Source organism: Fundulus heteroclitus, chromosome 3 (genome assembly GCF_011125445.2).
Source record: "Fundulus heteroclitus isolate FHET01 chromosome 3, MU-UCD_Fhet_4.1, whole genome shotgun sequence".
NCBI lineage: Eukaryota > Metazoa > Chordata > Actinopteri > Cyprinodontiformes > Fundulidae > Fundulus > Fundulus heteroclitus.
Window position 1 is genome coordinate 36,695,801 of NC_046363.1, and position 144,179 is coordinate 36,839,979.

General features: G+C 39.2%; 2 long non-coding RNA genes across 3 annotated transcripts; one reads left to right on the forward strand and one right to left on the reverse strand.

Annotated features, from left to right (window-relative positions):
• Positions 1–26,315: 26,315 nt before the first annotated feature.
• On the reverse strand, positions 26,316–80,568 carry LOC118557909. Of its 2 annotated transcripts, none has more exons than XR_004928105.1 (3): positions 80,529–80,568; positions 51,301–51,456; positions 26,316–26,623 (listed from the first exon to the last, which is right to left on the reverse strand). It is a non-coding gene; the product is annotated as an uncharacterized LOC118557909 (long non-coding RNA). The 2 variants fall into 2 exon arrangements; XR_004928104.1 differs by lacking the exon at positions 26,316–26,623 and adding an exon at positions 44,178–44,350.
• Positions 80,569–87,121: 6,553 nt separating this feature from the next.
• Positions 87,122–88,041, forward strand: LOC118557910. The gene is made up of 3 exons (XR_004928106.1): positions 87,122–87,209; positions 87,632–87,832; positions 87,926–88,041. It is a non-coding gene; the product is annotated as an uncharacterized LOC118557910 (long non-coding RNA).
• The last annotated feature ends 56,138 nt before the right edge of the window (positions 88,042–144,179 follow it).

Genomic DNA, 144,179 nt, shown 5'->3' on the forward strand with positions numbered 1-144,179 from the left:
CTTCTGCACAAGAGCTGGCTTGGTGAGAGAGTCACTGATGCTCTCCAGAAAGGGAATAAGTCAGAAAAGGTTGCTGCAGTGAAAGTTGGCTGTATCCAAGCACGTTGATAAAAGGTTGTGTGGAAGGAAAAAGTGCGGTAGGATAAAAAATGTGCACCAGCAACAGGGATTACAGCAACCATTAGAGATTTGGAGAGTTTGGGGAAGAGTCATAGGGTGTGGACCGGAGCTCTGTTAGTCACTAAACACAGACGTGTTCAGAAAATTAGACTCTGGTTTACTGAGTAAAAAAAAGTAATACACCTCCGATGTTGTCTCTGGTTTAAAAGCAGCATAATAAAATTAATGTGACCCCTGTAGCCCGTCTCATGCATACATCACCATGTAGTGGCTGTGGAAGAGCCGACTTTAGCTGCAGTTCACATATTTTTTCTTCCACTCAATTTCTTTCTGACATGCCAGTAAGCAGCATCCATGTGGGGGGCTTATTCCCTTTGTGGAGAGTATCGGTGACGTCCTGCTGAGTCGACTGTCCATAAACACAACATTTCTGTGTTAAAACTGTTGCTTTAATTAGTCTTATATAATACCATGCCATCTTTATTTATAAAGCGCTTAAAAACAACCAACAGCTTAAAGTGGTGTACATCGCTACAAGCTAAAACACATCCATTAAAAAGAAAAATAAGATGAAATAAAAAGACAATGCATGAAAACGCTTAAAAGAAACATTAAAACCAGTTAAAAATGAAAACTAAGTCTTGCTAGTGGTAAAAGCCAGAGAATAATAGTGGGTTTTAAGGCGAGTTTTAAAAGTGAGCAGTGAAGGAGCCTCTCTTGTGTGCAGGGGCAACTTATTCTATAACTGAGGACCAACAATAGATGATAGTAATCTTCAAATTTCCCTATAAAGAGGCACTTGAAGACATTTATTTGCATAAATAAAGGTAATATGAGTCTTACATTTAAACTGCATTGTTAAAATAAATTATAGAAATATGAAGTATTTACTGACGTGAACCTGAGCATTCGTTGATTCAGTGCACATCATGGTCGGTCTTCACAGCCGCGTGGGGTTCACACGGCGATCGGACACCTTTGACAGATGACGTCCCGCATGGGCTAAAGGTCAGTAAACTCACCAACATCCATCATTCTTTCCAGCATTATAACCCCAATCCATCTTCTTCAAGGCTGTTGGTCCATCCTCAGATACATGTTTCCCCCCCCCCCTCTTTGGCTGAGTGTGAGATGTTGTTTAAGCCCAGAACCCACTAAATGAGCAGAGGAAACCTGAACTAATAATATTAGTCTGTGAGGCGGAGGGTCAAAACAATGGAAACGAAGAAAAATGAAAACATTATCACACAGAGAGCAGCTCCATGGGCTTCTGTCTCCTGTGGGACTCAACCTTTGGCCAGCCTCTTAACACAAACACGGTCAGAAAAGACAAACCTCGCAGGTCAGTGTTGGTGTTTCTCAGAAACGTTGAGACCATAAATCATTCACTCGATGATTTATGAGTGAATTAATTGTTCTGCTTACTTTCTGGTTTCAGTTTATGTGCTGATATTTTTATTCCTTTCTCCTGTCTTGTGTGAGCAATAGTTACCCCCCAAAGAAAGGCTTTCATCCACTGGTTTCTTTAAAGTGCTGCGGCTGAAAGGAAAATGAAGGTTTTCTGCATCATCAGGAACTTCAAGGTCAGCGGTTCGGCTGCATGGAGAAGACTTCTCAACGTCAAAGAGAGTTCAAGAAGCTCCACGACAGCTTCGTAGCTAGGAAGGTGTTCCAGGGTGATATTACCACCAGTGCAGAGCTTGCATGACTTCTGGAGAACGTTGGTTTGAGGTAGTCTGAATGTGCAGGGACATTTGGGGGTCAATACAAAGCAAATATACCACTTATTTCCTAAAGGACATAAAGGACAGATGGACATTCACAACATGTAGAACAAACATGAAGATATGAACACTGGTGCAGTTTTTTTTCTCTGATGATTCCTCACCTGGTATTTTGGAGTATCTGGAGACGGGGGAGAGAAAAAAGAGCTACATGAATCCTGTGCCAACAATGAAGCATCCTGATTTGCTGGTTTTTGCATCCAGAGTTGCTTCCTGTTAAAACGGATACGCCTCCTCCCCATCTCCAAGGTGTGGTCAGGTAGCTCCACCGATCCGAGCTCCACTAAGCCTGGGTTCAGTTTGCAAAAGCTTTAAACACCCAATACTCATGCATCATAGATTAGCCGTTTTCATTCATTCACCCATTCTGCAACAACATCATTAAGTTTTAATGACTGATGCCGCTCTGTTTTTTTGGGTTATGTGATGGTACAACAAACAACTCCAAAGAACTTAGTGAACAAATCTGGATTTACTGTGGATTTTTGCCAAATCCCCACTGGGTCAATGTGCAACATGCAACGCCACCGACCATCACCGCCATCAAATCCAGTGCAAGAAAAGAAGAAAGCACTTTTCATCTTTCAGCATGAAAATGGTTACAAAGACCTTGCTGAGGCTCTGAGACCCCAGCGAACCACAGCGAGGGCCATTATCTGCTAAGGGAGAACACTTTGGCACAGTGGTGAACCTTCCCAGCAGAGGCTGGCTAATCAAAATTAGTCCAGCAGCTAAGGTCATTTTGTGACCTCCTCATTTTATGAGGTCACAGAACAACATCTAAAGCACTGCAGGCCTCACCTGCCTGATATAACGCCAGAGTCTGTGTTTCAACAAAAATGACACACTGCAAAAAGGAACTAAAAAAAAAAACACGTAACATCTTCTTGACCTGAGTGCATTTGTCCTTGACTTGTGCAGGTAGATAAGATAATCTGCCACCGGAATATGATTATTGCCCTTAAAATAGAAACAACTCATCCCCATCATCTTATTTCAGGTGCAGTATACCTAATTATCTTATTTTAGGCTTCAAAATACTCATTCCACTGGCAGATAATCTTATTTACCTGCTCAAATCAGGGGCAAACACACTCAGCTCAAGAAAATTGAACTTGTGCGTTTGGAAAAATGTTGTCTGGACTGACGAGACATCATGTTGCATGTAATTCATGGTTAAAATAGCATTTTATTTACATTTATGAAGCGAGCCAAACATAGTGGTAGAGGTTTGATGGTCTAGGGCTGCTTTGCTGCTTCTGGGCCTGGACAACTGGCCATTATTGACGGGATCATGAATTCTGCTCTCTTCTAGAAAATCCAGAAGGAGGAACCGTAAGTTTAAGATAGAGATGAGATAGTCTTTATTGATCTCACAATGGAGAAATTCACTCGTCACATCGGCTCATACAAGAAGGTGCAGAGTAGGGTAGTTTGTCACCAGAAGCTCAAGTGTACTCAAGTTATGCAACAGGACGCTGATAAATCGACGTTGCACGATGAACGCTCAGCAGAAGCTGAACAGCGTTAACGCAGACAGACACTTAGGTCTCTGATTGTGTTGTCTTAACTGCATTTCCATAAATTACTGAAACCACTTCACTGTACGCCTGCTGCATAGGACGGTTTCAGCCTGAAGGCATAATGTACGACAAAGACTTCAGCGCAGTTAGCTCTTATCATATCTTCTCTCCGTGAATTTTTCATGCTTCAAGCTCGACTCCCGGAGCACCGTCTCCACTCTTTCTGGGAAGCCCATCAGAAGCACACAGGGCCACCCAGCACAGATTTATCGCTGCCGTCGTGACTGTGGCCGAGTCGTGAGCCTCACGTCGTCGCAGTTAAAGGCGAGACCGAGGTGAGCGCACAGGCAGCGTCCGGAGGAGCGTCAGAGACCGCAGACGCTCAGCGTTCATCCCAGGCCGCCTCTGAGAGAGACGGCCTGTGAGGAACTGGCAGCCTCCGTGGATAATGCCGCAGCCAATGACACGGTTTTTTACCTCGGCCGAAAGGGGTGAGATTGTGTTAGACATGCTTATCTCAAGAGACGTTTAATGGAGGGAACATTTTTATCACCCCCAGCCAGCAGAACAGCAACCTTTTCATCCACCATGAAGTGTTTAATGTCCTCGCACAAAGAGTTGTATTTATTTTTTTGATTATTATTTTTTTTGTTTTAGACCCAGAACAAAGTGACCAAATAATTGTTCACACTGAAGTGGTGTGGTTTCATATTTATTAAGACAACTTTACAGATTTGGGGACAGCTATGGTGTTTCTTAAAGACAGAATGAGGGGACTGCATCACTCCGCAATTTGAAACCAAGACTGAAAAAGACAAAAAAAACAATGGATTTAATTAATTATCGTGCATATAGAAAATGCAAGTTGAAGGGTAAACTCTGGAAATTGCCATTTATCAAGCACACAGCACAATCAAAGCTGCAGTACTGCATTTAGAAATATCTTGTTTTACATTCATATTTCTACGTAAGTCAGCACTGGACTCCACTCGGGTTCAGGGGTCTTTTGCAGCTTGTTCTGGGAAAATCAAGTCAGACTTTTGTCAAGGGAAGCAAGAAAAGAGGGAAATAAATTTCCGAATCTTATCGTTTTGTATTTTGGGACAAGGAACCTTCAACCAGACGGCAACAGCCTGTACAAATGACAAATTATAACCTGGAGCTCTAGCCAAGCTTAAGACTCTATTTCTTTTCTTTTCTTTGAAGTTACCATAATTTTTAAGGTTTATTCTGTGGTCATTTGTTTAAACTGAGGGAGTCAGATCAACAAATAAAATAAAAAACTGACTTGATGCCACAAAACTCAAATTTCTCTTCTTTTTTTTTTAGGGGCTGCTGGGCTGGTAAAGAGATCTGCTGTGGTGTATGGTTTGGAGAGGGTGAAAATTGTGTTCAGATTTTCATTGGCAGGGACCGAAATGACCTGGATTATAGATGAACACACTGTGCTTTGAGAGAATTTATATCCACTGAACATTTTGCACATTTTGTCAAGCTACAGTCAAAAATGTTGAATGAATTTTACTGGAATATTATTTGACGCATCGTTACAAATGAGTGCATGATTAAGATGTGGCTTTAATAGCTCAGTCTATCCATAACTTTTGAGTAACCTGGTGACCACGCAGTCTTGTTTTTGGACCGTGGAAGGAAACTGGAGAACCTGCAGACAAACAAGGCACGCACAAGGAGAACGTGGAAATTTATTGCAAGAAGATCCCAGATTGGGATGAGAGCCGGGGACCCTGTTGCTGTTACTGGAGAGGCAGCCATCGTCCTTATTAATTATTGGGTATTTTTATTGAAGCATTCCCTAAGGCTGGAGGATATACAAAAATAACATATTGATACAATAGAAATCATATTGATCGATATTAATAATTATCAAGAAATTCAAAACATAAATTTTAAGTGCAGCCCTGGCTATTGTATGCTGCTGCTTAGCAACCTATTTTTAGAAACAGAACACACAATGAGTTCAGTTTGAATTCAAACTAAACCCTTTATTCAACCAACTTTTTAACCAAAACTGCTAATTTTTTAAAAATGAAAAAGAACGCTTGCTCTATGAGGGGTCGGAGTGTTCCTGGGTCTGCATTTGTGATTGGTTGGGAGGATGTTATATCAGCCTACATGATAGGCTAGAATGCAAAAGAAAGGAAAACTGTTCTATTGAACTTTTCATTTAACCTTTTTTTCTATCATCGATATGCGTCTATCGATCGATATATATTGTTATTGAATTATCGTCCAGCCCTGACATTTCCTCTATCAGGCTCTTCAGGCGTCGTGTAGAACTGTAAAAAATTACCCTCCAAGAGATGAAAATATCGGTTCATCAGAGAAAACATCCTCTTTTTTTCCCCCCTGTAAATGTTACTGTATCCCTCTAAGATATATATATAATAAAAGTAGCTTTAGTGCAAACTAAATCAAAGCGAGTGTTCTGCCTGGGATCAGAGCTGCCGTTAGAGCAGCGATGCCGTTAGGCTGGCAGGCGTTTCAGGAAGGAAGTGGAGTTGAATGACCTGCTGCTGGGGACAATGTCACACTGCGGCCCACTGTATTTCTCTGAGCGTGACACAATAACGGCTTGTTCCTACCGCTGAACATTGTGGCTCTGCTTGGACCAACGCCATAACTGTACAGTCAGACCCCCCCCCCCCCCTCCACCATCACCACCCCAATCCCCTCAGCAGCACTCCAAACAAACTGTGACTGTACTCCGCCTGCCTCCGTACGCATAATGGCTCCTTCTTCTCACACAAAGCAGGCACTAAAACATGTCAAGCGACAGCAGCTGATGTCACACTGGGATCAGAGCCCTTTTTGCCTTGCTCAGGGGTACCACGTCAGGGGGGCCGAACGCAGCCTTGGACCGGCTCAAGCTGCGCAACTAATACCCACTTTGCCTGGATGCAAATGTTAAGGAGGAATGCTGGAGGAATGACATCCCTGCTTAATCAAAGCAGATCCAGACTGCGCTGTCCATTAAGAAGAGGAATTGCTTAGTTTCTTTTGACTTGATTAGAGAGGCTGGCAGCCATTACACTCCAGGACAGATATTAATGTAATGGCTGAAGCAGCTGGTTCCTGTCTGAGTTATGATCCATTGTTGCAGGGGGAAAACAGACAGGAGAGAGTCAGTGAAACAGGGGAAACCAGAGCGGCACAATGAGCGCTTGTTTAAGAGAGAGCAAAAGAGGAAGTTTGGTAAAACTGTGTTTGCAGAACCGACGGGCCGCGTGCCTGAGAGCGAGGGATGATCAAGTTTATTCCTGCGACTGGGAACCTCTTTTTAAAAAATCTGATAATTAATCCGTGTCAGTCGGTGAGGACGCTAAACGCAGAACCACTCATGCTTCCACCAGTTAGGTTCAGGAAAAGTTTGTCTCACATTTTACACGTGCACATCAACAAAGGGCAGAACATAAGGCAAGGCAAATTTATTTGTATAGCACATTTCAGTACAAAGACAATGCAAAGTGCCTTACATGATTAAAATATAGGAAAATAACTGAAAGGTTCGTTTCATTTTAAGAGTTCAACTCAAAAAGCAAGACTCACATAAAAGCTCTAAACACAGAGTTGAGCATTTCATGCAAATATTTCCGCTAACTTGTATGATTATGTCCGCCAGCTAATGAGAATCAGAATTAGTTTTCACTGAAAATCTGAGCCTGTCATAAAACCAGTAAAAAAAAAATAAAATAAATATATATATATATATATATATATATATATATATATATATATTTATATTAAAACTCGTTTTTAATTTGTCTTTCTTATAATTGATTTTATGACATTTCCACATCACTCTGTGTTATAGAAGCCGTGTTAAGAAAACCATGCAGCTATGTCCAAAGTGAAAGCGTTTCATTGGAGAAGTCTGGAAGCTCATCCATCATCTCAGAGTCCCAAGATTTCCAAATAGATTCTTGCCAGAAAAAAAAATGGAAAATCAACTAAAACCACCATCTGAACTCCTTTCCAAAACATGTGAAAAGAGACTTTTCAAAACTCACAATAGTCCTGGACACTCAACGGCCAGCGATAGATCAACCAAATTCATAAGGAGCCAGATGAAGGTGAGACTGCAGCAAACTTCAGACCTGATGATAATGATGATCACGTACCAACCAGTTATAAGTTAAGGGTGGGGCACAAAAACTCAACACCTATTAGCAGCAACACTTCTTTTGTGCTGAATACAACCTGATTTTGATAAATTTTAAATGAAACAGATAAATTAGCATAAACCAACACACTAGAAATACCATTTTATATAAGCTAAATGTAATTTAATTTTTTATAACTAAAATAACAAATAAAGGCTCACTAAAAATGTTAATTTATTGAAAAGATTCACATCAATCCTTAAATGAGCTAGCAAGGCCAACCTATCATGATTTGTTTACTGATGGACTCAGAATCACACACACGGGACTAAAGTTGAGAGTCTTTATTGTAGGGATGATGAGTGGCGGAAGATGTAACCGAAGACACAGAACTGCAGAGGATCGGGAGTGCAGGTGATGGCAGGAGCTGACGGCCCGGAACGAGAGTCCATAATAACCGGGTAGCCTGGAAAGATCAGTGCTGCTCGGCTAGCAGACCCCGTAGCAACACCAGGACACAGAGCAGAACTTCTCCAGGAACAAACAGTAAAGAGTCTTTAGAGAGACTGGCAGGACTAACCTTAAACAAGAGAGCAAAAACAAATCTTCCAAGGCAAACTGGGGACTGACATGGAGAGGTGGATAACAGAAGACGGCCCAGTGCTGAACTGAAGGCAGAGGGAGGTTTAAATAGAGCACTAACAGGTGGAACAAGGGTCTGACTAATTAACTGGTAAATTGTTGTCAGGTGTGACTGACTGCTGAGGAGGTGAAGTGAAGATGACAGAAAATAACTGATGACTGAAAACTAACAATAAATAAAGTCAAACCAAACCCAAATGAGATGAAAAAATGAAAATAACAGAAAAACGAAGCCAAACCAAAACTCAACCATGACACAACCGACATTAGATTGCTACACACTATGTGGCAGAACGTAAACGTAACGTCTGCAATGCAAGTATTTTGATTGGACGATCCGAGCCTGGGGCCGTAGTATTTGTGCCCCACAGTTGTCTACTGAGAGCATGTTGGGTATCCGCCCTGCGATTTCAGATGTTCATTATTTAAACAAACGTCGGTGGGCCGGCACCATTATCAAGGCGCCTCAAGAGGGTTAAGCCTACTGAGCTTGTCAGTTTTCTAGCAGAGTTATAGATATATAGACACAAATGTTTATAGCAGAATTTTATTGGTAAGGGAATCTGTTGTTTAATTTTTGTTTGTTTTACAATATTACTCTATAAAGAATGATAATGTCCCACTGATTATTGTGAACATAGAGCTCCACCGCGACATATGGTGGGGCCAGGCCCTCTGCATCTGCCCCCAAATGCAGAGACGCCACTGGTAAAATTTGTTTTATGATCTGGAACAGAGGAAATCCTCGAGGGAGCAAATATCTTTTCAGGGCAACGTAGGGCCCATATGTAGCTTGCCGGTGGACATCTAAATGATTCAAAGGAGAGTAGGCAGGAGGTGCAGGGGTCACATCAGACCAAAGTTGAGCTCTTTGGTATCAATAAAGCCCACTGGGATTTGGGAAAAGAATACAAATAACCTGAAGGGTGGCTTCAGGTATGTAGGGGCAAATGGATGAGGAGATTTGTCACAAAAGCTTTTTTTCCCTCAGCCAGAACCCTGAAGACAGGTCAAATATGTCTGGAACAAACTTCTTGGGCAAGAAAGGAGCCGGCAAGAAAACTCCCCTTAACGTCAAAGAAGGGGTTTCTTTATTGATAAGCAGCAGTCAACGTCCACAGAAACTTTGTCAAAGCCTGAAAGCAGAAAATCTAACAAAACCTGGCTGCTTAGCTTGAAAGCAACAAATAAGGGGTTGTTTAAATCTTTTTGCAAACTCTATACTATAGTATAAAATACATTTAGCATGCAGTAGGACTCCTCATTCATTTTAAAGTTGGATATTAATTCAGGCTTTCCATGCCCAATAATGTGTTCTAACCCTGATGAAATTGTCTTTAACTTTTGTTCTGGTATGAAACACCAGGCTGGTTGTTTATCGGATTAATAGATTAATTAATAGTGTGACTCTCCAAGTGACCCACGTGTTGCTCAAATGATTCATTCCCCCAAACAGTCAGCATCCCAGTTGTTGCTCTGGGGCTGTTATCAACTTAAAATCGATGCCTGCGAGTAGTAGTTGGTGCTGAAGATCTTTTATTTGTGCTCACTGGTACACAGTCAGACGTTATTAAATCGAGTAACTCTGCCGTTTGGCATGGTGATGAAAACAATAACCTGCTCATTGGAACAGAGGAACGCAGCGGAAGAGTGGAGAGAGGGACGCCAATCGGATTCAGAATACATGATCTGCAGCAGAACCAATCTCTGTGCATAAACTGTGATAAAATAAAAGCACGATCCTTATAGGAACCACCAAATCAGAGTTTATGTCCAAAAAAGGCAACAGTCAAAATCAGATTCTGCCAACAAGGCTGCTTCCCGGACCAGTGCATTCCTAACCTGAAGATCATGAAATCTGAAAAGTGGAATTTCCCCCCCCCTCTATCCAGGTTGCTTAAAACTAAAAATCTGCAGCTTTCAGCTCTCAGAAACCCCAGATCTTTTAATATAGTTTTCTGACAAATATGCATTCACAATGTCGCTTAGTTTACCGCTTTAAGGACATGCAACTGGACATGCAACTGGAAACAAAAGGAGGCTGGTGAATAACGCTACAGCATCAACCTGATCTTTGTGCATAAAATGGGTCAAATGCTCCTCATAAAGTCACCACTTTGCTGAAGAAAGGAAAAAAGTCCCCGCTCGTAGATCAACACTTTCAAACCTAAATGAAATTTGCAACTATACAAAAGGACACGCTGGCTGCCTACTGCAGGGAGAAAAGTTCAATGAATCGGAAAAGAAAGACCAAGCATGGAGGTGGCAGCATCATGCTTTGGAGCCGTGTCACCGCCATGCTGCTGGTATACTGCAGAGAGAGGATGGAAAAATTGAGATAGCTACCGAAGTATTCAACGTCTCCTCATATCAGCAGCTAGATAGTGGAAACTTTTGGGTCTTCCAACAAGACATCAGAATTTGTTTTAGAGTAATTGAAGCAGATCAAAAATATTTCCAAGAGCCCCCGACCTCAGTTCTGTGGAAAATCTGTGGACCCTGCTTAAAAGCTTTTTAATGATCATAAAAAGCTTACGATGGAGGCACAACCAACTCAAGGGCCCTTTTTTCAAATATTAGTTGTGTGGGGGTTAGCATAACTTTGATTCTGTTTTAATTAGATAAAATGCACAGTAAATAATGAATTCCGATTTGTGTGCAGCCAAGTAATGCTGTGATTGCAGTGGGGGGTGGAAAATATGAGTAAATCAATAGGAGTGGAAAAAATGATTCATGTCCCTGATGAGAGCACGTAAACGTCTAACTGCAACTGTAGATTATTTGGGGTCTGGCTAGTGCTCAATATTGGAGAAAAAAAAGGTCAAACATTTTTTTTATCCAACCTTCCAGTGCGAATAAGTAGTTGAATATCTGCTGAGCATGACAGAGCTTTTAAAAATAGAGTTCAAAACATTATTAATGGATCTCTTTATTGAATGAGTCATGAGATCCAAATTAATTAGAGTACTGACACAGAAATTAAAGACCTGCCCAATGTTCTGTTGGTCTGTGATGGACTGGCGACCTGCCTAGGGTGAACTGCAACCATGCACGGATAAGCAGCTGTAGATGATAAATGGATGTTCTATTAGTAGTTAGTGTTTGCATTTTTAGTTTTTTAATGTGCATCTCTTTAGCAGTCAATTTTGGGAATGTCTCCGTTAAAATGTTCTAAGATTATAATTTTTTTCTGCGATGCATTCGTCAAACGACATCATTTCTATATTATTTCGCAACACTTCCAGTCTACATTGTGCAGAACTGATAAATGCATCCATCGGTTTTTTTTTGTTTTTTTTTTTGTTTTGTTTTTTGCAGGATGACAACGCAACAACACAAGTACTTTGAAACAGTTACAAAAAATTTAAAACCATTTAGTTTAAAACCCGGAGAACATAGCGAAATAAATGCTGTACTGAAATTTACAGCTGTTAAAATGGTTTAAACTATAAAGCAACTTACTTTAAGGAAGCGTTGCAGTATTTAAGGCACTTCATATGTTTTAAAGTTCTTTAAAGATGATCAGCAATTCTCCACCACAGGAAGTGGGGACGGTTTAGCAATAGAGGAGTAGTTGTCCTCTGCCGCCATCTGGTGGTCATGAGTAGTTATTGCATAAGTAACAGGAACGTTCTCCAGCTGTATCCTGCAACTCTTCCCATTTCTAAATAAAGCAATGAGCTGCTTTAACGTTTCATGTCTGCTGCTTTCAAGTCAGTACTAGCAATACTTCAGGCACAGCTGATTGACCCAATAGAGGGATTTATGTCCAATTTTCACCTATTCTATCCTACCTAAACCTTAAGTGCTCTAGAGTTTATTCTAACGGAGAGAAAAATATGTTAACATATTTCCCTAAAGGTTGCAGTAATAATGAACAGGGATCAGCCACTAGTTTAAATAGAAATGTGGAAAACATCATGGACTTTCCACTAGATGGCAGGTTGAGCTCGGGCAGAAAGCTGCCTCCATTTGTCTTCCTCTCCCCGTAGCTTCTCTGGAGTTTTCATCAAATCATGGCTTATTCTGCTGGGAACGCCCTCCCCGATTATCACACCTGCCCACTTCCTTTCTGACTCCCTGCCAGGGGAATGCAGTACCCTGCTCCCACAATGCACTGCATCTCCCCTCCGTGAGGAAACACTGATGCTGTGCTGTGACCATATGGCACTAGCTGAAGGAAGAAAAAAAAACAGAGGGAAGAAACACTAAAACGAGTTAGAAATTAACCTTTGTTTAGATGGGCTGTGTGTAAATATAAACAGCCGCACAGGCATGAAATGATGAAGGTGGCAAACTCAAGTGACATTTTCTTATTGTAGCTTTAAAGTTTACCTCAAAGGATACTAATGGATGTTAATGTTAAAAAGATATAAGCTGTGTTTTTAAAGTTTTGTGTGTTTATAACACATAGGAAGAATATGAAGGATTGCTGCAAAGCTATGGACAACGCAGACGACTGTCCACTGTGGCTCTACGCTCTTTCAGGAGGAGTGTAGACTTGATGCAACCTGCTGGGGTTCCTTAGATAGGAAACTTTTTGCACTGTAAAAAGGGAACTAAAAGACTATTTGCCAATGGAATGGGTATTTCTACCCCTAAAATAAGATAATTAGATACCCTGCACTCGAAATAAGATGATGGAGATGAATTGTTCTTATTTTAAGTCCAAAAATCTTATTCCATTGGCAATTAGTGTTATTTACCTGCTCAAATTGAGGAAAATATACTCATTTCAAGAAAATTTTACTTACGTTTATTTCCCTTTTTGCAGTGTGACCAATCTGTATGACTTCATTAAATTTGACTTTTGAAAGTGCCTTGAGATGACATGTGGCATGAACCGGTGCTATGCAAATAAAATTGAATTGAAAATTGAATTGAATTTATAATCAAAATGATCCGGCAATGATCCTAATATGCATTCAATGAAAACACCAAAGCTCTTCACCCACTGTTAGAACTGCAACACCGGGCTTTTTCCAGACGTTATCTGCCATAGATAACGTCGACGGTGGCATGGATTAGGGAGTTCGTCCTGCAACTCGAGTTGCTGGTTCGATCCCCCACTCTGACTGTCTCCGTCGTTGTGTCCTTGTGCAAGACACTTCACCCGCATTGCCTGCTGGCGGTGGTCAGAGGGCCTGGTGGCGCCGGTGTATGGCAGCCTCGCCTCTGTCAGCTACTAACATAGCTCACCACCGTCAGGGTGTGAATGTCTGTGTGAATGACTAAACCTGAAGTGTAAAGCGCTTTGGAGGTTGTCAAGTTAAAGCGCTATACAAGTTCAAGCCATTTACCGGTTTACCATAGTAATTTGTCACCCAGACAGTGTGTAAATGAAACTGCATCAGCTCAGACGTCACGGGACTGTCTTCCTGTGAATCAGACTGGACCAACTTGTTGTCTCAGGTTTGCTAACTGATAAGATTGCAGAGGGTCACCAGCGTAGTCAAAACCATCCGCAAAATGAAGTAAACGTAAGTCTGACCCTTCCCTCTGCCATGATGCTTGTAGTGCCCACTGTTCTCTGCAACACTGGCATTATTTAGTCTCCCCCCCTTAGCAGCAGCAGCTATGCACACACACACACACACACACACACACACACTGCAGTCATATATGGATACGCAGGACAAAGATTCGTCCCTGATTAAGACAGGTCCCATTTTGTCATCATTTCATGTCACCTGGTTATAGAGCCACTGCAAGGTCATCTCTGCTGTGATGTTACTGCTGGAGATGGTCTCAGATAGTAATGCTTCAAACAGTCCTTTCAGTGTGAAGTTCTGTGTTGTGGTCAATTGACTGAAAGGCATTGCTGCTCCCACAAAGCGATAGCAAACAGAGTTGCTGCTATGTTATGTACACACATTTAATAAATCAGAATATGAGTTCAGATGAGGCTGATTTGTCAATAAAAAAATACCTTTCCAAATAATCTAAATTTTCACATAATATAAATGAACATTTAAAAAAAGGTAATACTAATTAAACTCAACATAATTATTTATTATGTTGAGTTTAACAAAATAAACATTAAAAATGTAAATCTTTATTTTTTAATTAAACTTTATTTACACAGATATTGCCATCGAGATCCAAGATCTCATTTATCACGAGAGACCTGTTTGATAATACAGTAATACTATAGTCTGTATATTTATATATACATACAGTATATATATATATATATATATATATATATATATATATATATATATATATATATATATATATATACATACATACAGTATATATATATATATATATATATATATATATATATATATATATATATATATATATATATATATATATATATATATATATGCTGTGTGTGTGTGTGTGTGTGTGTGTGTGTGGGGCAAGTTAACACCCCAGCAACTCCAAACCGAGAGTTGGACCCCTATCAACCCATCAGATCCTGAGAACATATGTTTTATTGTGTCTAAGAGGTATCTGATTAACCACCCACTGCTTTGCCTCACTGTTGGATGCTCTGAAAACATCCAGGTGACAATTTCTCCAGCAGTGATGTCACCACTGATGTCCTACTCTGCCCGTTCTAGAAATCCTGGCTCCTTGCTCTTTAGCTCGTTTACCCACCCATTGTTTGGTCTTCATGTGTGCCGCTGTGCATTGAAATCAGCTTAAAGTGCTTAACCCCGACCCCAACGAGGGCGTCACTGAATGTCGGACCTCCAGCACGCTTTATTTGATCATCTCGTCCTCCCGCATAGTTCAGATATCAGATGTTTGATGTAATGAAATACTTTAAGGAGATGAAGAGCCTCTTTGTTTGGAGAGAGGAGAGCATCAGTATCCCCTGTCCTTCACTGCAGATGCCATCTACAGCTCTTTGTTTACTCCAAACCACAGCGCGCTGCATTGTTTGTCAGGCTGAGGACGCCTTGATGGAATCAGAGTCCATTAACATGGAAGGCAGCATTGAGGTGACTTTAGCTCCTAATTAAAAACAGATGTGTCCATTTAATAGTCTTAATACTTTGTGGGAGAGGGAGACAATCACCGCAGAAATATCTATTTGCCTCATTAAATCGGGAGGCTTGATCATGATGAGAAGCAGGGTAATGAATGAAGACAGACATGTTTACCGGATTGTTTAAACAGTGTTTGCTGGGAGAAGAGATTTGTTGTTTAGTGGTGCCATGAGGAGGAGGAGGAGTGGGTGGCTCGGGGTGGGGTGGGGTTCCTCAGGTGAAGACTGGTATGATAAACGGCACATTTAAAAACAAGGATCCGCACCAAGTATATTAAAGCACTTCTGGAACTGATCCAGGCTTCAGAGTAGTCGGCAGTAATTTCAGGCCCATCTAGTGCAGAGAGAGAGACCACAGAATAGTCCCGATTGTTTGCTAATTGTCAGCACTGTGTAAAAGCCCTAAACACAGGTAATCAAACTTTGCTGTTGGATCCATGAGACTTGGTTCTGATCTGTTTTGGTCCTGTTGGCTGATTCATGTACTGGAAATACTGCAGGCCTTCTTATATCAGGAATTACATCTCTGTTGAGTACTTTTTATATGAATAATTTGGAAAACGTATTTTCTGCCATTGTTTTTTTGGAGATCTGCATTTACAGCAACTGTATGCGTGAAGAAAAGATTGAATTAGCACACGCAGGTTTTAACTTTGATGCTTGAGATGCTTTAGTCATGTTCGGTTTAATCAGACATTGTTTAGTTTATTCAGCAAAAATCTCTTTCAGGATTTCCTGACTCTGACAACGAATTAATGAATAGATGGATGAGTAAAAAGGACAGAAGTCTTGACTGAATGATAGACGAATGAACAAATGATTGATGGACGGATGGGTGTTTGAAGATTAACTGATGGACAGATGTGGATAAATGGGTAGACGGATTGAAGGACAGATAGACATAGTTGGGTGGACATTCACACTAATTCACACTGACGGACGGATGGACAGGCGAATAAACAGATAAACAGTTAAAAGTTAAATAGCTTGATTGATGGAGGGAAGATGGATGAATATATGGTTAATGACCACTAGAGAGAGGAATAGTTCAATGGACAGATGACGGATAGATGGATCGATGAGCGCAAGATGGACAGATTATGGAGAGATGGAGAGGAGGATGGACTGGACTGATGGACAGACTCATGAACGAATAGATGTTACGGACATCTGTTTGGACAATGGGTGGGTGGATGGATGGATGGATAGTTGAGGTACAACTTTTTTTCCCAATATTTTTATTGTATTTTTTACAGATGTATCTGCCATATAACCAATACAATCAACAACATCAACAAACGCCCTCTTAGACACATATCTGCATAAATTCCTTTAAGTATACAGAAAAATAATAGTCCATTGCTGAGGCTCCCTTGTTTAACCTTATGGTTCGACATTAATCTTGTCTTTAGCTGGCTTCTTCACCTTGAGACAAGTCCACTCCTTCTACAATATTCCGGAAGGGTCTCCAAATGTTTTCAAATAATTCGCTTTTCCCTTTTTGGAGATATGTTATGCGTTCCACAGGTAAATTCTTCAGCATTTGCCTGATCCATTGTTTGATACCTGGTCCTGTTGTTTTCTTCTAGAATAGTGCTATCAGTCTTTTAGCTTGTAGTAGGCACATATCAATCAGTAATTGTTCACATATGGTAAACAAAGTATATATATATTTTTGGATACAAAACAAAAATTAGAAAAAACGGATCTCGTGCAACATCCTTTGAGACAAGATGTTCTACAGTTTTTTTTATTGCTCTCCAAAATTTTTGAATCTCCCTGCATTCCCAGATACAATGAAAAAAAAGCCCCCTTTTTCATCTAAACATTTTGTGCATATATCTGGTATGTTGAGGCACAACTTTGAGACAACAGCATAGGGAATCAAGTTCAACACTATTTCTATCGGGCAGAAACACTGTGACTCATCATTTTCTACAGTTTACCATTTCAGGGTTATTAATGCTCATTTGTACCCTTTTATACTCATTATACTCTTTTATTTTCAATTTCTAAATCCCGACGCACACTCGGCTCCCGGATGCCCCAGAGTGGCAACCATGCTGTGAGTAAGACGGGGACAAAGACCTGTGTGGACACCTTAGATTTGCTCAGGGACCTGTTGTCACATGCTCTCATCTAAGCAGCATGTTAACACCAGAAACCGCTCCAGGACAGGGGACCACTAAACGGACCCTGAGCCTTACAACCAGCAGCAACGGTGTTAATGTCACCATATCTGCTCAGCCAGAGTCCCGCAATCATTTAGAAGCCAGAAAATTCATCTTGAAAGACTGGAGAGCCTCGTTCCATTTAGCTATTGGTAGGGAAAGATCATGCAAAACAAAAAAAAAATTATTGCAGTATTAAAAACTACAATATGTTAGGCAAGGACAGAACCTGATGGATGTATCTAATGGTGTGTTTTAAAGGACTGGTCAATGGTAATTTTACAATGGTTGATCATGTAATGTCAGAATTCCCAAGATAACCTCCCTATTAAATGTAAATTTTTATTTCTGACACTTGTGACCGTTTAAAAACAATGTTAGTCAACTAAAAGCAAAATGCACAGCTCCTTTTTGAATCGCATTGGAAAGAGTACACTGTTGGGAGACGCAGCTTAAAGATTCAGGGTAACTTTGGAAGACCTGCAGAGATCTACATATCAGGAGAGAAAGTCTGTTGAAAAGAAAAAACTAATTTTGGTAAAGTTGCAAGAGGAAAGCAACAGTTGAAAGAAAGCTAAAAGAAGTCCTGCATGCAAATGGATAAAAATAATAATCAGATGAAAATGGAACCTTTGACCTACATGCAAAATGCTCTGTGGGGTATAAATCTAATGATGTATGTCACCCCATTTTAAACCATAGCGGTGGGAGCGATATGCTGTGGGGATGCTTTTCTTAAGCTGGTCGGAGTTGATGCAAAGATGCATGGAACTAAATAAAGGGCAATGCTGGAAAAATCCTCCAACAGACTGGAAACTAGAGCAACGGTTCTCCTTCCAGCTGCACAGTAAACATACATGCATAGTTACAACATATTAGCTTTAGGTCAGTTATGTCAATGTCACACATCCAACTGTCCGTACAAGTTTAACAAGCCCGTTAGATAATTTATTATTAATTCTTGTTCTCATTAATCTGTGCTATTATTAATTCTAATCCAGTTGCATACATAGCGTGCATTCATCCAGACATCAGGAAACAACCTGCAGTTGATGGAAAGTCAAATGCAGCAAGGAAAGTTTTTGTTTTTTTGCTAATTTGCAAAAATCTTCTTTTTTTAGTGTCCTGTCTTGCAATGTGGCAATAAGAATCGTTGTCTTGATGCGAAAAAGAGCCCAACAGATTTTACTTTCACAAGCGGAGCCTTGCCGCTTTTGCCTCATTGCTCTGCTTGATCTATATATGCAAGAAGCTTTATTTTTATTTATGCAGGGACTATTTCATGTTAAATGGAAGCAGAAAGCTTCCATGGTAACTTAATTTGTAAAGTCTTAGTATTGCTAAGACTTCACACCAAGTAGGCCCTGCTGACTTCCTAAGCGCAGATTATGCTGATAAACAGAGCACGCTGCATCATTTTAAAGCATAAGATATAAAATACAACTGTTCTCAAGTCCATGCACATTTGATGTGTGGGGCACCTGCAAACATCCAGATGAAGCTGTTGGTCGAGAACACGTGAAGTAAAGTATAACTGTGTCCCACACAGCTCTGGCCCTGCAGTCATGAGAACATGGGCGTGGTACAAGTAGGGGACAATGGTTTTTTGTCACCGGCATGTCAACGACATGTGTCGTGCCAAGGTAGTTATCCCAGACAGAATCTGGTTCCCCTTCAGTGGGAGCACGTTAGTCAGAAAAAAACGGCACATCTTCCTTAAAGGGCTAACACGCCGACGGGCTCATCTAAGTTTGTACAAGTTCAGCAGTCGCACAGTCCTGTCAGCCAGACCCATGTTACAATTACACCTACCGTTGTCTTTGCAATGCAGAAAAAAGGCAGAAGAGAGGCTCACTTTTTGTTGAGCTAAAGAGGCGTGGAGTACCAATAACATCTGATTTAATCGAGAGGGTATACATGCATTGCAAGGCATTGTGTGTAATTGGAAATATAAAGGACTTATTTTCTTTGTCAAGTCCCTTGAGATGACTTTAGCTGTAAAAAAAAACCAAAAACCTGAATAATTATTTTGTTTTGAATTTTATTCAGCCTTCATTTAACTGGGAAGTCACTTAAAAGCAACATATTTGAGTGAGAAATGTGGCACACAGTTACAGTTTAAAAGGTCGGCAAGCTCCAGTTAAAACTTTGACGTTAATATGAAAACACAAACACGTCAGTCAGCGCACCTACAGGTTCAGCTGAAGAGTAGCAGCCGCATTATTCAGCAGTATAAGTGTTTAAAAAGAGCTTTAAACACCCCTTAGGCTATGTTGTGCCCCGAAGATTATTTCAATTCAATGGAGTAAAAAGCATTTGTTACTTGTGTGATTTCCAAGGTATGTCAACATTAACCACCCAGATCCAGAGGTTAATTTTCTTCACCACGATGCGACGCTGCTCTGCCTTTTAGTTTGAAAGATTCAGTGGGATTCAACATACTCAAAGCACAAGAGCCATTAGAATAAATGCCCAGATTTTATTTTTGTCTTATATAGGTGATCGACACTGACAGGTTATCATTAATAGAGCCGTGCGCTAAAGAAGTAATTTACTCCTCGGGGAGGTTTCCCTCATTTTCTGCTTGGATTCAAGTGCAAAACCAAAAAGGCTGGCAGCGCGTCACTCATTCAGTCATCCAGTGTAAAGGTTGTTGGTGAAGTTGTTAGCGTAAATAATCAGCTAATTGGCTCTGGACAGTTCTGCTGTGTGCGCTGGAAAATAAAAAGATCCCCTGAGATATGAATTCACCCGCAGCTGGGAGCTGCTGCGGTGACGTTTGTGTGGATGTGTGCGAAGGGGAAATGATAAAAGGGTAACATGGAGAAAGATATTAAAATATGTAAAAAAAAAAAAAAAAAATGTTAAAGAACAGATGGTAGAGAGGAGAGTTTGAGAAATTTGAGAAAAGATATTGAGCTTAAGTGTGCAGTCACAGATTGAAGGAGAATGTGGACCTGGGCTGTGAACACCAACCTGGATAACATTTCATGAATCATCAAAAATGGCGGCGTGCCAATTAGCAGCGGCCGGGAAAAATATGTCTGTTTGGCTCCGTGTGGGAAGAAACAGGTTTTTGTTTCTGATAGAGATGCGATGAAACCTTTGATACTACTGAGGAGACGACTACCTGAACAGGTAATTCTCCATTATGTCAGTGGGTTGAGGGCAGTCACATGATCTCATATTTTAGAGAATCTGTGAGATGTTTTCTTCAGAGACGAGCCAACATACAGCTCTTTGCATAAACTCGTTAAGGACTCCTCATATTGTCAATCTAACCGCTCCTGTCAGAGTCAAGCCTACCAGTCCTCATTGAGCAGTGATGTCTGACAACAAGCCAAACTTGTCAAGTTGGAAGCATTGTAGGACACACATTTTTTTTAAGATAGAAATACAAACATCAATTTCTTAAATTTTTATTTTATTTATCTGTTGAAAAAACATGCAAGATTTTATTGAAACAAACTAAATCCTGTTTTTGTAGACAGGGAGTTTGTAAATCATTGAAGAGCCACAACATGCAAAGGGTCTGGTATAAAGTTTCTTACTTTTTGGAATGATTGTTCTCTTAGCCTGAGTCTGCTTCTGAGTAAAGGTTGCTGACTGTTTGTGCTTCCTACACAAACAGGTTGTACTCAACATTTTTCCTCATTAAATATATTTCTACTATTTCAGTTAGCACACAATTCACACCAAATGATGATAAAACATTTGTGCCTTTTCTCAGTACATTCATCTGTTTAGTTCTTCATCAGAACCCTCAATAACAGAAGATAGAAATGCTATTTCCAACACTAGATCTCTGCTATGCAAATATTAATACAGATAAATGACAATATTTTAAGTCCAATCTCTTGTTTGAAAAATGCAGATCATTGCTGGACAAAATGGATTTCTTTAAAAGGGGTTTAGAGCTGATTTACCATACTGTAGGGAAACCTTTAAAATAATACCACATATTGTTTGTTAAAATTGTGCAATTCTAAATTTGGTTTGCAAAAAACACACCTTGCACTCTGTAATTTGCACTCTCCTTTGCTATCGTCTTGCAAATGAAGAAATTTGTCAATTAATGGATTTATCTTCCGTTTGTGAAACTTGACAAGTTACTCGCCAACTAAAACTTTGCACGTCACTTTAATGTTAACATGGGACCTTGTTATTATTATTATTCCTATTTTTTTTTTAAACCAGCCAACAACCGTACACTGATTGGGATCGCACTTCTCCTTGCATGTCAACTCTCTGTTGAGCAAAGCCTTATCAGCGCTCGGGGAGCCAGGCGACGTTGACTGTAAACACGGATGTGCAGACAGGGACCAAACCATCTTCCGAGGGGGTAATTATTATTATTAGCACTCCAAGCTGCACTAAACCTCTTGAGGTCTCCAACAATGAACATCCACATGGGTGCCGTGACAGGCTCTTATCTAGGCATCACAGCGGGCCAGCCTACAGCTAATACCCAGGCTAATAACGCTTGCCAAGTGAAGCCGACGCTGATCTAATAGCAGCAATGAGGGACAGGCGGCTGAAGCCGTGGGGACACGTGTCACTCACGGCCATCCGGAGGCTCTAGTCCTCGGGCTGTAATTAGTAGCCGGTGACAACAGAGGTGAAGCCGTATGCCAAGCAGGTACACAGGGGCCTGTGCAGTAATAATTACCAGACACCAAAACAATCAGTCCCAAGTGCTGCAATTTCTATTACATACATGCTGTCGCAAGTTTTTTACTGATAGCAAGCAGCAGCGAAAACATGATCAGCGTGTTACTTTACGCGGTATTCTTCAAAGTTTCTATTCTCAATGCTTTCACATTGTCAGTCTGAGTGTTTACTTCCATTGTACAAGTCTTAAATTCAAAGAGTCAAGACCCGACTACTCTACTACAGCATACTGTTGGCTTTAACAACAGATTTGGACTTTAACGTTCTCATGCATACAATTAAGCAACATCCCACAGTTCGGTTCAGCTCAGCTGGCAACTTTTACTACACATTTAGGGAATCTTAAAACATAAAGCAACAGATAACTGGAGGACCTGAAAGCTGACCAGAGCAATCTCCTCAACTAGATACACTATATCACAATGGAAGCTTTGGTCTGTGGCATTTTGGTTTTACAGATTAGCAATCAAGATACCATTAAATGTCTTGTTTCTTTCTTGTTTCTTAGATTGAAAAATCAACAGGACAAGGATTCAGCAGGTTCTACAGCAAGCTGAAGGAACAAGCATGTCTGAACGAGATAAAGTTAAGAGGAAAAACTGCTGTAGTAAGGTGCCTTAGAGTTGGACCATTTTCAGTTCCTGACAAAGTTGACATACTTTCATTATTGCCAAGAGACTTGATATTGTTCAGGTTCTTAAAAATGTACAAAAAAGCTCAAATTGTATTGACACCTCCACCGATACATGAGTAAGTGTCTCTTTACAACTTAAACCTCTGCTTTGTGCTTTTTGTGGCTCTTCATGAGCTCATGGCATCATCCTAGCTCAGGGGTGTCCAAACCTTTCGGCTCGTGGGCCAAAATGATCAAGTCAAAAGCACTTGAGGGCCAAAAACTGAATAAAAAACATAACCAAGAAATTGTGATTTGTTTTCTCTGTCTTCAAAATGTGATAATTTTAAAATAACAAAGTAGAACAAAATATCTGTATTTAGCCAACTGTAATAAAAGCCAATTAGATTTTGAAGCACCAAAGTTTGCATTTCAGTGAAATTCGGTGGATAGATGTAGTCTTAGTTACTATGAAATTAAAAAAAAAGTATAGTTATTAAACGGAAAATGGTTTGTGTTGTACCTCACATTCAATTGTAAGATTTTAACTTGTCTGTAATCATTTTTCAATGAAACTTTATTTATATAGTGCCAATTGACAACACATGTCATCTCAAGGCACTTTACAATGACTATTAAAAACTGTATTTTGATTATATTAAAAATAAAAATAAATCTCCATCTGCTCCAGCCACATCTTTCAAATGCAATTGGGGGGGGGTGGGGGGCTCACACAAAATCAGCACAGGGGCCGCCCTTTGGACAGGCCTGTCTTAGTTAGATTTCTGACCTCTCTTCTTGGAAGACATTAGCTATTAATTAAATCCCCATACTAACTGCCCCAAACAGACCTCTTCTCACACAAATAGCTCATTTTTGGCTTTGAAACCTTTCTTCAGCAGGCATTTGGCTTGTCCATGTGGACATGCCAATTCAAGTCTAGCATGAAAGCTTCAATATTGGAGCCGTAGCTTCTTTATCTATTGAGTGGGACCCCATAGTTCATGGGGATGTAAAAGTTACTTTACTATGGACTGTGATTTATATGCTATTATTACTTCAATATATATGTATTTTTCCTTAGTGCTGTTTCGTGGCTCACTGAATGTCAAAAACAATTTGCAGCCAGAAGATTTTATTCTTATATGGACATTAAAAAGTCTGGCATACAGTGTAATGCAGTTGGCACAATTGCAATTGGAGAAACAATACAAAGAGTTACATGCTGGAGTTACACACTAGAGATCATTAATGCAAAAACAAACTAATCTAAAGTTAAGTTCTAAAGCAACAGAGAATAAACTTATCAGAAAGACAAAAATAAAAATGAAAAAAGACAATATGTATTGCACAATTATTATTTTATGAAAATATTTGTATAAGAAAATTTAATATTTAAGTTAAACAGAAGAAATACAGCAGCCAATTTACAACCGTTACGCTAGACTTAGGCAAGACCATTTAAAAGCTTGTATTTTTTTCTGATGAAACCATCATGTTGTTTATTTGAACTCCTTGCGATGCAGAAAACGAAAAGTCTCCCTTCGTCTTCAGATTTCCAACAAACATCTGAGAGTTTGGGAAAAGCAGCCCAGGAAAATAATTATATAACAAGGTAAAGTATTTGTGTTGCTATTTTTGTGACAAGCAAAATTGATCTAAGATCAGTTTCGTTGTACCAAAACACAATCTCCCTCAACCAGTTAGTGAGGTCTGGTTGGTTTACTTTGGAAGAAAAAGCTTCAATCTATGCTTAGTCCCAACATATAAAGAACACAATCAGTACCTAGCAGGAACTCCTGATGCTCCTTCATCGTTGCCTTCGGCCTCTTGGCAGCATTTTCTGGCAATTACTGATGACTTTTTTCACTGTGCTATGGTGTATACATAATCCACTGGGATTTCTGCTTTTTTTCTGCAGACTATGTCTTTAGCTAAAGGATGGAAATTAGCAAGCTAGTACATTAAAGGTGAAAAAAGCCTCAAGGAGATGCTGTGGAAACTTAGTTTACCCCTGATACTGATGTTCAAGTAGTTTCTGGGTTATGGCAGGTTTCAGCTTGCAATTGCAGCTTAGATTTGGGTTGAGATAAGTTTCCCAACTGGTGTTCAAAACAATGACTCCTACAGGTGCTGTGAAACAACTAATTTCTATGCTTGCAGTGACAATAATTGACAATGACAAAGCAGAAATGATTAGGCTTAGGCCTTGTCAAGATAGCATTGAGCATAATTTACTAAATTATTTCAAAAAGATGCCCTCAATTCTTGTCTGGAAAATTATTAGTTGTATTTGGATATACATATATACATATATATTCACTAATTATACAATATAGTATAATTTGTTAAAACACACAATGCGCAAAACCACCGGTGTACATGTGTATGGAAACTTCTGTCCACAAACATAAACTGAATGCCCCACCTCACTTTCTCTAGATGACAAATTAACGAGGCATCTAACTATTTCACCATTTGCTGATTTCATCAACAGCTTTGATTTCTACCTGCAATAAATGTAAAAACATAATGCACTACATGTATGATGGTTTTTACAAGAAATCTAATAAAATTAGGGCCGACACCCACCATCTTCCTTTAAAATATAAACAAAACACAATTTAAGTCTCCACTAATAGTCTAATACGCTGTTGTAACTGCATGTCGAGTGGCTTATTGTTAACTTTGCTATTAACTGCATGGATATATCTTCATTTGTCAGTCCCTTTGGATAAAAGTGCCTTCGTTTTACATAAATATAAATATTATACAGCAACACCAAAAACATGTTCAGATTCAATTCTCTCCAGGCAACTGCTTGGTTGTAGAGTTTCTGACTCGCTCAACTAAATAGAGTAAATACAGATATTAACTGTTTTATGTGCATTACATTACATTCCTTATATAGGACATTTTTGACCAATCTGTATAATCTGACCCAATCTGTATAATATGATTAAACTTGACTTTGTAAAGTGCCTTGAGATGACATGTTTCATGATTTGGCGCTATATAAATAAAATTGAATTGAATTGAATTGACTTCTTCCCCATGCTCAGATACTGAAGCAAATGTGAATGTGTAAGGACATTGGTAAAGTAACCTTGATAAGGAGAGGGACACAGCTTTGTTAAAATCATCATATGTATTATAACATAACCTCTGAAAGAATCTTGAATCTTCCTGTTTCATTAGGATCCCAACATTTTGTGTGCTAACCAAATCTTGCTGAGGGTCATGAGGTGTTTGTTTTTTGTTTTTGAACTGAAGAAGTGATAGAGCCCAAGGAAAGTCGACTCATACACGAGGAGAACGTACAAATTTCACACAAATGATTGTCTGATGTTTGAACTGCCACCTTTCTGTTGAGCAACAGTGCCATCCACATGACCCACTGTCTTCAACTATCATGTGCACAACAGCAAAATTAAATAAAAAATCATTTGAATGTCATTTAGCCTCCTAGGTATGGTGAAGATGACATTCTGAAGTTCAAAGAGAGCGTCCAAGCTGTCCCTTAAGACCAGAAAAGTTGGGCTAATAAAAACAAACACATGGTCACCAAATTTGAGCAACGACAAATTGGAAAAAAATCTCAAATGTTCCAATCAGTCTCAATTTCAGCGAAAAGATTCAGATTATCTGTCCTGTCTTGTATCACCAATTCTGGCTGGGGCTGGTGGTGTGGGGGATATTTCCCTCGGGCACGTGCCATAATAGTTAGTACCAGCACCTTAGTATTGTTGCTAACCATGTCCATTCTTTCATGACCACAGTATCCTCTGCTGGATTCTTTCTGCAGGTTAACCAGCTCACAATGCTCGGATTACATTAAACTGATCTCTTGGACATGATACTGAGTTCACTGTTCCTCAGTGGCCTCCATAGTCACCAGATCTCAATCCAGTCGAGCGTTTTCCGGATGTGGAGGAAGCGGAGAGTCACATCATGGATGCTGAGCAGACAAATTTTCTGAAAGCACAGAAGACAATAAAAAACAAAACAAAAACATGATATTTTTACTTTTACTGAGAACAAAATGAGACTCAAGCAATTGTTTCTAGTCGTCAGCTTTAAGTAATTTCCCTCTGGGATTATTAAAATATGTCTGATTCTGATTCTGATACCAACGACTGACCGTCTGTACTCTGGAATGAGCCTGTAAACACAGAGACTTAAAGGTGCATGGTACAAATTTTAAAATTGAATATTATTTACTTTCTTTCCCATAAATGCTCTTTCAATTGTTCAACATGTAAAAACAGCTATCCTCTATTAACCGTAGATGCCTCTATAGGCTTCCTTTAACAATTCATGAGAGAATGAGTCGGCTCGTATTCTGGGTGTGACACACTGCGTTCTCTCATTCACCCGGATCCTTTGTTGAGTCTCCGCCACCAATGACGCATTGAGAGAACGCCGGCTAACTTCAACATTTCAAGCTTTCTTACCTCAGAAGAAATTACGCCTCTAAACAAAAGACTCATGCAGTTGCAGTGGCAGATGCTTTTCCTCTTCTCCCATGCGAGTGCACAACACAGGTGTCATTTCAAGTCGTGGTCAGAGGGGGCAGACTTCTGCAAAAATCCTGAAACTGACGCTATGCTCCTCTAAGAACCATGCCTCAACCTACATGAGTTTATAATAACTGAGACCCAGTTTGATCAAAATAGAAAAGTAAATCTTGATAATTGCCTTTTAAATTGACTGGCCACCGGTCCTTAATGGATGCATGAGTGGATGGAGCTTGAGCATGGCTACAGCAATGTTCAGCTGAAGATTCTCAATTCTCAAAATAAATTTTGACATTGTTTACCATCTCTTTTGGGTAAAGAACAATTTCATTGTACGTTTACAGTTTAATTGAAAAAGAATCCAGACAAAGCAAAATCCATAAAAAACATCTATTGTTGTTCTAGTCTAGTGCATAAGGCGATAGCGGTGATGTGTGCGGATGTTGATTCTTTCTAATAATCTTTGCAAAACTACTTAGATACACTATGCATATTTTTTATCTGTTTTTTTTTCTAACCAAAACCTTTGGCCTTTGATAAGTACAAAGTTTAAGTTAAAGCATCAACGGAGCTCAGCCCCCAGTCAAATCCAAATAACTAGTAGTAGCTGTGAAAAGTTGAGTTTCATGCTCAATTATGCTCCTTTACCTGTATTATTGCTTTACTAAAAGGAAAAAAAAAAACATTAAATATACTATAAATGCACAGCAGTGCTCTGGCTATGACAGGAAGTGCAAGCTGACAAAGATCTGCGCTCTGAGACCTCCCAGTGCGGCTGTTGATGCTACACAGTATCTAAAGCTGAACCCTCACTGCACAGAGCCCTGGGGCTGATGGGAGTTCTCCGGGGAACCATTAGTGAGCAGATCGTCAATGTGGTGTGCAGGGAGGAGTTGCAATTCACGGGAGAGCGCCGAAAGAACTCACAACACTCTAACAACACCTGTCACCCCTGTGCCTAATGAGAAACACAATTAGCAATTAACAGTGCGATCTGTCAGGGCTAATACCTGCCTCCCTGCATGCACGGACGCACACACACACACACACACACACACACACACACACACACACACACACACACACACACACACACACACACACACACACACACACACGGGGAAACAGGACCCCTTTTATCAGCTCTCCCATGCAGGTATGAAATGAGCCCAAACAAGCAGATCAATTAGACAGGTGATGTAATGTTGTGAAACCTAAGCTGATGCCTTGGTGGCAAACCTTCTTCGCAACCTCCTCACTGCTGCTTCAGTCACCGTTAGGACAGAAACTAAGCATGATTTCTACCACCCTGCAGGGAGCTGAACCACAAACGTGAAAAAGCAGTCAGTGGTCATGCATCAGATGGCAGCAGCTATAAGTGTGTGCAATGAGATGTCTGTCAAAATCCATTGTGCTGGTGAGTGGTGAACTGAGAATTAACCGAGGATGTACTGGAGCAAATATAAACAGTTGTGTTCAAAATAGCAGCAGATCTTACAGATTTCTCAACACTTGCTGAAAACTTCCAAAAAGAACACCTAAAGACCTCTGCGCTGTTGAGAACATCCCCGGATGACGCATGAAATCTAAAATGTATTTAAAGTTTGTTATTAATTACACTGAAACAGCAAAGTTCTTAACTGGTTACTTTCTGTGTTGAATTTTGTTTAAACAGAACACAAATTACAAGCTGAGGAATTTTGTTTTTTTCTACAGAGCCCTTTAGCAAACAATAATGCAAAACAAATTAGGACACACTATAGGGCGTCAAAGGGCACGCCTTTGTGCAATTCATTGTATGATGAGGTCGCCATTTTCTGGGGCAACAGCTTTTGTTTACATTGCTGATTTGGACACTGTGCTATGAGAGATAGAGATACAGAGTGCTTGAAACATGGACCGTATTCTAAGACTAAAAAAGTAGAGCACATAACCCTCGTTCTAAAGTCCTTACACTGACTCCCTGTATCTCAGAGAATAGACTTTAAAATCCTTCTGTTAGTCTATAAATCCCTGAATGGCTTAGCACCTAAATACATCACAGACTTGTTATCAGTGTATCAACCATCCAGACCACTCAGGTCTTCTGGCTCCAGCCTACTCTGCATACCTAGAACATGAACCAAACACGGAGAAGCAGCATTTAGTTCCTATGCTCCACTTATCTGGAACAAACTTCCAGAAAACTAAAAGTGAGGAAAGCCAGAGTTCTTTTAAATCGAGATTAAAAACACATTTGTTTAAAATTGCCTTTGAATGCTCAAGTTAAACTGTTTTACTGTTTCTAAATGTTCTTTTTTGTTTCTACATTATATCCCTACTTGCTTTTATTCCTATATTTTAATCATGTAAAGCACTTTGCATTGTCTCTGTACTGAATTGTGCTATTTAAATAAATTTGCCTTGCCTTGCCTTGCCTTGCCTTGCCTAAAGAGATAGGCAATGGACTGTACAAGGCAGACTCGGTTTCAAAGGTTTACTATCTCAAAAAAAAAAATCTCTGTGGTGAGTGGGACTGATCCAATGTTAACTGGACAAAGGAATTACATGACCTGTGGCTACCATACACCTACATTCTCAGAAGCTGAGCTTGCCTTTGGTGAATAAATATTACGTCTTTAGGGGCTGATGGACAAAGCAACTTTGTGTGGGTTCAGTATCTCAGAAAATTTCATCTTAAAGAGAAAACTTGTCATTTCAGACGTACGTGAACATCACACCTTCACCCCTCTTCCTCCGCTCCGGTGTCTTCCGGACAAATTTGTTTAAAATTATTTTAAGCCTAGCATCAACTCTGCATTTATGCTGAAGCTATTTAAGGACTTCTCAGTTCATTTATTTATGAAGCAGGGAATTTTGACAAAGGGTCTCCTTTTCTTCTACTGTGTTTGCCACCCTCAGCAGGGTAGGCTAATAGCAGTCTGCTAAAAGCTCTGTGTAAACCAGCATAATAAGCTTCCCTACAAACTTACCAGTCTGAAAAAGCCATGAACACACACACACACACGTATCAGGATGTGCTGTTTAAAGTAAGGTTTGGTCTTCTCCTGGGTCCGTTCGTTTTTAACTTTTTAAAAACAAAAGAAACAAAGACCGTGTTGTGAATGCAGGTGGTGTAAACAAACAGAAACCTGTTTCCAGATCCCTGTTGCCAGCTCCTCAGCAAGAAGTCTAACTGAGTTTATCTGCTTCGCTGTGTTTCTCCTGGATGAAGCCCCTACTGGAGCAAGAACCGCCCGTACCCTTTTACTCTTCTCGCAGATAAACGGTACTCCTGGATTAAACTGTTAACATGATTGTCTCATAGTGTTGTCTGTAAATCCTGGTCATTCATTTTGACAAATTGCTATATATTTGTTAAAATCCTGCTTGTCTGTCTAAAATGGTCAGCGGGGCTCCAAAAATCCTCCCTCAAACCTTCGGAGACGGGAGGGGTTAAAAATCCTCACCCCCGAAAAACCGAACCGTGGCGTAACTACCAGTGTAACTCTGCACATTCTCCATGATTCAAAATAGCAGAAAGCTACCTGCCGGCTTCAGTTTTCCCTTGTCCTGAAATTATTCTCGTCCTGATATCTTGCCTGATTTGTTTTTATTTACATACAAGGAGGCAGTATATATGACTGTGTATCTAAGGTGTTGAGTTAAAGGAGCAATAAGTAAGAAATGTCCTCTAAAATTAACTAAAATCATCTTCGCTCGTCACCCAGGATGGACGTAACGTTCCCTATTTAATCGGCTCTCTACATCAACAATGTCAAGTTCTCCTTTCAAAATTGGAGGTACAGTGCGGAACTACTTCAGTGCAGTATGTAGCCTGTGTTTACTTCCTGGTTCCTGAACCAATCACATGAGAGTTCCCAGGATTCCCAAAACATTTTGTATTTTATCTTGGCGAAAGAGAAGCACAGGGGACCCAGTGTGAGATGTGTGACGTATTTTGTAAGGTTCACACTGTCCACTAAATGGTGCTCTGATTACATTGTTGCAAGCTTGGTAAAATCCTGCCAGATTTGGAACAGGAGTTCATGAGATCCAAGATGGTGGAATAAACAGTATTACTGAGACAGACGCTGTCATTATTATTGTAGTACGGCCTGAAACAAGATTAAACAAAAAAATATTGCAAGAAGCGGACCAGAATAAGGACAGAAAACATCATCATATATTTTGTATGTAAAAATTCAGTGATGTTTCACAGTAGCAACAGACTGTTGAGGAAAAGGCATGGGCTTTTGTCAGTAACAGGGTTTTGCGTACATGTTGTTCCGAATTGAAACACTAGGTGTCATTATTACTTATTGCTCCTTTAAATTACTTCCAAACGTGCCTCCAACTGACTTCAATTGTATTAATTATAGTCAACTGGCAGCTCAGAATAAGAGAAAAGGTTACGCTGATGTAAAGCAAACTCACACTGGCATAGAGTGACATAAAAGAAGGCACTTGTCTGTGTGCTTTCTTTTACATACAGTGTATGTTAATATCTGGTTTCAACTGTATGTGTAAAGGGATAGCTTTAACTTTTCCAGAAACCCGCTTCTTTCAAATAAAGCATCAGGTAATAAATTAAGATCAAGGTCAACTGTTCCTCAAGCGTACATTAAGCTCTGGTATTGTATGTGGTGCTATTTCCCATCAGAACTAATGTTTGGACACTTGAATGCACTCTATTGAATAAAAAGCAAAGAGAGTAAATAATACCCAAGATGGAGCGTTTTATGCCGTTCCACTTTGTGTCATAAACATGAAGCTGCCTTTTAGCGGCACAGAAAGTTGTCAAAGGAGCTGTAAACAGCTTTCCAGATGATTTCAGTTCCTTACATCTAAGTTAAATTGAGATTTTATTTCATTTTAGCCACATACTGAAAACTTTTACATTATGATTTTTTTTTAACTAAACTGCCTCTGTAAAAACCCACCCAGCAGCACACACACAATCAACAATGGCAGTGTTCTAATTGGATTACACCAAATGTGTGTCTGTTTGCATGTGTGGCATCTCCAGCATAGTAATTGTGTCAGCCTTGTTGGTCAGCAGGGAATTAAAGTGTTAAATCCAATTCTGAATTTGTTTCTCTTGTACAGAGGAGGGGTGGATGTAGTGTGAGTCGCTACCATATGTTCCCATCCCCAATTCGGGGGGATTGAATATGGATGAGGAACAACACGGGGTCCTGGCATTATCACTGGTGGCGCATTTATACTCTGATGGTGTGTGCTTGTTTGGTATCAGACGGGAAGTGGAGTTGTCAACGCCAGCTCTGTAAAACTGACTAAGTTTTCAAATAATTAGGGCAAAATGTATTCAGTGCTTTTGAGCCACATGCTTCTGAAAGTGTAGAACAGGCTGAAAAAGACCAACAAATTTCTGAATGGTTTGCCATAACCACACTGAAATAGGATGAGCAATATTGTCTCACTGGATACTTGATGGAAATAGATTAAATAACTCATGGTGTAGATTTTTTGAATTACTATATAAATCTGCTTTGCAAGTGTCCTCACCTTTAATCATAAAATCTGTGAGACGACCTTGTACATCAATAGTTAGTAGAAGTTGACCTGCACAGAGCGGAATATTCATATAATGTTAGATCGCGGTGATGTAAAAAATATATATTTTTTAAAAATGACGTACAAAAATACATTAAAGACTCCCTTTCATCCACACTAGATCATACATGCAGACTCAAAAGTAATCATTTAAATTCCAGCAAGAGACTCTGAGAAGGTAATTCCAGAAGGCTTGAGTTATAGTCTGTTTTATTTATTAGAAAAAAGAGCCACTGTGAGAAAATGCATCAGTGTGTTTAAAATAAAAGTTTAAACCATCAAGGTGAAGATGTCGTGCAATGCAGTCCCATTGCATGATGATGCCACCACTATGCTTGATAGGCCGTAAAGTGTTCTTAAATGTAAAAAACTCCATCTAGACTCCATCTAGACTAGTCATGTAGTGGTTTAATAGCTCAACACTTGTCTTGTCTGACCATTAAAAACTACTCCAGAAGGAATTTGGTTCATCCAGCTCCATATTTCAGTCAAGCTTGTAGCTGCTGCTTTTGGAACAGGTAGTTCTTTATAGCTTGGGACCCTCTCAGTCTATAGTGATGCAAAACTGGCTTCACAGTGTGATGACATTTGTTTCTTAATTTTTCCTTAGCCTGCTTTAAAACATTTGCAATATGAAGGTAATGCATGAATCATATTTCATAAAATTTATTAATTCTACCAGAAAATAAACACATAATATATAATTATTTTTTTTTTTTTACATTTTGAAAGGTCCAAAACATAAAAATATTTACTTCTGGTTACGATGCCAAAGTCGACACAAAAAGATTCTGTACCGATATGAATAGTAGGTTAAAGTCATGTGAGGTGGAGTTCAGTTGTTGCCAGATTGTAGTCACTCCGTGACAGCGCTGAGAAAAGGTTTCTTCTTGCTGTTACATTTCTCAGATTTAAGCAAAAGAAGCAAAATGAGGGTGAGCATTGGTCAAGCTTTTAAGGAATCAAAGAGGCTCAGAAGCCACATGAAGGTTGCCTCTTTCCTTCTGGACAGGAAAGTTAAATGTTTGCTAATGCTAACCGAAGGTCCTGGCAACCGGCTAGCAAATAGTCCAACTGAAGGCTGGAATAAGAGCGGGCGAGCACGAGCTCACAACCTACTGGTCAGGAGGAGTTAAACTTGTAGCTATCTCCTTTAATAAACTTTTGATACCTCCGGAATATCGCCAAAATTAGAAGCATTCTGTCCAGGGGTGATGCTGAAAAACTAGTCGATGTATTTGTTACATCAAGGCTGGACTATTGTAATTCTTTAGGAAGTCCACAAAATGCAGTTCAAAGTCTTCAGCTGATCCAAAATGCTGCAGCAAGAGTTCTGATGAAAATCAACAAAAGGGATCATATTTCTCCAATTTTAGCTTCCCTTCATTTGCTTCCTGTTAAATCAAGAATATAATTTAAAATTCTTCTTCTAACATATAAAGCCCTTAATAATCAAGCTCCATCATATATCAGAGCTCTGATTACCCCGTATATTCCTAACAGAGCACTTCGCTCTCAGACTGCAGGTCTGCTGGTGGTTCCTAGAGTCTCTAAAAGTAGAATGGGAGGCAGATCCTTTAGCTATCAGGCTCCTCTCCTGTGGAACCAACTCCCAGTTTTGGTCCGTGAGGCAGACACCCTGTCTACTTTTAAGACTTTTTGACAAAGCGTATAGTCAAAGTGGCTCATGTTACCCTGAGCTACCTCTATAGTTATGCTGCTATAGGCTTAGGCTACTGGAGAACATCAGGGCCTATTTTTCTCACTCTACTGATTTCTACTGCTCTCCAGTCTACCATTGTCTAGTTTTGCACTGCATTGCATTAAAATGACTGTTGTCATTTTAGCTTTTAACTTTCTGTTCTCTCTCTTTTATCTTCATAGTAGGTACACCTGGTCTGGCGTTCTGTTAACTGTGACATCATCCAGGGAAGACAGATCACCCGCTATTACCATCTAATGTAGGACAGATTACTGGATCAATGTGTGCTTCTGTGCTTTTTTGTCTCTCTTGTTGTGTCTCTGCTCTGTCTTCTGTAACCCCCAGTCGGTTGAGGCAGATGACCGTTCATACTGAACCTGGTACTGCTGGAGGTTTTCCTTCCCGTTAATGGGGAGTTTTTCTTTCCACTGTCACTTTATGCTTGCTCAGTATGAGGGATTGCTGCAAAGCCATCAACAATGCAGATGACTCTCCCTGTGGCTCTACGCTTCTCCAGGAGTGAATGCTGCTTGTCGGGACTTTGAAGCAATCAACTGGTTTCCTTATATAGGACATTTTTGACCAATCTGTATAATCTGACCCAATCTGTATAATATGATTGAATTTGACTTGTAAAGTGCCTTGAGAGGACATGTTTCATGAATAGGCGCTATATAAATAAAATTGAATTGAATGCATGCTCAGTATGAGGGATTGCTGCAAAGCCATTGACAATGCAGACGACTCTCCCTGTGGCTCTACGCTCTTTCAGGAGGAGTAAATGCTGCTTGTCAAGACTAGACGCAATCTTCTGGGTTTCCTTAGAGAGACATTTTTTGACCAATCTATCTATACAATTTGCTTGAATTTGACTTTTGAAAGTGCCTTGAGATGACGTACTGTGAATTGGCACTATATATAAAGAAAATTGAATTGATACCAACAAAAAGCTACCATTTTGTTGGATACTGTTTCTTTCTCCATTGCTTCAGAAAAGATGTACCGGTAATCGTTAAAGAAAAAGATCAGGTGTCAGTTTCTGTTGATCAAGTATGTGTCGGTATACAGCTGTCCATTGTATCTTTATAACGTGTCATATCATCATAAAATATTACATTTAACTAAATGACTATACACATAACGTTAAAATGTGCTGTCAAGATTGTATTGCTGGTTGTGGAGGGTTTTGTCATCTCTTTAGCATAATAAAAAAATGCAACAGCACATGTCAAAAAGCTGAGTTTACCATTTGATTGACAAAGTTTTTCAGAGGAAGTGCCATACAGATACACACAATAGCAATCAACACCCGGCAGTAAACATGTTACTGTACACCCCAAAACAAGGCATGACTCCTGTGGGTTGCAACTTCGAGTGAATAATGAGGTGTTAACAAGGTGTAACAATATTTTTTTTCTAATATTCAGTGTTGCCTATGTTTCCAGATGGAGAATTATGAAGACAGTCCCAGGATGCGTAAATTATAGTTACCAGGGGGATAGATGAAGATAGGCAGCAAAAAACTGAATGTGATGAGGAAAAAAAATATGTAACAGATGTGCATGTTTTGATTTTGGTTATCTCAAGTAATACTAAAAAGGTAATAATTAAGATAATAGTTTATGAGCTTGTTAGCAGTTTAGCTTTAGGGTATGTAAGCGTAATGCCCTTTGGGTTTATTAGAAATTCCAAGAGACATCAGTAAAAAGAATTTAAGTAATCAACGTTATACTTGCATGTCATTTGGCATTTTGTATACATTACTGGTGTTACAGACCAGCTCACAGACATGAAGAAATGCAACTGTTAAATCCAAAGGTTCCTTAGTTTGCTGGTTTGTGTTATTACCATTTCAACAAGGAAAGACATCAGCAGTGACTTTTGAGATTCAACTGTTGGCGCCGCCCACATGTGGGAAAAGTTTAAGCCAGCTGCCAGTCTTCCCAGGAAGGAAGTCCCAGCAAATTAACCCAAAGGTGAGACTGTGCAGTGTTCAGAGAAATTTCACAAGAAAACAGAAGCTCCGTCTAAGACTTTACAATCAACGCTGCCCATTTTGTTTGAGTTCATGAAGTTCATCATAGAAAATACATGAGATGGGTTAATTGGAAAGATTGCCAGAAGAAAGCATCTTTCCTGCATGAATTGTGAAGCATAAAGTTTGAAAAATTGCATCAAAATAAACTTTAACACTTCCGCCCTTTAGACAGATGAGGTTAGATGGTTTTGGCCATTAGGCACAACACTGTTATAAAGAGAACCAAACACAGCATACCCTGACATAGACCTCAAACTAACTGTCAAGCTTGGATGTGGAGGAGTAATGACTTGTACTTGTTTTGTAGCTACAGGACATGTCATTTTTGTTGTGTTGCCCATGAGATCCTCTGTAAAACAAAGTATTCTAGACTCAAATGAGAGACCATCTATCTAACAGCTAAAGCTTGGCCCAGACTGGGGCATCAAGAGAACAAGGACCCAAGACACAGGAGCATGTATGACATAATGGCAGGAAAATAAAATAAATCAGGGTTTTCTAATGGGGTAGTCAAGGTCCAGTTACACTCAAATAGCCAATATATAAACTGATATTGAGTTAATACTTTGTAGAGTAAATCTTATTTTCTTCAGTCATTTTATAACTCTGGAAAAGGTTGCTAATATCTTGTTTAAAGGGTCAGTTCATTGTAGATTTTAATAAATGACCCAGTGCTTTATGATGGGCAGTGACTTCATTTGAGGTTGACCCACTGGGATGGATCATTTATGACTTTCATATTATCTCCTAACACTTATATGCAGATGATGCTGTTGTACACTACCTGTAATTCTTCGGAGCTCATCAAACTGTCTAAATTACTTAAGTACCTAAAACCAATTACAATCTGGTTAAAAACCAACTCACTTGATCAGAACTCTGAGAGGACAAAGCGTTTGATTAAAGCTCCACGAGGCATTATTCCTCTGATCAGGCTGATCATTGATCATTGGACTTTTGAACTCTGCTGTCAAACCAAGCTGAAACAATTTAGATGTTGTTTTCGACTAATCTGTGTTTCCTTAAGTCACTTCAAATAGTAAGTAACCATTGGAGAGATATGTTCAAGCTAAGACAGTTGGTGTCAAAACAAGATCTTGAGATGGCTATTAATGCTTTTATTTCTTCTTGTATATAGCCTTGTAATTCATGTTGTAAAAGTAACAACAAAAAAGCTTTCATCATCTTGGGTTTTTCCAAAGTTTTGCAGCAAAGCTCAGAAGAAGCCCACATCCTTCCTGTTTTAAAGTCTTTCTATTGGCTACCCATTCATTATCAATTATTTTATTATTATTTTCCTTTAATTTTGCCTTTCAGGGCCATATGTGGCCAAGGTCCTTTATAAATGAATCAGTTGTTAAAGTCACATTTCCCAACTCAGTTGTCAAACCAAAATATATTTGTAATAAAATAGGTTTTTATTAAACCTTGCTATTCCTTAAGATATTTACAATAAATATTGTGTGTGTTTTAAAATAATTAAGTATTTACATGCTTTAATTTATAATTTACCATTTCAAGAATTTATTCATTTGATTCTGTTTTAATGTTTATAGTGTCTGTGGTTCATATTAGTTTTGGATGTGATAGGTGCCTTTTAATTAAATAATTAGTTCCGCATTAGATTTAAAACCACACTTTTTAGCTATAGAATTAAAATTGTGTAAATAACTCTGTTTTGCCCTTACAAAGAGTCTTTAAACACTCTAGATGAAACACAATAGCTCGGACAAGCTCCTTAGAACTATAAACCTAACCCTAACTACAGATTTTGTCCTCAGATGGTTAAATGACCAGATGACATCCTCTACCTTATAATAAGAGCACTCCTTTTTTACATTCATTATCTCTCTGCAAACTTTGGTTGCATCCATCAAGTCCACAGCTGCTTTGAAGCATCACTCGACCCCACCCTGCTCCACTTTCTTCTTCTGTTTCTCTTGAGCTCCTCACTCTGCTTTTTTTTTTTTTTTTTTTTTTCAAGCTCATGAGAGGAGACATGGCCATAAATCTCAGAGCAGCTAATGAACTGCATTTAACAATAAAATGCACTGGAAATGGAACATTTCATTTACAAGGAGATCAATGGCAAAGACAAACGCCCTTCTCGGAGCGACTAGTTAGCGGGATGATGTTCCGCAGGCAATCCAATCAATCACAGCACACCGACACTGATATCAATCAGACAAGGGGATACAAGAAAAAGAGAAAGAAAAAAAAAGGGCTCATGTGTTTCTCGCAAAATGTATGCAGGGTCTTTATTTAAATCAAGCTTCTCGTCACTTAATCAAAAGTCCACATTATTTCTCTCTTATTTCTTGGATAATGTCACTATATTCTCTTTAGATCCAACTCGGTTTCCCTCTTTTTCATCCCCCCCCCTCATCCTCAGCAGTTAAGAGGCAAAAAGAAGAGAAAAGTGAGTGATAACCATCCGGGGAGTCGAGTGCTCCATCACCACCATCTCCATCTGCGAAGCGACAAGTTCATAATGCCAGGCATCTGCTTTCATTTATAAAGACCTCACTTAGCCCTCTCTCACACAGATACACACACACTTTCAGTCTCTCCAGCTCCTATTCTACAAACTTGCCTTCTCCTCTTCCACCCATCCGGCTGGCTCATGGAGGTGTCTGGTCCATCTTACTCATCTGCTTCTTTTTTATTTTTTTCTCAAATTCAGAGACTTGCATCCTTTTATTTCCCCCTTCACCTGCAAACCGGTGCAGCTAAAAGGAAGATTTGTGGTGTATTTGTAACATTTTGGAGGCATGTGTATGCAGAAACCACCAACAAGTGGAATTAGATACTCAAAACACTGAGATTAATTATTAAAAAAACAGATGATTTTGTAAACTTTACGCACTGTGAAGTTCAAAAGAGAAGGTAATTCAAAACTGCATCACCTAAGTAATTATTCACATTGTATGGAGTTCTAGAATATTTGCAAGTACATTTAGTAAATTTATAGTTAGTCATTATGTCAGTCATTTAATCATTTCATAGTTACACTGCAAAACATAATTTAGTGAACAAGGCACTTGCAACCATTAGGGGGCGCACTTCTCCCACAGTACAAAAAAAGACCTGTAGAGAAGACAAAAAGAAAGGAGCGAGAGAGAAAGAGAGAAAGAGAGGAGAAAAACTTGCTGTATCCATTATGAAGTAAATTTTATGAAATTGGTTTTTATCATGAAAAATAAAATGAAACATCTGTTGTAAATATATTTGGATACATTAGTTTGTCCTCGGAGGGCTGCATGGAAATCGCCTGCAGTGTGTGTGTGTGTGTGTGTGTGTGTGTGTGTGTGTGTGTGTGTGTGTCTGTGTGTCAGAAATTTTGCGCACAAATTTTTGGAGTACATACATGCTTCATTTATGCAACAAAGTGGCCACACAGAGTTTTAAACCGATGACAGACCAAAGCTTGGAGCTGAAGAGTGTCCATTAAGTAGTTCAGATGCTTGTACTTCGATATTAAACTTCTTTCTGGGAGAAAAATACACACCATACGATGAAGAGGAAATATTTGGGCAGTTAACATGTACGATAGTGTTACTGAAGTAATTCCAGCTGACTAAAACATATACAGGCCCCTTCAAAACAGAGCAATGCTAGTTTCTCCATAGCAGCTCAACAATAAGGGTTTGAAATCAAAAAGGGAACCAGCGCCAAAAGAGGAGCACTCGCTTTTTGCTGCCAGGAAAGTACTTTTAGAGCTTTTTCACATGTTTAGTACAACAAGTTCAGAACCATCAGTGTCTTCTTCCCTGATGAACTCATGGGTTGTTTCTAAGGTAAGTTTCAGGTCGTCAATAAAAGCTATCTTCACCAAATTGTAGCTCCATCTTGTTGCCATGCTTGTACATTTCATCATTCCTACTTCCTTTTTGCTGATAAAAGATCATCATTACCCATGGAGAGTGAAAACACTGGACAGTTCAGCTTTTAATTTTGGAGTGTTTTCATTAATTATACAAAAAACAAAATAGGAAATCCTAAAATATCATATAAAATTACAAAATTTGAATATTTCTATCATATCCATTCTTTTTTTATCTGATCCCCTTTTGGATCAATTAAGTGATGAAATTAGGTCAAACCATATTAAATGAGAAACCTGATTAATATGAGTTATACAACCACATTTCTCCACCGCAGACTGTTTAGATTATAGAACAATGTTTATTATCGAAAAAAAATATGCATTATTATATGCTGCAAAATGACAAAAATCATTAAAGTATACAATGTTGCAGTAACTTTGGAGGGGATGGTAAAAAAAGGGGGGGGGGGGCTTAGACAGTAGACTGTGTTTTAAAATATTCAGATTTCAAAAATGGGGCCAAAAGAGTTAAGGCTATTTGAGATGTCTTACATTTTTCAGCGAGGTTATCTTATTGGTCTCTTAAGAGCTATACGTGCCTACATGGGTACAGCAGTTTCCTCCCATACTCCAAAGACATGCATGTTGTTTACACTGGTGATTAAATATTATCCACTGATATGAGTACATGTGCATATTCGTTTGCTCTGTGATTGTGCTGTGCCTGTGACTGACAGGTAGCCTTTTGGCATGTACAGGAAAAACAGAAGGATGATGACACAGAATATGATTATCTTTTCACTGTGCGCTGTAATATAAAAACTCCCAATAAGAATATGTAATAGACAAATAAAAACAGTTTTAAAAACTGTATGCAACCAAAGGATTATGGCAAGGATTATTTGAGTTTTAAGCAATTTATTTAATCATTAAGCAAAATGTGTACTTCCTTTAAAATCCCAGAAACTTTGGTTTATAAGTCTAACTTATTATCCACTTGTTGAAATGGTCACAAAGAAGCACACATTGACAATGCTAAAGAAAGTCACAACCAAAAATTTAAACCAGGTAATCTCACTTGTAATTGTAGTAAATCTTTAGATCCAAAAAGGCCTGCGCTTTATAGCATTTGAACAAATCCCAAAGACCCCAACGTGCTTTTCACAATTACTAAGACCTTTGGTAATTACTAAGACAAAGGTACGAACTAAAGCACTCCACACCAAACTGGCACAATAGTGGCCGATGGTAACATAGGTGGTTAACAAATATATGAAGTGCGTAGCCTATATGGCAATCTCAATAGTCATATAATGCATATATTTACACCAGGGGTCAAAAACTGAGAGCTACTTTATTGGTACTGTGTCATACGAAGGGCTACCTGTATTGACCTTTGAGCTACAAGAGTCCAAGCTCACCTTAACTTTACGTAATATAAACATGTTTTTAATGCTTTTGTCATTTTTAGATTTATGTAAATACAAGTAGGATTAAAAAGGAAGAGCAACTGAATAAAATAGCATTTTAAATGCAGTTCACTGGTGGTTTTTTTTTTTTTTTTTAACAGGCTTGAGGGCACCACCTATTGTCCTGGGGGACCACCTGGTGCCTGCGGGCACCATGTTGGTGACCCCTGATTTATACTATGTCTTCAACATCAAGTTACATTTTGGCCTACTAGTTCATAGCTTGCCATTCAGGCATTGCTATATACTTGTTCAACCAAATAAATGCTTATAGATTCTTAACAAACACTATCTAATGGTAAAACACTTTTACACCAGTTGAGTGAGCGACATTCAGCCTAGTGACATTTGCTATTTTCACACTGAGACATACTTATACTGAGCTCCTAAAGGGACATTGAAGGAGAAACAAATGTGTCATGTCTGGCAGTGTAGCATTAAGAATTGCTGTCTTAATGTCAGACAGAGCCCAACAGATTTTACTTTCACAAGTGGAGCATTACTGCTTTCGCTGTAGTGCTCCGCTTGATTTATATATGCATAAAGCTTTATTAGATTTTATTCTGGTACTATTTCATGTTCAGTGGACAGAAAAACAGGAAAGTTGAAGAGAAAAAAGAAGAGAAAAAATGAGATGAAATGTTAAACGGGAGCAAAGGTGAAAAAAAATGGAGGAGCGGAAAAGAAGACAACAAGATAATATCCTCAGTATCTGCTTCTTCGCATGTAAAGAGAGATATAATGAGAGAAGCAAAACCAATACAAAGCAAGCCAATAATGTATTATAAGTACAAACAGCCAACGCCATGATAACATCACTGATAAATACACAGTATTATTAAATACTAGATGTATAAAGTGACAGCTAAGCTAATAATAGGGGTTTTCTGTGTAAAAATGAGTCTGTAAGCACCTTAATCTACGCACCTGTAGGTGTTTGCGAGGGTGCACTTGTATATGTAAGGTTTATCCATAAGGAAAATGCTCAAAAGTGGTTGTGAGGAGCCCAAGACCCAACCCCCCAGGGCGCCAAGGCAGACATTGGGGAAATCAGAACCCCAGACGCCCGAAAGATCCCCCAGAGCAAAGGTGCCCAAGAGGGACAAACACAGGGACATCCACCTCCACATCCCAGGGGAGAACAGAGAGGAGCCTCAGGAAACCCCCAACAGCCACAGTGCTGAAGGCCCCAGGAGCTGCGGCGACAAGCCTGCAGGCTCCGCCGGCAGCCAGCCGTGTCGGACCGGATCCAGCAATGGGCCCAGATACCCAAGGCCCAGGATTTGGGGCCAACATGAACCTGAACGTCCCTGCCATCCAGAGCCCACTCCATTAACCCTGAGACGCTGTCTCGCCCACACCCTGCCTTCCAGAATCCGGGGGACAGCAGAAGAGGCAGCCCCAGCTCCAGCCACCCTGCAGGACCCAACGCCAATCCCCGGCTCCGAGCCTGACCAAGGGGCCCGCTCCTCCTTCAGGCCCCAAACTCCGGATGGCAATCGGAGAACAGGGGTGTGAGCAAGACCCAGCGGCGTCCTCGGCATGTTGATCCATGTTGTTCTCAATTGCATTTGAAAATGGGGGAGAAACCTTAATGTCTAAATGCAAATGGGGGCAAAGGAAGCCACCAGGGAAGAAGCCTACACAAACATTTTGCTTTATAGCTGGCATGTCATAGGGCACCATTTCAAGCATGATTTTGGTCTACATTTTCAAATCTAATGGAAGCTGAGCTCAGTTTATTAAGGAAAACTCGTCTGCAGTCACGTTAAAACTTTTTGTCCTTGAACATGTAAATGCTCAATTGAATTTCAAAGCTCTGTATACTGAGGAAATACTATAATACAACAGACATGCAATTATTTTTTGTCAGTTATAGACCATTATTTAGATCCATATCTTCATTGGGATAAATTATCTGAACTATTATTGTTACCAAATAGGATTTTACTCCAACAGAAATGTCTATGAATGATGTTACTGTGGTCCTTTGTACAATACACTGTAAGATCATACCTATATACTCTTCAACACATCTGATTCTATATAGTTGTACTTAACAATGTTAATATTTTAGGCTCTATAACTGACTTTGCTGCAGTCATTTACCAAGGGCTAAATGTCCTCGGGACAGTGTTGTTGACACCCTCCTCCCCCCATCTGGCTTTAAAGCTAATAGTCATTCTCAGTGGGAGCCAATGGGTCGCCTATGCCTTTGCCGTCATCATTAAGCACCATCGGTTTAATGAACGCGCTGTTTAGGAGTGCTTGGACCTTCATGCTCCACCGCTTCATTAAGTGGAAAGCAAACTAATATGGGTAGCAACCTAGAGCTCACCTCTAGAGATGAGGAAGGGAGAGCAGGCTCAAGAGAGGAAGGCACAGATGTACACAGTGTCAGATCTCTGTTTTATTGCACTCTCCATTTTGCCCCCAGAGCGTCCAGACTTTCCTTTAATCCTTTTAAAAAGTTTGGTGAACAATTCTTCAGGCTTTCTGAAGGTCCTTTAAAGCTGTTCCTCAGACTTTGGCTGCCTTCACACTCATCCGTTGTCCCATATCCTGGGGTGCTGGACTGTCGGGGATCGGGAATGCTACATGGTGCAACGCAGAAAGGGAACGTCAAAATATCCAGAATCAAAAGATTTTTTTTTGTTTGTGATGTAGTTTTTACATTTCTAATTCATGTCAAAACAAAAATTGCCCTTGCTGGAACTTGGATTAAAGGTAATAATGAATGTTCAGAGGCCCCTTTCTCCCCTTTATGTTAAGTTGCTAAATTATTTAAACCATATCTGTCTGCTGCTTCTCTGGCAGGAGGCAGGAAAAAGTCCAGTCTTTCCCCAAGAAAGGGAAATCAGGCTGGCAGAAAGGAAATAGATTGAGAGGGAGAGAAAATTAAGTTACGGCAAGCAGCTGATTAGTCATATATTTGAGAAGCGAGATTGGCATCACAATCAGTTTGAGCCTTTAAGCAGTTATCTTAGGGTAATGCTAGTACTTTATTGTAACACATATTTACTGTTATAAATTAATCAGGATGACACTCACATGTTTTAATATTTCCATATATATATGTTTGAGCCCTTCCCACTGATTGATCATGTGATATTCTGTATCAATAGATTCCTTGTAATCATAGGATTATGAAAATCTCAAACAAATGGCAATTCAAATTTTATTATGCTGGAGTTAAGAGTTAACGTGGCAAAAATATGTGTGAGAGATACTAATCAAGTGGACATATGTTGGTGAAGATTCTCAGTTATCCAGGTCGTGATCACTCCAAAAAGAAAGGTTAAAGAATAAAACAACTGGACCTCTATTCTGAATAATAAAGACATTTTGCTTCCCATCCAGGAAGCTTTCTCAAATTCAAAATCTCTGTCTATAAAGCTTGGAACTCCACACTACTCCAGACACCTTTTTTTTTTTTTTTTGAGAGATCAAGTGGACATACTCATCTACTGACACTACAGCATTTTAAGAGTTTTGCTTGTTACAGCAATTAACTGTGAATTAACTAGACATTAAAAACTCTGAACACTGAACCAGTGTCGTTTCAACACACAGGACTCTTTGGATCTTTAGATTGGATCTTTTGTCACTTTGTTACCAAGGTGACAAAGCGTATCATTATCCTTCTCTTCTTATCATTATTATACTGATTACACTCCTTACTGGTCAGTTAGGACTAAATATACACGTCTACATGACAGGTGGCAAGTCTAACAGATCAAAGCCTGCTTAGTTGTGTTCCAGTGGTGGACTTAAAGGGAAGCTGTGTTATCACTGATAAAGATGCTCAGTAAGCGACATATCTTGGTCATTTCTGCAGGAAATTCAGACATTTGCTATGCATACATGTCATATTTCGATTCAGAAGTACCAACAAGCAGGGGCCAAGGAGGACAATGTCCGCACTGATGGATTTAATTGAGGTTTTGATGCCACAACAAATCAATAAACCTCATAAAATCATGTGACGTTTGATTTAGGTCTGCCTCCAAGATAAGAAGTGTCCCTCTATCTGGCCCTAAAAACTTTCCCAAAGCACCACTGTTTGAATCTTTTTGAAATAAATAGGAATGTGCTTAAAAAAATAAATAAACAAAAATAAATCTAGGTGTCATGATCCCTAGGTGTTTAGCTTGTTGTTACTTTATGTTCTGGAGACAGTGCATCTTTCTGTTTTTCATCTTTTTACTGTTGTTTATTTCCGTTCCTTGCTTATTGTCTCTTATAATTATTCGACAGTGCCGCAGGAGTTAGGGAGCTTTTTGTCGATTGAGCTCGTCTCAATCGTTGTGTCCTCACACAAGACGCTTCCACCGCATCGCCTGCTGGCGGTGGTCAGAGGGCCCGGACGTATGGCAGCCTCGCTTCTGTCAGCCTGCCCCAGGCTTTGTTGTTTCTGTTAGATCCTGACTTCTCTGCCTTCCTGTCATTTGTTCAGTTCGTGAGTTAATTTTGTCATAGTCTATTTATTCATTGTGATGTTTATATTATTGTTAGCTTCTGTTTTCCCCCTGTCTCTGTCATTCCATTGCACTCCCTCTCCTTCAGCTCATTACCAGCATGTCTTCCACCTGTGCTAATTACCCTCACCTGCCTCTCCTTCTGTTCCCTCCCCTGTTTAACCTGCCAGTTTCATCGCCCTTTGTTTTCGTCCTGGATCTTGTGTACACCTACCCAGACTGGATTTTTCGCTGAATCAAGTCACCGTTTACTTTATCATGCGGCTCCCTGGCTCTTGTCTGCATTCTGGTTAATCTACAAACACAAAAGTCATGACACTATAGCAGGAGTCTGCAACCTGTGGCTCTGGAGCCGCAAGTGGCTCTTTGGACCATCCACAGTGGCTCTTAATAAATTTGGCTACAAATTATATTTTTATTATGGTATTTAAATGTAATAATGGTAATAAATTTTCTCTTCGAATAATTGCTTTTAATTTTCACAACAAAATGATGCTGAAAGTGCCAGTAATATTGAATTTTTAATCAATCTTTTTTCATTATGTTGGAAACAAAGATTGTTTTTACATCATTATCCACAAATATCAACATGCCAACCATTATCTTTTTTTAACCTCAAAATTTACATAAAAGGGCATTTCTTTAACAATGACAACATATTTCCTACAGTAGATCTTTATCAAAAATTATAACTTGTCTTTTTTCAAACGGCCAGGCAACATCTGTGGCGCTTAACGAGTTTAATTCAAATGGACTGTAAGGAAATTGCTCTTTAGACTGTAAAGGTTGCAGGCCCCTGCACTATAGGTATTAGCTAATATCTGAAGATGGAAAGCTTAGGTACACTTGAACTTGCATCATCTATATATTTATATTCTTTTTTAAACTTTATTTCTCAGATTCGTTTTATTTTCTTCCTTAGTTATGGATCACCCTACATGGATGTGACCAAAAAGTCTAACATATGTATGCCTACTAAATAAAAAGCCTTTTTTTCCCAATCACAACAGATAAGAGAGCAAAACTTTACAATAGTGACTTTGATGAATTAAGACAATTTGCAAAAAGGATTTTGTTTTATAATGGCTTTTCTGTAATATATTTTTTAAATATATCCTTTCATTTTGTTCTTTTTAACACGTGACCCCTGTTTCTGGACTGAAGTCTGTCAGAATAAAGATCCTCTGCACCACCCACTCTGGTTAACTGAACCATCCTAATTATTTGGTCTTCCTCAGCATATGCCTGTCGGAAATGTTTATAGCCTTCCCTCAGCACCGGTCTGTCCCACAGACATCAAATACTCTGACGTTAGATGTTTATAGTCGACTTAGAGACGTGTGTGATATATGCTGAATAAACGGAAAAGAATTATGGCTGTTGTATAGAATTAGGAGGGGCCCATGATGATTTTCTGCCAACCTCGTTCTCATTTCAGACAGTTATGGACCTAGGAATGGCAAAAAACAGCTGCTCCTCTGACCATAAAGCCCAGCAGCGAACCCTTAATTGTTGCTCTGAGGAGAGGGAATAATTTTCACCCCAGCTTACCCCGGGGAGAAGGAGCTAAGGAAAGAAGAGGGGGCAGCGAGGTAGCTGCAAGATAATGTGTGAGTGGACAAAATAGCAGAGTGGATGGCAGAGGGATGGGATATTCTAGGGAAAGGTTAAACTAAAGATGTCATTGACAACTTCTGTGAAGGGTTAACACTAGAAACTAACACTCCGTCCAAACCAACCTGGATTTTACCTTTTCAGCTCTCCCAGAACTCATCATCCAAATGCAGACTGTAGTTACAGATAAGTCTCTACATTAAAAATAATCATCAAATACTTAATTTATTGCACTAATTCAGTTTATAATCTTGTTTAAATGCTTCCCAAAGTGAATGTTTTTAGAAATAATGTTTTAGTAATTTAGTATGTGCAATTTATCAACCATCTAAACTATCTGGTTGTTTCTAAACAACGGATAAAACCTGAAGAACTATTAGCTGTGTGGCATTTGCTGTTTAATTTTTAAGCCGTTTTAATTTTAACACTTAGCTGATTAGTCTGACGTACTTATTGTTGTTTAGATTTCTGTTTTACATTTAAGATGTAAAATATATACATTTAAAATATCCTCTAAAGGATATTTTAATTAACCTTGATTAAAGTAATATGCAGTAAAAATAAACAAACAAATGTAGGATTTCCATTGGTCTTATTATTATTTTTTTCAGCATCAAAGTTAGCAAAAACAAAAATGAAAAACAAACAGGCCAATCAGGAAGACAAGTCGTTCTGGAAAATAGCCTACACACTTCTCTGCAGAGTTAACAGTGAGCCCGATTGGGACTTTTACATATCAGCATTGGTTAGTATATGGAATCTGTGTAGGTTACGTGTCTGTAGACGGCAGAGGCAGATGATGATGGAGAGAGAGCTGTGAAAAAGTAAAGTGAATGAGTGGGAGGTGGTGAAGAAAAAAAATAGCTTGGTCTTTAGTTGTCATCCGCAGTGTTAATAAGCCAATATCAGAGAAAAGTGTGAATAGTGTTACAATGAAGTTCTAAGAGGCTAATTGATTCAGTAGAGAGGTCTTGTCACTATAGAGGCCCTTTAATCAAAGATAAAACAACATAATACTATAAGTAAGTCTGCAAATCAGAACTTGAAAAAAAAAATCTTTATATGAATAAGCAATCCTATCTCAGATAATAGAAATATCCTCATATACACTCTATGCCTAAATAGACTGAAGATGTACAGCAAGGTTCCAGGTGATTTTTTTGCCTGCTTTAGTCGGGATCTCACACATAATCCAATAAGGGAACAAAGACAATTTGCCAAACCAACTAAAGTCCAACTAATGCAGCAAATGCTCCCACAAACTCCACGGCAGCAAAGGCATCATATGATGCTTACCAATAACCAATTACACTTTAAGAAGTGGGAGAAGAAGTAAACTAACATGGTTGGTTGCTGGTTTCCTCATTGAAAAGAGTAGCAGGTGGTAGGCAGGAGAAACTGGCTGTACGCAGCATATTCATGGACAGCTGAACAGAAAGAAAAAGTGTGGTAGGAAAATGTGCACCAGCAACAGGAATAACCTCAGCTTTGAGAGGATTGTAAAGTAAAAATCCACTAAAGATTTCTTGGGAGCTTCACAAAGAGTGGACTGAGGCTACAGTCAGTCAGTGCATTAAGAGCTACTACTCAGAGACAAATCCTGAACCAGAGACAGTGTCAGAAACGTCTTACCTGGGCTAAAGAGAAAAAGAACTACACTGTTACTCGTTGGTCCAAAGCCCAGTCACCAATAGTCTTGCACCTGTGCTGGTTCAAACCTGAGATACTTATGCTGTTTTAAAACTACACCATCATCCTCATAAAGCTGTCAGCAGAAAGAAGCATGAAATATTCCAAACTCTCTTGGCAGATGGTTGAGGGCTAGCCGTGTTTCCACCAAAGATTTTTATGCAGATTTTAAAATATTGCATGAAAAAAGGTTTTTGGAAATGGCAAAACTTAAAAATACTTCCTCCATTTTGCACTAGAGTTTTTACGCTCGCTTTAGGAGGTTTTCGGAGATTGCGAACAAGAGTTAATGCGCAAGACGGAAGATGGAAACATATTTGCTGAAAAAGTTCTGATGTAGTGAACATTTTACCTCACATGACTGATCAGCTGTTTCCGCTGTCGTCATCTTCCCACATATTCCCATAACGTGCACAGAATTTGACTTTTTTTCTCTATGGCTCCAGGCTGGAAGTAACATCGTCAATACAAGTTGACATGACAGAAATATTACAATTTGACCGATAGCAACACATTCCTGAAAAATCTCTAAATTTTTTTTAGATATATGGTTCCTGCTAGATTGCAACCTCTATTTCCTGTTTATTACAGCCATGCTTAACGTCAATTTGTGACAAAATTACACTTTGCGTAGTACTCAAAACTAAAAACACGTCTAATTTGCATTTTATTTGCAACATTTAAAAAGTTCGTTCAAACTTTGGCAGTTGGATGGAAACATGGACCAACACCGGCAGATTAAATGGCAAATGATCACTGACTGTGTGAACGTCTTACTGGACGATATTCTGTTTTTTTAATATGTACTCATATGTCAAGGCATTTACACAGCTGCTACTCAAATATCGCAACAATTACCCAGTAAAAACCATTACCTAATCCCATACAATACTACGCAAACACTGTCTGTGCTCATCACGATTCACTCACCTCAGAGGGCTGGATGCTTGAAACTGAAAGTGAAACTGACAGCATAACCAACCTTCTGGTTAATTTGGCTAATATTTATCTAACCACATGGAGGCACTCATTTCATTCCCATATGGTCAGTTTGGTCTGAAATGACACCCCACAAATGCCTTATGTCTTCCCATTTAACATCTGGAAAACATGTCTTTTTCAATAAGCCAACAAGGAAGGTACAGCTCAAGGTTAACATGCCCCACAAAATTTAGTTAAGGGTTAAATGACAAATACTTAATGTTCAGACTTAATGAGGCTCATGGCCTCATTCAGTTACCTGAAAAGACCCAGCCACACCCCTCAACAACTCCCATCCAACCTCCCCATGACAGGCAAGTTGCTGTATTCATTAATTATCAGCTCTACTTTCCACAGCAGAACTGTAACCATGATGGGGAAATGGGGATCAAAAAATGATTAGTGAGGCAAACAAGGCTGATGAATGGGAGAAAAGGGGGGCCAAAAAAGAAGAATTACAGGTCACAAGATATACGAAGACAAATAATTAAAATATTGCTGGGCTAAAAAAAGGAAGCCAAACATTAGACAATACTGAAGAGAGAATTTTATATATTTTTTTTCTGATCTATAAATGTTGCCAAAGCATCCCAGTGCCTGCTCCCCATCTAATTATTCCAATTATCATGGCACTCTATGAAAACGTGATTAATAACACAGCAGATATTGTTGTGGCAATTAGCCATATGGTGGTGGGACTCAGCTCTGTCACGAATTTGCCATTAGCATCTACTTATGTTTGTCAGAGGCGTGCAGCCATGACAAGCTCAAGTTCTGCTCACCTTGCACTCCCCACCAAGAGGTGCACGCTGGGGGCAGAGGATGAGCTCGGCGTTCCTCCCGGTTTCATGCCTGAGTGAGTTTTTTATGTTGCATTCGCTTGGACTGGGGACAAAATGTCAACTGGCGTCTGGGACAGCCCATCAACTTCTGTGCTCCTGGGAAAGGGAAAGAAAAAAGGGGGGGGAGAAAGGACGCACAAGTCAAGCAAAATTATTTGTGTGTTGTGTGTTTTTCAAACATACACACAACGTATTGATGCATATTTTAGCAAGCTATCCCCATTTCCCAAGGTTTCCTTTTTCTCCCCATGCTGTCTGGATATTTCCATCATATGAAATAACATGCCCCCCCCAACCCCCCCACCCCTCTTTCTTTACACGGTGAAATGCACAAAAAGTCATGGTCTGCCAAATTAGTCAAGTTGACTTTGAGTGAGTTTCCACAATGATTTGTACTACTGAAACCCCCTCATTATGACCCGTTAGTGTTCTCCAGATGGCAATAAAAATGCATGAGGTCCGCATGAAGAGAACTTATCTACTTAAGGGGAAAGAAAACAAAAACTCAGAGAGAAAGAAAAGCAGGTAGAGAGTGTTGCTAAGCTGATACTCCTAGGACTGAGAGAGCTTCAGCCCACCGCGGCTGCTGCTGTGCACTTCTGAGAATCGAGGACGTGCATCTTGTTATCTGCCTTGTCAACTTAAGTTGTGTTGTCCTGTTATGCCACATAAGCTCCCATTTGGCTGTCAAGGGTAACGCTCAGAGGATGTTTGACTACCATCTCCGAGAAGTGAGAATGATGAGCGCCGTGGAAAACTTGGTTAGGCCTTCTGTGGAGACAGTAGTATCCTTAATGAAAGCAAAAGGAGAACAAAAAGAAGGTCACTACAATAATGAGAAAAGCTGCTATATTTTCCCCCCACCGGCATACAATCATAAAGGAATCTAAAGTTGACCCACTGCGCCAGTGGGTAGCACTGTTGCCTTGCAGCAAGAAGGTTCTGGGTTCAAGTCCAACCCTGGGTCTTTGTGCATGGAGTTTGCATGTTCTCCCTGTGCATGCGTGGGTTCTCTCCGGGTACTTCGGCTTCCTCCCACAGTCCAAAAACATGACTGTTAGGTTAATTGGTCGCTCTAAATTGTCTGTGAGTGTGTGCATGAATGGTTGTTTGTCTCTGTGTTGCCCTGTGACAGACTGGCAACCTGTCCAGGGTGTACCCCGCCTCTCGCCCATTGAACACTGGAGATAGGAATCAGCAACCCCACGTGACCCCATGAGGAATAAAGCGAATCAGAAAATGGATGGATGGATCTAAAGTTGATTCTTTAGAGACCTGTATGACTACGCAGTTTCATTTAGGTAAATTAAAAAGGGGCTGCAGGGTGGAATCGTTGGTAGCACTGTTGCCTTGCAGCAAGGTCTGAGGTTTGAATCCTGGCCTGGGGCCTTTCTGCATACCCCGTGCAGGGAATCTCTCCCATGGTCCAAAAACAGAACTTAGGTTACTTGGACTCTCTAAAATTGACCTTTGGTATTAAAACACAAAGTGGACAATCCTTACCTAGTTGATGTTTAAGATCATTGCACATGTTCCACTATGGAGTCCGTTCGGTGTCCCAACTTCAACACCATCTAGTACTTTGACTGTTTTTCATACAAGCAGCGGAACCCTAAAACTACTATTTTCTGCCTACTAAACATCTGCCAAAAAAAGAGAAAAACAAAATGAATGAAAATGGGGTTTCTGGCAGCAGCATTGGGTGGCCACGTTATCCCAAACTGTTAACGTGGACTGAGGAGTACAGCTGAAGAACAAGGAATATGGGACCTTTCATCGCCATAATTAAAACAGCAAGACAGATTCGGTAATTGAATGAAAAATCTGGATCTGAGCAACATCTGTGCCATCAGCATAAATCATTTCAATGAGAGGCTTGAAACGCTATTACACCAGTATAACTTAGAGTCGGAGAGCTTGTCAAAGTGCTTCTTAGGGCCGTGTGACTGACAAGGGAAAAGGCGTAAGAGCTGAGACTTTATTCAATATTTTATATTGCTGTTTTAAAAAAATCATTAAGATGATGGCCATATTTTCACAGCACAACGTTAAATGAAAGTGTCAAATGCTGGTTTTATTTAGAGGAGTAACTTGCAGTAAACACAGCAGTTAATTGTCATACTTTAAAGCTCTCAGTTTAAAGGTCAGCGCCTTAAACCAACGCACAAAGGGTACAAAAAGTGGTGATCGTGTGGAAGATACGATAGCCAGTGGAGAGCAATCTCTTCTGAAGCCGGCTGATGTCACGTACTGTCACCTAACCAAAGCTAAATCAAAGGTGCGTGCAAAGGTCAAAGTATTGTCTGCATTATTTCCTTTGTGGTAGGTGTTACAAAACATCAGTGATTACAGCACAAACCACAAACTGTCAAGACAGCACGTAGTATGGAAAACGTTCAAACCAGCAGAGCAAACCCAAACATCTGTCCTATCATAGGACAGTTGTGCAAAGATTTAGAGAAAATCCATCTCCACCGAGTGCATCCTCTTCACTATTCTACAAAATTGTAGAACAGTGAAGAGAAGTATCAAGTTAGTAAAATGATTGTTTTTAAAAAGTCTCTGTTTTGGTTCAAATCACTGCTCATACGAATAACTTCACTTATTTTGTGGTTCTTCAGGGTTCTGTATAATATCCACTGCTGTTAATTCCGCATTTCCTGCCTGTAATGTATATTTTTAGACAGCAAAATAGTCTTTTTAATCATTTTGCTAGTGATATCCAGGTCTTTAAGACTGGTATGTTGAATGATAGTCATCCATTGAATTCCTTACTTTTATTGTTCCTGTTTTTCTTCTACTGACAGATCTATCTATCTATCTATCTATCTATCTATCTATCTATCTATCTATCTATCTATCTATCTATCTATCTATCTATCTATCTATCTATCTATCTATCTATCTATCTATCTATCTATCTATCTATATATGGTGGAAAGGTCTGTAGTGCAGTAGAGAGCAAGAAGGATGGGACTGCAAGGTGTGCTTTTCTAAATTTGCAGGCTAAGTCCACGGTTTTCTCAAAACTCCCTACTGCAGCTTTAATTGTGTTTACTTTGCGTTGGTAACGATGCGCTACCTTGTTTTCAGATTTCAGTTGTCTTTAATGGACAGCAGAATGTTTTTTTTGCTGCTTTTTCCTTGTTGAGATTTGCTTCCAAACTATTTTTTTAGGTAATACAATTAACCAAATATTAGGTAACCATTACTTGCAAAGTGGCAATAATATTTCGATTTATTAAGTTATGAAGAATTATAAATAACAAGTTATTCAATTTTACAAGTCCGTCAGTATTCAGGCCGAAAACAACCCAAAAATGCATTTAGTCACAGTTAACTCATGATGCAACAAGCGGGAACAATTATGTTTTCATATTAGGCCAGGTTGATTGGGATACTTTTTGGGACATTAACAATTGTTAGATGAGATTTATGTAAAGGAGATTTCTGTATTTTTTCTTATGACATTTGTGCTTGTGTGTAAATCCATATATACTTCTGTAAACATTAGCTGAAGAGACTAATTTAAAGTCTGAAGTAATTTTCACTGAGGACCAATATAATCCTGTTACAACCTCTCCAAGGAACCCTGTTTCAGAAAATCCAAACTGTCCCTTTAAGGATAGTAATCTTAGCATTGTAATGCAGTAGTTGGACTCTGTTTTATCTAACATATAAATACATGTAAAAAAACAACAACAACTTGTTTCTCAAGTTAAAAACTAACACTAGGTTTCAGTTAATCCTAATATTTGTATACTCAACATATTTTGTTAATTATATTCAGAACATTAAATAAACACGTTCACTTATACTCATCCCCGCTGATATGGCTGAGCTCCAGGAGTACAATAAGAATGCAAAAAAGTTATCTTTTCAAGCTTTTCAACCAAATTATTGATGTGAGGTACCACTTAAACACAAATTGATGCATTGGACTATTTTAGATGGGGCCAGTCCTCTGAATATGAACAGGATCTTTGGTTAAAAGCGTTAAATATACTGTAATAGGATTAGAGTATGATATACACTAGCACAGTATTGTTTTTATATTCTGTTAATTGAATTAGATGACAGCTGTGTCTCTTATTTTGTGCAGCCCCCTGTGTGTGAATTGCACAAATTAAATACGTGATGTTAAGAAGAGACACCAACCTTAAGCCGAGATGTTTTAGTTTCCAAAACTTTGGCACGTGACATATCTGCCTATGGTATATTTACTGTTTAATGAAATATTAAATATTTTCTGTGGCATGGAAGCTTATGATGACTGCTAATTCAAAAACTTAGTTTGAAACATAAAGAGGCTTAAGAGTTGTTCAGTTCAATTATGAGGCTGTCAGAAGTTACTAAACTGTCCTTGAATAAATTCTCCCTTGTGACTGGAGGAAGCAGCTGTCTGAACGCAGATGTCAAATTTTCAAATTGTATTTCTCCACTTTTGTAACATTAAAGCTATTTGTGAAGATTTGTCACATTTAAAACAACATCTTGTGTATTAGGTTAAAGGGAAGCTTTTCTTACTTTTAGGTAGGGTTTAGTGGGTGGTTATGAGTATTTAATATCTTACTTGCTACAGATATCTTTAAAAACTTTGGCGTGAAATTTTTTTTTTGAAACAGAGTCCAACTAACAGCTAGTCCACACAGGGTTGAGATCTAAGTGGCCTGATGTAATTTAAAAAAAATATATCCAATCTCCTAATGTTATCATCCTCATATTAGGCAAACGGTGTACAAACAATCATGTAGGATGCAATTCTACAGGAGAGCAATAATCATTTTCTTTTGTAACCCACTAACTGAAAGATGAGGTAACAACTCTTTTTTTTTAACAGGCGGCTGGAAGTAAAACGGAGCCGACTGGATCCGCTGCTGCCCAAAGCTAACTTCGAGCACATAGGGGCTGTAGTTTCTGTCGGTAGAACCGGCACGACACCTGCAGACATCTGGGTCCATGTGAGCTGCTTATAATGAAGCACACCTTCAGCCAGAGTGTCCACACAACGGATAATAAAGTCTGGAATTACAGCGATGTTTTCAGATCAAGTTGTTAAATGCCTCAGCTCAGTGATCCAACGTGACAATGGCTGGTATTGAGAACCATGAAGGAAGTAGCATGAAGTTTGCAGTTACGGAGGGCTGATGCTAACCAACCAATAGGGAGCCGTTGTCCCCTTAAGACCACACCCTCCTCATTTGCATAATTAGGCAGAAAATGCATACAGAAATGGAAAAAGGACAGGCAGAAATAGATAAGGTGGAATAAATAAATAAATAAATGGGGTAAATTTATAGAAATGAAAAATAAAAGTGACACAAATATTAAAACATCGACCGAAATAAATACATTTAAAAACTAAGTAATTAATAGCTAAAGTTGACAATTATAATGAAAAATGAATAAATGAGGTGATTAATATGTATAATAATGAATAAATAAGCTAATTATAAGAAATACTAAAAGTTTTGCCTCATTGTATAATTTGTATTGCTGCTTACATATTGCTCTATTTTTGCATATTTATTTTATGGTTATACATTTATTGAGCATGTATTTATTTCTGTATATTTATTTTTGAATATGTCAGAGTCAGTCCTCCATACTCACCCCCTTCTGTCACTCAAGCCCCGGGGGTATCACCGTATCTATTGGTTGATGCCAATCATTCTGACGCGCTGACATAATGGCAGTGTTCGTTCCTTGTTAGTCTCCTCTTGCTATCTGCGCATGCACACTTCTAGTGTTGATGTATCTGGTTAGCTTAGCGGTTAGCTTAGCTGTTAGCCATTCATAGTAGCTCCGCTGCTCTCATGGTATACTGAACATGGCTGAGAGTCGCAAGAAGTGAACCACATTCAAGTTTATGAAAGGACGAGGAAGGCCTCAGTAGAAATAAATAATACCAGAGTGGATTTAGGAGATTTTGTTTTTTCACGCGATCCCCAGCGGAGCGGAAGGTAGCAGCTAAGACAGTCTTGCGCATGCACAGTTATTCAAAAAGGGATTTGATGAAACTTCCAGAAAAATCACTGACCCTACCTTTAAGCTGATTTAAACTCTTTTCTAATCCCTCCATCTATGTTACCGTATCTAAAAACCTGGTTTTCATAATTTGCATCTTAAAACATGTCAGGTCCGGTCATCTTTAGTCTCTTATTCTTATTCTGATCTTGATTTATCTTTTTACATTTCTACCTTTGAATCTGCGTGCTTCTGTTTGTCTGTCTCTTTGCTGCTGGTACAACAGAATCTCCCCCACTGAGGGATAATAAAGGCTATTTCTAGTCTATTCTATACTATTCTACGTGTTTCTCGTTTACTTGTAATTCCTTACGGCGCGTGCAGATCAAAGGGATGTAAAATCCTGGACAAGATCGGGTACAGCAATAAATCTTGGGAGAGTTCACCTAACTGGGTGATTAAGCATCAAAGACACTCACTTGATGTTTCAGTGACACCATCACCAAAGACAAAGTGCAGTGTTCATCAATAAAAGATTTGTCACTGCCCAGAGCAACATGAGGCACATTTAAACCCCCTCCTTCACCCACTTCAATACAACTGAAGGAGCTTGGAATACACATGAAATCAGGGATTTAGACTTTTTATGTTGAGACCATTTTCTAAAAGATTTTTTATCAGCATCTAAAGCTGAGATTGTTTGCCTTAAAAATTTTCAAATGTCCCCCCCCCCCAAAAGCGGCTCCTGCGATACGCAACTCGGTGATGAAGAAATTAGTCACACACGTTAATACATTTGAAAGGCATGTTCTCTGAGTAGACATGATCCCTTTTCTAATTATTCAATAATCTAATGACACGATTGGTCATGGTGAGCACAACCACGTGCTGACGCCAGATGGTGGCTTTTGCAATCGAACCCCCCACACGCTCTGTGCATCCTCGTTTCAGTTCAAGACAGTCAGAAGCCTCGTCTGCTCTCCCTAAACTTGCCAAAGGTGATCCAAGGAGTTATTCTCTCTTCGTTTAAAAGATCAAATGTGAGATTCTGGGGAAAAAAACAACAAAAAAAAACGTCTGATTCTGTCGTGTGAGATGATCGGGAAGAGCAATTCGTTTCATCTTATGTGCTATTAGTCATTTCGAAGCAGCAGGTGCACCTCACGTCGAGTCTCATTTTGTGGCGGGTTTTGTCATCTGGAGATGTAACTGCTCTTGTCAGGCCCTACAAAATTCATGGAGCGTTGTTGCAGCAGCTACAGGGTCTGAGTAACGCGACGGCACTGATCTGAGGCACCGTCCTCAGGGCAGCTCCGGGGTGGAGGGACCGGATGTCAGAAACCGTTTGCCACCGATGCAGAAACATGCGTCTCTCTGTAAATATGCATCAATACTGAAATGTTTCTTTGCATTTGTTCTTGGGGGGGGGGGGGGTATACGGGGTTTCACCTGTCCTCTCCTTCTGTGTTTGTCTCCATGTTTTATTTTGAGTGAGTTTCAGAGGTGTACCTGGTACCTTTGTGTTAACTTTTTCCTTTAATATCACCAGAACTTAAATGAGTGAAACAACAAAACCCATTATCCTGCTACAGTGATGTGAAGTGGAAGCCTCACTTCTGCTACACAAAGCATACGCCATGCATTCACATGAAAATATGAGGTTATCTTTAGAAAAGAGAAAGGATGTGAAACAAATCAAGTAAATTACAGTTTAAGAATCTAAAATTGTTTCACATGTCGTCACGTCGCAGCCAGTTATTTTAAACCTTATCAAAATTGTTTGGAAAATAAAACACGACGGCGAAGTGGAAGAAAATTGACGCCTGGTTTCCATTTCTTTATGAATAAAAATCTGAAAAGTGTGGATAGCTTTGCGCATCTAGAGACGGAAATTCTCGGCCATTGATCTTTGTAAAATAGTTTGAGTTCAGTCCGACTGACTGGAGAGTGTTCGTTTGTGAACAGCAATGGGGAATGTGAATGTGTTCACAGAATACAGAATAAATAAGTGACCAGAAAATGCTACATAAATACATAACATAGTGTTGCAAGTTACAGTTTCGGGTCCTGAAAAAAAGCACCCTTCTAATTAAACTAAAAAGTAAAGGAAATGGAGAGAAACATTTCCATGCACTTTAAAAAAATTATTCTCTGTAACAGTTCAAGGTCAGATTTGGTGCAGTGCGCAGCTTGAAGAAGTATTTGCGCCTCACATACAGTCATATTCACAAGACTGCAATCTGCTTTCTGATGAGGGCATTTTGTCAGGTTAAAATCACCTTTTGAAAATGAAATTCTGTTTATATAAATCTTATTTATATAGTGCCAATTCACGACACATGTCATCTCAAGGGACTTTACACATCATGCTTTTTGCTAGAACTTTCCTAAATGTTTAATGTGTATATATTTTCATTTTCTTGCCATTTAGAGGTGAACTTGCTGGTGTACATAAAAACATTGAATCCTTCAGGATTGCGGAGAGCCCTGCTTCATTCATCACATTCATCACACCAAGTTGTCCAGGTCCTGAAGCAGCAAAACGCTACCAGACCATCACACTTCCACCACTTTTTCAGCTGTGGATTTTGCTCTGGAACTCTCCTGTAGATGCATTTATGCCTGCACTGATTTAAATGTTGGTATAGGATCTTTGGCTGCCTCCTGGGTGAGTCCTCAAGTAGCTCAATGAGTAATTTTTGGGTTTGCTTCTGCGGAAGACCACCACTGTACCTAGTTTTCTTCATTTGTGGATAATGACTCTCCCTGCGGCTTGCTGGAGTCCCGACTGGTGTTGTAACCTTTTCCTGACTGACAGAGCTCAATAAATTTGTTTTACATCAAATTAAAGATTTTATTTTAATTGGCGCGTGGTTTGTCGCTTTTGTGATCATTTAGCTTAATTTATAGTAGTTAGTCAGACGGTTCTATTTAAATGATTACTTGTGTACAAATAAAACTGTTATTTTCTCTGTTTATTCTTGTCTGAGATTAATATTTGTTGTATAATCGAAAACAATTAAGTGCGACATATAAGCAAAATGGGGAGGAAATCTGTATAATGAAATGAAGATACAAACAGGTGGACTCTTTGCTAAATAGGTAACTCATGCAGATTAATTGCACTGGAGTTTATTTAGGGGTATCCAAGTAAAACGGCTAAATACATTAGCAAGCTATATTATCACATATTTGTTTGTGAAGAGAAATTAAAGGCTATGCTTCTTTTCCCTTTCCTGTTAAGAATTCTGTGAAACGTTTTAACCCTAATCGTTTCACCTAAAATCCCCACAAAACAACAATAGGAAAAAGTTTGTGGTTTCTGAGAAAATACAAGTAAGGTTTGAATAAATACTTTTGCAAGATATTGTAGGTTTCTTCCAGATGGTTTTAAACTCCAACAAAGGACAAACAGTGTACGTAGTTAAAAAAATAAAAATAGCTCAAGTGAAGCACTAAGACATGCTTGATTGTCAGCATTAATTGGAAAGTGAGGGAGGATAGGAAACTTTGTTGCCATAAAAATCTAAATAAATAATTGCTAGGTGAAACTCTGGGAGAATGCATGCTCTATCTGGCTGATCGTAAATCCTGAAATAATGACATGCTTACCCATAAATGACTAAACAAGGGGCCATTAAGGCACGCATGACTTCTCCTGATGTCTGTGTAGCAGATGTTAATAATTTTTTCCATAATGGAGGAGGAGAAAAGGGAAAGCGGGAACTGCTGTAATCATATCAAAGAAAATGTCAAATAAGGGTCAACAACGTAAACATACCAAATGTGGGAGTTAAACTCCAGAGTACGGAGAACAGAAAGAAGATGTTTGTTTACTACATCTTAAATCTTTTAATCCATGCGCTGTGAGGAAAATGCAACCGAGGCACGGCGTTTTTTGAGTTGTTTGTACATTATATCATGTTTCTTTTTAAAACCCGATCAGATAAAAGCACTTTGTTGATAGATGCACGTGAGAGAGCTGAGAGCAGGCGTAGATTGTATCTCTCTGTACGGTGTATCTGTACATCTGCCATCTCCTCTGCTCGCTCTGCTGACTTTTTTTGTGTCGTTTTCAGATCTTATTGGGAGATATTTTTTCATGTATGAGCCCAACGTGACTGATCAGACCCAATTTAGAGCCCCTTATCTTGCATGGATTGGTTCCGGCAACCAGATTATAAGTCTATTAGATTAATTCTGGCATGTGGTGCAGATCACATTAGCGCTGATTTTTGATAGCTTAGACGTTCTTTCTTAAGGCTGCGTCGTTATCAGTCAGAGGTTTGGATAAAATAATCTGTCTCCTTGTTGTGATCAGATACCAACATTGTTCTAATAAACCATTTTCTCATGTTTTTGTTTGCTGTCATTAACAAAGGAGCCGTTAAAGATGTAAAGTAACTTTTAAATTTCATTGGGAAACTTTTTGGCACTTTTTTTTTAGCCTTGGAGAATGATTATTGCCATATTAATCAGTGCAATATTGTCATCTCAAATGTTATGCTTTGTTTATATTGCCTTTCATTCTGACATTTTATGATTGCTGTAGTAATTAGAGTAGGTAGATTATTGGAGCATGTTATGAGACTTGCTGCTTTATCGCCTGATGTAAATGCAGAATATTTATACTCTAGTTTTTATTGACAAAGAAAATAAAACAATGTTGGAACTAAAGTACCGTCATGGCCAGAAGTTGTGTCAGTTTTGCAAACTTGAGGGTTTGTGAGTTCTTTGCAAATGTTTTCTCACCCCTCGACGCTTTTCACATTTTGTCACATTAAAACCCCAAACATGAATTGTTTTAATTGGGATTTTATGTCATAGACTGACATAAATGATGCACTGTGTTCAAAATTGATGAAGGAAAAATAAATGAAAAAGGTTTGGGTGCCTTTTTCTTGCAGTCCCTTACTAAATAAAATGTACTGCTACAGTTTCCCTTCAAAAAGTTACACCTTTTTTTATGCACGTAACAGTCAAAGTTAAAGCTTTTCATACATTTTAGAGCTACTATGTTTCAAATTGAACATGAATTCTAAAGAAAAAAACAAATGCTTACTTTAATAAGTATTGTAGTTGTCTTCTGTTTTTCACACACTTAAATGCTTTAGATTTCACATTTATATATCAGACAAAGATACTGAGTAAGAACAAAAATAGTTTTTGATTGATGACTTCATTTATTACTACATTTTTGGGTCTATTTCACTTGCCACACTAAGAATCAAGAAATAACATCAACTAATTTGTCTCATTACATCAAGTAGGCTGACACATCAAATTGTGCACACAATTAAAGAAATTCAAGACCAAATTACAAGCAAAGTTATTGACATCTATTAGTCAGAAAAGAGTTACAAAGCTATTGAGGCTTTGGGAGCCCAGTGAACCTCAGTGAGAATCACCATTTACGAATGGAGAAAACATAGAAAGGTGGTAAGCCCTGCCAGGAGTGGCCAATTGATCAAAATTAGCCTAGGAGCACATTGAAACCATAACTACATCTTGACTACAAGCACTGCAGGCCAGCGTTCAGTCTTAAATATTCATTAATGAGAGATTGGGCAGGAGCGGCAATGGTATGGCTCACATTAGCCAGAAAATATCCTGATGATCCCTGAGACTATTGGGGATGCATCCTGTGAACTGACCAGACACCTCTGGAACTTTTTAGAAAGGTTTCATCCTATAATAAAACTAACACAGCATTTCAGAAAAGTCAAACATTGTGGTGGCGGAGTGATGGTCTGGGTCTTCTTTTAGCTCCAACAATCCAGAACATATTTGCTGAGGATCTGTGTTTTGTCCAGCATGCTAGAACACTGAGTCGCAAGGAAAATGTGATAACACACAAATCTGAACAAAGAATATTTTAGTTCTGCGGCCAGGAAACTCTAGAAATCCCAGCCTCACTGAACACGTGTGGTGAGTTCTCAAATAGCAGGGCGGCAAACCGAATCCTACAAACCCGTGATCCACTTCAAGCTCGAGTAAGAAAAGAATGGGTAGCCATCAGTCAGGCCTTTGGTCCAGAGGTTCATATCCAGCATATAAGAAGATGAAGCTGAAGGTTCACTTATAGGTTTCATTGAGTTCTACTGTTCTTCAATTATGCATTATGTGTTGTCATTTCTGCTTTAACTTTCTGTTCTCTCTCTTTTATCTTCATAGTAGGTACACCTGGTCTGGCGTTCTGTTAACTGTGACATCATCCAGAGAAGACGGCTCACCCGCTACTACCATCTAATGTAGAACAGATTACTAGATCAATGTGAGCTTCTGTGCTTTTTTGTTTCTCTTGTTGTGTCTCTGTTCTGTCTTCTGTAACCCCAGTCGGTCGAGGCAGATGACGGTTCATACTGAGCCCGGTTCTGCCGGAGGTTTTCCTTCCCGCTAATGGGTGGTTTTTCTTCCCACTGTCGCTTCATGCTTGCCCAGTATGAGGGATTGCAGCAAAGCCATGTACAATGCAGACGACTCTCCCTGTGGCTCTACGGTTCCCCAGGAGTGAATGCTGCTTGTTGGGACTTTGATGCAATCAACTGGTTCCCTTATATAGGACATTTTTGACCAATCTGTATAATCTGACCCAATCTGTATAATATGATTGAACTTGACTTTGTAAAGTACCTTGAGATGACATGTTTCATGATTTGGCGTTATATAAATAAAATTGAATTGAATTGAATTGAATTTATTTTCATGATGAAACCACTTGCTGCATTTTATAAAGCAGTGAAATAATCTAAAGACGATACAGTTAACTCCAAGATTTCCCTCTAAAGTGTGCTATAGGGACATTTTGTAAAAGTAGACAAATAGTAAAAGTGAGTTCTAACTTTTAACACTCACTGTTGAATGTCAAATGGCATTTCTTTGAACTGATTCTCAGAATGTTTGCAACAGTTCAAAAAAAAAAAAAAAGCCTCCTCTTCTGAACTGCAACATTTAGCAAATTCGACAAAGCGTTCAGAAGCCTCGTTTCTTCTCCTGGGCTCTGTTCAAATAACAGACGACACGGTTTCACAACTCTGAGTAGTCCAAGCGCATGTGCTTTGATTTTTCATGTGTTCAGCAGCTTTGTTTCTTTCTTTTCAAACTCTGCCAAGAGAGTAAAAATCAAAGCGACAGAAAAATAAAAACTAACACCCTAAAATGATTAATGAGTGGGATTTATTAGCTTTGAATCACAGATGAAAAAGACATTAGGCCTCCTTGGGTTTTCTAAATGCACTATCAATGGGAATACTCCATAAACAAGAAAAGGATGCTTTTAACCCTTAACCGAAAACAACGCAGGTAAAGCTTTTTTTTATTACTAATTGAATTCAGTCATCTCAAGGTGTTTTCTAAGTCTTTTGTATCAAGATGTACTATAAAAGCATCTCTAAGAGCTCACTCAAGGAGAAATTGTTGGGTTCCTCTTTGCACAACATAAGCCTTTGACCTTTCCATGTGCTTTCCCTTTATATACAATAGCTAGATGCTTCGTGATGCTCTGCACATAAATGAAACTGAATAATATTCCATTTAAATGTGTTATGCACTGTAATGAATACAAAACATTGACTATCCATGTAGTGGAAAATACAGGTGCATCCCAACAACTTAGAAGATCAGTGAAAAGTTAATTTCATTCAGTAATTAAATATGTAAACTCATATGGTATATGAATAAATCAAACCAAAACAATACATTTCAAGCATTTCTATCTGTTCGTGTTGTTGATTTTACTTTAACACTTATAAAAATGTAATTCTGTTTCTAATTTGAATATTACATATGACCCATTCCTGACTGTTACCATTGTAACAACTGTTTACATGCATCTTGCACTACTCACCTTGACTGAATATTGATTTGCACTGCTGACTGTTTATTCACAATTGTTTACATATACATTTGCAATACCGTACCTTAACTGTAATATGCAATTACCTACACTTTAATTTAAATAGCTGCTGTCCAAACTTTATTTATTCATTTTATAGTAATAGCTACATGTATATCATGCTCACAATTCTGTCTATAGTAATAGCCACCTGTACATATATTCATAGTAGATGTAAACTCTGTTATAATAATCATCTGTATATTATGCTATTGTACATATCTGTAAAACTCTATTCACAGTAATATTCACCTGCTATTGCACTTCTGGTTAGACCTAAACTAAATTTCGTTGCCTTGTACCTGTACCGTTGTAATGACAATAAAGTTGAATCTAATCTAATCTAATCTAATGTGATCTAAACATGGCTATGGACTACACAGGCATCCTCCACAAGGATTGTTTGTAAGACACAACAGGTCATTGCTATTAAAGGCTACTACCTTGTGGAGATCTTTGGCTATGCACAGTAATGGAAAGTTTAGTGGATGGAGAAAAAAAAACTGCACAAACCACCAGGGTAGCGGTAGACTTGCGGAGAATTTGAAGGAAAGCCCATTCAAAAATTTTAAGAGACATTTCACAAACTGTGGACTGGAGCTGGAGTCACTTATTCCCCAGATGCAAACAGCACATGGGATAAACTGCAGGCCTTAAATCTTTTGTTGAAGAGACTGCACAGTTTAACTATAAGGAGAGATGTGCAGCGAGGAAATGTTTGGTCTTTAAGAAAAACAGGAAGGCAAGACTAAAGTTTGGCAGAAAGAACCAGGACTTCTGAAATACTGTTGCTTGGGCAGCTGGGTCTAAGATTTTATTATTTGGAGGTCAGTGCATATGACATATTTGGTATGAGAGAAATACATGCATTCCAGGAAAAGAACCTCATACCATGTATGAAGTATTAAAGGTGGAAGAGTTATGGTTTGTGGATGGTTTTACTGCAGCATGGCCATCCATCTCCTCATCTTAGATCCAGCAGAAACTGTCCATCAGAGGGTTAGGCAGCACAATTTCTTTTTCTTTCTTTTTTTTTTTGTATTTTTCTTGCATAAGACACAACAAACAACCCTTATTCCCACAAACCCCCCCTCTGCCCCAGTGTATAGGCCAAAGGAAGAATATCACAATGTCTGTCATCTCAAAGTCATGACCCAATGGGAACCATACAGAATCTGATAAGCAAAATGTAATCAAAGATTAGAGAGTCATAGCATCAGAGTCCATTTCTTCAATAGACCAGAGGACAGCAAATTGTTGTGCATTGCTCAGTATAGAATAACAAATTTGTTCTAATGTCAAATGCTGCAACAGATCGTTAAGTCGATGTTTGAATCTGGGTGGAGTCTCGTTCCACTTCTTAAGAATGAGTCGTCTGGCCAAAACAGCAGCAAACGGCATCATTGTTTTACCAGCAGTGCTTAATCCCAGTCTGGGTTCCACAATCCACTCAAAATGGTACTTACTGAGGATGGTTCAATATGGGTTTTCAAAAAAAACTGACTTCCAAAAGTCACCCGATTGTGGACAGCTTCAGAACATAAATACATAAAGTACATAAATCATCATCATTAGGCAGTAGATGAGCAAGTTTAAACTTAGAACCAATGTTACTGATGGACTACTTTAAATTGAATGACCTGATGTTGTTGACAAATTGAAAAAGTATGTATAACTTCAGGAGCAACTTGTCACACCTCACCTATCATTTTAATGTTAGGTTCCTCTACCAGTTTAGATTTTTATATATCCAGAGGTTTCAGATTTTCTAAACTATTAATGAATATATTTTTCCTAATTGTCTCTTTTGAACAATGGAATGTTTTGAAAATGTTGTTTAAAAAGGACTCTTTCTGGAGTGATGGAAAACCCCTTAAATGAGATGAGACAAAGCTGAGGAGCTGGAGATTTCTACTAAACCTATAAACTAAACTTATTATAATGAGTTTTTGACACAGAACTTAGGTTTGTGCATTTTCCAACGTTTAACTCATTGTTGTAAATTGTCCTGCCTTTTTTAAATTGGCAATATGAAAATCTGAAAGCTGACTTTGCTTGCAATTTTAGGGCAGCTTTAGATTTTTCCTTTTTATGTTGAAAAGAGGCTTACATTTTTTTAGAGTGTTGTTGTTCATTTTGATAGTAGAACTGCTGCTTTTATGTAATTCTAATTTATCATATATTATTTTTAAATATATAAACACCGTTAACAGATCATAAACTGTGTAACCAAGTCAAATGTCAAAAAAGTCAAATACAAATCTTAGAAATTGACCATACCCCACAGTTGGCCCATTTTCTAAAGCATTATCTGTTATGGAGGGCCTAAACATATTATTCATAACCATTGGAGCATCTTTTTACACATCAGTCAGAGAGAAAGCATGTCGAAATTGGGTCCATATTTTTAAAGAATGCTTCACAACTGGGTTTTTAAAGTATAAAGTTTCTGAAAAAGGCAACTTAGAACCAACTAGAGCATGTGAAGAATTAGATGAGCATGATGCATGTTCAAGTTTTAACCAGAGGTAAATTACATTTTTAATATTAGTGACAGGTTTTGTTTATTAGATTTGCAGTATGTTTGGTCAACAGTAAGTTAAAGGCAGTTTGGAGAATTGTTCATTGCTTTAGCAAATTCTATGAAGGGATACTAACAATTAGTGAACCTATTTTCAGTATATCCTCCTTTGATCTCTTTAGATTTTTATTTTGCATTATATTTCTTTGGATCTAATTTGTCAACGAATATATGTTTTTAGGGCTTCCCATAGTATTAAAGCTGATTTCCAAAGATGATGTTATTTCCACTGCAATAAATTCTACATGTTTATCAGCAAGCAATTGGCTATTCAAGGCGCCAATGATGATACGAAGCTTGGGAAACTGGTGTCTGTAAGATTAAGTGGAGCATGGTTTCAAATTACTATTGTATTGTAATCACAGTGAGTAACAAGAGTTTTATCTATAAGAAAATAATCAATCCATCAATATGTTTTGTGAACAGGGGAAAAGAAGCAATATGAACTACAGGTGGGAAAATAACAAACATCACATGTACCAAATGAGAAACAGTTGTACTGTCTGGGCAACATTGGATAAAACTAAACAATTGGTTGAATTATAGTGCAAAGTGGAAAAATAACGATTAAAATCTTCTGCCAGTATGAAATGGTGTGAGTCCATATCAGGTGACCGGGAGGAAAAAAAAAATAGCAAAAAAGGCCTCATCGTCCATTTTGGGCATGAAAGAATTAGCTAAAATAATGGAGTCTTGTATAATTATTACTATAGTAAATCTTCCACAAGGGTCTGCCACTGTTCTAGGCATTGTGAATGGGATATCTTTATTAATTAAAATGGCCGTCTCTCTGGACTTACTAATAAAACTTGTGTGAAACAACTGGCCTATCCACCTGGTCTAACATGGTCAATGTTACGCAAATGTGTTTCTTGAAGAAAAGCAATGTTAGCATTAAGCTGGTTAAAATGATTAAGGACCTTCTTGTGTTTCAAGGGATGATTTCAAGATTTACCATTCCAGCTTGCTAAGTTTATCTGACATCATAAAGTTCCTGTTACCGTTAAAGTGTTAATAGCAAAATTCCCATTTTTAATAGCTAAGCACAAAGATCAGAATATTTTGGCAACTTCCATGAAGAAACAATTTTAAACAAACAAATAGATACATTTTCACAAAGTACTGGTGCAGTTATAATCCCTCCCTTGTCACCAATCAAAGGAACGCGGTAACACCCAAACCCTACATGTTTAAATCCACACATATGTGCTTATTCTGAGAAACGTTGCATATAACACTCCATTATAATTAAATTGCAAAAGGGTGCCAGTTTATATGGTAATCAATCCCCAAAAAGGTGCACATAAAAAAAACTCACGTACTAAGATAAGAACAATGTATCAAATAATAAAAAATAAAGGGTTTCCTTGCGACTACTTTATTTAAATTCAATCTCGTCTTCTCTTACTCACCACGTACAACAAATGAGGAAGGATACCTACAGCTCTCAGGTCTCAGTAGGAGCCACATTTGCCTTGATAGCATTTGTTTTGACATAGGACATCACACTCTCTGGATCCAAAAAAACATTTTCTATCCCGTCATGCAGGAAGCGAAACTTCGTGACGAACTCCCACTCATCCCCTCAAGCGGCTGTTTCACAGCGGTAAAAGCAGATCTCGCCCGGGTCACACCAGGCCAGTAGACCAGAAAGATGGAGGCGGATGCTTGGCCATACCTGTGAGCACCACCTGTCTGTCTGCCTAGCACCACAAAGTATTTCCACACAGTCCTGATAGTAGTGAAGTTCTACATTAATAGAACAGGGCTTCCCCTTGGTTAGATGAAAATATCAATCATTACGTCCTTGTCCAAGTTAAAAAGCTACTTCAGCAGCCTTGTGACAGAGGACAGATCTGAGTGGAAATCCTCCGGGAAATTCAACATACAAATGTTTGACTGTCTCCTCCTTCCTTCCATATCGGCACACTTCTCTTGTAGACTTTTCACCTCTGTCTTAAGTGTACCGACCACATTTTGGAAGTCCGCAACTTCTCCAAAACATTTCGTCAGGCTGTGCTCCATGTCGTTCATTTTCCCTTTCACCAAGTCCATGTCTGACTTGAGAAGAGCGCTATTACTGATAACTTCCCGTCTTCATAGCCTGAATCTCACTTTTCATTTCCTCAATTTGGGTAGCCATGGCTTCTTTTAGCTCTCACCTGAGTAACTCTGAAATGTCTCCTCTTATCGAAGCAAGAGTCTCTGCTTTCGTGTCTGCCACAGTCTCATTTGGGGGAGTGGTGGCCTAGTGGTTAGAGAAGTGTACTTGCACTCTGAGAAGGTTGTAAGTACCTGGTTTGATCCCCACAGCCTGCACTCTGGGTCCCTGAGTAAGACCTTTAACCCCTGATTGCTCCCCAGGCGCCGCACAGTGGCAGCCCACTCTACTCCCCAAGGGGATGGGTTAAGATGCAGAAGTGAATTTCTCCATTGTGAGAACAATAAAGTTGAATAATTTTTATTATTCTCGTTCGGTTTGCTAGGCGGTAGAGCTCCGGTGTTAGCTTTAGCCCTGGGCTCGTATGACATTTCTATCAGGCTTTTAAGTAAAGTTTAGTGGGTTGGTCACCATAAAAACAAGTTTGTGTAAGAAAAAATGTAAAGCATCAAGTGCGCACCTGTTAGGAAGCTAAACAGGGGAAAAGCACCACAAAATGAGCTTTAGGATAAAATTCAGTGGAGCGCTCTGAAACATGACCTACTCCATTGGTTGCTCGGTCCTACCCACCGGACAGTGCAATTTCCATAATTTTTTTAATTTAATGATCCCTAATTGTTAGCCTGATGGAAGTGGGACATGTATAAAACCTTATAGTTATTTCTGAAGTATTTAATAAAAAGGAAACACTGTAATATGGTTCATGATCTCTTGTTTTGACAAAATAACAAGATCAAAGTGGTAAGCTGAAATGAGCAGCGAAACATATAGTTGCTGGATATAAAAGGCCAGGATTCAAAGGTTGGTTCACACAACAGCCATGTTGAGTTTGTGTACACTTCTGAGTGCAGTGACAGAAAAAGCCCTACTGTTTATTTAAAGAAAATCATGAGACCCTTCCTTTAATTAGTTCATTCCAAAACAATCAGACGATTTGGAAATATCTACAGATTTCAAAATAGAAAGTAATAAAATGTTTTACACAATGAAAAGGAAAAAAATAACCACAAGAATGTTAACTGTGTAGTTATGAAAATCATCATGTTTTGGAACAGAATACAAATTAATCTTTCCTAAACTTCAAAAAAGACATGCATGGTCTAATTTTGTCACATTTGGAAACAAAAGAAAACCTCTCAAAGTTAAATAAGACAATTAAACTTGACAACAAAAAAAGTTTGAAAGCTTTTTGGTTGGGTGCACTTTGTTGTTAAATTAAATTAAATTAGAAAGCAGAATTGGGGTGGGGGGTTTTCAAAGTAAATGTAATTCTTGTCAAATTAGAAAGTGTTGGTTTATTATGTCTCAAACATTGTGCCTTTGCCAACAGAGGAGCCACAGAGCCAGAGACAAATATGAGATTATGCCATATCGGCACAACTCACTGCTGAAGCAACAACAGATCCGGGACAAAAGAAGAAGTAAAAAAAAAAAAAAACAACAACGATACTTATTTTGTCAAAACAATTAGTATTAGGAGTAGTAAATATAGCGAACCATGCGGAATTTATAGCTTTTGTGGTCAAATTCGAGAAGCTTCTGAGAACCTCAGGAAGTTGTTCCCACAGAGGTTTAGCTGCACTGCTGCTGGATATCAGACTGTGTATTAGACACTGATCTGTTTAATTACAGTCTGAGTCAGACGCCATCTGTAAGAGCACCCCATCGCCTCCCTGCACTATCCAAATGACTTAAAGAATCCACAGATATTGTACTCCAAGGACATGCTTAATTGAGTTCTGAGCGCAAAGTGCACTGCAGCATTCTTCGACTCCACTGATGCAAGCTCGGCCGAGCAGGCACTTCTCAATGCTTTGTTGTGATATGAATTAATTGGAAATTGCTTGTGTTTGTCAATTGCGCACAAAACCGGGTTCTGAACAAAGGACGATTTCAGATTTGCTTAACTCCCTGGTAAGAACTTGACTTTTGCAACAGAGCGAGCCAACGCGGGGAAGGTGAAAAATAACCCCAAACACGCAACAATATTGTTTCAGGAGGCGAGAAAACAGACATTTAGCAAATGGATTTGGAACGAGTGGGATGAGGCGAGAGGGCTAAATCTGTCTTGTTCATTTGTGACGGACTTGGCGTGAAGCAGTGACTTGAGCTTGGATAAAGAAAAGACTCTAGCTGCAGAATTCTGCCAGTCTTTGGTACGCTGTTTTCAGCGTTTACCCCCCCTTCCTCACCGCTGCTGCCGCTGCTCCAACACACACACCCACACAACCCCTTACCTTCCAACACACTGCCGAACCTGATGCTCCTCAGTCACCCATTAATCCCTGCACATGTCGGATCCCGGCCAGGTAATTACCGTTTAAAAATATTTCATCCTATTCTTTACCACTGCCTCCCCCTCTCTCCCAAAAAAGGAGACAAACGGAAACAAAAGGAACACAGTTGTGAACAACGACAAAGAGGTGCTTTAAATGCATTCTCTTTTCTGCGGTGGAAACGGCAGCTTTGTTTGCACACAGCACAAGGTGTCTGAAACCAAATCTGCTGCTATTTCATATTTAAATGTACCTGTCATGCTTTACTTTTTACACCCAGTTTGGAAAGTTGTTGCTGTTTTGTTTCAGGGAGGAAAACAAAGGATTGTGGTGGAGAAAAATGTTTTGGTTGGCAGCCTCCGAATTAAATGACCTTAGAAGGGATGAAAGCATAAAATAAAAATCTTGAGAAATTAATGATCAGACGTATTTCTAGTTATTCCTCTTTTAGAAACTATCACTCTAAAAATATATTTTGCAAGTGATACCTGATTTTATAATGGCCCAGTCATGTCAACAACACTGTCTCCTTGTGTCAAAAACGTAAATAGAATTTGCTAAATAGATAAAACATGCAAACCCATAATTACCAGCAGTATGTGGTGGGCTACATTTGGGATGTGAGCTTGAAACCTTTTGTTTTGCAATTACAGTGTACAAATGTAATGACATGTTCATTATTCTCACTATCTCATTTAGAACAACAATTTTAAACTACCTTAACCATGACTGATTATATATAAATGGTTAATAATAAACCAGACCCACCAGTTCGCTGCTCCAGAGCACTATCAACCTCCATGACACAACAATACTGTAGTTACGGTAGTTTTCACTAAACAAAGTAAATGTAAAGTGAAAATTGCTATTTTGTCGGAAAGCTAAGAAAGTCAGCGTTTTAGGCCAAAGTAATATCTGTCAGTACAACCAACAAAACAATGTCACTGCTTTTGTGGTTATTAATAAAGTCTGACATTTGACTTTGTGGCAATGCCAGCATGTTATACAACAAAAAACAGTATATCTGTGTTTTAGGGGCTAATAAAGTTGGTTTTGACCTATGCGGTTGGTAATTTATTCCTGCCAGTCCAAGCACGTTGACAAAAAGAGAGCTTTCTGTTGTTTTGTTGGCTAATAAAGTGATGCTTTTGACCTTTGAAACTAGCGGTGAGCTTAAGACTTGATTTTAAGGGGAAGTAAAAATTATGCCTTTTGCCTCTTACATACAAACTAATTTCACAATCTTTAAGTGAACCAGTACAATTTTACTTTTGAACTCTCTTAAATGTTGCATATTTTTTGGTGGCCAGTATTAGCACTGCTTTTAATCTCTTGCTAGTTGTAGCTTTTTTGGAAATAAAAAAAAACGCGCTATAAGTTATGTGGCAGTGGTGCTTTAAATCTCCAGCTAGCGGCGGCATCTTAAAAAAAAATTAAACACTGATGTTACAGGTTTTTGGACACCGATAAACTTTTGCTTTTGAACTCTGCCACTGGCAGCATGTTGCAAAACTGATTTCCAGTTGCTTGTAAAGCATTGCTCTGAAATCCAAAACAATTGGTGGGATATTGGAAACTGAAAAACTGTGTTTCATCAATTTATCCGGGCTGCTAAGCGATCTAGAATGTTAAGAAAGTGATTTTAACTTTTATTTATCTTGCAACAGTGCAGCATTTGAAGATGGAACAATAGTGTTTTTGGTTGCTAGTAAAACATTTTTAGACCTTTATGCCAATGCCAATATGCTAAACCACTGAAAATCAATGTCAGTTTTTTTCAAAGGAAGTCAAAGTATTGTATTCAAACCGTAGCATAGGTTGAAAAAATAAACACTAAAGCCATCTACATTTTGGTGGCTGATAAAGATTAAGTGACCAAAACAGGAACTGTCCCCAGAAATCGGGGACGTCTGGTCACCTTAGATAAGGGTTGCTTTGGACATCCTGCCTATTCCATCATGGTAAATAATTGAAAACGTGATGTCAACTGTTTTTTGGAAGCTAAAATAATAGTGATGTTTACTTTTACCAATGCCACTATATTAAAAACCTGATGTGACTGGTAAAGGGGGCACTTTTCACATTTTGCTAATGTCATCATGTAAAAAAAAAACTGACAAAAACAATGTCATTGTTTTTTTTGTTTTTTTTGGGAGTTAATAAACACACAATTTTGTCAGTAGGGGCTGAAAAAGACAGTTTTTATTACCACTGTGTTCGAAACAAGCCTAAAGTTCAAGATGAAGGTGATGGTCAGGTCTTATGCGTAGTGAAAATTATGCTTGGGAAAGGTTTTTAGACATTCAGTGTTGTCATGTTTCCCTCTTGTGTTTGTTTGCATCAATGGTTACAAACCTGGTTAGATTAGACTTCAGATAGTATGCTGACAAAGACAATTTAAGGGTTAATATTCTATTAAGAGCTCTGGGATATAATATGACAACAAAGCAACACATTCTCAGATTCCTTTCCTTCATTTTTTTCCAACTTCACACCTGTCCACCACTTATCGCATTTCCCAGTGTCGCGCTTCAACATAATAAAGTTCATCATCGGTTTTCCAGCATAACTAGCAATTAGTGAAGTTGATGCCTTAATAGGGTGCGAGGTGACACATTTGTTCTGTCATGCTAAACTGTAAAATGCTTTTGTTGTGACATTTTGTACCTTAGAATAGAAATAAGATGTGTGGGTTGGGGGGGGGGGGGGTGAAAAGTCAATATACTGACACCAGCAGGAGGTATCATTAATATGAGGCCAGGTGGGTGTAGTGAGGGATATAGATAAATTTAATGCATCGTCCCTCATGCAAGTGCATGAATCTGCAAACGCATCTACTTTTGTCTTACTTCCTATAGCTAATCTGTCTCATTAAAGGTCCAGCAAGGGGCAGATCTCTCATGAAACTTAACTACAAGAAAATAAAGAAACTAAAGTTAAAACATGAATTTCCAGCAAAAAAGCTCAAATATGATTTTTTTTTTTTTTTAATATGAAGCTAATGAGTTTAGGTTTATTGAATGACCTCTTATACTTTATGACTAAATCTGACTTTTGACATAATTACTGTTTTTCCCCTTTTCAATTCAATTCAATGTTATTTATATTGCACCAATACACAACGCATGTCATCTCATGGGACTTAACAAAGTCAGATTCTATCAAATCATCCAGACAGATTGGTCAGAAAGTTTCCTCTCTAAGGAAACCCAGCAGATCGCATCAAGTCTTGACAAGCAGCATTCACTCCTCCTGAAAGAGCGTAGAGCCACAGTGGACATTCATTTGCATTGTTGATGGCTTTGCAGCAATCCCTTATACGAGCATGCATGAAGCGACAGTGGAGAGGAAAACTCCCCTTTAACGGTAAGAAAAGCCTCCAGCAGAACCAGAACCAGGCTCAGTGTGAACGCTCATCTGACTCGACCGACTGGGGGTTAGAGAAGACAGAGCAGACACAAAAAACACAGAAGCACACATTGATCCAGAAATCATTTCTACCTTATATGGAAATCGCAGATGATCTGCCCCCTTTGGTGGTGTCCCAGCTAACAGAACGCCAGACCAGGTGTACCTACTATGAAGAGAAAAAAGAGAGAACAAAGAGTTAAAAGCTAAAAGGACGATAAGCAGTGCAAATTGGAGAACAGTAGGATAACTCAGCAGAGTGAGAGAAACAGACCCTGATGCCCTCCAGCAGCCTAAGCCTATAGCAGCATAACTACAAAGGTAGCTCAGGGTAAGCTAAGTCACGTTTTACCAAAAAGGAAAGTTTTAAGTCTAATCTTAAAGGTAGACAGGGTGTCTGCCTCACGGACCAAAACTGGGAGTTGGTTCCACAGGAGAGGAGCCTGATAGCTAAAGGATCTGCCTCCCATTCTACTTTCAGAGACTCTAGGAACCACCAGCAGACCTGCAGTCTGAGAGCGAAGTGCTCTGTTAGGAACATACGGGGTAATCAGAGCTCTGATATATGATGGAGCTTGATTATTAAGGGCTTTATACATGAGAATGAGAACCCAGGACAGTGGCCGGTGCGTCAATGATTTGCATTTGACTTAGAATGACCTAGAATGGGCCTCCATGTCCTATATAAACAGCAGGGTATCAACTGCAGGTTGCTCAAGTGCGAGCCACCAGAACTGGCAAAGACTCCTGGATAGTTGTTGGTGAAGATTCTCAGTTGTTGGTGAAGATTCATGGTCATTCCAAAAAATAGTTAAAAAAGAAAAACAACTGGACTTGAGAAAGCTTTCTCAATTCTGCTGAATTGACAAAGCTTTCTGGATAGGAATCTAAATGTCTTCAAACTTCGGAAAAAAAAAAAAAAAAAAAGTCTAGTCATTTTTTTTTTTTTTTTTTTACTTTTTTTGGAACTCCTGGATAGGTGTCAAAACATTTTCAGAAAGAACTGAGCGAAAATCTGGTTGCCTCCGATTTAAGCCTGTTTGCTGTTGTGATAACTGAGAATTTGCACAGGCAGTATGTTACCTGCAAAACTAGAGACAATAAAAGTCTGGAATTACTGTTTGTAAATAACAACGAGGCATGCAGTTCAGATAGAAGGAGAGGGCTTTCAGGTCAGGAAATAAAGAAGAACGGAGAGACGTACAGAAAAGTCTCAGGAGGAAGAGCAGTGAAGGAAAAAAAGAACTACAGGAGGACAATGGAGGTGAAGCTGCAGGACAACAACACCACTGATATTTGGAAAAGCCTAAAAACAATTTCAGGTTACAAACAGAACGCCCAGGCCATAAGTGACTTGAGATGGGCAAATAAGCTGAATCAGCGCTTTCTGAGGTTTAAACAGACAGCATATTCCTCTACTAACTATAAACATCAGATAGGGAAATATGCACTTGTTCTTCTCTGCAAATTAGCTCCAAACGGATTGGATGTAGAGCATCTGAATCAGTCGTCCAGTCTTGTCAAACATTCTCCATTAGATATAAGTCTAACTTATTCTAACAAATGAATGCACTTTGATCTAAACAATTCCATTGTAGATCTGGGTGTATGTTTAGATTGATTGTGGTGGTTGTGTTGCTTTATGACTAACCCCTTTCACAGTTTTTTGCATCTTCCAAGAGGATTTCTTCCAGAATGTTGCTGAATTTAGCTCCATCAACTCAGGCCTGCCTATGATTCTGCCGCCACCGTTTTTGTGACTGGCATGGGGTGTACAGCAGTGTTGTGCGAAGATTTTGCATACTGGATGGATGGATGTATCTTAAGACAGAAAAAAAATTAACTAAAGATCAACAAAAGTAAAACTAAAGGGGAGCATAACATTTACATCTGGTTTCTGGTCACTTCACTTTACAGCTGCTTTTTCAAAAACAACAGACTGTATATAATTACGTAGTAAATATGGACAAAAGAGACATCTTTTAGCATATGGCAGGGTCAGATGGAAGAGGAAAATCTTGTCATATAGCAGTGGAAATCCATTCATTCGCATACATATGAATTTACGACAACAACTGGCATACGGACTCATAAATAAGTCACAGACGGATGTTCTTATATAAGCACCAATTGTTAATTGGAGAAGCTGTCACAATCCCTGGGGCTGTCAATGTTGCTTTATAAGCATTCAAACTAAGCTTTATCAAATTAATGGTCTATTGAGTGCTGCCGGATTCTCCTGTAATCCATTTTATGCATGTTTTGTTGAAGAAAAGGGACATTATTTGTCATAATAGGAATCAGCCCTTTGCAAACTAAAACCTGCGCATTAAAAGAAGAAGATGAAAAGCATTGCAAGCTGTATCATTGTTATACTGTCATACTGAAGCTTCCAGTACATCTAAGGAAAATGGGTATAGATCCCAGAGTTTGCTTTAAACTTGGCCTGGCGGAGCAAGGCTAATATGAAGATAAGTAGTCAAAGAGCTGCACTTAGCACAATATGTTCACCGTAGAGAATAATAAAACGACAGCAAATCTGGCAAGAGTTCTGAAATTAAAGTATTGCCAATTTATGCTTAAAAGTTTTGAGTGTTTTAAATATTCTTCCACAACAGGTGATTTCCCTAGACCCAAAGTGCCAAACAAAAAGAACCAACATTAGACTTTTCTTGCTTCACCTCTGTGAACAGAGGCAGGGGAGTCAGCAATAAACAGCTAGCTGTGCTGTGGTGCTCAGGTGTGCTGACAGGTAGTTCTCTGCAGGCCATGTGAGGCTCTCTGGGGAAATCAAGAGACACATCCTATATGAAATCAATGTGTTTACCGCAGAGAAAGAATAAAAACCCAGCAGAGGTCTGTTTCTTGGAGTATGGGAAGATCAGACAATGAAGTATGTTCTGTTAAGATGTTGGATTTTTACCTCGTCCCTTTCCATGTGAAATAGCTCAGACATTTTCAAGATTTGCAAAGTTACAATGCCCAAATTCTGCAGTAAAAGGATCTCCTACATTAAACATTTAACTAAAAGCAGCTCATTTGCATATCGTTCCACCTTGGATGTTTTATTAAACACAAATATCAGCAAAACTAAAAAAACTTGAATGAATCAGTGAAAACCAGCATTTTATTGATAAACCTTCAGTCACCTAATATAGTTTTAACAAAAATATTAAATGTCTAATACATATACTGCGTAACATTTAAAAAATTTTTTGGAAAAAAGATTAATTCTGAATACAACTTCTGTCCATTTAGAAATTTCAGACACTGAGAACAAATTCCATGTCAATAGGTGGCAATAAAGTCCACATCAATGACATGTCATAGTAAAAAGCATTATAAATCTGAACCTATCTAGCGACCTCAGTAATTATCTGGCTTTAAATCAATATTGTTTAAATTTTCCTCAACAAAATTACAATTTTAATACATGACTTAAGTTTATGCCACAAGTGTCTGAAAATAATACTTAATGCAATCTGGTGGCTTTCCTTTGAAAACTTTTTTGACCAATTTGAATAATAAATTTAACTTGACTGCATTGTTTGACAACTGAGATCAATTGGAACTTGAGTAACCTCTCTGATTCTGTATGTTAATTTGACTGTTTTTGTGAAGTACCTTAAGACGACACAATATGAATTGTCATTTACTATATATAAACTGAATTCAATTAAACTGAAAATTTGATCAATGTAAAATAATTGGTAAAAAAAAAAGAAAAACTTTTGTTGTAGTCTCTTGATATTTTCCAACATGGGCGATGCAGAGAGAAATGTAAAGCTCATTTGTACACTTAAACAAAATGCTTTAGAGCCAGAACATCTAGAAATCTTGTAAGTATCAAACAAAGATAAATTCCAGTCAATTTAAATTACTTTTATAAACTAAACTGAGTCTTTTGATACACAAATGCTAAAGCCTGTCATGATGCAGCTTTGTCTGCTGCACCATGCACATATTCAGGGCACTTTTCACCCTTCATACACCCCAGTCTCCTCTCCACCTCAGCAATCATCTACACCTGCTAGCCACTAATCAAGCCAGGACTCAATCCACCTGTCAGCGTCACTATTTAAACCTCCCTCAGTTTGCCCTTCCCTGTCGGCTTGTCTGTTTACCTGTGCTCTTGACTGCTCGCCTTACCTTTTCATTACCAGCCCGGGTTCCCTTCATCTCCGTCCGTCCGTCCGTCTTCCTGCTGTGGTTCTGGTTCTGCTCTCACTCCGGTCCAGCAAGTATTCATTCAGTCACGCTGCTTAATTCTGCTGGTCTAGTTCTAGTTCTAAGTCTCCACTCTGCTGTGTTGCTGCTCCTGCTGCCTCCATGCTCCGTCTCCATCCCGCTTGCCAGCCTCAGCCACTAACAGCCTCCTGCTTCCATCTGGTCTGAACTCTGGTCTTCTTCATCTTCAATAAAACTCACAAAACAGAACTCTGTGTGTGGTTGTGTTCGGGTTCCTCACAAAAACATGACAAAGCCGGGGAGCCGCCCTGCTGCTTTCACAGTCATCATAGGTTTGGAAAAGTCTAGCGTTGACACAAATGCCGGGTTCACACAGCAGGATAATTCACCTGATTTTTGCCCAGATTTTTCCCTTCTGACAAACCCCGGTTATCGGGATGGATCATAGGACAATCTTCCTTCCCTATGTGGTGTGTTTAAAAGTGATCTAGTCTGCTCGGAAGGACCACTTCGACCTCAGATCTGGGATATTCATAATGTTGGACTGTCTTGGCCTGATAACATAGTGTATGGTGTTCCCTGAGGACAAACGAACATGCAGCCTTTTGAATGTGACATGTAGCCAATCAGAAAGCCAGGTGACAGAAACCCGGAGGAAAATAAAACAAATTTAAAAGCAACTCTCCTTCATACCATGGTGTAGCAAACGTAGAGCCCCTGTTCACGCTCCTTTAACCAACAGCTTTTCTTTTTGTAATGTTTTTTCTCTGTTTAAATTAGTCTACTAACTAATGTCATTGTTCTTCCTTATTTAAGTTTTTTTGGTGGTTGGCAAACAACTTAAAGGAGCATTACCGCCACCTACCTTTTGGGAGTAAGGCATTGGCCATGTTTTTTTATTTTTTTTTATTTACCCTGAACTCACGTTTCATCTCAAGAGGTTTTACGAGATTGTGGGTGAGTGCCTAGATGGTGTTGGAGGATGAACAGGTTTCTTTCCAGGAGAGTTTTAGCGGCCAATCATGGAACTGAAGACCAGGAGGACTATTGTCAGAAAACTGAAGGCAAGGAACTGGGTAGATTTACTAGGAGTGGGCAAGGCTAGAAAAGACTCATCAGAATGATTCAGTTAACTTGAGGTAGCACAAAAGAGAAGACTCAGGTTTCGGGTGATTGGCATCCAGCTCCTTAAATACAGCAGCTATTGATAATGAGGAACAGGTGTGTGGGGAAACCAGCATGGCATAGCTACTTTTTCGCCTTTTAGTGATCACCTAAAGCAACAACAAGAACAACACAATCCAAGACCCTGACACCTAAAGCCAGCTCAGTGCACTAAATTATCGTGAGAGCGACAGTTTGAAGGAACAAACATACCAGTAGGTGGAAGTAATCAGACATTTTCAGACCTTGGACATTGTATATGTCCGTTATGCAATTTGATAAAATATAAGATATTGAATTTAGGAGAAGTGTAACTCACAAGTGAACATAATTTGGATAGTGTTGACTGTATTTTTGGTATGCTTGTGTAGAGACTATGGAAAATGTATTTGAGATTGTTTGTGGGTTGTGGAATGGATGGATTTTGTGTTGGATGTTGCTTAAAATCTTTAGGTATATCTTAACATATACCCTCATGTTTGGGCAGGATTGTGCAAATAAAAATAAGGAATGCATGATAAATAGGTTTGTTCTATGCAGAAAATGTGTTTTTTTTCAGAAATGTCAATTCTTTAAAATGAATCCCAATCCCTTTATGTTCAATAAGTCAATTGTTTGTTGTATTTTCAACAGGCTCCTTTGTGAAATAATACCTATGCAAATTATCAGTCATCCTGGTCATGGAAACCACAAACAGGTTTAAATCGGAGGCAACTGGCAACCTATCCAACAAATTTAGTGAGAATAATTTCTGCAATTTTGGCAATAAACTCTTTTTCCTACTTGTATTGCGCCCTATATTGGATGTCACTAAAAATGTATACATGCAATTAATTCAAGCTAATGCATCATTGGTATCAACATTATCCATTAATCATAAACTGTTTTCAAGTTCATCCCAATTAACTTTTTTTTTACCTTCGAAAAAGTTTGTTCCTGTACGAATTGTAATTTTTGAAAATTCGTCCGCATCATTTGATTGGCCTTCTGCAGTCTTACCAGGTGCAGTTTCACTTTGTTTGGTTGTTACCCTTGGGAGGAGTTATTGAAACCAGGTTTTGCTTATTAATTGATATTGTTACTCAAGGAAGATGCAGGAACATATATTTAACGTCTGCAATTGGCATTTGAAGAGAAAAATCAACAAAAAAAGCATTTCTTTGTGAAAAACCACCAGCTAGATGCCACATTTCATATGTGTAATTCCTTGTGTAGAGGATACAATTCTGCATGTAATATGTGACTTCCCTGATAAAATATTTTACTTTGACCAACAGCAAAAGTTTAAATGTTAAAAAGCCTAAGAATAATGAGTCAACGCTACTTTTAAATCATATTAAAAATGATTCTTCAGTGTAAGGTCTTGTCAGTTGAACGGAGTTTTATGTAAATCCATCAATCAGATAAAACTTTCTTGAACCAGTACCCTCTATTATCGAAAGGTTATAAAACTGAAAGTATAGGGATAGGAACAGAAAACAGGCTGAAACTGGAGGCAACCAGACATTCGCTCAGTTTCTTCTCAAAACGTTTCAACACCTATCCAGGAGTCTTTCTTCACAACCTTTACAGACAGACACTTGGGTCTGCCAGGAGCTCTCCAGTTTCACCTACTGTGGCCAATATGTACATGGAGGAGGTAGAGACCAGAGCACTCAGTGCTTTCAAGGGAACACCACCAAAGCACTGATTTAGATATGTGGATTACGTTTGTGTCAAAATCCAAACCAAACAAGTTGAGGCATTCACTAACCACATTACCTAAGTGGACAGCAACATCATGTTTACCAGAGAGGAGGCCAAGAACAACATTTTGCCCTTTCTAGACTGGGCTGTGTAAATTGAGGAAGATGGGGGTCTCAAAACGGAGGTTTATATTACCTACACACACAGATCAATATCGACAGATTGATTCACATCATCCACTGGAACGGAACGTACTTATCAGAACTCTGAGTTATTGGCAGACAACATACCCTCTGCTACAGAGGAGAGACAGAAAGAACACAAGCACATCATGAAAACCACTTAAAAGCATGTGGTTATCCTAATTGGGCATTTGTTGGCAAACAAAACTAGGAGAGAAAAACAGCACTGCGTCTAACTCAGAGCAAAAAAAGAGAGCGGCAAAGACATTGTCAATCCATAGGTGTCACTCTGAGACACTCAGTAGAATTTTCTTAAAATACAATATACCAGGAGTCCACTTGCTCCTCAAGAGCGAAGGACACACGTTTAACGACAATGATGTCCAGATTTCAGACAGAGAGAATAGATGGTTTCAAGACAGGTGAAATAATCCATCTATGTCAAAAGAGAAAAGCCAACACAGCAATTCCAGCTTCCAAGCATCTAGAACCTTGCTCTGAAACTCAGTCAAAGCAAATTACACAAGCAGCCTTATCATGATTCAGGTGGCTAGTTAAACAACTCACACCAACACAATAGATTCTAACGACCCAGGAGAGTAGTAGATGGGTTGTTGATAGCGTACAGGGATAACAGTGCTGTGTGGCAAAATATAAGACTGGTGACCCACCAATGCCTTTTGAGTCTGATTTACAAAGATATTATTCCAAACTAAAAGCTTATATCTCACTTTTGGCCTTAACTGAAACAATTTGTTTTTTAACAACCTTTTAATTATCCTTTTTAATCAATTCAATATGGTATATCCAATCATTTACCAAAAAAAGGAATAGACTGAGGAATAGGAATATGTGAAAGAAGTAAAGAGTAAGAGTATGGAGCCCAAAATATAAAGCAGGAGCAATATTTTTGGTTGCATCAAAAAATGCATGGAATTCTAGAAGGCTCTTAACCTTTGTGAAATGTAACTTACATGTGTTGACAGAGGTGCTAATACATCTGTTACTGGAGGTTTTCTTAAAAACAATTATGTCTTAAGTGGAAATAATTGTTCGGCACTTTCGTCAGCTGTAATGTTTTTAAAGTGCTCATAAATAAAATTAGCTTGGCTTGGCTTGGAATATATTTCCTCTCTGAATAAGTGTACCAAAATTAAGGATTTTACTAATATTTTCAATTTTCAGTAATATATACAGCCATATAAGATTAACTATTTTTTTAAAGACTTTTCACAGATCTTTACCCAAGATGAGAAGTTTTGCTCCTTTTGTAAAACTACTTGATATATCAGTAAGTAATTATTTAACATATGAAACATGTTTATATTTTTCATCTCATTCAGCCGGGCAAAATGGTACCTCAGTTTAGTCCAATTTATTTATATAACTCACAATTCACAAAAAATGTCATCCCAAGAGAAGTAGATCCAACACATTACTGATTATAAAGAATATGGTTCAGAACAAATTCTGTTCAGTGCAGTACAGGCCAGTCATATAAATACCCCATCAAATGCATGCTATATTTTTACTGTGAATCATAAAGGTTAATGATTACATAGTTAAAAACACATTTTTGTCATTGGAAACATTTCAAAGTCTTATTGTACTGTTTTAAAGTAGAACTGTGTGCAAACGCTTTAACTTCAAGCTTCACATCTTAGACCCCTAAACCAACAATCACTAAAATATTTCCTCGTCAAAGTTCTTTGTAGTTAATTGTACATCTCTGCAGAAAATGTCAAGTTTGTATATTTTCCTCATAACATGAAGATGTGTAACACGTCTTGATCAACCTCTATCTTTATGAAAAACGCTGATTTTGAGAAGTGAGAGAGAAGAAAGTCCGGTACAAACACTGACGGAATCAAAGGACTGCCGCAGAAACAGTGTGATAGATTCATATTTGAACTTGGTAATTGGTTGGACACTCTGCAGGCAAGACAACAGAGAAGCCTTTCGGAGTGTGGTGTGCCTTTCCCAGCCTTGCAGTGCTGCCTCGTCAAGTACAAAGCCAGAAATATGAGTTCAGAGGGTTTTAATGCCTGAAGAGGAGAATACGGACATTAAATTATCAGGGGAAAACAGCAGGGTGTGAAGAAAGAGCTTTCTAAAGCCTGCAAACGTATGTACGGGCTGCTTCTGACACGGAAACCTGGCCAAAATTCATGGGCTGCTTTATTCTGAGCTTCACACCAAAACAGCAGCAGCTTGTGTGTGTGTGTGTGTGTGTGTGTGTGTGTGTGTGTGTGTGTGTGTGTGTGTGTGTGTGTGTGTGTGCAAATTTACAGTATACTAGCTATTTCTTCACTTTCTAAATTGGAATTTAAAGAATTAAGCTACTGTATTATAAATCCACACATTTTTTCCATGCAGTTTTACTTTCTGACATAGTCCTATTTGTAAGAATGTATGCTTTTCTAAAACAACGAGCAAATCAGCTTTAAAGGAGAAAAACATAGAGGCTCATTTACTGTATTTGTAATCCATTTAGCTCTTTTTCATCATAAACTGTTTAGTTTGAGGTCATTCATTGTATTCGTATGATAAGAAAGTCCTCCAGAGTTTAGACACAAAGTTGCCTAAAAAGTCATGAGAGGAGGTGTGACAGGTCAGTTCCTCCTTGAAGAAAAGGTAACAACATAGAATTGACACTAAGTATAAATTGAAAGTTTCTTCCATGTGTCTGTGATTAACAGGGAAAATGAAATTTGACTTGAAACTGCACCTCTCTGCTTCCTACAGTGGCTCGGTTGAGACTTTTCAGGATCCCTCGTAATACCCCGAATTCCGGAGTGAGCACAGATATAAGCACAATGGGAAATAAAAGACTATAACTAAATGAAAAGAATTACTCCTGAGAGTTACAGCTTTAACACACACACCTTATTAATCTTTAATTTCTTGTCTTGGTCTCTCTTTCTCTCTCTCTCTCTCTCTCTCTCTTTGCCTCCTATTCTTCTTTCCCCCCTAGTTTTTTTTTCTCTTCTGAAGCAATTACACCCAAGAGAGCTGAGCACATAGGACATGTTCCCACTACCTGCAGCAATAATATATCATTACGTACTAAACATATAGCAGCTACGCAAACAGCCTTTATTGCCACTTCAGGGTGAGTGCTATTTATAAGCGGCAGCAGAGTCACTCCGCTACATAAGTTGCATTTATTTGTGTGTAGGTTATTTTACTTTTTTTTGTACTTTTCTCACAGGGCTGCCACTCTGTCCATATTTGCTTTCTTTAATTTCAGTTCCCTCTCACTGACATTAGGGGGTGCTGGAAGCCTTTAGACTTGAGCAATGAGGCGTTGCTGACATTCTTTGAAACAATTTCCTTCTTTTCTGCAGTTTTAAATAGATTTACTTTGGGAAAAAAAAAAGATTATAAATTGTAGCTTCCTGAAATGCTGTTACAATAAATTGATGTCAGATGATAAAGAGATTAAAAACCTGCAAACAAGGTTTATTATTTGTAGCATGCTTAAGCCATTTAAACTTAAATAAAGCTTTAAATTTAATAGAATTAAAATGTTTTGGACGAATTCCAGCCGAATTCCTGACACAACTGGAATTTGTCTTTGTTTCTGTAACACTTGGACAAAAAAAAAAACAAAAAACTAACAAAAACAACAACAAAAACTTCTTGGTAACTTATTGAAACTCATGAATATTTACTAGAACACATTTCCCCTTGTTTATTTATATATACATATGTATATAATATCATTTATTCTAAGAGGGTCTATAAATCAAAAGTATTCCCAGAGAATAACAGATAAGTGAGGTTATTGTGCAACGAGGCCAGCTGGTGGTAATAATTTAATGACGTTTTACAGGCGCTATAAAGACAGCAAACAGATGTGGCATTAAGGATTATAAAGTTGGTAAAACTTTTAACAAGTCCTATGTATTTCAGAGGTACAACAGTCCACCCCCCCCCCCCCCCCCACCAACCTAGAATAAAAAGAATTTACACATCCTTCAATTCCGAAGCTATCAATCACACACGTGTTATTCCCCTGGGAGCGTCTTTACATGCATATTTATCAGCTCAACATGCTAATTCCCGCTGCTATACGCCCGCCAGGCACGTCTCCAGGCGTGTTTATGACTCGTAATTGTTGATATCCTTTGATATATTCCTCTGAACTAAGACATCATTTGGTTTTTGTGGTCGAAAGTCAATGAGGCACAATGACCCGAGCTTTCAATTCAAATTTACAGTTCAATATCTATTATATGCTACTCGGCGCCTGGAGAGGAAGCCTCTTTCAAAGCAGAGGAGCAGCGGGGGGGTTCGGCAGCAGCATGAAGTACTTATCAGCAGCAAAGCTCATCTCAAGGTTAGTTAATTGATTTTAAAAATACACAAAGCTTGTGTTATCATTCCGATTATTGCTAATATTAATGCTGGTTCGTGTTGGTTCATGGTTCTCTGCAGGATTTGTCACTCTACATTGTAGCCTGTCAGGGAAATAAATGGCAAAAAAATCAAATGTGTTTTTTTTTTTTTTTCTTCTGTAAACTTCCTCAACTTGGATGTCGCTCACAGGACTCTGAGAAGTTTGTCATCTTTTGCCAAACAATTAACAGTGGGGAAAAAAGTTTCTGCAGTTGCGAGACACATGCCATATTGTTGCAGGTTCATCAGCATGCATTTACATTGCTAAAGAGCATATACGGAGGCTGGGGAAGCCAGGCATAAATTCAGCAACATGAGATCTGTCACATTTGTTGTTTTTTTCCCCCTTTATCCTTCATCCAGGGCCTGTTCCTCTTCCCTTCGATTTTTCCCGCTGACACCTGCCGTAGCACCTCCAGGGAAACGTGCGTTCAAGAAATGCAATTTAAAAGAAAAGACAAACAATGCTGGAAAAAAAAGTGAGGGATAAACATGCTGCTGAGCGGATGCTGGACAAACATCCTTCCAATTCACAAACGATTTGGCCGTGTTGGCTGCTCGCAGGTGTGGAAATTTCAAGGACAAACTTGATTATGGTCGTACTTTTACTTTGCGTTTCCGGTGTTTGTTTACTTGTCATGCTTGTCTCTCTGACAGATTCTCTGCTCAAGGAGAGTGGGATGGGAAAGCGTCAACGTGAGCGTCTTGAATTGGAGATGTTGGATCCACAGACCCAAGTCGGCATCATAAATGCGTTTTGGCATTAAAGACAAAAAAAATTATGACAGAAATTTTTTTTTTCTTTATTGACGATGATTTTAAGGCCAATCTGCTCAGTTCTATGTCCCTTATAGATATAATTAAAAAAAAAGTACTCCCTTGTTCAATCGTAGTTTTTTTCACTTATCTGGATTCTGAAAAGATTCAGTCTAACCTAGACGCTTAAAATTAAAATCTAACCTTAAATGTACAAAAACAAACATATTCCACACAGCCATTTATTAAACAAAGATGAAAAACTAAGTACACCCTTGTTGCTTCCATAGGTTTCATGAGGGAAAGTAGTAGCCATCTGTTACTAATTAAGTGTTGATAAAAGTAGGAATTTCACCAATTTGCTCACAGGGCACACAGGTGTGTATCAATACAATATCTAGAATGAAAGGCTTAGAGGGGTAAATAATGCTTCATATCAATCTGGGAGGAATTATAGCACCATGGGCAAACTAGTAAGAAAGAGGATAACATTTAGGACTGTTGCCGAGAGGACGTCCCAGTGAATTCAGCCCGAGGTCAGACTGAGCAATGTCTCGTTTGACCGTCTGCACACACAAACCCCCACACACTCAGACATGATCCCATTTGTGGTGTTCATGGGCAGGATCTTAAGGCATATTGATGGTATATGAAGATGAGGGTGTCTGTTTTGGACTCTTTTCTTTTTGCAGAAGATAGGATTGATTTAGCATCTTTAGGCCACTGACTTCAGCATTCACTGGAGCGGTTTGCAGCCCGGAGGAGAGTTCCTTTAAGTGTGAGGCTGTCGTAATTTACCAGAAATCAGGTAGATTATTCTCTCTGCGTCAAGCCGAAGAGTTCTTGTATGTCTTGGTGTGGGTGTTGTTGGTGATTGTAGGATGGAGATGAACAAACGATTGGAACCCAATCTGTAGCTATGTCTCTACTACTCTCCATTGTGAGGAGGAAAAAGCAGAGCCATAAAACGAAGCTCTCAATGTTCTGGTCCATTAATGTTTTGACCCTCACATGTGGTCATAAGATGAGGATCATGACCGACTAACTCTTAGAGATAGGAAGAAGAGCTCTATCATCTAGGTAGGAGGAGCTTGGATGACAGGATCAAAAGAGGTGGATTAAGATGGTTCATCTGAAGTTAATTGTCTTCTGGCCACCTCCTTTTAGAAGCTCTACCACTGGTGTAACCTGCTGAAGAAACTATATATTATCACTGCTCTCTCATCCACTCCTCGTACTCCTGAGCAGTGTGGGTGGCTCCATTTCTGAAGCTCGGGTCCTCAACTAGAGGCCTGGGAGCTTGGGGGTTCTTCTTAGGATCTCAGCTGTTCCTAAGATTGTGCTCTTATGGACTGAGATGTCTGATGTTTCTCCGGGTATCTGTTGGAGCCACTTCTCCAGAGTTGGGGTCATTGACCCGAGTGCTCCCATGACCACGGGCACCACTGACACTACTGTTGACTTCACCTTCCAGGCTCTTTCTAGTTCTTCCCTGAGCCCTTGGTATTTCTCCAGTTTCTCGTTCTCTTTTCTCCTAAAGTTTCCATCACTCTGGATAGCCACATTGATAACAATGGCAGTCATCTGCTGCTTATCCATGATCACAATGTCCTGTTGGTTGTCCATTACCATTTTGTCTGTTTGTATCTGGAAGTCTCAGAGGATCTTAGCTCTGTTATTCTCCACCACCTTGGGAGGTGGCTCCCATTTTGACCTGGGGATCTCCAGTAGGTATTCTGAACAGATGTTTCTGTTTACTATAACAGCCACTTGGTTATGGCATTGCATGTGTTTATAGGGATGCTTAGGGATTCCCCTTAGTTGTTCAAACTTCTAACTTCCAGCATGTTCCAACTTCTACCCTCCGGTAGGAGCTACAGAGCACTGTACACCCAAACCAACAGGCCATAAGGCCTTGCATTCTGCTCATTACACCATTGCATTATTGTCTCAATCTTTCTGCTTGGTTACAGTGTGTTCATACAGTATGTGTTTTCTATACTGCAGACTGTGTTTGATTGTTAGTACTGCACTATTGCCTTATTGTATTATTGTATAATTTGACTTTGTAAAGTGCCTCGAGATCATTAGCATTGTACAATGCAGTGTAAAATTCCTCGTATTTGTACACATACCTGGTAAACAAAGCTGATTCTGATTCTTAGTGAGTTGGATGTTTCCCCTGGTGGCGCTCATGGACCCAATCTCAGATGGGTGAAATATAATATGCCAATATGCAGATCAGCAAACAATTTAAGGTTCAGTGCCTTTCCAAAGACACTTCAACGTGTGATAAGGGGAACTAAAATCAAAACCTTCCAATTGCCAGAACACATTGCTTCCCATTGAGTCAAAGCGGTCCTATAAAAGCATACACAGCAGATTGATACAAATATGTCATACCAGCTGTCAAGCATAGTAATCGACTGGCGATGATTTGGATTAGGTTACCTCTCTGTATACAAACGTATTCTAGAGTCAAATGTGATGGCCAAAATTGCTGTACAATGATGTTTAGCCACATATAACTGGCTTAGACCCATCTAGTCTAGGTCCCACTAGCTATCCTTCAGTAGCACATCCAGAAAACAGGATAATTCAGCCTATGAGGACATTATGAAAGAAAGATAGAAGAAACCAACGAGTCCACACTTGAAGTAAATATTCTCCATTCAGCGAAACACCTGTTCTGAAATTAATTCTGGAAACTGGCAGCTCCATATACACAAATGTGAATGTGACTACAGCGGAATGTATTAGGTTACATTGAAGCATATTTAAAAAAACGGCCTAATAGTCATGCAGAAGAACACCTACTGAGAGTTATTTCTGCTAAAGATGTTTCTACATTGTATTATGTCAGAGGGTTTGTACTTGTTTGGCTTTGTTCTTGTTTAATAAAACAATATGTTGAGTTTTCTGCACACTTGAGGTATTATTTACACAGAACCTGGTATTATCTCTCGATGCATAAAGGCCTACAATAGAAATTGTACTTTCTTTTCTCTATGACTTCATTTCATGGCAGCTATCTCATCTCAAACGTAAAAGAAACAAAAAAAAACTATTTTTGAGACAGTTTTCAGAAGAAAAAGAAAGGAAGAGCCCACCTTCTGGTCAGCTCACGAGAGAAGAGAAGCTCCTTGTGTAGTGGACATTGTTAGAGGCTCATAAAAGACAAATAAGTAGGTGTCACCGCAGAAATTACTTTCTGTGATGAACTACGTAGCCATCATCAGCAATGACACAGCGTCATTCACATCAACAACAACACAGGTGCATGAAAAATGGAGCGAGCTGGCAGGAAAATGAATTATTAATGACACATTTAAGTATTATAACAGAAAATCAATGAGCATACCTGGTGTAATTAACATGCACAATGTTTTCCATAATCCAGCACAGTATAATTATGCCTCTCTATTCCAGTACACGTTAGCATTAGCTCTTTCTAAAGCACACAACACCTGTTTATTTGGTTTGCTTGTTCTCTGCCTTCCCCTGTTTTTGCCCCTCTCTCTGTAATGATAAAGAGGCAGCAGAATGTTATTTAGCTCTGCTCCACTGTTGGATGTGGATCTGCAGTCATTTGCAGCTGGCCGCGGACCCTTAAGCTCAAAACCAAAAGGGATAGAACAGTGCCAGCTTTAACAAAATGGGCTTTTTGTTCACCTTCTTTAATCTATTTAAACGTATTCTTCGCGTTCTATAAAATGTAGGCTCCATAAACAAGCTTTTTAAAGCTGTTTTTTTTTTTTATCTATTTAGCTTTTTTTTTTGCAGGATACTTCACATCAATCATGGCTGTACATTTATTTCATGTGCTGCCGTTGATTCACAATAAAGGCTTGGGGTGTGGGCTTATCTCTGTATACTGTAACATGTCCACTAATCACTGATTACCACCGTCTGTTTGTGCTGTGACCAGTGGCCGTGTACAAGATTTCCCATCGTTCCTGAAGGATGCAAGGGAACAGCTTGAGCGGAATCCAGCACGGGACTGGGAGTTTTTGGCAAGTCAAACTTTATCAGCACAAACATGCGCAAAATGAAAACAAACACAACCCAGACTGCTAATTACCATCCGCCTGGACCTCTGTCCCCTGTTTTTGTCACAGAGAGAGAGAGGCACACACACACACAAAATGGCCGACTGCACTGCACCATGCAGAAATCAGAGGAAACTGCTGCTGTTCCCTCTGTCCAGAGGACAAACCCTTGTCGCCTGGATAATACAGGTTGACACACTGGTAGCCCCTGTGATTTTTCACACCTATTATTTCTTGCACAGTGTTATACATTACAGCACTCACAACAGTCTGGTATCTTCCGGGCCATGTGGCCTGAATCTACGCCAAATCCTGTGCCACTAATTTTACTAATTGTCTGAGCGTGGCCAACACTTTTCATTGGTATGGAGCCTACAGTGTCACGGAAAGCTAATGAGAGCTAAATAATGTATGTGAACCTTTTTAATTGCTTCATTTCTCATATTGCTTACCAATTCTCATATCATAGCCAGCAATGCCATTTTTTCTTCTTCTCTTCCTCTAATGGTTTTAACAGTTCCAATACTAATAACTGTACCAGTTTTTTAAAAAGATAATGAACAGTAATGAATCTTGGAGAGGCACTGTGTGACGCTGTAACACGGGGCTGCAGATGTATACCTACTAACAGCAGAGTTAACGTGGAAGTTAAGCACACTGAAGGTAATGTCTGTTTAGGACATGACTTGGCACACATGCACTCTAGTTCAACGAAGGGGAAGTAAATGATTAGATTTACGAGGATCTAGAATGGGTCCTAGAACAGATACAGTAAGTGGTAGCACTACAACTTTAGTGATAGCAGTTGCTGGAGTGTCCAACAATCCTTCAAATCCAATGGTGAAGGTCAAAAGATGCAGAGAATGTGAACGTATTAGACCACATTACCAGATAATAGTGTAGTTTTACAGTGGTTTGGATGTGGTCAGTTGAATGTGGCTCAAATGAATTAATCTAGAATTGAAATCAAGTAATGTGAATTTAACTTAACCAAATTAAACTGAAATTGTTTTACTCTCAGTCCTTGTGTCATATATTTCTAAAGGAAGTCATTGTCATATTATCTATCCTCTGTAGTTTTTTGGAAAATCTTTCATCCTCCAAATATCCACTTTCCTTATGCTTGTGAGCAAATACTGCACAATATTATGTCAACATCCTGCCTGGGCAGAGAAAATTATTGATAAAGCAGCCAAAGCCAAAAGAAAGACTTTGAGGGACCTTTCAAAAACATTGAAAAATGTTGTTTCAATTTTTGAGGGAACACACTTCTCGGCCTCCTTAGGAAAATTTATTCTGGGGTGTTGGAGAGGAGGATCCGACTGACTTGAACCTTGAATACAGGAGGAGCAATGCAGCTTTTGTTGTTGCCGTGGGACAGTGAACCAGATCTTTACCGTGAGAGGATAATGGAAGTATGAGTCTCCGATCCACATATGTTTTGTGGATCTGCAAAAGTCTTATCACCATGTCTGTGTTCAGTGCACATTGGACTCGGCCAGGGCTGCCACTTGTCACCAACCCTGCTTGTGGCGTTCAAGGACAGCATCCAAAGGTGTATTTGGGGTGTATTTGGGGAGTGGTAGCCTAGTGGTTCAAGCATTGCGCTTGGGTCCTGGAGGTTCTGAGTTCAACTCCCACTCAGAACCCAGAGGTTCTCAGAACCCAGAACCCAGAGGTTCTGAGTTCAACTCCCTCAACTCCCGACTGCCACTCTGGGTCCCTGAGCAAGACCTTTAACCCCAGACTGCGCTGCACAGTGGCAGCCCACTGCTTTCCAAGGGGACGGGTTAAATGCAGAAGAATTTCTCCATTGTGAGATCAATAAAGTTCTAATATTATTATTTGCGGAGAGAAGGTCATCTGGTTTGGGAACATCAGGATCACATCTCGGCTTTTTGCAAATGTTTTGGATGTGTTGGCTTCTTTGGGCCAGAGAGCACTGGAGCAGTCTGCTGCTGAGTTAGAAGCAGCTGGGATGAGAGTAAGCTCTTACAAGTATGAGGCCATGGTCCTTGACCAGATAAAGGTGGACTGCCCCTGCTAGGTTGGGGGTCAGTCTCTGCCGCAACAGGAGTAGTTTAAGTTTCTTGTTGCTTTGTTTATGAGTGATGGTATGGTGGGACGATTGGCGCTGCTCCAGTCTGTTATGGAGACGACAAAGTTGAGCTCTCGATTTACTGTTCTACGTTAAGACCCTCACCAAAGGTCATGAGGTATGGATCATGGCCGAAAGAAAGAGGTTCCTGATACAAGTGGCAGAAATGAGCTTGCTCCGGAGGGTGCAAGAGCAGCAGCTTCTCCATAGGGAGCCAGTAAGGGTTTTCCAGGTGTGTTCCTTCAGGTGGAGACCCTGGGGAAGATTCAGAACTTGCTGGAGGATGTAGCTGAAAAGAGGGTTGGGTTTCTCTGGGTTTCTTCCCTGTGACCTGATCTCGGATACGCAGAAGACAATAGATTGATGGATGCATGGATGGATTTGATTAAAAAAACATAAAGGGAACCTTTTATAAAATACTTGCGGGAAAGTCTTTGAAGGAAAGTAAAATGTACCAGCACCATATTTAAACACCATTATTAGTGGAATATTTCCTCTCTCAATGTGAGCTCCCCCCATCCTTCTTTGGGTAAACATTATTTTGGATGCGTTCATTGACGCATACAACCTCATCAGATGAAGCGGTGTATGCCAGCATGAGCCACCTGGGCTTGTGTGTGTGATTACACGCATTTGTGTGTATGATGGTGAGTGTGTGTATACACCTTCCTTATACAGCTTGCCTATGTATCTGTGTGCCTCTCCATGTCACAGAGCTGTGTATGGATATCTGCTAGTGAGGCATGTGCATTGTTTGTGTAATTTCTTCCACTACCTCGGGTCCCACAAGAGCATCCATTGGCCTCCTCTCTTTCCAGGCTCCTATCAGCAGGAAAGCTATAATTTTGCAGCAAATTTGATCATCCAAATAGCTGAATATTTAATGGAATTAAAGCTGTATTATTTATTTACTCCCTATAGTGCAACCTACATTCAGGCAACGCCAGGTGGTCCTGTAAATATACTCTATCTGACACAAACGTTGAATTATTGATCCATTATTTATCATAATCCATGTCACTGTAAACTGAGTAAAATGATCAAGCACCACAGGATTCATCCTTCTGATGACCCACAGGCAGCGTTACAAGGTCAGAGTCACCATGCTGGGGAGAATAAACCATGGAGTTCCCTCTAAAACTAATCAATAAGTATGGTGCTTTTATTTTACTGTATGCTGCAAATATTTAGGTTCAACAACCAACCAACCAAAAAAAAAAAAACTGAATTAAAGACATTTTAATACATATGTATTGAATCAGATTACAAATTCAAAGTCAATACATTTCAATCTGATACTAGTTATAAAACATCTATCTATCCATCCATTATCTGTAGCCGCTCATCCATGCAGTGTGGTGAGTGCCTATCTCCAGTGGTCATTGGTTGAGAGGCCGGATACACTCTGGAAATGTCACCATCATTGAGACACACAAGACAAACAACCATGCACGCATACACTTACACCTAAGGGCAATTTAAAGACACAAATTTACCTAACAGTCATGTTTTTGCGGGAGTACCAGGTGAGAACCCACTCATGCACAGGGAGAACATGCAAACACCATGTATAAAGTCCCCAATTCAAACCCAGGGTTCAAAACCAGGACCATATAGCTGCAAGACAACAGTTACTAATAAAGCAATGAAGTCTAACTAAGTTTATTATTCAATCTGGTTAAAAGTTTTAAAATAACTTTAAGGACACCCAGCCAACTTGGAACGTTCACTCCTCCGGAGAGAGTGTTTAACGACAGTAGACAGTTGCTTGCATTGTGTTCTTAAATTTGCAGCTGTCCCTCATACTGAGCATGCATGTCACAATATTAAAGAGAAGACTCTTATATGTCGACAAACCTCCAGCAGAACCTGGCTCAATGTGAGCATCCATTTGCCACAACCAACTTGAATTTGAGAAGACAGAACATACACACAAAAACAGGGTTGCGTGAGCTGCCATTGGCTACTTTAGTGGCAGTGTGAAGAAGAGAAACAATTAAACATATTAGCTCTGAAACAGTGTCAAAACCTTTGAAAAACAGTATTTAAGAGTTAGTCACAACAGTAGCTTCTTCTGATTCTTTGTCTAGGAGAGAGGGGAATAAAAACAAAAAAATTCAATGTCAAATTTATTTATATAGCACTTTAAAAACATGTATAAAACTGCACCAAAGTGCTTTACAAGAAAGACAACAACACCAATTAACAAAACAGAATGTGAAACACTGCTTCAAATAAAAGCCAAAGAATAAAAATAAGTTTGAAGAAGTGATTTAAAATGATCCAGGCTGTGGGCAGATTTAATTTGAAGAGGTAAATTGTTCCACAGAATTGGAGCAAAAACAGAAAAAGCCCGATCTCCTTTCCTCTTAAGTCGAGTCCGAGGAACTGTCAGTAATAGTTGATTATTTGAACGTAGATTTCTTGACACAGACTGGAAAAAGACAGAGTCAAGTGTATCATCAATAGAAAGACAATATGAAGTTATTGGTAGAAAACAGCTTGGATTAACATCATTTTAAATGATAAACCAGATCTAACAGGTAGCCAATAAAGAGAAACTACAATAAATTATCTCACTTATTAATCTTTGTCAAAACAGCAATTTGAACAAGCTAAAGGCTTTTAAACTGATTTTTTTCTGGGACTTTCTAACGTGAAATACTTCCTATAGAATTTTTGCAAGGACAAATTTTTCTGCATCGGTCGGGTATTGGATATTTCTAATTTAGGCAGTATTGCAGAAGTGAAATAAGGAACGTCATAAAAACTTGTAAAATATGGAACTTAAATGATATGTCTTGGTCAAGGTTTTTTACATTATTACCAGAAGTCAGTTTAATGCCATCCAGAGTAAGTGACCGATTAAGCAGCTTGTTTTTCAGAGGTGACGCTCCAAAGACAAGAACCTATGTCTTGTCTGAATTCAAAAGCAGGTTCTACCTAACCGATTGGAGTAATCAGGATTCATGGATAAACGTAGCAGAGTACCACAAGCATGACACAGCAAATGTATGCCATGATATCTGATAATTTTAACAAGTGAAAGCATATATAGTATAGAAAAAAGAATAGGCCCAAACACTGAACCATGTGGTACTCCACAAGTAACCTGGAAAGCAAATATTTATCATTAGTATGAAGAAGCTGGAATATATCAGACAAATCTGACCTAATATGAGCCTAGTGCTGTTCCTAGATCTATCTATCTATCTATTCTATATATATTTTTTTACAGACATCCTGCAGCCAATCACAAGTATTCACTCTGACCATGGTATAAATGTAGTTAATGTGGTACCAGCAGAATATAGCAGTTGCAAGTGGGTAAGGTATAGCAATAAATCAGTTATTAATTTACAACTTTTTATATGGAAAATAAATATGCTAGAACCAGTTAAAGTTCTGACCTTGGAGATTATTGTCACATCTGGCTTCAGCTTCAGCATCCTCATCAACATCCATCATAGCTTGTGGGCGATCACATTCATACTCTGGCTGAAACCTAGAGTTGATACGTTAGTGTTTTGAAAGCTCCCTTTTTGTCTTATATTCATTGTATCTTCATATAAGTTGTATTCGTCCTTTGAAAAAACCCGTCAAACAGGTTGGCCTATAACCCGTCAAAAGTCTCTCCAGCATAGTGTTTAATAAAGCCAGCTGATCACAGTGAAATGCACTTCTTTGTGCCAATCCTAATTGTTTAGGATTATTATTATTTTCATGGGCTGTTGTCAGTATGGCTGTCTGTGACATCAGTGATCCAAGAAATATTCAACGAAGTGCTCTTCATAGAAATATTATTTTTCCATACTGATGTTTTCTATTATTCTAATTGCACAGTTTTTTTTAAAAGTGTAACCCTCAGGTTATATATACATATATATATAACTCTTTTCTCCCATGCTTCTTAAACATTTTCTTAGATACAATGCATTGTAGACATTTTCCCTTTAAACAATAATAGTCACATTTTACTTAACTTAGTCAATGTTCTACACTCACATATTGGAGGTTTTACACACCGTAAAAGTCCATAACAGTATAGTGCATATATGTATTTTCTGCTGGTTTAAAACATGCAGTAAATGTAGCGTTTGCTAATATTTGTTATTTACTACCGTCAGTAAATGCATCAACTTTACTTGTCTTCACCCTACTGGTCAGTCAAGGGCAAAATCAAGTTTAAGCAATTTGATTGGTTGTGATGGGCCGGGGGTGGGAACTGGATGACTGTTTACGTGTTCGCTGCTGCGTACTGGCACTCGGCCGGCGGCTGTTCATGGACTAGGCTGGCTCTTTGCCGCTTTGGACTGTTTTTATTTTTAGCTAACCAGTTGGAGCTACGAATTTTTTTTCTGGGAGTTTTTGCTGGATTTTGGAGCCGCATAGCCGGACCTCGCTCAACGTTTTGCTGGATTTTGGAGCTGCAGATCCGAACCACGCTCGTGGGCTAGAATGGACGGTTGGACCGGAGTCGGAGCCTTTTGTTACCGTTTGTTTGAAACTGGTAATCCATGGTGGGGTGAGTAACCCATGCCTCGTGTTTGTTCTGGGAGCCGCCATCATTGGAACTGCTATTCTGAGGATGAATGCTAACCGAGTCCCTTCAGGCCTGCAACGTTAATAAAACTAATGGACGGTTTTACTCATTCCGGGAACTGAATGGTGTGGTTGATACCACCAGTTTGATTCATTCAGCCTTGGTTTTTGTTTTTATGTATAAGACTGGTTTAAAGGGTGGTTTTGAACAGTTCGGAGACCAAACAGTACACTAAGTGTGGTAATTAAAGTTAACTGTACTTTGCCCTTGGTTCATTACTGACCAGTATGATTTATTAAACTGGTACGTTTTCCACTTTACCATTTTGCTTTCTTATTTTAGTATAAGGTCCAAGTCGCACTACATTTAGGTCTTAGTTATAGTTATTTTAGCCTTGCTTTTGTGCTCAGTTACGCACTCTAACAACACACACCGTTGCCATTTAATACACTATTTACTCATTGTAAAGTATTTGATAGAGTGTAGGTCAGAGAATCTAGGCGCTGTTCATAGGGGAAAACTAGAACAGTGGTTACATAAAATGGAGGCACCGCTGCGATTTTAGACCGAGTAACTGTCCTACAATCAAGACTAGAAGAATTATAATCTCCCCAAAATGGCCAACTCATCCCTTTCACTACCACCATTAGAGCTTCAGACCTGGTGCAGCGAATCAAATGTAAATCCAGCTCATGCAGTTGTTGTGAGTGGAGTTCCCATGAACACCAGTGTTGCTGATGTTGAAGAGTTAATGGAGACAGTTAAAGCTTTCGGCAGAGTACGTGTCCGAGCCCAAAAATCTGTCCCTAAACTGAATACTGACATACTGCTGTGTGAGTGTCGCAACCCAGTCGACCCTAGCAAAGCACCTCCAGAAATATTTCCCCACACAGGTGAATTACCATGGAAGCTAACTTTGCTTACTGAACCTGCTGAAAAAACAGACGAGTTTACCATAAAACTAAAAAGACTACTTGAAAGTGAAGGAAAAACATTAGCAGACATTGAGCCTTTGCTTTCCCAAGAGTCAAACCTGAAACAGGAACACCCTTCATCTATTATCCGGGCTGTTGGAGAACTGTTGGAAAAAGTGAGACCCCCACAGGAGAACAATGCGTTTCGCCGACTACGGGTTTTCTCTGGAGTTACTCCCACCCCTGCTGGGGAAGAGACACTCGAGAACTGGTTGGAGCAGGCACAATTAATGCTCGATGAATGTGATTGTTCTGTCAAGGAGAAGCGGAAGAGGATTGTTGAGAGTGTAAAGGGGCCAGCACTTGAAATAATACAAGCTTTACGCTGCAATGATCCAGATACACCCCCTCAAAGATTCTTGGAGGCAATTGAAAATGTATTTGGCACAACAGAGTCAGGTGAAGACCTATATTTTGCCTTCAGATCTATGCAGCAAAACCCAAATGAAAGACTTTCAGATTTTGTTAGAAGGCTGGAGAAAGCTCTCACCAAAGCTGTTCAAAAGGGTGGGGTTCCCCCTGCCCTAAGAGACCGTGCACGAGCTGAGCAGCTGTTACGGGGTGCTGTTGAGTCTGACATTATGCTGTTGCAGCTGCGGCTAAAAGAACGACTTCACAATCCCCCATCCTTCATGGCACTGCTAAGTGAGATACGTGCAGATGAGGATCAGAAAATGCTAAGGCGGCATACTACCAGTGTGCGGCAAGTCGGTGCAGCAGACATAAAGACACCAAAGCTCTCTGAAATGGATGCCCTCAAGGATCAGATAAAGGAGCTTCGAAGCCAAGTGCAGCAGCTAACAGTAAAAGGACAAGATAGCCCTCACATAATTGGAGGAGTGCCACAAGCTGCTGCCGCCCGTTCTAATCCTGAGATGAATGTGTTAAAAGAACAAGTTCTTCGTCTCCAACACCAGCTCAGTCAACAAGCTACACCACCCATGGCTCCCGTACCTCAGGGGAGGAGCCAAAGGAATTCTTGGCGAAAAGGTAGAGAACCCACAAAGTTTGCCAGAGAGGGTTCGAATGTATTTTGCTACCGTTGTGGCGAAGATGGCCACATCGCCACCAATTGCACTTGTCCTGAAAACTCTTCCAAGGTCATCCGAAAACTAATTCAGTCAATGCAAAAATTGCAACAAAATCAAAAGGGAACCAGCTCACGGTTTTCAGAGCCAGAAAGAAAAGGTGGCCAAGTCACTGTGAGCCACGTTGGTCCTCCCACACCCAACCAAATTCCTACAGGTCTCATTGGAGCACCAACAGTAGGCCGAATTATCATTGAAGGCCAGCCTTGTGATGCATTAATGGACAGTGGTTCTACTGTTTCTATTGTATTTGAGGGTTGGTATACCCAACACCTATCTCACTTACCATTACACCCCATTTCGAGCCTAGACCTTTGGGGTCTTGGCCAGAACAGTTACCCCTACAAAGGGTTTATCGCTGCTCAAGTACAGTTTCCAGAGGATATTGTAAAAGGTGGGTCCCGGACAGTCTTAGCCTTAGTCTGCCCGGAACCGAATGGTCCCGAACAGCAGCCTGTGATTATTGGCACAAATGCACGGACTTTCATTCATGAGCCACAGTCCCAAATGGGATCAAAGAGCAACAATCTGGCACAAACTATGCGGGTACGCACACAGCCCATCCAAATGTCACCTGTGACCCCAAACAAAGCAGCAGCTTTTGTGAAATGGGTTGGACCTGGGCCTCTTACTATACCCCCTGGTTCTGGACGTACAGCTATGTGTAAGGTATCCTGCTCAGAATCTCTGGAGGACAGCATACTGGTGATAGAGACACCTGTTACCAGATCCCTTCCGGCAGGGGTACTAATGCCCTCAAGTGTGCTTTTGTCCATGGACATGGACGCAGAACACTTCCCACTGTTCCTGAAAAATGAAACTGCCAAACCCAAGTCCCTTCCTAAAGGCACGGTCGTAGCTCATGTCCATAAAGCTGACATAGTCACCCAGATACAGCCAAGCCAAGTACCTCACCAACGACTTGACCCGGCAGTCTTCAATTTTGGTGACTCCCCCATTCCTGAAAACTGGAAAGTCAGACTATCACATAAGTTGGCTGAGCGACCAGAAGTATTCTCTCTGACTGAATGGGATGTTGGACTTGCAAAAGGGGTTGAACACCACATCCGATTAAAAGATTCTAGACCATTTCGAGAACGGGTAAGGCGCCTGGCTCCCGCAGACATTGATGATGTCCGCCGACATTTACAAGAGCTTCTTGCTGCTGGCATAATTAAAGAATCTCGTTCACCATATGCCTCACCAATAGTAATCGCAAGAAAGAAAACTGGCAAAATTCGAATGTGCATTGATTACCGCACACTTAATTCCAGAACCATACCAGACCAATACACACTTCCGAGAATAGACGATGCTTTGGCCTGCCTCACTGGGAGTCGCTGGTTCTCTGTGCTCGACCTTCGCAGTGGCTATTATCAAATTGAAATGGCAGAAGAAGACAAAGAAAAAACTGCGTTCATTTGCCCCTTGGGTTTCTACCAGTTCGAACGCATGCCTCAAGGGATCACAGGTGCCCCTGCGACATTCCAGCGATTAATGGAGAAGGCAGTAGGCGATATGAATCTCCTCCAGTGTCTCGTCTACCTCGATGATCTTATTGTGTTTGGTCGTACTCTAGAAGAGCATGAAGAGCGCCTTCTGAAAGTGCTCGACCGCCTGAGAGAACAAGGTTTAAAGCTGTCCATTGATAAGTGCCAATTTTGCCAACCCCAAGTCAAATACGTTGGTCACATTGTGTCCGCCGCTGGCGTCGCAACAGACCCTGACAAGATAAATGCAGTGGCAAAGTGGGAACCTCCAGTGAACCTAAAATCACTGCAGTCCTTTTTAGGGTTCTGCGGTTATTACCGCAAGTTCATCGCCAACTACTCTGCCATAGTCAGGCCCCTCACAGACCTTACAAAGGGGTACCCACCAACACAAAGGAAACAAAAGAAAAATGAGGGCTTTGTCACACCATACTATCACCCCTCTCAGCCATTTGGCGAGCGATGGACGCCTGAATGCACTGAGGCATTTAAAAAAATTATTCAGTGCCTCACTCATGCCCCAGTCTTGGCCTTTGCGGACCCAACAAAGCCGTACATCCTTCATGTTGATGCCAGTCTTGACGGGCTTGGAGCGGTCCTTAACCAGGAGCACTCTGATGGCGTACGCCCTGTTGCATTTGCTAGTCGCAAATTGAGCCAGTCAGAGAGAAACTACCCTGTTCACCAACTAGAATTCTTGGCGTTGAAATGGGCAGTCGTGGATAAGTTCCATGATTATCTTTATGGGGCCCGTTTCACTGTGAGGACAGATAATAATCCCCTCACTTACGTACTCAAAACCGCCAAGTTGAATGCAACAGGTCATAGGTGGCTAGCCGCCCTCACCACTTACAACTTCGACATCCAATACAAACCCGGCCGAGACAACGTGGATGCTGATTGGTTGTCCAGAAATGCCATAGATGGTGAACGCGGCTGGAGAATAATACCCCCCTCGGGAGTTAAAGCTCTTTTCCACCCTGTGGACAGAACTCAGTCCTCAGAGCATCCAGAACGGTTTATTGACCAACTGGGGGCCAAGCCAAGTGCTGTTCCTGACGCATATGCTTGTTTTACTCACCTGCAGTTCAGTCCTATGGAGAGACTAAGCAAAGTGGAGCTGGCCCAAGCACAAGACCTAGACCCTGTAATAGGTCCAGCCAAGAAAGCAGTTCAGGTTGGGGTCTGGCCCACAAACAAACATCCTGAGTTATTGCTTCTGCAAAAGGAAAGTTCAAAACTCCTGATGAAAGATGGCCTGTTACACCGAAAAGTTTCCAGACCTTCAGGCCTCCAGAACTTACAACTTGTTCTCCCAACTCAGTTCAGACCACAAGTACTCAGAGCTCTTCACGATGAGTCAGGGCACCTTGGAGTTGATCGCACAGTTGAGTTACTGAGAGACAGATTTTTCTGGCCCAAGATGGTCTCCGATGTTACAGACTACATCAAGAATTGTGGCAGGTGTGTTGCCCGCAAGACCCTACCTCAACGGGCTGCACCACTAAACCAAATTACAAGCAGTGGCCCTCTCGACCTAGTTTGCATAGATTTTTTATCTATTGAGCCTGATTCGAAGGGAGTGTCCAATGTTCTCGTGGTCACAGACCATTTCACCCGATATGCCCAGGCCTACATCAGCAAAGATCAAAAAGCCTCAACCGTTGCCAAGATTTTGGTTGAGAAGTTCTTTGTTCACTACGGGCTGCCTGCGAGGATTCACTCGGATCAAGGGCGTGATTTTGAGAGCAGGTTAATCAAAGACCTTCTACAGATGTTGGGCATAAAGAAGTCTAGGACCACTCCTTATCACCCCCAGGGTGACCCACAACCGGAGCGTTTTAACCGCACACTCCTATCTATGCTGGGCACGCTCAATCCCTCTCAAAAGCAAAAGTGGAGTCAACATATCAGTTTGCTGGTTCACGCTTACAATTGTACGCGAAACGACGCTACCAGTTACTCACCATACTACCTCATGTTTGGTCGTGAGGCTCGTCTGCCCATTGACTTATGCTTTGGAACGTCTCCAGATGATAAAGACCACCAAAGTTACCTTCAATATGTTGAAAAGCTAAAAGCAGAGTTGCAAAAGGCTTACAAACTGGCGCAAGAAGTTGCAGACAAGAACCATCAGCGCAACAAAAGATACTATGACACAAGAGTAAGAAATCAAGTTCTGGAACCAGGAGACAGAGTACTTATTCGAGCTACCGGCGTGCCTGGCAAGAATAAACTTGGAGACAAGTGGAACTCAAGCCCCTATACAGTGGTTGAAAAATTGCCAAGCCTGCCGGTTTACAAGGTAAAGTCAGAAAAAGGCAGAGTTGTTGTCAAAACTTTACATCGTGACCATCTGCTACCTATTGGACAGCTGGTTCGGTTCCCTGTTAATCATGAAGAGAAACCAGAGTACCACCGACCAGAAACAAGGTCCTCAGCAGAGACCAAGACCAACACGCATGATGACAGTGCAATGCAAAGTACTGACAAGGAAATTATGTCTGAGGCAGAGGAAGACGATCTGTGGTACCTATCCACTGCTCAAAGAGAGTCTGTTTCCCAAGCACTCGATCTCCTTGCAGATCACTTCAACCGACAAGAGTCTGCCGTCATTACAGACCCAACAGCTTCAAACAGTGCTTGTCCGACAGAGCCTATGAGTGCTGTTACCTTCTCAGAGGCTGAGGAGGAACCAGAGGTTAGGCAACTGCCTGATGACCCTGTGGCGGACACAGGTCTAGCTGGGGAAGCGCGTCCTTTAGCTAGTCAGTCTGAAAGCAATGCAGAGCCCCTCGGTGATCATCAGTCACGTCGAGAGATTAAACCAGTCATTCGGCTCAGTTATGACAAGCCTGGACATTCCATTGACAAGCCGTTTGTGATAGTACATCGTGGAGTGAGAATCACCATGGGAAGGAGGAGCCATGTCCCTCTGGTCCATTGTGTGCGTCCTGTAGTTTAGCTGGGGTTTTCTAACAAGTAATTTAGCCACCTACGGGTAAATTGATTTGTTATGCACAGATAGTCCGATGAGGGCATCTGGACTTTTAGAAGGGGGAGGATGTAACCCTCAGGTTATATATACATATATATATAACTCTTTTCTCCCATGCTTCTTAAACATTTTCTTAGATACAATGCATTGTAGACATTTTCCCTTTAAACAATAATAGTCACATTTTACTTAACTTAGTCAATGTTCTACACTCACATATTGGAGGTTTTACACACCGTAAAAGTCCATAACAGTATAGTGCATATATGTATTTTCTGCTGGTTTAAAACATGCAGTAAATGTAGCGTTTGCTAATATTTGTTATTTACTACCGTCAGTAAATGCATCAACTTTACTTGTCTTCACCCTACTGGTCAGTCAAGGGCAAAATCAAGTTTAAGCAATTTGATTGGTTGTGATGGGCCGGGGGTGGGAACTGGATGACTGTTTACGTGTTCGCTGCTGCGTACTGGCACTCGGCCGGCGGCTGTTCATGGACTAGGCTGGCTCTTTGCCGCTTTGGACTGTTTTTATTTTTAGCTAACCAGTTGGAGCTACGAATTTTTTTTCTGGGAGTTTTTGCTGGATTTTGGAGCCGCATAGCCGGACCTCGCTCAACGTTTTGCTGGATTTTGGAGCTGCAGATCCGAACCACGCTCGTGGGCTAGAATGGACGGTTGGACCGGAGTCGGAGCCTTTTGTTACCGTTTGTTTGAAACTGGTAATCCATGGTGGGGTGAGTAACCCATGCCTCGTGTTTGTTCTGGGAGCCGCCATCATTGGAACTGCTATTCTGAGGATGAATGCTAACCGAGTCCCTTCAGGCCTGCAACGTTAATAAAACTAATGGACGGTTTTACTCATTCCGGGAACTGAATGGTGTGGTTGATACCACCAGTTTGATTCATTCAGCCTTGGTTTTTGTTTTTATGTATAAGACTGGTTTAAAGGGTGGTTTTGAACAGTTCGGAGACCAAACAGTACACTAAGTGTGGTAATTAAAGTTAACTGTACTTTGCCCTTGGTTCATTACTGACCAGTATGATTTATTAAACTGGTACGTTTTCCACTTTACCATTTTGCTTTCTTATTTTAGTATAAGGTCCAAGTCGCACTACATTTAGGTCTTAGTTATAGTTATTTTAGCCTTGCTTTTGTGCTCAGTTACGCACTCTAACAACACACACCGTTGCCATTTAATACACTATTTACTCATTGTAAAGTATTTGATAGAGTGTAGGTCAGAGAATCTAGGCGCTGTTCATAGGGGAAAACTAGAACAGTGGTTACAAAAGAAATACACTTCTATTTATTTTAAAAGATATATACCTAGTTTAGCAGTTTATTATCAATGTTTGTTCTGTTTAAGCACAGATAGATGCAGTCAAAATTTGATGTTAAAATTTAAATAGTACATCATAACTAGTAGCTGCCAAAGTTATGTAAAACATGTAAATCTATACCTTGAAATACATTCTGCAGCCTGTTTCTGTTTCACAACCGTCTTTTTAGATTTATGTCGCTGTATATTTATATGTTTAATATAAAATAAAAACATTCAAGCTCGTCTAGCTGTTAGGTGCAGTGATGCAAATACAACCTAAACGTCCTTTAAAATGTGCAAAGGGAATAGAAAAAAAAATGCTCTAGAGGTAAAATACATCAGCCATCATTTACAATCTATTTTATGCTCTTAAGACATTATCCAGAGAAATCCATATTTAAACATGACAGAGGCCCGTGTGACTGAGTCCAAAAAGTCAAAGAGAGTTCTTAAAGACCAGATTCACCATAACAAAGACAAGGAGGCTGCTTTTCAAGCTGTCAAGATGTTTATTTCTACCCACAACAGCTTAAAAACCACCTGCACCTGCATCCTTTCACTTTCTGTGACGGATGCGATTTGAGAGCTTGATGTGAAATGCAGGTGGCAAAGTGGGCTGATGTAGTTTTTAGAGCGCCTGATGTGCTTTCAGCCCTTTTATTTGGGCCACATTAACACTATTTTTGGTCATTTTTTTCATACAGGAAAAATTATTTTGGTGTCTGGACCACAGGATAAAATGTCATATTTAATGTTTACGAGTAAAAGCGAGTTTTGAATCGCAAATCAATCCAAAAACAAAGATTTGGGGGATTTCTTTTATCCCTCTGACAGAGGAGCTATGTGAACCTGAGAGGCGTTGTTTGTCTCTTTGTCTTTTGGCAACGTGACACAAAAACTCTGATGTTCGAAACTTAACGGCGGAAAAGAGAAACAGACATTCAGCTGGATAATTCTGGCCTCCAAAACTTGTCAGAGTTCTAAGTTATTGAGACATTCATTACAGACTCAAGGATACAAACAATGCATTTATTTTATGAAGCATCCCCATTTGTAATCTGCATAAAAATCACCTTGTGGAGGATTAACTTTTTTCTTTCTGTTGTTTCTTACCTTATTTCTTGTACCTTTTGTACACAACCACATACAAATGATCATGTTAATGATTAGGATGAATATTTGTTTTGATAACAGAGATCCATAAAGCTGTTTTGGATTAAAACTTTTAACAATTGTGGATGACTATGGTGATTAAACGTTCTAAATGTTCTTGTTGACGGTAAAGAGCTCTCGTAATTTATGACAGTGGGTGGAACATTGACCTACTCCAGATTATCATGTTTCTTCTTAAAGGCAGGATATAATTTTCTGCAGCGTGGACAACATCCGGACAAGCTGACCCTTCATGCATGTTAAATAAATTCACTTCACCTAACCTTACAGCACATTTTGTCATATAAATGTATTTGTAAGGTAGTAGTTTTCATATTTTGGGACAAAGACACCTGAAAGCATACATTTGTATTCAGCCCATTTTACTCTGATACCCCTACATAAAATTCTGTGTAACCAATTACTTTCAGAAGTTATCTAATTAGTAGAGGTGTAATTTTTCTTCTTTGTGTAATTTAATTTTAATATAAACACAGCTGTTCTGTGAAGGCCTGAGATGTTTCTTAGAGATCATTCTTGTAAGGATCTTGATGTGTGCATGGGTTTCTGAGTGTGAGTTGTGTGGGATCTTTTCTAAACAGAGGATCTCTGCTTGAGGGCGTGGCCACTGACTGCAGTGGGCACACCTGTCTGCAGTTTCCTTATCACCTGCTGGGGCTTTTCGGTGCTGATGGAGGACCAGTCCTGCCTGATGTTCAGGCTGTTTTGGTAGAGTCAAGCCAACTGTAGCCTCTTTGGATAACCTTGTGAATATTGTTCTTTGTTCATTTTCCTTTATTTATCCAGATTAAAGCCCCCTTGAGATCAAGATCTCATTCGCAAGTGGAACCTGGGCAGAAAGCATGCAGCGCCTACAATCCTAACTACCTACCTACCTTCTTCAAATGCTTGTCTCATGATCTTTGTGCGTTGTATCCTCTTGTTGGCTTCCACACAACTGCAAGTCATCCTTCAGTGTTGGTTCACTGAAGCTCCAAAGCCTTCAGCTGTCACCAGTTTAGATCTACCAACCCCAACCACTCCTCTCACACAGCAATCTGTCCTGGAACTCAACTTCATGGAAAGTAGTCCTTCTTCCTAGGCCATCACCATGACTCGCACTTCCCTCCTAAAATCCTCTGTCACTGATAATACGCCACCTTCATTCTGAATTCAGAAATCCTTTCTAGTCGCTGCCTGGATGATGTAACTACTCCCCTTTTCCCCTGACGCCATTGCACAGTTTGCTTTCCCCTGTTGTGAAATAAGACTCTTTACTTAAGTAAGCCTGACTTGTGAGCTTGATTATGCATGTGGGCCAAGAAGCTTTCTAGAAACATGGCAATTATTGAATAAAGAGCATTACAAAGACCAAGGAACATACCAGAAGCCTCAGAGACAAAGTTGTGGAGATATTTAAAATAAGTAAAATGCAACGGGTATGGCATAACTGCAAATCTTTCAAGCTTTACATTGTAGTAAAGTGAAAGAAATCAGTTTTAGAAGCAGGCAAAATAACCATGGTATCACTGGAGGAGCCGCAGAGATCCACAGTTAAGGAGGGATAATGTGTTGAGGTGGTTCTGACATGCGACTTGGGCAGGCAAATGTTGCCAAAGAGTAAGGACATTATGTCTGAAATGCTGATTTGGGATATTAACAATGGCTAGCCCTGAGGAAAGTAATAACGTCTTCAGCCCAATTAAGTGAATTACCTAGAGATTTAAATGGAAATTTATACAATGAGAGGGGAGAGAAGGTCAGAAGAAATGTAGTCTGGGGGCCAAAGTCTGAGGTCTGGAACCCCCCCCCCTAGCCTCGTGAGACCATCCTGATCTCGCGAGCTTTCAAGGTTTCACTCGCAGATCAGTCTGGCTACTCTCCGTTAAAGAAAAAAATTTGGAGCCGTTCACCAAACGAACGTCCAATCAGCGTTGGCTTTGAGGCGGGTTGAGGTGTGACGCAACGGGAAGCGCGACAGTTCAGTCTAAACAACATGGCGGTTTCAGCCGATGAAACTAGCGTTAGCGTGGCTATCGAGCAAGTTTTATCGGAATTACAGAGTATTTCTTTGCTGAGCTAACGAGCCTTTACCTGCAGCAGCAAGAGTAGCTTGGCTTGTGGTTGTGTTTTCGTCGTCGCTCTGTTACGAGCGACAACGAATCTGATTGGTTCATTTGGCCCGTCTATCACCAACATAGGCCAATCAGCTAACCAGTATTTTCGCCCCTTCCCAAAGTTACTTCAACGGAAGGTTTCCAGATGGATATGCGGAGCAAATCTATCTGGCGGAGTCAGGTAACCCCCCCCCCCCTCCCTCCCTCCCCAAGTTCCAACTGGCTGGCTGTGACAAAAAAAGGGTAAATCACATTCAACTGGTACATAAAATATGTAGATAGATAATAGTTGGCAGTTTAAATTGTTTTTGTAAATTAAAGATAAGGATATCTAAGGTGTTTCCACATATTTGAAAACATTTCCAACATTTTGAAACGCGCACCAATGATTATATGATCGAAGACCTTGCAGAGTGGGCTCTTTACAGAAATAATTTCCTCATCTGTCATCTTTATCTGTAGAAGTTGGGCATACATTTCGTCATACCATAACTGTTATTTAATATCATTTACCTCCAACCCAAACTTGAACTAGCATCCTTTCTTCATGTTGCACCTCCATCCGCCACCCTGGCAAACTGCAATATAATCCTTATTGCCTAGAATAAAAATCTACATTCATTAAAATACTTTGTTTACTATGTTTGGCCCCCAGAAGAAAACTGCAACAACAATGCTGATGTTGAATGTTATTTGTAGCAGATAAGGTTTCTTAACAATCAACTCCAGTTATTTAATAAATTAAACTTTTCAGTGACAGATTCTGAAGGCGGCCTCCTAACTGTCCTTGATATTTACATTTTACTGCTCACTTGTCTCCTTTAAATGCCCTGTCTTGCATGGCGTTCCAGTAAAGTGCGTGATAAAGAAGGATTAATTAATTGATTGATAGATGAAAGGAATCTTGCAGCACATTATAATAACAAAACTGGGAAGTCTGGATTGTTTAGGGATAATAAGAAACAGTGATATGCTGCAAGAAGTGTCTAAAAATACAAAATACTCTCATTATCCATTAATGACAACTCGGTATATAATGCAACATCCAAACAGAATGTCACTGGCAAGAAACACAAAACCGCAACCCTTAATAGGATTTGTTCCTGTGCAGCAATTTGTCAAGCCAAAATATTTGGTATTTATGAGACAAATATAGCACGATGAAACAAGTAGGAGACAGAGAACTCACAAAATAGTCAATAGGATTAACTGAAGCATAAACTAAATGCTCCTTGATGTGTCACTGATAAAAGGATTTTTGATTATTCGTCACCATAAAATGCGTGGAAAGATTGTCATGCTGTCATTGTATTACTGTATCCTCTTTATCTGTGTGTCAATCTAGCCGCATTAAAACCCCGGTGCTGCTTTCCTTCTGTTTTTTTAAATATATTTTAAAGGATTTAACACACAGTCTGCATTTAGAGTGCAAAAAAACAGATTACCTCATCGCCTCAGGTCAGTGTCGTCTTAATAAATGGTGAGCCTCCAAAATTGTGCCGTTGCCAAAAGAAACAGTGTCATCTTCAATTAATCCGTCTGCTATCAATACTTTTCAGTTTGACAGTTTGTGAACATTAGTCACCATGAATCATTTTCCTCACAAACAAACAAACAAACAAAAAAAGCCAGCTGATAAACACAAAAATGTTCCAGTTGGAATTAGCTCATTACAGCAATTGGGCCACCGCTAGCGTGTGGAGTTTTGGCGAAACATAGAAATGTTAGTGCTACACCTAAACCTCATTTATTATTTCCTGTTGAGCCTAAAAGTTTAGGGCTTAAGGCCTAATTTATCTATACCATGGAGTCGGGAAACAAGAGTAATTCAACACATTAAAAACATTGTTGGACTGCTTCACTTATTATGCATTACTTTGTGTTGGTCAGTCGAAGGAAAACACATTTTAAAACATTAAAGTTGTAATGTGACAGAACAGGAAAAGGGCTAGCAAGTCTTGGCTTACCTTCCAGGAGTTTTTAGGGAAAGCAGAAAATTCTGAGTGGCTGAGCTGTTCGACTTAGACTGAGTCATTTTCGGCTGCTTGTATGTGCAAATATCTTTTTGTTCCACCTAAAAAACATAGGTGAGGGCTGGAACAATAACTGGTGAAGTATACCACTGGTAAACTGGTGTTAGCATTTTAGCTTAGCTTCAGGTACAGTTCCTGTATCACACCAAACAGTCTAACTGAATTTCCCCCGTCCTGATGCGTCTCAATGATCCACAGAAGAGTAACATCATCAGACCAAGAGTCTGTCGTTTACACTCACCTGCAGGCCAGCGGTCACTCTTTTAGGTATAAAGATGTTTGCATCCAGGGCAGACAGGGACTTTGGTTTGAAAGGGGAGTAAAGGAAGCCATTTTTTGTGAAAAGAAACCACCCATTGTTATACAGGGGTGGAAGCCTTCATTTTCAACTGTCCCCCTCTTATAATGCCATTATTGTGAGTATCACTCAGCCAATTGGGAACAATAAGTGGCCATCAAAGCAAGGCACATGTATTTGTATAGCACATTTCATTACAATGACAATGCACAGTGCTTTACATGATTAAAACATTGGAACATAACATCAATATAAGCAAGTAAAAAGAAAACAGTTGGAATAATATGTAGTGAAATTGAAGAAAAATAAAACAAGAGTACTAACAATCAGTCACTAGGCTCCTTTGCATGTGAGCAACAAGTTCTGAATGCCACAATTAAGTTGTCGAACCACTATGCAAAGGCAAAGCTTAAAAGAGTGAGTATCTGTAACTCTTCAGGAAGAAGTTTCTTGTAGAAGAGACAAACGTTTTAACCAAGAAGAAACTCATAAACAAGAAGCTAACATCTTTAAGCTCGACCACTTGGGCAGTGAACATTTTAGCTGAGGACTGTCACTTTAGACATGGAGCTCCCATTCTACATCCTGGCAGCAAACTGCTCCAGTCACAGTTGGGATTCGCCAGAAGAAACTCCCTGACAGGAAGCAACATCCACAAAACTACTGCCCAACAACCTGTCATGGTAAGGTACTAGGATAACACGGAAGATTAGTGGAACAAGCCTTAAAGGTATATAGCAACGTTATATGCCTATGCCAAAAACACCAAAATCCAGTTGATTATGATAAAATAAGGCTATATACTCTAAGCCTCTGTCCAGATAGTGTTTTGAGTGTGCATTTTGAGTTTAAATAGAACCCCAGCAAAGGGCGAGATGAGCTGACATTAACAGACATGGCGCCATCTACTGGCAGTACCACAGAACTGTTAGAAAGCCAGATGGCCCCCATTGACACAGCTATTAAATAAGTCCCGACCGAGTGGACCGTGCTGTAATGCCTCATGAAAAACCAGCAAACACATGTTGTGCCTTTTTATGCATGACCTTGATCTACACTGGGAGTTCCACCCTCGTTCACCTCTATTGCTTTGGCTTGTTGACCAATCGTATGCATGCACGGTGACGTAACCCCGGTCACATGATGTTGGATGTTGTAATGCAAAATATAAAAAGGCCATGTTTACTAACAAATTGAGAAAAAAAAACAATGCTTAAAAGACAAAAATAACAAATACTACGTCAGCAGGTGTTTTATGTTGCCTTTTTTAAAGTGAAATTGAAAAAAGCCAAACATGGATAATAGAAGGTCAAAGCTTGATAAAACCTTGACATTATCAGTTGGCCACAAAACTCTGATTGGAGCATGTCTACTTTTAATTTCTGCTCGTCACACAACGCTATAGTGACTTCTGCAAACAAGATGTACTGCCTTAATGAAAATTTGATTAACAATAGGTCAAGCTCTAAGGGATTCCTGGATGAGACACTTCAGATTACATAATAGTAGCTCGGTTGATTTAGCAAAGGAATATAATTTTAAATCGCAGTGGTTTCATCTAGTTTGATGTCACTCAAATAATAGAAATAAGGCAAATCAAGGGATTGTGAACCTACTCTCAGCACTGTGGGTGAGACCGAGGCAATATTCCCGGTTTCAAAGTGCAACGTAAAAGAGCCTCAATAACTGGCAGAAAGGAGCATTCAGTGAGCCAACATCAAGGCCCTCACAGGCAGAGAAGTCAACACTATCAAGAGGATGCAGGTGAGTACAAGTGGATACAAGCTTGGGATGTTTGGATCCAAAACACCATGTTCCCTTACGTATCCACACAAATGTGATGGGAAATGACTCAGTCCTGGAAATTAAACTGCAAATAATCGAGAACGCATTTAGAAGGAACACATTCATGTGGGGAGAGAGGGCAAAATTCACCTCCAGCAAAAAATGGTTAAATATGTATTAAATTTGCCTTTGTATAGAAATACATCGGACAAAGGCTAGGATTTGTAACACATAACATACTTCATGAAACCTACGAAAATAAAGAACATTTGCGACATATATTGTAAATTTAATAAAGTTTATACCTGTTTCACTACATCTAGGTAGGGCAAACTATATGCTATAAAAACTTCAAAGTGTTTGGGTTTTCCTTTTGGTTGTATGAGGTCTAAAGATGTTCTGCTCTCTCTTCAGACTGATTTTTCCAATTTCTGTTTTAAGCAGCAAAATGACAAATATAACTATTATTCTGTACCAATTTTGCAGACTGATCAGCTAAACCTTTTTTCAGTGAAATAAGCAATCTACTGATCTGGTTTGAGTTTTTCTTTAAGTAACGTGATTTCCATATGCGTTGGAAAACTGCCTTATATCACTATATTTACATATGTCATATAGTCTGCTATATTTCAGTCAAGCCTAAAGGAGTAGATTGGAGCAGATGCATCTTTCTTTTTTGATACACTCTCAGCCCATGACAATTCAAATTTATTTCACAGCAGGAAGTGACACTGGTATTCTCGCAGTTTCCAGTTAATGATAATCTTGGGCCTTGGTGGCTCCTTTACTAGTTTACGTTCATCTGAGTAACAGCCTGGGGTCAGGCGACAGAACCTTGACGAACTTTGGTGTTCAGATTGGATATAGATCCCAAACACCCAAGCCTTGTTTTAAAATGGACATCGTAAAGAAGTGCTCTAAACCCTGTTTAAAACTTCTGAACTTCATACTCACACAGCCACCACTTTACTCGTCAATTCTAGCTACAATCGACATTTAACCACAAATTATTTGCGGCGTATGTATATATTTGACCTTGTATACTGTTCATAATTAGAGAAAATCCACGATAAAAGGTATAACAATGAGTGTCTATTCCCTTGATATAAGGGTTTGATTATTTTCTTTTTTTAATATACAGAAAAGCAATAAAATGTTATTTTCTTGTGTTTTTTTTTATTTCATAAATGCGACATATGCAATGGTTTTTAAATTATTACTTTATATAAAACTTTATAAGCTGTGTTATCTGTACCTGGAGGTTTGGTAGCTCTAGATACATTTTCTTTAATGGGAGAAATCCAAAATGGCTCTTTCAGCTGAAATGACAATCAGCGTTAATGATGCCATAAAGTTAAATCAAAGTTTCTGCAAGAATAATATGAGGTTATCCTCCTACAATAGGAGAATCATACTTCATCTTGTAGGAAAATAAATATTATCACATTACCTAACCTAGCAAAAAGGCAGAGTGAGACCAGGCACCCTCAGACCTGTCAGACAACAAGAAACAGGAACTTAATGAAAATCCTACAAAGATGTTATCCCTCCTGGCCAACATATATAAAAGCCTCGGAGTGCTGATAAACTAAAAGCGGTGTGATTGGGCAACGCTCCCGGCAGTTATCAACAAAATGAAAACTCGTATCGAATGTTTCCTGGCAGCAGTAAGTCCCAGCGTGTTCAAAGCAGGAGTCTGGAGGCGACTCCAAGGATGCTGTTACTCGTCACATCAAGCAAAAAAAACATTTCTGTTTTGTTCATCTCTGATGCTTTGACTTTTCCGTTGCTTCAAGAGTTTATTTCTGACAGGTCCACTCGTTTCTCTTTGAGCATCTGCACAGAGGAAGTATGTGACAGCTGTTTGTTTGATTGGACATTTTGAGTGTTTCATTTACAGTTTGCAAGGCGTGTTGTGAAAAGGGTTTTGACAACTCTTCGTGTTGATACATTCGGAGTTAAGTGCACATACTGTTTATTTACTTTTCCATTTCAGAGAGCTGATGAAAAGAGTCAGAGAACGTGTGCGCAAAATAGACATGCAGTGATGGCATGAGCATAATGCTCATTTAATGTAAGTAAATCATAAGCAACTTGTTTGATGATAAATACACATATATCAGTAAATCACCAGTCATTTGATTATTTAATGAATTAATTGATTGATGAATACATAAATAATTCTAATGATAATCATCATTATTTGTCATTGCAACATACAGTCCAATACAATTTGTCCCCTGCATTTAACCTATTACTTTTGGGTAGAAATTGGGCTGCCACTGTGTAGTGCCTGGGTAGCTTTTTGGGGATACGGGTCATGTCCAGGGATACAGTACTGTTAAGAGTTTGAATCGGAGAACTTGTGTCCTGCTCTAATCAACTGAACCTAATATCTGAATAAAGTGAGAAATAAATGTATGAGAGTAAACCAATGATAAAATTCATCCATTATAATTTTGCTAAGTTAAAGAACCTAAATCTGCATCTATAAATTACAAATCTACCATTAGCGTTGGCATATTCAGATTGATTTATGTTGTGCTATTACACGTGCTATTACAAGTTCTTTAATGTTTAAGAACTAACTCTTGGGCTGTTGGGTATTGTCCGGTGAATATCAGCCCAAACAGCTGATATCAGGACAATAGTTGAATGGAATGATTCGAGCACTGGCGTTCTTTTAACAGCAAACTCTGCACACATATAGAATAAGTGAGTGACAACTTCTCTTCAAGTTCAAGAATTTATTAACATAAATAAAATGAACATCCAGAGAACATCACTGTAGAATGCTGTTTATCTGAATTAACACTATATTTCAATCAACAAATCCTCTCTACTTGAATAGTGAAACTTAACTAAAACTACTAAGCAAAATTAAGATAAAAAAAGAAGCTGAGGAACTATGTACACAGAAAGAAACAAAAACACCACTAAAGATAGTTTAAAATCATCAGAATGATTCAGTGAATCCTGGTTCACTGGAGGTCTAAGTTCTTACTTAACATGGAATGAGATCAAATTAGTCTAACCAATTTAGAACATTTGGTATGTGTTTCAACCCATTCACAATGTTAAACAAGACATTATTTGATAAAATAACATTTTAAAGAATGATTTGCTCAGTAAAATCCTCAACCTTAGGACATTTGATTTTATTAATACGATTACTCATCTGGTACGTTAGGGGTCGCTGTAGCAATTGGTCGCTTAATGGATTAATCCTAAACTTTCACAAAACACCATTAAATCAACATTAATATTGTATAATAATGCGGTAATGATGCACATAGCACTATTGAACAATGGCGGAGCGAAACAAAACAAACCTTATGTTTAAAATTAACCCTAGTTGCGTGGTAGCCCGAATGATAATAGCACGGGAAGCTAATAGCATTATGCTAGCGGACATTCGCCTATAATTTTAAAGGGCCTTAAGCTCTATTTTGGTCATAATGAGCGGACCGGAAAACACAAACATCATTATCCCATCAATGTATAAAATCCCTGATGGAAATAAAGTTTGTTATAACCATAAAAACACATTCATACTACATCAGCAACGCTTGGTTTCAAAATGCTAACTGGAGCGATTCCTGTTAGTTGAGTTAAGCACAGTTTATTTCTCTGTCTAGCCTCTCCTGTTGTCTCTGGATTGTCCAGTTGCCAGTGAATTGCTCTTCGAAAGCTGGTTTTCTGACAATAGGTGGCTATGTGGCTAGCTCAAAATGTGGCAGTGAGGAGGCGGCTCAAGGTTCCTTCATGTGGGTCTCAGCCCTGTAAAGGAGGTCACAGCAAGGGGTCTCTGCACTCCTGCTGGATAGTGGCTCGGCTGCCAGGTCAGCTGTCTCCTGCACAGCTTAGACAGACCACCACTGATTTGATTATGATGTTAGTTTTACAGAAAGCAGACTTTACTCAGCCTCGCCAACCCTGCGGATCCTCGTGAGTTTTTGAGCCCCATGCGGCCCGCATCAGTGGCTGGTCTCCCCAGCATGGACTCTCTCCTTGAGGGTCCACAGGCAAAGAGGAAGATAAGTCTGGTGTAGCTTGGCTTCATAGCAATGGCAACCCTGCTGAGGTAAAAGTCTCAAATTTCTTTGCTTACAACTCTGACTGATTTTTCCTGATGGCTTGATTGTACAACATTTAGTACTAGCAAAATATACGTTTGAGTCTCAAACTTCCGTCCCGGAGTGTCGTGTCAGGCAACTATTAGACATGCTTGTTTCAGCAAACCTGAATCAAATGGCTGAATTACCTCCTCAGTGTGCAGTCAATTCTACGGGGTTCTGCTAATGACCAAATTATTTGATTTACGTGTCCTGAAGCAAAGATAAACCAAAAATCTGCAGGACATCAGTCTGAGGCAACTAAATAATCCGTGATCTATCTGTGTGAAAAGCATCAAAATATTTTTTTTTACATTTCTTTTTTATTTATTTTCTGTGTATATTTGTAATCACGTTCTGTCTGATTGAAAAACTTTTTGTGCTTCTTTCAGAACTCTGTACTGTGTTTGTCTTTGGGGTAATTTCTCATTAGTTGCTCTGCAACACTAGCTGTTGAATTTTTATTTTATTTATTTTTATGTAAATTTTGAAGTATCACAATAAAAAAGCTTGATGGAAACAGCAATGTTTGAAATAACTTCCTTAATTTTGCAAAAGCAATATTTCTAAACTCACTTAAGATGTTTTTTTATGCTTTTATGAAAAAGAGCTAATGAGCAAAATAGAAAATGGAAACACATTTGCTGAATAAATTCTGACGTAACATTTGACTGATCACATGACTGATCAGCTGGTTCTGCTGTCGCCATTTTTCTGGATACTCCTAAAGCGCCATAGAATTGCTTTTATGTCCCTACTTCTCTGGACAGCAGGTGACATCGCCAATACTAGTTGGCATGACCAAACAATTACAAGTTGCTCAACAGCAACACGTTCATGAAAACCTCTCTCAATTTTTCTCAAATGTGTTGTCCATGCTAATTTGCAACCTCTACTTCCTGTTTATTACAGCCGTGCATAACATCAACTTCTGACAAAGTTACGCTTTGCAAAGCCTCTTAAATTTGCTTCAAACCATTGGATGGAAACATGCCTAATTAGCTTTTTTTCTTCATTTTTGCAACATTTTAAAAGTTCACTCAAAATCCATGACAGTTGGATCAAAGCATATACTGCCAGTCTAAAGTCATGAGAACAAGCTATCTACCATTCAGGTCTCAGGATTTTATTTTAAATGACAGTTCAATTATTTGGAAATGTTCATTTTTCTTGTTTTTTTCTTTTTTAAGGTTAAGGTTTACTTTATTGATCCCCAAGGGGAATTCATTGATTAATTTTTATTGAAAAGTCATGCTTTTTTTAGGTCTTGGTCATGATTAAAATCTTGGTTACCTCAAAGATTTGCACCACATGACTGTCTTGTTTTAAAACTGCATATTTATCTCAATGGCCTCAGAGTATAAACCCTGACATTTGCATTTCATTCTACAGAAAAGTTAACACATTCACATTTCGCTTATTTATTTTGGCACTAGAGGCCTTTCTTTGACAAACCCTGACAGGAAGTGGGGTTGAGAGATAAGGGGAGGACATGCAGCCTAGGTCGATAAGGCTAGGACTAAAAGCTTGGACGTCTGCAGTGAGAACTGAGTCTTCTGAACATGGGCGGTTTGCTCGTAAATATTCAAATATTTACAGTATTGTACCAGATTCTGTTTTTGCCCATGGTGGGGAACATGCCAATGCATGCAATTCTTGTGTTTTTGCTATTTTTTTATTGAGCCATCTGACTACTAGTGGGCCCTATTACCCTGTTACTGTGTCAGTCTAGCACTTCATTAAAAATACTAATCAAATCAGTATTGCTGCAAGTCTTTGATCTAACCAAAACTCAACACCAAACCACCCCTACTATTCATTATATCAAAGTTTAAATAATTTATATAATTAATGAATATTTCTGTAATAAATAAACTTTTTTTAAACAAATTGGCATTTGCTTCGTAAAAATTCTGAAACCTATTAAATATTTTTGAAGTTTGTTAAATTTCCGGACTTGTTTAAGGCATCAGTTTAAAAAAGCAGAATGAATACAGAGCAAAAGGATTTTTAATAGAGTATAAAACACGTAAAGATTTAAAATGTTGCTAAGATGTCTGACGGGGGCTTAAGGGTTAAACAAAGTCAATAACAGCTAAATGCTCACTTAAAAAAGCTGCATTACATTTGTTTGGACAGACAGATAGATAGAAACAGTAGATAAGTAGAAACAAAGCATTTCTATTGTAATCTTCTGGAAGCTTAGCATACCTTCCACTGACACATTTACTGCAAATGATGATGCAATAAGCTCTTGCGGTTTAAAGCCAAACATAAACCAGGTCAACTGAATATTCCTTGTGGCTTGTGGTTTAGCTTTGTCTTATACATTATATAGTCATAGTGTGCCCTGACTACACAAGCTCTTGTCTGCAAGCCCCGCATTCTGCTACTGCAATTTCTTGTCCCCTCGGAGTTGCTCCCAACTCGCCCCTTTTTACCCCACAACGAGTTCGCAGCTGCAGGTGGCGTTTCTGTACAATATTTAACACATTCACACATGCACCGTCCTCTCCCCCTGCTATCCCAGCAGGTCTCTGCATGCCATTTGAGCTTTGAACAGCATTACCATCAGTCCAGTGTAAATAACACGAAGTGGCAACTTATAAATAGTTAATGATGCAAAAAATCCATGAAGTCGCTCCCTTGGCTCGCTAAACGCCTTGCTGTTTGCCGGTTGCTGCGTTTCCTGGAGGGTCTTGTGGGGCACCCGGTGTTAGTTTGAATCATCGTTGGTGCTGTGACAAATTCACGGAGCGATTAGTAACAGGTGGTAAAACGCCACAGCAAGTTATTCAAAGGAGGCTGATATCACAGAGCTAAAGGTAATTAAAAATGTTTGCACTGCATGTCAGTCGAAGCACACAAGAACAGGAAACCTCAGTAAGCAAATAAGCAGCGAGCACTTTGTTGTTGGGCTCAAAGGCACTCACTGCGTTGGACTCTGCAGGCCTGTATGCCTGGAAATGGAGCACAGTGGGGGTTTTGAATGAAATCCACAAGCGATACTCTTTGAATAATGAAAGTGCTTTAATTCAACTTGGCTTTTACATGACAACTCCACTCCTTGTGTTACATGACCCTGATCAGTTTTGTAATTTAATTGGTACATGTTAGCAAATCCTTAAATAAAAAGTGAAATTGTTTTTTTTTTCTTTCTTAAGTATGTTTCCAGAATATATTGTAAAGTTTGTACATGTCACTGTGTGGAAGCTTTGAGTTACTCATCAGTTTTTTATATTTTGCTTCCAGACTTTCTTATAATGATTATAATTGATTTGGACTGATTGTTCTCGGACTTTCTAAAAGTCTATCTGCACTTTTCTTTGGACTTTGCCGGCTTTTTCAGCATTTTTTAATAATGAGCTGTTTGAAACTGGTGGACAGTAACAAACATAAAACAGGGATTGGACGTGTTTTTTTGTGGTATTCACTGTGGCACGACATGGGTATACCTATATATCTATTTAGCAAGGTCACAGAATCAAGGTAGCAAAACCTATAGAGCAAAGAGTCTAAACCAATGCAAGCTGCTCCATCTCATAGTAGACGCCGCTCTTGTAGCATCTGAAATGTATTATTTGCAGACCAACAATTCACACAATTCCACAAAACCATGTAGGAAGGCATGATACCACATTGTAACATCACAACAAAAGAAACCAACCGGATGCAGGTAATCACTGTAAATCCATCACCCTTGGTCTTCTGTGCACTATTCAGAATGTGAATGCGCCAAAAGTGGCACATACTTAAAGATGTGACTGTACCAAAAGGTTTTTCAACAATCTAGCACACATAAAATGGTACGGAATAGACTAATAGCAGCTCAAGGTTGAATCTGACTTCTAAATTCTTAACTTTTGGCTTTCATACGGGATGTTTCTTGGTCTCTCAAATAACAACAACCTTTCAGGGTGAATGTGGGAAAATAGGAGCAAGCGACACTGAGAAATATGCTCAGAAATCACAGTATTTACAGATGTATTTAACTTATTCATTGCAATGCCTAATTTAAAATATAAAATTTACTTTGTCTTTGGAGGAGACAGGAGAGTTCACTCCATCCATGCCTGTGTTGGCAATGACCTGCTCGCACATCCATTTGGTACAGTCAGGTTAAAAAGTGTATTTTCACAATAAACCAAACAATTCTCTGTCAACAGCATTAAGCTGTTGCAATGGGCTATTTGTAAACCTCATGCCATCACTCAGTATTAAGGTTGTGCATGTTTTATGAAGGCCTGCTTCAAGTAGTCTGTCATTGCTTCAGAAGAGTAGTTTTTACAATTACTTTTCTGCTTAGAAAACATAAAATGAAAAGGCAGGTTGTGAATTATTCAGTGCTGACCAAGATCTGTAGACCTTTGTGGATTCAATGCCCTTTAATTTTCAAAGTAAGCATACTCTTGGGCTTAATGACTTTGTAATAAAGCTCAGTTGCACATGATTGGTCCCATTAAAAAAAATATTTTAAAAAAAAAGTATTTTATTTTTGCTTTTGCAATGCATTGGAAAAAAATTGTTTCAGGTAAGAATGTACATGAAACAGATAAAAACCAGAAGTGGTTCAGCAGCGATCAGTATAAAAAAATTGACTTCAAGAGTAAACTTTTCTTTGAAATTTGAACTTGTGTGCTTTTTAACAATGCCTTGAGTTTTTTTTTATTTTGTCTTTATTCATGTACTTCTGTTTCCTGATGCATCTGTATCAGGAGTTCTCAGTCTTGTTCCTCAGGACTCAGGGTCCTGCATGTTTCAGGTGTTTCCCTGCTCCCAAAGAACTGACCTTAACGAATGGGCGATCAACATGCTTGATGCAACATGCACTTGAAGGCATGCTGAGGAGGCAATGTAGTCATTTCAATCAGGTCTGATGGAGCAGAGACACATCAAGAGCAGTGGAGCAGCAATGAGAAACACTAAACAACATAAGGCTGGGGTCACATAGTGTGACAAGAGGATGGACACTTACTCTAAAGTCTGTGGTTATTCAGTTATTCAGTGTAACATCTTCATGAGATGTTTAAACCTAACGGGGGATTACAATGTCCACACAAAAGTGACATGTATATGCTGTTCATTGGTTCTCACAATGCTGTTTGTTGATGTTTTTTTAAGAAACATCTGAGGCTTCCACAGAACTGGGCTTAAACTGAGATTAAGTTGCACGGAGGTAGACTGTATTAGTGATTGCTTCAACTGGATTTCGTTTAGGGCTTTGAGAATAATACAGATTCCATGCCACACTTTCATGATTTTGATCTTTAAAATGTTTTTTTTTTAAACCATCTTGTCCCACCATTTCAGTTGTACACCACCATCTGTTACCTGACTCCGCCAGATAGATTTGCTCCGCATATCCATCTGGAAACCTTCCGTTGAAGTAATTTTGGGAAGGGGCGAAAATACTGGTTAGCTGATTGGCCTATGTTGGTGATAGACGGGCCAAATAAACCAATCAGATTCCTCGTCGCTCTGTTACGAGCAACGACGAAAACACAACCACAAGCCAAGCTACTCTTGCTGCTGCAGGTAAAGGCTCGTTAGCTCAGCAGAGAAATACTCTGTAATTCCAATAAAACTTGCTCGATAGCCACGCTAACGCTAGTTTCATCGGCTGAAGCCGCCATGTTCTTTAGACTGAACTGTCGCGCTTCCCGTTGCGTCACACCTCAAACCGCCTCAAAGCCAACGCTGATTGGACGTTCGTTTGGTGAACTGCTCCAAATTTTCTTTAACGGAGAGTAGCCAGACTGATCTGCGAGTGAAACCTTGAAAGCTCGCGAGATCAGGATGGTCTCACGAGGCTACACCATCTGTTGGTCTAATATAAAACCCTAATAACACACGTTGAAGTTTGCTGTTGTCATGTGGCAAAACAATGAGGAGTCTCCCTCCAAAGACTTTGTTAGTTAATGAATTGATTTCTGATAATCAGATTGATTTGTTTTGTCTCACAGAAACCTGGCTACAAGAGGACTACGTTAGTATAAATGAGTCAACCCCCTCCAGTTATTCAAATTTCCACATTCCCAGATCTGTGGGAAGAGGAGGAGGAGTGGCAACTATCTTTCAGTCTGATTTATTAATTAGTCCCAGGCCAACTAATAATTACAGTTCTTTTGAACATTTAACCCTCAGTTTCCCTCATCCAAACTGCAAAGCAATAAAACCTCTTCTGTTTGTTGTTTTGTATCGTCCACCAGGCCCTTACACTCAGTTTTTGGATGAGTTGTCAGATTTCTTATCTGATTTGGTGTTAAATACTGATAAGGTTATTATAGTGGGTGATTTTAACATCCATGTTGACACTGAATGTGATAACCTTAGTGTAGCCTTTAAAACTATCCTAGATTCAATTGGTTTTGCTCAAAATGTGCATGAACCGACGCACTCTCGGCTCCATACTTTAGACCTTGTTCTGACATATGGCATTGATTGTGAAGAATTAACAGTATTCTCTCACAACCCTGTCCTGTCTGATCATTTTTTAATAACATTTGAGTTTAATCTAACTGAATTCTCCACCCCCAAAAGAGGGTTCCATTATAGTAGATTTTTATCGGATAATGCTGTATCAAAACTTAAAGAGTCTGTCCCCTTCTTAATATCCTCAGTATTGCAGAAATGCCCTGTAGATGGCAGCATTGCTGTTTCTTCCCATTCACAAATCGATACCTTTGCTAACAATGTGACTTCCTCATTGCGTTCTGCATTAGACAATGTAGCTCCCTTGAAAAAGAAGGTGATTATTCACAGGAAGCTGGCTCCTTGGTTTAATTCAGAGCTGCGTTCCTTGAAGCACAATGTTAGGAAATTGGAGAGAAAATGGCGCTCTACACACCAAGAGGAATCCTACTTAATCTGGAGGGACAGACTATTGTTGTATAACAAGACGCTCCGCAGAGTTAGAGTAGCATATTTTTCATCATTAATTGAAGAGAATAAAAATAATCCTAGATTTCTCTTTAGTACAGTTGCCAAACTTACCCAGAGCCACAGCTCTGTTGATCCATCCATTCCCTTAGCTCTTAGTAGTAATGATTTTATGGGATTCTTCATAAATAAAATTGATGCCATTAAAAATAAAATAATTGGCATCCTCCCAAACATGATTACCTCGTCCTCAGTAAGTGAGGCAGCATTGGAGGAATCTTTAGAATCTGCGCAGTGTTTGAACTGTTTAGAAGCAGTAGAGCTTTCTGAGCTATCTAAAATTTTAGCTTTATCTAAACCTTCTACCTGTATGTTAGACCCAATCCCAACCAAGTTGTTTAAGGACATATTCCCTTTGATCAGTGGCACTATTTTAGACATGATTAATCTATCCTTAGTAAATGGATATGTACCACAGGTTTTGAAAGTAGCTGTTATTAAACCTTTACTTAAGAAACCTTCTCTTGATCAAGATGAGTTAGTAAATTACAGACCTATATCTAATCTTCTTTTCTTATCTAAAATTCTTGAGAAAGTAGTTGCTAATCAACTTTGTGAACATTTACAAAGTAATGACCTACTTGAGGAGTTTCAGTCAGGCTTCAGAGCTCATCATAGCACTGAAACAGCTCTGGTGAAGGTCACTAATGATATTCTCATGGCCTCAGATAATGGACTTGTGTCTATACTTGTCCTGTTAGATCTCAGTGCTGCGTTTGATACAGTTGATCACAATATTCTCCTACAAAGACTTGAACATACTGTAGGGATTAAGGGGAAAGCATTAGGCTGGTTTAAATCTTATCTGTCAGACAGATTCCAATTTGTTCATGTTAATAATAAATCTTCCTCAAACTCTAGGGTCACCTGTGGAGTACCACAGGGTTCAGTCCTTGGACCAATTCTCTTTACTATATATATGCTTCCGATTGGCAAAATTATCAGACAGCATGGGATTAATTTCCACTGTTATGCTGATGATACTCAGCTATATTTATCCATAAATCCTGATGAATCCAATCAATTACTTCGACTGCAGTCATGTCTTGATGACATCAAAAGCTGGATGACTTTAAATTTCCTGCATCTAAATTCTGACAAGACCGAAGTTTTAATCTTTGGGCCAGAGTCCTCAAAAAATAAACTTCTTAACCAATCACTTAATCTGGGTGGCATTAACCTGGCCTCTGGTAATAATGTAAAAAATCTTGGTGTTATTTTTGACCAAGACATGTCATTTAAATCCCATATTAAACAGGTTTCCAGAGTTTCCTTTTTCACCTCCGGAATATCGCCAAAATTAGAAACATTCTGTCCAGGAGTGATGCTGAAAAACTGGTCCATGCATTTGTTACTTCAAGGCTGGACTATTGTAATTCTTTACTATCAGGAAGTCCACAAAATGCAGTTCAAAGCCTTCAGCTGATCCAAAATGCTGCAGCAAGAGTTCTGATGAAAATCAACAAGAGGGATCATATTTCTCCAATTTTAGCTTCCCTTCATTGGCTTCCTGTTAAATCAAGAATAGAATTTAAAATTCTTCTTCTAACGTATAAAGCCCTTAATAATCAAGCTCCATCATATATCAGAGCTCTGATTACCGCGTATGTTCCTAACAGAGCACTTCGCTCTCAGACTGCAGGTCTGCTGGTGGTTCCTAGAGTCTCTAAAAGTAGAATGGGAGGCAGATCCTTTAGCTATCAGGCTCCTCTCCTGTGGAACCAACTCCCAGTTTTGGTCCGTGAGGCAGACACCCTGTCTACTTTTAAGACTAGGCTTAAAACTTTTCTTTTTGACAAAAATTATAACTAGTGACTCATGTTACTCTCAGCTACCTTTATAGTTTTACTGCTATAGGCTTAGGTTACTGGAGTATATCAGGATCTAATTTTCTCACTATATTGAGTTCTACTGTTCTTCAATTATGCATTATGTGTTGTCATTTCTGCTTTAACTTTCTGTTCTTTCTCTTTTCTCTTCATAGTAGGTACACCTGGTCTGGCGTTCTGTTAACTTTGACATCATCCAGAGAAGACGACTCACCTGCTACTACCATCTAATGTAGAACAGATTACTAGATCAATGTGTGCTTCTGTGCTTTTTTGTTTCTCTTGTTGTGTCTCTGTTCTGTCTTCTGTAACCCCAGTCGGTCGAGGCAGATGACCGTTCATACTGAGCCCGGTTCTGCCGGAGGTTTTTTTTCCCGTTAATGGGTGGTTTTTCTTCCCACTGTCGCTTCATGCTTGCTCAGTATGAGGGATTGCAGCAAAGCCATGTACAATGCAGATGACTCTTCCTGTGGCTCTACGGTTCCCCAGGAGTGAATGCTGCTTGTCGGGACTTTGATGCAATCAACTGGTTTCCTTATATAGGACATTTTTGACCAATCTGTATAATCTGACCCAATCTGTATAATATGATTGAACTTGACTTTGTAAAGTGCCTTGAGATGACATGTTTCATGATTTGGCGCTATATAAATAAAATTGAATTGAATTGAATTGAATTAAAGGTGTCTGAATACATTTTAACAACTGATAAACAATACTGTCTTAATATATATGAGAAACATCATGTCAGGCACTAATGAGATTTAATATTTGCGTATACCTGTTTAGTATAAAGACATAAAATAAAAGTATTGATTTGTTTTTTGTCAAAGACAACGGTGTGTTTTCTCTTTGGAATGTATTCCATAGCCGAGACGTTTTTTTTATCATTGTGTCCACCCCCCACCACTTTCCTTCAAATATGAAAAATGTATCTGTGGTTTCTGAGTGCTTTCATTACAGGCAGTGGAGAGCTGCCAGTTTGGAATCTGCAGCCAAAAACAAGACTGGGCTGTCCTGGGAACTGAATAAATAAATGAATAAATGATTAGGCAAATAAATAAATATAGCATAGATCTGACTCCTGTCGGGGACGAACTGGCTGCAGTTTTCTCCCAACGCCAGTCCAGTTCTCAACCCAATGCTTTTCGGACCTGGATCATCCTCTTCCTCCTCCTCCTCCTCATTTTGCCCGTCACGTCTCCCCCTCTCAATGCGGCGCATTAGTTTCGTTGCTGAATTTGATCTCCTCATGCACGCAGCGAGTTTCCCCATCAGCTCCTTGTCTGACAGTGTGAAGATGGTAATTCGGAAGGGAAGGAGGCTGGGGAACAGCTGCTCTCGCAACAGCAAATAATAACGCAAAAAAAAATTACTAACCTTAAAAACCACAGAGATGGGACTAAATTGGGAATGTATGCAGCTTCCACAGGCCCTCTCTCCCGTGAATTGTCTCTTCCCTGACAAGCAACTCATTGCATTTCCCATCATGCATCTGATCGGTCATTCAGAAACACAAAACACAAATAAGTCAACTCAACCATCTGCTTGTTAGAGGCAAACATAAAAGTGCCTGTTTTTAAATAAAATACGGAATTACTTTGACAGGGCACCTGAACGGGAAACTGAATCGGTTTTTGTTCTTCATTTAGGTTTCCGTCAGCGACAAGACAGAGCTTGTCTTTAATTCATCACAGCAAAGCACAATACTTGTGCTGTCCTCATTTTCTAAATCAATAATCAGCCCAGCATGCTTCATTAACAGTGACCAATCAGAGACAAGCTGGGGATCTCATTTTACAACATGAGCATTCTGAAGACATAAACCATCTGCTACTTGTAGGAACAGAAAAATCAAATTAATCCATTCTTATCATGCATTCAGATTTTAAAGCAATTAAAGATGTTCTCAGTCTAATCGCACATACAGAAGTAGCTCGGTAATGAGGAGGGCAAACTCTTAGGTGAACTTTCCAGGGTTCTTAGCGGCGCATTTGGAAACTTTACAAGGCTCGCACACTCCAGTGAGCCGTTAGCCTGTACCATACAGATGTTGGCAACAACAATGCATTTTTTATTAAGTATTTAATCATTTTGCAAACCCAGAGTTCCCATAATTGTAGGGCTCAAATTCAAAATCTTGTGATGCCAAAATCATCTAATGTTTTCTGTTTTAATATAAAACATAAAAAACACCCAATACAAGGAAAGCTGGCTTTAACATTATATAAAATCCAATGATGAACTGGAACATCGAATTTGACTTAATTAAGCTGAGGGATTTCTACTTGCCCAGAATGATAATTTGAGTTCAGATGTGGCGTCGGTGCTTCTGTAACCTCAGAGGGGTCGGGCATCAAAGCTGTCCAACCACAGTTTATTCCAGCATGATGCGATCCAATTAATTCTGTAATACGGACAGTTTTAAAGCAAAAAGAACATGGAGAGATGCTTAATTCCAGCCCTTAATCTGCAGAACATCTAAACGAGGAATAATAGACACTTGTGTGAGTTTATCATGTTTTGTTCATCTTCACAGCACGCAATGGGGGAAATGTCTAAGCTTATACAAAGCTGGGAGTACAAGTCACTGACTAAGTCTCATATATAGCTGTTTTGAAATTTAAAAAGTGACAGATTTCTTCAATATGATCCTTTTCATCTGGCTCTCAGGGATCTCAATTGACAGCCACAACACCTAACTTACCACATGACAGGAAAAATACTACGGAAGCCCTGAAATGCAGAAGAAAAAAAAATCTAGTTTGATCCAATTTTTTCTCACAACTTTAGCTCTTTACCGTTTTTTTCAATGGTATGTTTTCCCTGAAAGCCATGGAGGAACAATATATTATGTGCTTTTATATCAAGTTTTTCTGACTATAAAATATAAATGAAGCAAGCAGTCAGGGCAGCTGTGGCTACTAACATAGCTCACCACCGTCAGGGTGTGAATGTGTGTGTGACTGACTGTACTGTAAAACACTTTGGGGTAGTTAAAGCACTGTACAAGCAGAGAAAAAAACGTTTAAAAAAATGTTTTAATTGTTAAAGGAGCAATAAGAAACATTTAAATTATTTTAGATAGAGAGAGCAAAAAACTGCTTTGTAAAGAACTAAAGGTATGTTTTTAGATGAAATACAGAATGATGTCACATTCATTCTTTGTGTTTTTCTCCACTCTCTTGTTTACGAAGACGGACCGGCCGCACGTGCATGTACGTGCATGTGAATAGCTGCCACTCAGAGCTAAGCCCCTCCCTCCTCATAATATGTCACCGCTGTGTTCACCTGAAGATGATCAGGACTGATCATTATCACAAAAACACAACAGACTTTGGCACAGAAGCTGTCAGATAAGGAAAGGGATAAATGAGGAATAACATTGGCCTGCGTTTCCAAGTTGGAGAGCATTTCAACAGCAGAAGTAGCTCCAGTTTGACTTGGAGCTAGCTTTACTACTTCCGGTCAAATGTTTGTTTTTGTCTTGTTAGACTTGTGTTGCTATGTTGATTCGATTCAATGCAATGCTACAATTGTGGCATGTGGGTTAATTGTTGGGGTTTGACCAGTAATGGGCCAGGCGTCACTGTTGTGTGAGGCGAGTAGCCAGTTGCCCAGCTAACACATTTAGCCTGACAGGCTTGTGAGCTGCCCACCGTGATCCTCGTGTACATTCAGGGCATTATTTTTTTTACATAAAATCTAAAATTGAATCAGGTAACTAGTCTGGTGCTTAGATTTTGGAGGTAGTGAGAGGCATGGCTCACATCCTATTTTGGTCTACAGACAGTGTTCAACAGCACACCTAATAGTGAAATTTCACTTATTGTTCCTTTAAAGCAGTCCTTCAGACTGCAATGCATTCTTAATGCAAAATCCCAGTGATGTTGTTGGAGGTAAAGGTCCTACAGCTCCTCCAGGTATGAGACATTTCACATAGGCACATTCACTTTGCAATTACTGGTTTGTCAGTTGCTGACAAACCTTCAAGATTGATTGACAGGTGGCATCACTTCAATTGGTCTATGATTCCATAAATAGTATGTAGATTAAATACATCTCTGCTTGTCCTGTATGACTCATTTAGACCCATCAGGTCATCCTAATTCGATCTACTCAGAGTTTCCATCTGATCAAGGGGGGGATAATTTAGTTTCTATGATTCTTAGCTATGGAACCAACTACCTGAAAACCTGAGATCTACAGAAATGTTTAGTCCTTTAATTAATCATTGTTTACTGTAGCACCATAAAGGTCAAAATGTAACTTTATGTTCAGTTTTATCATATTTTACATATTCATGTGTTTCAAATTTGTTACTTTTTTATTAAAGCATAAGACTTACCAATAATCTTTAAATGTGTTGGTAATTTTCTTCAACTCTCTTTCTTCTGTAAAGGCTTTAAATTTATCTATATATCTACATCTCTCTCTCTCTCTCTCTTTCTCTCTCCATATATATATATATATATATATATATATATATATATATATATATATATAGTACTACACAAACAACATAGCTTAGTTCACTTTAAATCCCAACCTGTAACATAGTCTCAGTGTACATTTACTTTTTTCTTTCCCACTCTCTTTTGTCATTATTAGTAATACATTCCCGGTTTAGTCCCCTGTGCAATTTCCATGCACGCTCACATTTGTGGCCCCAGTTGAAATTCATGAAACCCCCCCAGTGCCTAGGTTTGCTGGGCTGGCGACCAAGCCAAGAGCGCAATGAGCTCATTGTTACGCTCCGACTGCTCCTCTCGATTTCAGAGCTATCAACAGCTGTCGATCGGAGATGTCCTGGACTCCCTCCATGAATCACAGGCGCCCATCATCAGGAGACAAAACAAATAACGTTCAGCCAAATGTGCAGCCCAGAGTTGAAACAGGTGCAACAAAAAACGCCCAACATGTAAATGAAACTCTGGACTCAGTTTCATGATGAAAATGTCACCGGGGCCTCTGACAGACTTAAAGAGGTCAAAAGTTCAGTGGTGCATGAAGTTCATATCGTGGTCACAGCAGCATTTCATTGCCAGGTTGGGCGTTTGACACTCACTTACTCTGGCCATTCATGCTGAAAAACAATCATAAATGTACTCACTGCTTTTAAATGCCGCAAAGGATGAGTTGACGTTAAAGCCAGATGGGGACTGTATTTCTAGAGATGAAACCATCAGAAATGTGCAAGGAGAAAAATGTTCTGATATCTATTAGAAGTTGCATAGGTTGAACCAACTATGCACTGGATTTAAACCGGAACTATAAAGAAGTAGAAATGGGAGCAATACAAGCTTTCCTTGAGGTCAAATCAAAACTCTCAAACCCTGATTTTTAATGAAAGGTGCATTTTTGGAACCTGTTGACTTCAAGTTATAGTGGTTGAGTCTTAAATTGAGAAACACATTGTCCAGCTTTTTTTCTTTTTCTAAAACATCATCTTGAGTTGAACAATAGTGAACAGCTCAGAGAGTTAAAGAACGATTCCCATTCAGAAAGTCATTATTGTAGTAATGCCATCTACAGGAACTAACAAAAAGGCCTAAACATTTTTTTTTTAGTTTTTTAGGCCTTTAGACCAATTTAATCTAATTTTTTCTTAGTGTATTAGCAAAAACTGTAAACGGTATCCAGATGATTAGATGTCAAGCACAGGTTTAAATTCTGATTAACTAAAACCCATGTAAATTTAGAACACTAAATGTGGCTCAGAAAATGTTAGTTGTCAGAAAGAAGTGTCTTTGTTTAGATTAAATATGGAAGGTATATTTGCTGAAAAAGTAAAATTTTCTATTTATCTTTCTGGGATAAATAAAGGTAATAAATAGCTGTCCGGAAATAGAAATAAATCATGTAGTTAACTATGTGCTTGCATATAAATATTGTACAATGTTATAAAAAAGGGAGCATTCATAGAGAGAAAAGATAATGTCTAAGTACACAACCCTGAGGCACTTTGTGCCTAACTTTGGTGTGTATAGCCTGCAAATCAGCTCTGGTGTGGCTATTTTTTTCAGAGCTTTCAAAGTACAACCTCTGCGCTGTGTGGCAACTTTTATCTGTTCTGGTTTTGTGGTTTGTGTCCTTGGTTTGAGTTGTGTCCTAAATCCAGATTTAAATGCCTCAAATTTCATATGTTTTGGCTAGAGTTTTAAGAAGAGCCTTCTGAAAAGTGGGCTCAATGATTCTCCTGGTTTAAGCAGTTTTTTCTAATTGCAAATTTAATGTACAGATACAGTAAAAGCTTGTTGAAAAAGACAGTTTGATCAAATTCAATATGATAATATAAAGAGAGACATCCCTTGAGAGTTAACGTGATTGAGTCTTTCAGAACAATAAGTATCACAGAAAAAAAATCAACTCTGACATCTGACAAGCACACAGAGTAAAATCTAAGTGGCAGACTCAAACTTTATTCAGAAAGATAAGCAGTTCCACAAACACATAGTCCATAATTTGGAAGGGTAGTCTAAAACAATTCAAAAATCGAGAAAAACACCAAAACAGATGAGAAACGACTGGGATGCAGACAGACATTGAGAGAAATTAGCAGAGAGGGTAGGAACCCTGACAACTTAAATGGGTGACATGTGATTGTGAAACCAGGTTTAACTCATCAGGCAGCATCAGGAGCACCAATGAGACACCTGAGGGGAACAAAGATAAAAAGGCACTCAAAGTACAAGAACACACGTGACAGAAATCAAACCACAGAAACAAAACCTCAACTTTGAAGTTTGTATATTTTGTGCGTATTGCAAATCTTTACAATGGCATGGCAGTATAAGGTTCTAAGTAAGAGTGTGCAGGTAAATAAATCATATCTCAATCCCACCCCATCACCAACCCTTATACCATCTGTTAGCCTCAAAACTGTGTGACATAAAGATGCATAATTAATAGTTAAACAACATTCTAATTAAAACGGACAAACTGGATGCTCTTGCCATTAGGGAGCTATAATTACTAGCTAAATTTTAAGCTAGAATGAAATATTTAGGCAGGGAAATTATCTTTCACTCTGCAGTCTTGAATGCATTAATATGAATATGTGAAGTGCATCCGAGGTGGGACCTACTGGATGTAATTTCCCTTTATCAAAGCAGTAACTAACTGTTAAGTTTGTTGCCATGCCATATGCGCGGCTTCGTCTGATGGGAGATGTAAAGCTGGTTTTTGACTTCAGCATAATTTTATCTTTTTTTTTGTAAAAACTGTGAAACCACATTTTTGGAGGAGAACGTGTGTGTTAACCTTTATTCAGTTTACTCGACCTGTGTGATCCCACTTCATGCTAATCATGCTGCTGTAATGTGTGGACGCCTTGTGCAGAGCCTTTCCTTCAGGTATCACAAACATAGCTCGTATTAGCGCTTTTACGCTTAAAGACAGACACACAAGCATACATAGTGGGTAACATGATGTTTCCCCAAAGACCTATCAATTCCTATGAGGAGCGATCACTGTTTCCAAGCCGCCATCAAAATCCAAATAGGATCCGTCAGCAATTAAGGGAGTATGGGGGGACATTAGAAAGACGAGCTGCTCACCGGCCTACATTCCCATTCCCAGCACAGCGGGCAGTGGGATGAGCCTGGCATGGAGGCTCTCATGGAGGACCCACGCATACCTAGGGTCATCTATATTCCACCCATGTTATGGCAATATTGATATTGGCAGGCAGGCTGCTGATATTGGGTACGTAATGATGCAATTAAAACTGGAGCCATTTTACTATTATTGGCAAGAATGTTTCCCTCCCCCTCCTCCTCCCATTTTAGGAGGCAAATATGATTTGGAAGCGATGCAGCGAGATCCGGAGAGAACCCACTCGTAATAAAGGAATTCATCTTGTCATATCAACGCTGTTTTTCGGTTCATCTGTTAATGCAGTTTATTAGAGGTGGAGGGGGACAGTACTTTTTTGTGGTGGTTTTTATATTTACATAAATCTATCATGCATGCACTCTGGTGCATGTGCTTTTCAGTGCCATAATTCACCTTGCAACAAACCATTGAGCCGAGTCTGATGCTTTGCTTAACTGCACTCAAGTTGAGAATCAAATATATAACGAGGGAGAAATGCTTGTTTTATCCATTATTGAAGTCATCTGCGAGATATGAGATCTGAAAAGGAGCCCGGAATGAAAGAAAAATGCAAATCAGTTCAATAATATTGGTTTATGCACAGGTTATATACCTTGGAAATAAAAGACCTGAGTGTTTTTAGAGCCATATGTTGCTTCTTTGTTCCAAGAGGGTAGATGCATTCGTGTCACTTATGTTTCTGATTAGCAAAATGATTTATGCCACAATCACTCAAAAATTCAGACAGCGAATGTGAAAATGCTTTGTGACTCCACCAGATGTGCACAATAAAACAAGATTCCCATTGTAATCTGGGGTACTTAGTTTATATGAAGCTAATATAAGGCATACTTGGATGTGGCAAAGTCACTCTTTTTAAAATTTGACTATAAATGATTGGAAATAAATTGTGTGTTTTATGCTGTGTGGCATGAGTGGGTTGATAAATTAGGAACAGTTTTGTACCTTGACTTATCTACAAGACAAACCTGGTGGAGATCACAGGGATTAATTGCTTCAGAGGTGTGGAACGCCGCTTTCCCATTCTTTCCTCTGCTTTCTGTGCCTAAACAATGATTAATCACCCTTTAACTATTCTCCAGAGGATGCTGGTATTTGCCAAGCCTGGCCTTATCCGCCGAAAGCCGCCGGTGCAGGTTGGAGAAGGTACTTGCCAGGTACAGCGAAGGCAACCTGTCCTCATCCGTTATCAGATTAGGGAAGTGTCAGGGAGCAGACGCGCAGGAGCAACGCTGTTGTTCCTCGCAGATCCCAAACCACAAATCCCCCCCCTACCCCCCACCCGTTTTATTTCCTCTACTCGCACCCCCCCCCAACCAACCCCTCCACCTCAGCTGCCACTCATTTCAAAGCCGTCGGCTCTGTCAACTCTTCCCAGCCAATCACGAGGCCATGCGGCTCTGGCAGCTTGCAGTCCTGCTGATCTTCTGCCAGCAGACTACGCCGTGGATCAGATCATCTGCTTCCAAATTTTGCTGGAGAGTGAAAAGGGCCCTTCAAAATAAGCGAACTCGCAGGTAACAAAATGCTAAATCACTCAAAACTAACTATGACAACAGCTTTTTTACCATATCAATCAACACACAGTCTTAAAAGTCTTAAACTGTGCAGAAAATGTCAGAAGGTGAGTATAGATTCACCATGTTAGGAAAACAAATAATTATAACATAGCCATTTATTATAGAATAGTGATATTGATAACAATGAATAATAATTGCCCCCTTTTTGTGAGGCTTTGTTTTATGAGAGTATATCAAGTTTGGACCTCAATATGAGTGGGAGTCCATCAGACTTACCAGGCATGTTATTTCAGTTCAGTGTGCCAATAGATATCCATCGAAATATAATAACTTACCAAATATTACATGCAAGCAGTCCTTATAAACTCAAATCTCGCACACGTTATTCACGATGATCATTTAGACAACGTAATGTGCAGCTTTATTAGAAAGGCAGTCAAACAGCTTAACATTCTACAAGGGGGGCGGCCCGCCCCACCAACAAAACCACCCATTCCCCCAAAAAGGTCATGGCATGTAGTAAATTATTAAACGTTTGTATGTGTTAATTTTATTAAAATTTCTACTGTTTCTTAGGCTCCCACATACATGGGCAGACATGAGCGGAAACTTACGTGCAGAGATCACTTTTACGGGCACGCATGCGCTGTCACCCTATAAACTACTCGGCGGGAAGAAGTCTTCAAATCAAACCGTTTTCTGCGTGACAGCGAGCTGATACACTGAGCTGCTCCGAGGTAGGCGGGGCTCACAAGTACCTCTGTGCCGCACTGACAGGTGCGCTGTGGGTACCTGCTGTGGGAAATGTAGGTTTGTCACAAGAAATTAAGCCAAAAATAGGTTCAACTATCAAGGGTAAAACGTCCACAGAGAGTCCTCACAGTATGCGAAAATTACAACTAAATGTGTGGGAGCCTTCGGAGTGGATGGCTGCAGTAAAGGCTGCCTCAGAGTCAGGAGCACTGAGCGTCTATCAGCCGCCCAGACGTCGTCATAGTCTGTTCTGGTGGGAGAACACAGGGCGGTCATTAAAACAATAAATTCTTAAATGACCGAGTAGTTATCACCAACAGAATTTGCATCGCTCGTGTGGGGACACGGGATTCATCGGGATAAATTTGTCCTTTTCTGTTGAGTGTTACAACAGATATAGCAAGAACGTTTGCCCAATACAAATATAAGAATGACCACATCTGTTTAAACTCATTCATTATAAACGTTAAGACTTAATAGAGCACATTCTTGACAAATAAACGGCTCTATGGTCATTTTCAGATGCCCTACGAAAACAACCATTTGCTTTGATTGTTGCAAATCACTAAGAGTGTTGAAAACTGTTGAAAACAAAAATCCACCTTCCTGAGTCTACACTGAAATAAGATCGCTACTTTATTCTTGAAAAACACTTTTTTTTTGCTAGAGAGACCCCATGAATAGATCAGAAACAGATCCCGAATGTAATAAAAATAAAATTGAATAAAGTTATGCTCAATAATTTTCTAATCTCTGGCAGCTCTAGCTTTGAAGAGATTTTTCATTCATTCAAGAAGTAGGAAAAGAAGAGAGGCAGGTAGCCTTCAAAATATAACCATGTATAAAGATCTATGACAGAGACAGAAACACAAAAAGAGAGACAGAAAGATGGATAAATAAGAGAACGATTGAGAGACAGGGGCTGGCTGCTTGTGTAAAGCTGTATTCTGTGATAGTAATAGAAAGCTAAGTGGAAGAAAAATCAAAGCAACCCCCCCAAACAAAGAAGCAGCACTATGTCAATTGTTAATTTTAAACCATCATCCAAATACATTAACATTTGACCAGATAAATGTTGGGTCCTTGAACATCCTTCTTTGTCACAGTTCCAGATGTTTTTTAATTTTCAGATAAGGAGATAACTTCTTGAAGAATTTTCTGATGCATGAAAATCTAGATCAGGGGTCACCAACATGGTGCCAGCGGGCACCAAGTAGCGCCTGAGGACCACATGTGGTGCCCAAAAGCCTGTTCTAAAAAAAAAAAAATGTAAAACGTTATTCCGTTACTCTTCGGGGAAGAACATTGAGCAGAGTTGGACTTCCAACCATTTTAATTGGATAGTCCTTCTCATTCTGTGCTCATGTCCACGTTTAATACGGCGGTGAAGTTAATTTCAAGTTGTATAATCAACAGACATTCCCTTCATAGTTCACTACAGTCAGCCATGGCTTTTCATACAGCGCGCTGTCATAGATAGTTGGCTGGAGCTAGTAGAGTGAATGTTGGCATCTGTTACTGTCACGGCTCTACTGCTTTTTTTTTTTTTTTTTCTATCTTATCTAATCAGCCATGTTGTTAAACAATCTGGCTATGTGGTTTGCCGTTGTTTGGACAATGCTACTGGTTATATTTCCTCCATCAAAAACTTTACTTTAGTACTCTGCTATCAAACTCATTTACTACAGTTCCAGCTCTTACCTCATATCCAACCCAGTCTCACTGAAAAACATGCCATAGCCACAGTTTGGTACCTCAATACGTTTCAATCCTGTTTTATACAACCTTTTCATTTACATTGGCTTACAACCCGGTCATGTGACGATCAAGTTTCTCCCAGCAAAAAAAAAAGAAAAGAAAATGTCACTCTTCCCTGACTACGTTACTTTAAACTCAACATTTAAAGAAAGCCGCTGTATTTATATCCATTTTTGATTTCATTTCTAACAAGAAGTATGCATAATACTTTCATAATCTTCATTCAGAGAATGGAGACAATCTTTTGTTTATTATTTTCCCAAAAAAGTTAAAGTTTAAAAGTCTTTTATCCCCTCAAGCATGCAGCACTGGGCACTTTCGTCATGTACCGTGTGTGTGCAGCACCTTTTGCCTGAAGACATGTAACACAGACTAAGAGACAACTGTTGGTTAGCGGCTAGCGTTAGCTTCCTCAAATTCCCTTTTTTATCATCAGCTTAATGGTAGCAAAATTAATGTTTTTGTTTGCCGAATATGAGTTTGGGAAGCTTTTTGGTTAGCTGTTCTCACCACTGATTTCAAGCTTTTGCTTTGATATAAGTGACCCCTGGCTGCTGTTTATTTACTTGATCCTAAATGGTAAATGGACTGAACTTATATAGCACTTTTCCAGTCATACTGAATCCTCAAAGCGCTTCGAACTATAGCTACATTCACCCAATCACACATTCATACACCGATACGCTGATTGGTAGGAAACTTGGGGTTAAATGCCTGGCCCAGGGGCACATTGACATGTGACAAGGGGAAGCTGGAATCAAACCCTCAACCTTCCGATTGCAAGATTACTCTACCCATTTAGCCACAATTGCCCACAGCTATATTTTTGACAATAAAGTTCTGAAATGCACAAACAAATGTAGCTGTGCTAATGTTAAATAGGGCTGGGTATTGTAAAAAAAAAAACAACAACTCATAATTCGATTTGATTTTAATTCTTTGTGTCATTATTTGATATTCATTTAAATGTTTCCATTTAATTAATTTTGTAATAAGAAGTAACAAAATTTTAGGAGGACCTGTCATTACATTTAGATACTTATTTATTTATATATGTCCATATAAACAGCCATAGTACTATACTGGTGGATGTATTAATGTTCTTGAGCAAATAAATATCAATATGGAGAACAAAAAAGAAAAAATGACAGTACTGTATTAACATTGAAGTAAAGTGTATGTATAGCTACATTTTTCTCCTTTCCTCTTAGAAACAGGGAGAATTCTCATACATTTGAACAATACCACATCTGAAAATAAAGCACTGGCACAGTAATACTTGTGATGAACATAGAGAGCAACAATTTAAGAAAATATTACAGTACTCAGTCCTGGGCTGGGGAGAAAAAGTGGTCTGGGAATTACAGATTGGCCCATTTTCAACTGCTGGGTTGAAATGAAAAACATAGGTATATATCAGTTACAGCTAATGTGATGAGTTTTTTTTTTTTTTTTTCAGAGGGTCAATATAAGAGGAGAGATATTTTAGCCGGCTGGTCTCTTGTTGTGCAGCACAATAACCAGAAGAAGGGGTTCTGTTTTTCTTTTCTTTTTTTAAAGCCAAGCCGAAATAAGCAACTTCATATTCAAAAACAAGCCCAAAACACTGTAACCCGCGAATTTATACATTTTTTTAGAAAAAAACAGGCCCACAGAGTCATCTACACTAAGCAGATTTGGCAACACTGCACCTGACGACTAATGTAAACCTATTTAATGTTGCTCATTGCGTCCGTTATTAACAGGTATTTCTCCACAGAGGAATGACATGACGAGCTAGCGCCACAGCACTGGGCATCTTTGATAAAGGCAAGGGCCAAATTGGGAGGTTCAATAGGGACTGCTGTCTTATAAGCACCACAGAAACCTTTTTTTTTCATTGGCCAGGCTTTATGGGACAAGAGTTTATGACTACGAGGCAGATTGTGACCTGCATGGGCCGAACCACTGGCCCACTGGGAAAATCCCCACTAGTCCAAGTTCGCCACTGTATTAACGCTGCAGCAAAATCATTTACATTCACGTTGTCCGGCTTTCACTCGCACAATGCGAATCACTCGAAGCCGTCGATCATGAACCTGGAGGCAAGGGGAACTAATCAATTCAGAGGGTTTTCTGAATTGATATTAGTTTGGAAGAAACAATAATTGCAATGCATTAATGAATCGATATTTTAACCCACCCCTAAACCAAAAGCTAATCCTATGCTACCATTAGCCAGGACCATCGAGTTAAGATGAAATCAGACTTTATGGCCCATGATTTTATTCATTCAGAGCAGACTCTACCTATGATTTTGCTATGATCCAGCATCAACTATGATTTAGTTTTCTAGAGGAGCTGCAAAGAAGCAGTTAGATGAGCACATAAGGAAAGTCAGCGATGTCCCAGCATACCCCCAAACCCCCCCACTGTCCGTGACCCAGTGCAGGTGATAGGAGAAAGAAAGAAACGCAAAAATAACAACACAGTTGGACTGCTGTATCATAGATGCACAAAGGAGCGTCATTGCAGATCCTTCCTCCCAGCAGCTGTTAGTAGGCTTTCCAACCATTTCTGCTCCTAACAAACCCTACAAGTGCTATTTTTGCACCATCTTTCATTCATTGTGAATAGCCATTGTAATTACCCACACAGCTACACATACCTTTCAATCTCAGTATGCTATTTTATTACCTGTACCATATTATTTTTCTTATGGTGTAAATTTGTCCATACTGTAGGGTTTCTTATTCTCGATTATTTGTTTTTATACCTTTTAACCATTAAGTGAATGTGCATGCCTCCATTTGCCTTTTACTTTGCTGTAGGAACACTTGCATGTAGGACAATAAAGGATACTTGTATTTTATTCTCTTCTACTAATTTTTTTTCAGTCTGAGCTCAGGCTACGGCATTAAAAAAATTATTTATTTAATTTTTTATACACAATTCTTAACAATAAACAGAACTGAGAGCACTGTATCTGCTTGCAAGCAACAATGTATTATCCTTTAGTTCAAGGATCAAATGAGTTTGTCTTGCATAATAGCTAAATTGTAGCGTCGTTAAACAAGCTCGCATTGACATTACATGGCTTTCTTAGAAGCTCTGCTGTCTTCTTCTGAACATCAGTAAAGAATGAGTCATCTTTAAAGCTCAGGTTTTGTTTGGCATAAATGTGTTATTGAACCCAAGACTAATGTAAAGCTATAGAGTGGAGATCAGTTTGTGTTATGCTTGATTTCTGTCAACCCATCTTCAGTTCTGTGTTCTGAAAGAGGTCAAGGAGTCTCAGGAGGATAATTACCAACAACAGAAACACAACCGCTGACCTCAGAGTGAATACTGGGTTAAATTTAGTAAAATAAGGTTACTTTAATATTTCATGCCACCTGCAGGAAGTGGCAGCTTTACACTAATGCGGGAGACAGATCGGTCCCTGTCCCTCGTTGATCGTTTCTTTTTTTTTTTTCTTTTTTTTACCGTGACTCATAAGTGCCTGTTTTATCTCTGTATCGACTCGATATCTCAAATGGATAACTTGTGTTGCCTGTTATTTGTGTTGGAAGAGTAGCGAGGCGTGAAAGCCACAGTAAAGGCAGGGGCACCTCTTGCTAATGCTGTTTGAGTTGCTCTACTGCCCCGAGGGGCACTCCCAGCCGCCTCCCACCCCATCACAGATGGACCACACTCCAGCACTCTCTACTTAATGCTTCCAAACTCCGTATCAGCTGTCAAATAAAATATTATCTCGACATCATACAACCAGAGTAGCAATTGCTTAGCAGAAGCTTCGACACAAAAGCTGAAAGGAGCTTATTTGCCAGTGCAAAGAATTGTGCTCTCATCAGGGCCACCCTTAATTTCATTGTTACCATTTCCATCTCTATTGTCTGATGCTGTTCGATATCTTTAACAAACAAAATGGATCACTTCAGTTTTGTTCAACTTCTTTAGCATTTTTGTTTTTAAAGATTAATAAACCCCAAATCAATTTTATTTGTGGATGAACTGTATAAATGGCTCCTAATGGCACTTTATGTCATTGTGGTAATCTTGACATTTTTGTGTAAACTTGTTAAATTCTGCAATATTTGACCTAAAACCGTCTTAGTGTTGATAAATTATTTCAAAACTCATGTTTCCACAAAAGCAAATAAACCTTTTGAGACATGCAATAACCAAGGTGCAATAATCTATTTAATACACTGTACTACAACCCGTGCAATAATCCTGATGTAGTGACTTCTGCTGCTATCAACACCTGAACATAAGTCAGTACACATGTATGTATGTATGTACAAATGTATACAATGTATATGCACATATATACGCGTAGGTACGTATGTATGTAGGCGCATAGATATATGTATATATTTAAGTATATAGATATGTTTATATATATATAGACCACTAAGAATGTAAATGAGACATCATATGCCCACTCCTACTTCCTTTTTTGTATTTTTTGGTATTCTTTTGATCCATTGTATATATGAAGATTCACTGTATATAACTGAATGCACCTTCCCTACTCTGCACCTTCTTGTATGAGTGAATTTCTCCATTGTGAGATCAATAAAGACTATCTTATCTTATCTTATCTTATGCCATGAAAACAGAATATGGCTATCACATGTAACTTAAGACTTTGCGTCTGTCACTTAAAAACAGAGAAAAGGTTACATTCTGAATCAAAAATATGTTTTTTTTTTCAACAATATATCCAATGAACGTTTAACTTCTTCTTGGAGTGAGTACTTTTGCTATAAAGATCATACATGCAGGAAATGTGGATTTGCTTTCTTGAAAGTAAAGAGGATTTCTGCTTACCCCTAAAGAATAGTCTGTGTTGGAAATGCATTTTACACCAGGATTATTTCAGAATTGGAAACCAGGATTTAAAGGAAAGGACGACCCAAACCTGTAGGAAGATGACAAAACACAACTCATACCACAGCTAATGCAGCTTCTGAAGGGATGCAACAGCAAGATCACCAATGAAACTGCAAGATGTTGTGTGTGAATGTCAAGTTTTTTAGGTAAAAAAAATGTTTTACTGGGGCTTTTAATTTTTGTCTCCTCTATTAAATCTATAGCAGCTCTCTACAAAAGTTATCTCATGATACTTAGATCCAGTTGCAACTGTTTATGTAATCTGTGTTGGCGCAAAATGAGGGATTTTTTTTTTTAACCTGTTCAAAGTCCAGACGTCAATCCAGTGTAAAATCAGCGGTTAGGCATGAAGATTGCTGTTCACAATCAAAAACCATCCAACTTGAAGCAGCTGGAGCAGATTTACCTTGAGAAAATGTCTTGTTTTGTCACAGTTTAAGTAAGCCTAATGCAAGATGCACTGCAAAGGAAGACCTTGTCAAGTGAATAATTACTGAGTTATGAATGGCATGTTTTTTTTGTTTTTGTTTTTTGCAAAAGTAAACCATAGATCAGTATAAGACACAGTGCATGGCTCTTTGAAGAGTATTAAAACATCACCCCAAACAAAAAGTGTTATTGCTGTGTCATAGAGGAATTCAGTCAACACAAGTCACCAAAAATGGTGCTTATACAATCTAGCAACCATCAATGACGTGGAATTACAGATATTAGTTATTTAAGAACTTTATCTTATTCAAAATCATTCAGTCATTATGTGAATAATTTTCCCAAAAATCATTGCATATGAAAACAAA